At 37.9% G+C, this 127,672-nt stretch overlaps 6 protein-coding genes and 1 non-coding gene across 10 annotated transcripts; 4 read left to right on the top strand and 3 right to left on the bottom strand.

The window, feature by feature from the left end:
* Window positions 1-14,385: 14,385 nt before the first annotated feature.
* On the bottom strand, window positions 14,386-32,776 carry rel (v-rel avian reticuloendotheliosis viral oncogene homolog). Its single transcript, XM_038299470.1, has 10 exons — window positions 32,648-32,776; window positions 30,711-30,850; window positions 30,471-30,619; window positions 29,677-29,768; window positions 19,080-19,220; window positions 18,360-18,464; window positions 16,946-17,164; window positions 16,777-16,842; window positions 16,596-16,670; window positions 14,386-16,475 (listed from the first exon to the last, which is right to left on the bottom strand). Exons 1-10 carry the CDS (start codon window positions 32,652-32,654, stop codon window positions 15,574-15,576), a joined length of 1,896 nt encoding a protein of 631 aa, XP_038155398.1. The 5' UTR covers window positions 32,655-32,776; the 3' UTR covers window positions 14,386-15,573.
* Window positions 32,777-35,491: 2,715 nt separating this feature from the next.
* Window positions 35,492-51,704, bottom strand: papolg (poly(A) polymerase gamma). 2 transcript variants are annotated; one of them, XM_038299467.1, is made up of 23 exons: window positions 51,302-51,704; window positions 49,067-49,225; window positions 47,417-47,483; window positions 47,267-47,348; window positions 46,509-46,618; window positions 46,318-46,371; window positions 45,354-45,465; window positions 45,178-45,267; window positions 44,953-45,091; window positions 44,758-44,830; window positions 42,375-42,495; window positions 42,213-42,297; window positions 41,004-41,057; window positions 40,494-40,613; window positions 40,294-40,403; window positions 39,574-39,695; window positions 39,165-39,474; window positions 38,832-39,034; window positions 38,656-38,742; window positions 37,944-38,003; window positions 37,753-37,856; window positions 37,552-37,652; window positions 35,492-37,386 (listed from the first exon to the last, which is right to left on the bottom strand). In XM_038299467.1, the coding sequence occupies exons 1-23, from the start codon at window positions 51,316-51,318 to the stop codon at window positions 37,211-37,213; spliced, it is 2,556 nt and encodes an 851-aa protein (XP_038155395.1). In that variant the 5' UTR covers window positions 51,319-51,704; the 3' UTR covers window positions 35,492-37,210. The 2 variants fall into 2 exon arrangements, with proteins under 2 accessions (XP_038155395.1, XP_038155396.1); XM_038299468.1 differs by having other exon boundaries at window positions 38,656-38,739.
* Window positions 51,705-55,329: 3,625 nt separating this feature from the next.
* On the top strand, window positions 55,330-64,576 carry haao (3-hydroxyanthranilate 3,4-dioxygenase). Its single transcript, XM_038299482.1, has 10 exons — window positions 55,330-55,544; window positions 55,671-55,749; window positions 58,590-58,673; window positions 58,826-58,932; window positions 60,732-60,821; window positions 60,907-60,950; window positions 61,044-61,189; window positions 62,033-62,101; window positions 62,195-62,277; window positions 63,355-64,576. Exons 1-10 carry the CDS (start codon window positions 55,456-55,458, stop codon window positions 63,425-63,427), a joined length of 864 nt encoding a protein of 287 aa, XP_038155410.1. The 5' UTR covers window positions 55,330-55,455; the 3' UTR covers window positions 63,428-64,576.
* Window positions 64,577-65,115: 539 nt separating this feature from the next.
* Window positions 65,116-71,359, bottom strand: LOC119792750 (transmembrane protein 229b-like). Its single transcript, XM_038299512.1, has 2 exons — window positions 71,317-71,359; window positions 65,116-65,787 (listed from the first exon to the last, which is right to left on the bottom strand). The coding sequence occupies exons 1-2, from the start codon at window positions 71,357-71,359 to the stop codon at window positions 65,237-65,239; spliced, it is 594 nt and encodes a 197-aa protein (XP_038155440.1). The 3' UTR covers window positions 65,116-65,236.
* Window positions 71,360-84,196: 12,837 nt separating this feature from the next.
* On the top strand, window positions 84,197-87,786 carry LOC119792721 (hydroxycarboxylic acid receptor 2-like). The gene is made up of 2 exons (XM_038299476.1): window positions 84,197-85,213; window positions 87,111-87,786. Exon 1 carries the CDS (start codon window positions 84,254-84,256, stop codon window positions 85,208-85,210), a length of 957 nt encoding a protein of 318 aa, XP_038155404.1. The 5' UTR covers window positions 84,197-84,253; the 3' UTR covers window positions 85,211-85,213; window positions 87,111-87,786.
* Window positions 87,787-90,202: 2,416 nt separating this feature from the next.
* On the top strand, window positions 90,203-98,783 carry LOC119792719 (hydroxycarboxylic acid receptor 2-like). Of its 3 annotated transcripts, none has more exons than XM_038299473.1 (3): window positions 90,203-90,281; window positions 91,958-91,998; window positions 95,742-98,783. In XM_038299473.1, exon 3 carries the CDS (start codon window positions 95,822-95,824, stop codon window positions 96,791-96,793), a length of 972 nt encoding a protein of 323 aa, XP_038155401.1. In that variant the 5' UTR covers window positions 90,203-90,281; window positions 91,958-91,998; window positions 95,742-95,821; the 3' UTR covers window positions 96,794-98,783. The 3 variants fall into 3 exon arrangements, with proteins under 3 accessions (XP_038155401.1, XP_038155402.1, XP_038155403.1); XM_038299474.1 differs by having other exon boundaries at window positions 90,215-90,281; window positions 91,958-92,002; XM_038299475.1 differs by lacking the exon at window positions 91,958-91,998 and having other exon boundaries at window positions 90,215-90,281.
* A 1,402-nt stretch (window positions 98,784-100,185) lies between these two features.
* Window positions 100,186-100,279, top strand: trnai-uau. The gene is made up of 2 exons: window positions 100,186-100,223; window positions 100,244-100,279. It is a non-coding gene; the product is annotated as a tRNA-Ile (tRNA).
* Window positions 100,280-127,672: the final 27,393 nt, after the last annotated feature.

Genomic DNA, 127,672 nt, shown 5'->3' with positions numbered 1-127,672 from the left:
AGCGTGAGCAAAGTTAGAGCGGGGGCATTCACAGTGGTTTTAGGAGGGAGTCCTGTGATGTCAAGTGCTTTTGCGGGGCGTGGGAGGGGGTGTGTGCAGAGCTGTTGCATTAGATTCTCCACAGTTAAAATGACAGAGGTTGCTTGTGTCATCCCCCGCTGTAGGTGCATGAAGCTGAGACCGTAGTTAGGCTGTGGCCTGATGGTGTCAGGGATCCCGGGCCACAGGTGGGAATCCTAAAGTGTCAACCCTCCTGTTGACGCTGAATGTGGGTAGATGCTGAAGCTGATGTTTGTACTCTATGGGTATGGCAGTTTGTGCTTTGATGTTCTAACCTTTTGTGCTTTGATAAGATCAGGGGTCAAAAAAATTGTCAACTCTCTGTGGCACTGCAGAGAAGAGGGACACAATCATAAACCATACAAACATGGATAAAACACAATCACCCAGCAACCATAAGAAGAAGTTAAGTCTAAACCATGATGTTTATCCTTAGGTTATGAGCAAGCTTCCTGTTATCTTGCCTGTTTCTGTTGGGATTTACAACTTTGTCCAACTTCCAGCCATCTAGCTATTGATTTGAAGTAAAGTTAATGATTTAGAGGTAGGTATTTTTTATTGTTCAATCCACTTTGTGCAAAGCTACAGTAACACCTGCATCAAAGTAGCCCAATAGCACGACGCTCCAATTCCTTTGCTCTGGGAGTGATGCTGATGACCGGTGATCTTAAAACTTGCTTCCTGACATTGTTGTCTCTTCTGATCTAATTAAAAAAATCTCCAGAAGAAATTAAGGTTGTTCATGTCAGCGGTTATACCTTTCAGTCTAGTCTAAAAGGAGTAGGTCTTAGAAAAGCTGCTTCTCTGTTCATGTTCTCTCATTCTGACATGAAATAAAACTGACTCCATTACCGAGGGGGACAACCAGCGTTTTATCAGTTCCCAGTTCATGGCAGCCTTATGCTTGGGGGTTCCTGCAAGCCCATGACCATCACAACCGATTTTCTTTAATCTGAAGGCTCACTTTGGTTTTTTTGTCCTTACCTCGATAAAGTAAAAACACCTCTGTAGAGCATTTACTCCTAAAATCGGATTTATTGCGGATATTTGAATGTGCAGGTCTTTATATTGTGTTATGAATAGCTGTTCTGAGCATCCAATTACTACTATAACATCAACCTTTTTATTAATCAAAGATAGCATATCAGCTGAACTTCATGATCATCATGAATTAGAGTTTAACAGGTTTGACTTTTAAAGGTAAATAACAATAACTAAGGATTACTTATCAAAGGAATTGAACCATTGGATGTAAACTATAATATTAGCAGTTTATTAATGATCAAACTCTTTAAATGTAATATCCTGCTGCTGCTCAGGGAACAAGGCACCTAAATGTGACAAAGTGAAACTGACATGTTCTGTCTGTGGTTGCTAAAATATATTTCTTTTAACTTGACCCTCTGCAGGTAATGATCGACTCATTTTTAGGCTATAAGAAAGGACACTTTTGTGGTAGCCACACACCCACGGTGTATATTCCTCTGTTTGCACAGCAAGAATATATTATTTTCTGAAAAGGCTGTGAACTTATTTAAAGAATTCCACAGTTTTTTCCCATGTCCTCTCTTTTTCTATTCTTGAGGTCATATTACCCAAACTTGGCAGAACTTGTATTGCGCTGAAGTTCCAGCGTTCCTTCTGTGCATTTGCTGGGCAGCACGCAGGACTGGCCTGAGAGTGTTAAGCGTGCTTTTTACCCTCTAGTTCCCATTTCCTCTTTGTGTGTGTTTGTGTGAGCATGCCAGAGAGTTAGATGGAAGCATTTATAAAAGTGGAACTGTTATGAGAGAAATATTGCTGGAAGGTACAGAGTATGTATGTGTTTTCAGCAGAATGTTGACTCCTTTACATGCCTGTTAGTCTGACAACAGTTAAATACAGCCTGTCAGCAGAAGTATGAAAGGAGTGACTGCAGTAACAGACAAAGGCTCTAATAGAGGGTGCAATAATAGGAATGAAATAGATTTGGTCTACATAAAAAATGGCAAAAAGTAAACAACTACCACATAAGGCAAAACGTCAGGAATTGTGATTTCTTGGGGATGTTTGAGTGGATATATTGTGCGGGTTGTTTTTTTCCAAGCTATGCATTATGGCAAAAATATTTTTAGTTTGTTCACATTGGTCTGATGGACATTTTCTAGAAATACTGTGGTTTATTTAGATGTACTTTTACAGCATAAGTCATGTTGTTATTCCAATAAGAGACTTCGTAGTCCATCTCTTGGCCATAGCCATTAATTGTTGCATACTTGTAAAAATCACTATCTCTCAAATTCCTATCACTAGAATGATAAACTTTGTTTGGGCATTTCTTCCGTAGGGAACAGCAGTTTCTCCTCTCAGTTATTTCATATGTCAAGCACAGTGGTGGTGGATTGGTGGTTTAGGGTTGTGCTGGGCACCTTGTGTGTGCCAGAATCAAAGCTGGACCCAAACAGGCTCATCACCAGAAAAAGCATTCAGATAAAGCAGCAAAACTTCAATAAAACAGCTAAAAAGGAAAGTAATCAGTTGCAGAGATCCAGTTTCAAAGTTCAGGGTAATAATAACTATTTATATTTGGTCAGTTACCGCTATTTGCGTAAAAATTTACTCTTAGAGTAGTTTTACTGCACCATACTTTTTACTTATACTTTAGTAATATTAAGAAGATAGCTCAGCTTTTACTTTAATGAAATATTTGGCTGCTCAATCTATTCTCAGTAACTAAAAAACAAAAAAACAGGCGTATATATATATATATATATATATATATATATATATATATATATATATATATATATATATATATATATATATATATATATATATATATATAAAGTGCTCAAGGCAAAGTATATAATAGATGTTTGAAAATGAATGTTTTCTGTTTGTTTTTTTTGCTCATTTGAACCTACCATGACATTTGGAGGATCTACTAATCTACAATAGGGAGCAAATATTCATAAGTTTATTGTTTAAAACTAAATTGGTTTGGAAACATGTTTCTCCTGCATGGTATTATTTTTTTTTTTAATAATTTTATTACAATCTTTACAACTACCAGAAATTACTCATCACTGTACTTTGTTTTTTTTTTTCTTTTACATTATTTTAAATATTAGATGTTATAACGAGCTTCTCAGTGCTCTTCTCAGTGCTCCATTATTTTTTTTTCTCTTACTTGAGTAATTTCTTGAATGGCTACTCTTTCCTTGCACTGGAGTTAAAATATGATAACGTGGTGTTACCTTTACTTGAACATGACTTTAGAGTTTAATAACTCTGCATTAATGATTGTTTCTAGAAGCCAATACAATTTTATGCCCTTACCTTTAAATGTCTAGGGCTGGGTGTAGGTAATTTTTTTTTTTACATTACACTAAGTAATGGTAAAATATACACTCACCGGCCACTTTATTAGGTACCCCATGCTAGTAACGGGTTGGACCCCCTTTTGCCTTCAGAACTGCCTCAATTCTTCATGGCATAGATTCAACAAGGTGCTGGAAGCATTCCTCAGGGAGTTTGGTCCATATTGACATGATGGCATCACAGAGTTACCGCAGATTTGTCGGCTGCACATCCATGATCCGAATCTCCCGTTCCACCACATCCCAAAGATGCTCTATTGGATTGAGATCTGGTGACTGTGGAGGCCATTTGAGTACAGTGAACTCATTGTCATGTTCAAGAAACCAGTCTGAGATGATTCCAGCTTTATGACATGGCACATTATCCTGCTGAAAGTAGCCATCAGAAGTTGGGTACATTGTGGTCATAAAGGGATGGACATGGTCAGCAACAATACTCAGGTAGGCTGTGGCATTGCAACGATGCTCAATTGGTACCAAGGGGCCCAAAGAGTGCCAAGAAAATATTCCCCACACCGTGACACCACCACCACCAGCCTGAACCGTTGATACAAGGCAGGATGGATCCATGCTTTCATGTTGTAGACGCCAAATTCTGACCCTACCATCCGAATGTCGCAGCAGAAATCGAGACTCATCAGACCAGGCAACGTTTTTCCAATCTTCTATTGTCCAATTTCCATGATCTTGTGCAAATTGTAGCCTCAGTTTCCTGTTCTTAGCTGAAAGGAGTGGCACCCGGTGTGGTCTTCTGCTGCTGTAGCCCATCTGCCTCAAAGTTCCACGTACTGTGCGTTCAGAGATGCTCTTCTGCCCACCTTGGTTGTAACGGGTGGTTATTTGAGTCACTGTTGCCCTTCTATCAACTCCAACCAGTCTGGCCATTCTCCTCTGACCTCTGGCATCAACAAGGCATTTCCGCCCACAGAACTGCCGCTCACTGGATGTTTTTTCTTTTTCGGACCATTCTCTGTAAACCCTAGAGATGGTTGTGCGTGAAAATCCCAGTAGATCAGCAGTTTCTGAAATACTCAGACCAGCCCTTCTGGCACCAACAATCATGCCACGTTCAAAGTCACTCAAATCACCTTTCTTCCCCATACTGATGCTCGCTTTGAACTGCAGGAGATTGTCTTGACCATGTCTACATGCCTAAATGCACTGAGTTGCCGCCATGTGATTGGCTGCTTAAAAATTAAGTGTTAACGAGCAGTTGGACTGGTGTACCTAATAAAGTGGCCGGTGAGTGTATTTACTTATAAAGATTTTTCTCCACTCGGTTGTGGAGAGTGTGATCTCTTCTTTCATCATCTGCTGGGGAAAGAAGGCTGGCTCTATTCTAGAAACTCTTCTACAACCTCTGGAGATTATTTCACATAGAAGAATTCTTCATAAAGTGGAGAAAATTATGGACGACAGTGAGCATCCTATTCAGAAAGGTTTTAAACAACAAAGTGTCTTTGTTAAGAGGCTTCTTCAGATCCGCTGTAAGACAGACTTCTACAGGAGTTCCTTTCTGCCCACAGCTATAAACACCTGTTTAAGAAAATAACATATGAGTTACTGCAACCTTTAATTTGAGTTTGGGATTAATAAAGTATTTTTGAATTGAACTGAATTGAATTTATATCCTTACATTGCTGTTTGAATAGCAATAAGATGAAGCTCGTCTAGTTTAAATAGTTAGCCTGGTTTACGCTTTACATTTTCCATAATAGCTCAGTTGTCATTTTTGGCATGTCAAATATTTATCAGGTACTCTTATATTATAGGTTTAACAAAAAACAAACAAACAAAACTAATATTTATTATATGTAAAGCCAGGGATTCATTTTAGATAGGATTAAAGCCTTTCTGATAGGTAGCTAGTCAGAAGCAAACCAAATCTCAAAGATACAGTAGTAGCAGTAATTTGTGTTAAAAGGGTGTTCTGCTTTACCCATCTGGAGGAAAACTTTATCTACTACATCCAACAAATTTCTATTCCTATAAAATATTACATAAAATACTCTGCACAGTTCTCTTAAATAGTACTTTGTTTTAATTAAATAAAGGTTTGACATATTTTTGGTGCCAAAAAGATCCTCAAAATAAATCAACTCCATTTGGCAAAATAAAGTACTTCCACCACTTTGTCTTGTAAAGCGATTAGCCAAACTAATAAAAATATTTATTTACCTTAAAGTACATTTTACAGTTAAGAAATACCCAGCCACAGACACCAGATATAAACCGTGACAAGTCAAGTCTTTTACAGTGAGAGCTTTGAGGGATTTTCCCTGCATTCGAATATGAGTTAGGTCTTGCATGAGGAGCCGTTTTAGCCTTGCATAAGGAATGACACCTATAATTAAAATGTACTACAGGAAGTTTGCAAAAACTCAACGAGGAGGAGAACACAAGCACTAAACATTATTCATATTTCACGAGAAGTCTGGCTACGCTGAAAAGCAAACAACACTGAAGGAGGTTGGGGATTATTTGAACATCAGTCAACCTTCTGAAGAGAAAACTCCTGTATCAGGATCTGAAGTCAAATTACCCTCTTTCAGGTAATTATCAAAAGATAACAATAAAGAGAGAGAAACTGATTTAAATATTACGTCAGCATTACGCTGCTCTGTCATGCAAAGGGTGATTAGGAAGTTTACAGTCACGTAGTAGATCCTTTCTAAATTGTTAACCAAGAGCACGTTCATTCAGGTGAAGAAAGCTGGTTTTGTCACCAAGTGCTTGCAGTTTGCAAAAGGAAGGGGGGAGGGGGTTGTTGAAGGAGTGGAAGTGAGGAAGAAGGGAGGAGACAGAGCAGCAGAGGAGGGGCTTTACTGGCAGTAAGTGGCTAAACTGGTTTAGCTTGCCTTTTCCAGGATATGGGTAGGAAATATTCAATGATATACGTTGCAATAAGCCCCAGTGAAAATCTGTCACTATGAAAGCAGAGCAAGTCTGTGCACAGAGGCACAACACCCTCAACGTGCACGTGCCCCAGTTGTTAAAGCGTTGCATTATGACAACTCTCTGCCCAGACCAAAAATAAATGCAGTTTGCCACAGAAGTGAAATGTCATGATGAAATAGATGACTGCATGAAATGAGGACTAGTTGTTCTCTTCCAATAAACAATAATTTAGGCAATGCAATATTTCATTTTTAAGTTCTTGTTCGATGGGAAGTTACCATTGATCAACATATATTTCTACACTTTGTCAAACTCAACCAGAATCTGTAAACCAAACTGCATAAATCGAATTTTTTACATGGCATGCAGAGTTTATTTGTATAAAGAACATAACAAAGGAAAAGAAAATTACAATTCAAAAAAAGAAATATGTTAATAAGGGAGACGTTTATTTAATAATTAAATATTACCAATAATGAAATATTTAAAACAAAAAGACATTAAATCATGAAAATAAACTGACAAAGTATTTTTCTACCTTTATGCAGTAAATTTTTGAAAACTTTTTGCATATCTCAAAAAATGTATTCCTGAGCTTAAAAATGAATTAATGAATACAATAATAAATGTTGTGCTGGGAAAATTTATATAACCATGTCTGGGATGACTATAGAGATTTAAAAGTTTCACACCAAACAAGAAGCTCTGAAAAATTATTTTTTATGCATCATTGATTAAAAATAATCCTTTATACATGGGTACCAGCACAGGGATTCAAATATTGATGTAATATGGTCAATTTTTCTGTTGGTCAGGGATCCAACAGCAGCATTTTTCATTCTCATCATAAATTTTTTTTAAAACTATAGTTACCATGATTTCACCCTCTAAAAACAAAATCATGGAAGCATTTCAAATTTTCTTGTCATGGAAAGATAATATGGAAATATTTTAGTAACTAACATTATCTAGTTGCTAAGATTTTGTTCTTAACCCATACCTAAAATATATATATATAAAAAATGCTTTTACCTACCTATTTTAAATGCAATTTTTCTTTGCAAATTTATAATTAATGAATAACAAAAACAAGTGGTTCTAGTCTGCTCAGAAAGGATGGATTTTACCCACTATTCTTTCCTTGGATCAGTCTTTCTATGATCACCTGTGTCCAGGTAGATATAAATGGTCATGAAATATGACTGCAGGGCATTACTTGTTTTATATTTCATTTATTAAAATTTTGTACATTTGTTAATATTTACCTTTTAAATTGTTTATATGCCTCATGTGATTTTGGGTGAATATGAGGAATGGAAAAGCGATCTGTCTAGCATATTACTTTTCTTCCTCTTAATAACTGCTGCAAATAGGCAGCAGTCCCTCAGAAACCCTGCAAGAAGTTTTTGTAGAGGATGGATGGAGAAGTACCTAAATTAATCTGTTCCTCTTATTAAACTTCTTTTAGCAAATGATTTTGTTTTATTCGCATCCACAGATATTCAGTTATGTCTCTTTGCTTTGGTAGAATTGTCTAAAAGTTCCAACACAAAAGTGGTAAAGTATGACCAAAGAACAGCGCTCTTTTTAGATATTTACCACCGTAAACTTTTCATCTTTTTGGGTTTTGGTTGGAAATAATGGCTGTTTGAAAAGAAATCAAATACAGGAAAGATATCAAATACATTTTCAAGTCAGCTTTAAAAAAGCCCCACTGGTACTTGAGAACCAAGACTGATAATAACTCAGGCGGATTGCTGCCAGTACCTTGTTCAGCAAGGTTAAATCAGGGTTCACTGTGGTTCTACACAACGAGACAGGAAGGAAGCTACATGCTGCATTTCTTTTCAGTCTCCCAATACAAGAGAAACAAACATCTCCAGTGTAGCACATCCTGGGTTCCTTGGTAATGACGCCTTATGTTGCTCTGATTGTAATTGCCAGGATGTTTCAAGAAACGAGATTGGAATCAGAAAGTTGATTTATCCCTATCAATATTTGTTACGTTGGTGTTCTAGAAAAAGGTATATGGCACTGAAAAACTGAAACTTATCAATTTATTTTCAGCATGCTTGGAAATATAGCTTGTAAACTATCTAAAGTCCTATACGTCAGAAGCAGAGGAGACATTTCCCTCTCTCTCCCTGGAATCCTGTTAGATTCATTTTTGCACGTCAGCAGACGTCAAAAAAGCTAAGCAGACAAACCTGATGGATTACATTTTTGCTTATGTGTTAGGTAACCACATTTTCAACTGGAAAAAGTCAAACAAAATCATGACAGACTTTTTAGGAGGAGCAGAAATGACCTCACCTCAAGCGTTACCATATTATCTATGGGGGTGGAATAAACAGAGCGGGAAATATTTATCTGACTATTTTGCACCAGCATAGGCAGCTGGAGTTCCAGATGGCCATGGGCTGCTAATATACATCCGTTAAGAAATTTCTCACAAACAAATCTTACACTGAAAAATGTAAGACAAAAAAATTGTAATAATCAATTTATTATAATGTCACTAAACTTGTTAAATGTCACTAGAACTTAGTGAAGGTTACAATATTTGCCACTATAATCTTAATAAAAAAAAAACATCAGTGTGTGAGTGTGTGCGTGAATGGGTGAATGACTGAATGTAGTGTAAAGCACTTTGGTCGAGTCTCCTGACTTGAAAAAGCGCTATAAAAGTACAGGCCATTCTTTGCTCTTATAATTTCTTCTTTAATTTAAGGGTTGTTAATAGATTCTAAGGATCTTTACCTCCTTTGAACACAAAGTTTAAGTAAGACAGATGTGTGCTGATCTTAATTAGTCGAGGAGGAGCTTCATGAACTTAGATACGTACCAGAAGCTGTTTACAACACCTGGAGCTCAGCTGTCCAGCTTTGGAAAATGGACGCATAGGATCGCTTACTCTCTTCAACAAACATCACACAACCGCCCACACACCAGGATACAGTCATTTCTGTTATACCCGTAAAAAATCCTTCACATGTAAAGTTTGTTAAATGTCACTAGAACATAGTAAACCTGTGAGCTTGGATTTGTCAACCCTTGCCTCTGGCATGAACCAAAGGATCATATATATACAGTATATATATATATATATATATATATATATATATATATATATATATATATATATATATATATATATATATATATATATATATATATATATGTACCGTATGTAAAAACAGTCTTCCCACTATAAGGTATGGTGGAGGACCTGTAAGGGTGTGGGCCAAAATAGACTTCAGCTGAATAAATTCCCATTTACTCTTTGATGTATCCTCACATGTTGGAGCTTTTTGAGCAGCATTATAAACACTTTTTGTTATTAAGTTGCTAATTATCAACCTTGATTTAACCTTGAACATCCTGAAGTCAGAGACGTTGATTCTGTGCCACCAAGCTGAAAGCATAACAACTCTTATGCTTGGAACCAAATCACTGAGGTCATATCTTGTTTCTCATCTGTCAGGAGAGCATATGAGTCATTGCCATAGCCTGTCTTACTGCAGCCGATGACATAGAGAACCTTATTTTTACTTGATCAGATCAATTTTCTCATTTATATAAAAGTAGAACAAACAGGATGCTCTGTTTTTACTTGATTTTCATATTTTACAGAGAGAGAAAGGAACTGCACATTTTAGGAAATGCTTATGTTATGCTTATGTTTTAATCAAAGCTATAAGGTTATAATTCTCCGGCATTAACTATAAGTAGTTTACTATTCATTTGACTTGCATTAATTAGGATTAGACTCCCGAAATAAGAGTTGAAACTAAAAGTTTAAAAAGGGACAAAGCTGAAATGAAATTGCTCAACAGTTGCAATTGCAGTTGCAACATTTCCCTTATTATGAAACAGGTGGATTTATAATCCCATAAGATCACATGCAGAAGCATGACACTGATGATTACCATATTAAAATAGAGGCATGGTGTGTTTTTTAAACACCAAGTACAAACTGTTCCCTCAATAGCTTGATTTTGACTGGGTATTATGTTATGTGAATTTCTGAGCTCCTTTAGAAAAGAAGCGTTGGGTCATTCACTTTTTTTCCCTGTGATTCTGAGGGAACATAGGAATACATTTTTAGATATTTTATGATATTTCTGGATTTTTAAGCTGTCTAATTGTTAAAATAAATGTTTGGGGATCCTTTTTCTTTTCTTTTTTAATGCTGCTTAAAATGAACAAGGTTAGTGTAAGGTTAAAAGCCAATAGCTGGTAAAACGGATATGTAATACAGAAATAAAAAATCTTGGGTCCATAAAACGGATCAAATGACAAAAGTCTGCTCAAAAGAACTGGAAAAAAAATACCCTAACTCTGACTTAGACAAACTTTTTTGTAATTTGTATACACAGTGTACATATTAAACTACATTTCAACATATGAAAAAAAGAGCGGAAACTTATATTTTAGCTGTTCAGCTTATCAAAAGAGTAGTCAAACAGTTAAAAACAACTGAAAATAAAGTAAACCACCTCCTCATAGTTCTAAGCAGTGTTATGAGCCAATTTCGGGACTCCAGATTGGTTTGCTCCGCCCCTTTTTCCACCTTTCTTAGCCAAAAGCCTGGAGCAGCTGCCACTGAGGTGACAAAGATAACAAGAATCACATCAAATACAAACATAACAGAGTAACCTGAACTGTGTGCACTTATTTTATAATACAGCGTTATTTAAATTAATCAGTGCTGAACCGAAACCAATTCCTTATTATTATAGAAATTAGTTCCCATATTTAAGAGAAGCAAAATGCACTGAAATTTGTTATCCAATTGTTATGACAGTAGATGTATCTCCTTTCATGTTTTTTTTTTCCATGTTCATGTTGAAATATCACACTAAAAAACATTTTATAAAAACAGTAAATGCACCAAATAGGAGATGGAAACTCATTTGTCAAATAAATTCTGATGTAGTGAGCATTCTTCTCACACGACTGATCATGTTCTACCCTGAATTTAAGCATTTGAATCACTCTTCTCTGTCGATGTCTCCAGATGTCGTCTACCATTGCTAATACTTGCCGACATGATAAAGTAAGAAAAATGGGCTAAATTATAACACATTTATTGAAACTTTTGTCCATTGCTGATTCGTGGTCCGCTCTAGTTTGCTACATGTACTTCCTGGTTATTACAGCCAAGCGAAACATAAACAAGAGACAACATACGCTTTGCATCACCTGATTATTTCACTCCAATGAATGGAAACACGTCAAATTTGTATTTTCTCTTTTTAACGACATTTTAAAAGTTTTCTAAAAATTTGCATGACATTTGGATGGGAACACAACTTGTAACTGCAGCCATCACACAATGTCTGAAAAGTCATCTGGAAAGTGCTGTTGGAAAGGTGGAAGTTCCTTTTCACCTGAACCACAAAATCAGATGCGGCTGGCCGCTATGTAGAAATGAATCTACATTTGCATTAATAAACTTCTGATTTGTTCCTCTGACGGATTATGAGTTAATGCCACTTGTTCTCTGACTTGTACATAAATCCTTTTTAAGTTAGCTGCAAATCTATGGAATATTTTACTGTTGGTATTGAAACCTGATTTCTGAAAATCCAGCATGCCTGTACGAGGTAATAAAACACATAATCTGCCTTTATTGCTCTTCTTTTATGGCTGAGAACAAAAGATAGCAAATCTATTTATTCTTCTCACTTCCATCTAACACTTGCTTAAGTTTTCTGCAGCACCATGGGGCTTTCAGTGTGTTTTCAGTGCTGAAATGTCACATCTTTAAGAAAGAAAATCTACTCCTTGAATCTGATATTCAAAATTGTAAAGGTTGAGTTTTCTGATTCTCCACCTGAAGCTTCATGTTTCAACTTCAATGGAATATAGGATGCTACATTTTCTCTGATAGAAATTATACGCTAACATTGAGCAATTTACAGCTACTACACTGGAAAAACTATCTAGAAATAAGTACAAATTTCTTAAATTAAGTGTATTTACCCTTAATTTGAGTAGGTAAATGAGATAGTTTGCAATGGAATGAATATTTTTACTCTTAAAATAAGACAATTAGTGAAACATGCACTCCAAATAGGACAATGCAATTGTGTTTTCTTATTTTAAGTGTAAATTGTCTTGTTCCATTGGCAAAATGTCTCTTTTACCTCCTCAATCCAGGAACAAATGCATTTATTTTAAGAAAAAATTACTTATCTAGATTTCGATTTTTTCTAGTGTAACAGTCTGAAGTCGAACTTAGTCGACAGTTTAAATCTAACTTTTAGTTTAGTTTCACTTTTTGCACTGTAGACTTTAGTCTTTTTATATGATCCTGCTTCTTAAAAGAGAGAAGTGAATGTCCAGCTTACGACCAAAACTATGATGAAAGTTTACATTTAGGGTTGAGCATAACCTAAACTGAAAGTGCAGTTATGAGGCTTCATTTGTTCATTTATACACAACAATTTAACTGACATTATTACTTCAAATCTCTCTGTAAAATTGAAGTTTTGTGATATCAGAAGAAGTAAGGTTTAAAGATAAGATTACTGTAGAGATGAAAAATTAATAACTAGAGTAGTGGTGGTATTGTAAGATTTAAATGTTGGTGAGAAATATCTAAAAACAAGTGAGAATATAAATAATAGGCAAAGCCTTCATGAAAATAAGAAATCTGCAAACTCTTTAATTTCCTTTATGTTTAAGTTGTTTAGCAGACAGAGAGAGAGAGAAAAAAAAAGAATTTTAGAAAAGAATCACAAAGATATTTGCCATGGACATCTACTTACATTGTGCACCTGGTGTCTCTCCTTTTTCAACCAATTGCAAGTTTAAGGCAGCAGATTTCAGCTATCTCCAAAGCTTCATTATAATACCATGACAGTAATTATGCTGGAAGCTCTAAGTTGAATTTGTTACCCATTATTGTTTGCTAATTTTATCACCGTTTTTAGTTTCTGTTTGTTGATGAATCTGAGGAATTTCTTTTCTGACAGTTTTAGAGATCTCTTTCCATTTAACAAAACTCACATTCTGCCCTTGTAAGCCCTATGGTAGAGCTCCGGACTTGGCAACATCCCCAAAGGTAAGGAGCCACATACAATCAAAGTGAACTTTATAGTATGTATAATTGTTTAAATCAAATTATTAAAACCTGTGCTGCTCCTATTTGGATTTAGCAGAAAATTGTACTGCTAATCAAATACTTTGTTTAATGTCATCACCGTACAGGTCCGTAAGCACAACAGCAAACAGGGCAGATTTCAATGACCCAATATATGTATGTATATAAAGAATGATCCTGCATTATTTTCCATATTACTTATTAGAAATACAAATTTAGTCAACAGCTGAAATGCGTTCAGTTCCTGTTGTTGCAAGGCAGCCCATTTCACCACCCTTCCACTATCGTGCTTGACAGTCAGCATGAGTCGCTTGAGCGGATATGCTATATTATATTTACTGCAAACTGTTGCCAAACATTTGTATTTTGATCTCATTGGTCCAAAGGATTACTGGTTATACTTTAAGAGCCGGGGCAACCAAATGATTGATCATTTTAATAGGAAAACGCAGGCTGCAGTTGGACAAGGCTGTTAAAGGGTTAATTCTGTATAGAGTGTTAACATGCAAACTTTTGGGTGGTTTGTTTTTGTATTTCTCTGACCTATGGATAGCTTGATATTGAGATCAATTTAATGGGGCATCCATTAAATGGAAGTTTGATTATCTAAGTTATGTCTAAATGCTTTCCAGTGTAAATGACCATAAAAAGAAGAATCTAAAAAAATCTGACAGTGAACAACACTTTGCTAAGATCATTGCTGATCTCTCTCTTGGCTCCCTAACTGACTAAACATGTATTTATTTCCTACAGGTAATCCAGTTGAGATTAAACTAAAATATATAACTGCTACTTTTTCCCATATGGTTAAAAAGACCATCTGTACTTATTTTCTAGTTTTTTTTTTTTGGCTTCCTCTTTGCTTAATAAATGATGGCTGCATGAAAGCCGTATTAAGGGTAGATTTAACCTAGTAAGGTTTTGAAAAATGACTGTATGTAAAAATAACAAAAGATGTAAAAATACAAATTTATCATTTATTAAGAAATTAAAGTTTACAAAACCACAAATCAGTTAATGATCAAATCTTTGACAGTGTTCATCAAAATAGATGCTTCCAATTAAGCCCCCAAAACCCACTGTAAGGCAGCAAGAAAGAAAGCAACATCCCATTGGTCACAATTATCATAAACAGGATGCCTTCAGGAAACATCACTAAAACATTCAACCGAATAAACCAAAACAATGAAACATACAAGTGGCATTTGAAAGTAGAAAAACACATGTTAGAAATGCTCTGAGAACTCTGAATAACACATGCAATCACTGATATGACATAGTCATTACAAAGAAGAGACACCACTGACTGTGCCTTCCTCCATTTCCTCAATGGAAATTTCAGTACCTTGCCAGTTCTTGAGTGTTTCAGTACAATTACTGCTTTTACTCTCAAATGTGGCTAACCTGTATGGACAGAGTGCACCTAACAGCAATGCTCTGCAATAAAAAATATATAAACCAGCATCAATGTACTTTCAGTAACATCCAAAGAAATTAAGAGATATTATTTATATTTACATATATATAATATAAAATAAAAAAAATTCCACATATCATTTAGCAGTTGATATGCTTACAAAAGTTCAACTTCGCTTAAGACAGGAAAAAAAATAAAGAAAGTACATTCACTTCTTCAAACATTTGACTTTGGCTTGAAGGCTGTTAGACCAGCTCACCAATACAGTGTAAAGAACGGTTAGTCCGTTTATATTTTCGTATCTTACAAAAACCATCTTAAGTCATGCTAGCCCGCCTATGCTAACACGTTCCCAAAACACCAGCAGCTGGAAGCAAGAGCCGATGACAAACTGCAGAGACCCAGTTCTGTATCCTCTCCAGCATTGCTAATCATCTAAATTTGAAAAGTCCGCTTGCTGTAAGCTAGATCAGTTCAAAAGAAAATGTCTAAAATTGAAGTCGACCTAATATCTAGCATGATTTGCTGAAAAGCTCTTCCATAACGATAAACTGTGTAATTTTAAAGTAATGTCTGGCTCTATGCCAAACTGGCTGCGAAGGCTGGTCATCTAACAGCTTCTGTAACAACCCAAGCTGATGCCAGACGAGCCTTACGGGCTTCGCAAAAAATGCTTTGCAAAAAAACTCTGGCTTTGGAAAATCTCTTGATACCAAATTATTTCAATCTTATTTACTTGTCGAAGATTTAAACCAGTCAGCCAGATTTGCATAGTGGACCTCTTGGGTGACGCTGTTGCTCCCAAAGGGCATCTGGAGATTTGTAAGAGGCTGTGTGATGCCACTGACATCTTGCCGTCTGTGATCCATATTGGCACCGTTGCTCATGGGACGAGGGAGCAGGTTGGTGTAAGTATTTCCATGGCTCTCTCTCTGGGACTGCATTAGAGTGCTGCTTCCATCTTGTCCAACAGAGACCTGGGGCTCCTGCTTACACTGGAAGCTAGTCCCTCCAACAATGTTCTTGAGGAAATCGTCCCCTGACGTTGTGTCCAGGAAGGAGAGGGAACCAAAGCCCTGGGGCCCACCTCCAGGTCCTGATCCACTGAAGTTGTTGCCGTTATTGTGGACTGTCTGGATGGTACTAAAGCCTTGCCACATATTCTGAATACCTTGGTTCTGGTTGGCCATTTGGTTCTGGGTGTCAGAGTTAAGATCCTCTCTTTGATGCTGTTGCTGGAACATTGGCTGAGACTCTTGTGGGTTCATCACATTTGCCTGAGTACCTGTATCCAGACACTGCAAATCCCCGATGGAGAGCTGCGGGAGGGCGTTGTTTTCACAGCTTGTGTGATCCAGTTTCTGGGTGTATCCAGATCCATGGTTCGACTGGTGCTGCCTGCTGCTGTTCGGGTAGTTGCTCATTGATCCTGATGGGTTTATGGTGACCGTGTCCATTGAGATGGTGGGGTTGTGGTTAGCCCATGAACTCCCAAGTGGTAAATTATGAGCCTGGGATGAGGTCATCATGGCACTGGTGGACTGATCTGCCCGTTGGTAGGATGGGTTGAATAATGCGGTCTGTTGTTGCATCGTATGCGGCTGCTGCCTCATGTACATGCTGTTATGGTCTGATTAAAAGGAAAGATAGATTTTAGTACAGAAGCAGTGCAGCATCACACAGAACTCTGATTTAGCTGATTTTATATTTCCATTAACAAGATATGGAGTTTAAGATAAAACTTTTTTACCTTTTCTCATGTGAGGCATTCCACTAACTGGCACGGCCTTTGGCCTGCCCATTGCAAGACCAGTTATAGAACCACCTAAAGATTACAGAGAAACTGTGAGTGAACAATTAAAAATGCATACAGTCTGTAGTGTACTTTTTCCAGATGGGTTGCACTTGATGTACAGAATTAGTTTTTATACCTGTAAATCCAGATCTCCTAAATAAGTCCTCAATTTTGCGTTTTTTCTCATTGTAGCCGTAAGGATCTATCAAGAAGACAGAATGCTTCATTAAACAAAGGGCCCTAGTTTAACAGGCGGCGTCATACGGTAAAAAACTGTGGGTTTCTTTTCAGGGATTGGTGCTTACCTTTGTTTTCAGGGAGATATCTGAAATCCATCGGTTCACTCACTTCCTGATCCGAGGGTCGGCGCAGCTGCATCTGCACAGTCACCGACTCGGTTATGTTGGTGTTAAAGTACTGCGGAGTCTTGAACACAATCGCCACTTGACGATGAACATCAGCCTGGGAAAAAGAACCTCTGGCCTCCCATCCATTAGATGAGAAGAATCTCACCTCAATGTCATCTGTCGGGAGGGAAGACGATGGGTTGATGAGATTATGAGATGATAGTAGCAATACATAATAGATTAGTTCCTTTTACAATATGTAAAGCTACATTTCTGGAACTTTCCTAAAAGCAGTCTGTGGTTCTATGAGGGTAACCTGTAAATTCTTTCTAAGTTCTTGCATCCAGGTGGTTTGTTCTCTGAAGCTAACCAGCAGGTTCTAGGAAAGTAAGAAAATAAGCTACTAAGCTAATAAGGTATTCTGACAACTTCTGTCAAAATTATCTAAGCTCCAGATAAATTCAGAAAATAGCCAATAAATCCATAAATATTTATTCAAAAAGTAAAATTTAATTCTCAGAAATTAACCAGAGTTTTCGAGTTTATATGCTTTTAATCTTAACGCAATATCAGTGATAGAAATTTGGGTTAAGCTCAGGAAAGTAGCTATTAAGTTTCTAGAAAGTAACCTGCAAGTTCCTGGAAAGCAACCCTCAAGTTGCTTCTTTTTTTAATGTAGGTTTTCATTTTGGGATATCTTTTAGAACTAACCCTTAGGTTAGCAAAAAGTGTGTTCTTTTAAACTAACTTGTACATTTCAGTTAAGTTTTGGAAGGCAAAATACAGACTTTTTGATTGCAATCTTTACTTTCATACTATGTTCTACAAAAGTAATTACGGTGCTTCTAAAAAGTTAGAGGTAATGTGTTGGAAGGTTCAAGGCAACTTGCAATTTACAACTAAGTGATAGTTCAGTTTTAGTAAATATCCCATTATCACAAAAACTAGTAATCTGCTTTTCCATGAGGTAACCTGCAAGTTCATGGTTAAAAAAACTAGATTCCCAGAAAGTAACTGATAATAAACAACCAGTAAAGAAAACTGCAAGTTTCTGAAAACAACTAGTAAGTTAATCTAAAGTAACTTGTGCATTTATGGAATATAACTCTATAGTTGCTTAAAAAAAATCAATGAAACTAACTTTTTAGTTCAGAAGAGCAACTGGTAAGTTCAGACTGTTATGTATTGCTACTGAAAACTAGTGCCAAATGCATAGAGATGGGCACAAATAGGAATGAAAAGCGAGATGAATGAGTAGATTTGAGAGATGCATGTAGAGAAAAATATGCAAATTAGAGGAGAAACAATAAAAACACATACAAACGGATTTGATAAATAAAGAGCGGATATTCAGAACAGTCAATGTTTGTACCTTTTTGTACTTTGTCACACAGCAGGAAGATCTCATCACCTCCTTTAACACTTCCACTGTTCCTGTTGACCCGACAAATCCTCAGCTCAGCTGTGTTCGGGGCTCCTGATTTCATAAAATTAAATATTAACATGCAAGACAATGTATCATGGACAGAAGGGTTATTTGTGGACCTATTTATTAGTTAATATTTCTACTTGACTTCGCAGTAGCCAATATAACTGCTTAAATAGGTGCCTCTACTTTGAGGTAAAAACAGAACGTTTACAGCTGAGGTACAAGCGAGTTAGGTCACATGTCTGATGTCTGCTTTCAGAAGAGGAAGTGCTCTATGGTAACTGTGTTGTTTGAGGGTTGGTGTGCATGAAGAACTTCCTCTTTCTGTATGTGAAACCGTGTTGGTAAAAAAATAGACTGGACAGAAGCACACAGGTTTTAAGACAAACTCTTGAGGTGCCGTTTCTAGCAAGTCTCAGTGTTTTCACCTTTCTGTAACCAAATCGTAAATTTAGAGGGCAACAGCATATGAACAACAGTGTTAGACATAAATATATATGGCCTTAAAGTTACATCAGTCTCACCTATTAATTTAAACCCTCAGTGTAAAAACGTTCAGACTTAGCTTAAAGTAAATACATGATTCTTTTTGACCTATTGTTAATAACTTCTAACCATCTAGTGTGATGTGATTATGGTATGTTTGATGAAGTCCAAACTTACTGTTGTCATAGATGGGGTTTGTGACGATCGGGTTGAGTGCTCTGGTGTAGTGGCCATGTTCATCTTGCAGGAAAACCTGGATGCACAGGCGAACCACGTTCAGGTCATACTCCTCCATCTGCATCAGCTGCTCCCTTGGCACTGAGGGCACATGGAGAGGTAGAAGTGGTGTAAGCCCAAAAATATACTCGCATAGTAAATAATAATATGCATGAAAACCAAGGAACCGAACTGTTTGTGCCTCTCTAAAAGTAAAGCACTCAAACATTTAGTCTCTATAAAGGTAAACGGTCCTTTCTTGGTACCAGTCAGGAAAACAAATGGTTTCCTGAAAATTCATCTATAGGTTTAAATAGTGATCTTAAGTCTACAGTAAAGTAAGCTGTAACTATTTTTATTCAAAAAAATGTGTATGCTCTTGAAAAGTTATAGAAAATGTAAGAATTTTATGCATGGAACTACTCTGTAAATTCAGTAAATTTCAAAAAGATCTGTAAAAATAACCCTGAATTACTAGTTACTACCCTGAATTTCATACCAATTGAGTTGAATGAACTTGCAAGTTATGGATAAGCTCACTGAATGAAATAGTTTGTAAATTAAAGCTTTTTTAAAGTAATCTAAAAGTTATGATTTACATCAATGAAAAACCGCCGGTTATCGGAAAATGAAACGCATGTTTAGTAAAAGTGACATTGAGGAAGGAGCTGGTAAGTTACCAGAAACCAGCATTTTTTTTTTTTCTGCGAAAGTCTCCTTTAGGTTTAAGTGAATTTAAAAAGTAACCTATAACTTCAAAAAAAGGAAATTATTATTTTTTTAGGAAAGAAATTGACATTTTTTTTAATTTACAAAATACTACAAAATAAAAGTTTCATTAAAACAATTAGCTAGTTGCTAGAAAGTAGCATGTATGTTTTCTAAAGATTATTTGAAGGTTGAGCAAGTTCATTTTAAATTAAGACAAGTTCAAGTTTGGACAGTTTCTCAATATTAAGAGAAAATACACATTTAAAAATACACATTTTTAAATGTGTATTTTCTCTTAATATTGAGATGTTCCAACAGTAAGTTGTGGCTATTAAAAAAAAAATCCAAAAAGAAAATTGCAAATTTCTAGTATAACCAACAACTGTCTAGAAAACAACAGTGTAAATTCTGTGAAAGTAATCGGTATGTTGTTACATCAAACACAGCTAAAACAGCCAAAGTAACCTGTGAGATTTGGGTAAGTTCTAGAGAGTAACCAGTATATGGTATAGTGTTTCTTTAGTGAAAAAATTTGATTATGTTTGGGCAAAAAATACTGAAAAAAATAACCTGCATATTCCAATAAAGCAACTAGCGAGTAATCTGAAGCCTCTGCGGAAGTAAGCTGCAGGTTTTGGGGAGAGCAAGCCACAAGTTCTGGTCTTGTTTAGGAAAAAAAAAATAAAAAAATTGCAAAAGGCCACAAAGAGTAGGCAGTAACTAACCTCTCTAATCTTCCTTGCACTAATAATTTATTGTTTGTGTTTCTTCAGCTGCAACTTAAAACTGGAAGCTGACAAACCTTTACTTGGGGGGCTTGCATATATATGTTGAAAAACAAGACTCTACAATTTTTGTTCATTAACCCAAACATATTATTTGCTGGTTATTTTAAGTAAAAAAATAAAATAAAATAAAATAAATGTAAAGTGTTGGTATTATTTTTTTAAACCAAGACCTCCTATGGAGGTTTTTTTTTGTTAGATATTGAATTTCAAAGTTTTGTTGTTTTAGATTGTAAGAATATATTTATCCTTCTTGTACCTTGTAAAATATTAGCATATTAGCATATTGGAACAGGGAAATATTGCAAAGGCATCACTCAGCAAATAAACTGTATGCTGTAAAAAAAAAATAAAAAAAAATAAAAACCCTCAGGTTTGTCATCCAAATTTCAAATGTGCGTCTTTTTTCTCCCTGCTCTGCCTGTACAGTCTTCTTCAAACAGACACGCATATCAACATGCGAGCGTCACACATACCGCCCTCACATTCGACAAACACACACACACCTTAAAGGGAAAGCAGTCACTGAGAGACGCCCACGCGTCGACATCAGGCTTTCACATTTGCCTACTCTATCTTCCTCCACCTCTCAATTTCTATCTGCTGCGCTCACGACAAGGCCATCCCCGCCTACAACCTGTCACCACGGTGACGCCGTGTAACGTCACCTCAGAGTGGAAAAGAAGTGTCTGTGTGACACAGAAAGCAAAAGATGAGGCTCCCTGCACGAGTGACCACGGTGGCTGTTGACGTGTGTGAAAGTGGTGGGACAAGTCTTTTTTTTCTTTAATGTCTTTTATTGCGCCTTTTTAAGTTGCAGCGTTGAGATGTTTTAAAGATTCCTGCAGCTATCTGACATTAATAGAGTTACCAATTAGCAGAGTGAATACTGTGGACCTTTTTAGTGCAAAGCTGACCTCCATCTTTCTCAGTACCTCAGTACCAGAAAAAAGAGGAACTGCTAAAATGTCTTCTTGCAGTCAAGCCTCCCTGCTCACAGTCACACATGAATATTTTCTAAGGTCCCTGTTAAGATTCAACCTTTGATCAAAAGTTCATGAGGATAACGGACTCAGTCAATACCTCTCAGTCTATCCCCAACTTTCAATTCCGACCATGATCCAACAGCGAGTTCAACTAAGTTTTGCAGCAATTAAAGTAGTTGGATTACTTTTATTTGAATGGTTTAAATCATATTTAGAAAAGATAACTTTTTCAGTTCATCTTAACCAATGCTGTTCTGAGGCCAAACCTTTAAAGTAAGGCGTTCCCCAAGGCTCAATTCTAGGTCCTATTATGTTTATTTTGTATTTAATGCCTCTTGGTCAGATTTTCCATAAGTTTGGTGTTTCTTTTAATTTTTTTGCATATGATTTTCAGATTTATATGCCCCTTAAACTACAAAATGGGAAAAATGAATCTCTTCTGCTATTGATAGATTGTCTAGCTGAAGTCAAATCTTGCATGGAACAAAGCTTTCTTCACCTTAATCAAAGTAAAACTCAAGTTATATTATTTGGTCAGAATCTTCATGCTACAAATCCAGATCTGATTCTTGGTTCTTTAGCTCGGTTTTGTCAGACCTCTGCTAGAAATCTTGGTTTTACTTTCGACAGCTGTTTAAAGCTAGATAAACAAGTTAGCTCTGTTGTTACATCAAGTTTTTATCACCTGCTGATTTTAGCAAAAATTAAATCCTATTTTTGTTTTAAGGACTTTGAAGGACTTATCCATGCTTTCATTACATCCCAGTTGGATTACTGCAATTCATTATATAGAGGCATGGATAAATCACAGATGAAGCGACTTCAATTGATCCAGAACTCAGCGGCTCGGCTTCTTACTGGAACCAGGAAGCGTGACCATATAAGGCCTATACTTGCCTCTTTACATTGGCTGCCTGTCTTTTACCGAAGAGATTTTAAGATTCGTTTAATAACTTATAAAGTCTTAAATGATTTAGCTCCTTCTTATCTTAGAGACCTTTTTAAATTCCAGTCTGTGTCAAGAAGTCTATGCTCTAATAATCAACTATTACTGAAAGTTGCTCGGACTCGACTCAAGAGGAAAGGAGATCGGTTCTTCTCTGTTGTTGCTCCAATTTTGTGGAACCAATTACCTCTTCAAATTAAATCCGCCCACAGCCTGGATCATTTTAAATTGCTTCTTAAAACTTATTTTTATTCTTCGGCTTTTAATTGAAGCAGTGTTTCACATTCTGTTTTTGTTAATTTGATGTTATCTTTCCTGTAAAGCACTTTGGTGCAGTTTTATACCTGTTTTTAAAGTGCTATATAAATAAATTTGACATTGACTTTATTGGTATTTGGTTTTGCTTCAGTTTATTAAGGTTTGCAGATGTTTCTTCTGCACAGCACTATTAGGGTTATCACCACAGGTTTAGATGCTGATTGGTCCACTGTAACATAATGGTTCCTTTATCTTTCAGGGATGTGGTTGTAGATTTGCTGCCATTATGGGGAATATCTGCTTAATGTTTTGTTTAAGCTCAGCTGTGGAATGGATGACTTTGAGATAAGGTGGCCTGCTGCCATTTCTGGTTTAGACAGAAGCCATTTCTACTTTAACCCATCCAAAGGAGCCATATCTCTTCCATCTTTCTCCAATTGCAGTTCAAGTTCAAAGTGTCTGAAATGTTTTCCATCTTTGACTAATATATCTCACTGAAGAATTACTTAAAAAAATTGAAATGACTTAGTGCACAAGCCCTTCCCAGACTCATTAGGATTACGAATTGCCTTTCAATTCCCATCGGTGTAGGATGTCCTTCTTGACATTGTGCTGACACACACCCATATTCACTAGACTAGCAATCTACTATGAAGTAGAAGAGCAGGCAATCTGTAAAGTATTTGCTGCAAAAATGTTCCAGAAGTGAATAAAACTGTCTTAAAATAAGATAATTAGATGTTATGCGCTTGGAATAAGAGACTAATGTTATTTTTTCTTATTTTAAATGTTAATCGTCTTGTTCCATTGGCAAAGTGTCTCAATTAGCTTCTTAATTCAAGGCAAAAATGCACATGTGCCATGTGCATTAGAAGTTTTATTTTGAAAGATGTTATTTTAAAGCATTTGTGCTGTAGCACAAGTTAAAAGGATTTTCCTCTTCAGATCACTGAGCTAAAACTTACTGAAAGTCAACAGAACCAACAGTTTTGTTTACTTCTAGCTCTAAAAGGAAGGGATGAATGTACTAAAGACGTGAAAGAAGCGGTGATCAGCTGTGCTCAGAAAAATTGAAGATTTTCCAAATGCAAAGATGCACATGTGCATCTTTATTTGCTGACTTTATTTCCTGGACAAGCCCTTTCAATTGCTCAGCTCCTATTCAGATTTATGTCAGGTCACTAGGTTTGTGTGTTTCTAGGTGGCAGATACACACAGTGGAGAAACCGAAAGAGGGAGAAATTAAATGGAGACGGAACAAGCTGGGCTGATATAAACATTTGCACCACTGTTGGTGGAGCGCGCCGCTGATCGAGGCAGCCGCCGGACGGACAGGTGCAGGAAAATGGGTCGTAGGTGGCTGCAGTGGTAAGAGTTGGTGTGTGCGTAGGGGGGAGAAGAAAGTAGGGCCACGGTTACCCGACCTCCTGGGTTGCTTGAAAGCTTGCAGCAAAGTTGTACGGAGATTGTGTTGTTTTGGGGGGGTTGCTGGATAGGGAGGGCGTTAATTTGCTTTGGGGCAAAAGTGTTTAGCGTGACTGTGGGAGCAGAGTGTGAGAACGAAAAAGAAGAGTAGGTAGGTGCCAAGTCCAACCACAAAAAGCGTCTCCACTGCATGACTCACAATTTCTCCACCTTTTAGGATATGCAACTTTATGTTTCTGTGTCTGAGGCTAAAGCAAACATTACAAAGATAAATGCCATAGCTGCATCTCTCACAGTTTAACAACAAGGTCCTAAGGAAAGTATTTCTGACTGAATACGATCAAATAGGTATGCATTCTGGGAGTGATAAATCATTAGGAGGAACAAAAAGGAAAAATATGATGAAACAGCATCATGCCTGTTTTAAGCGTTAACCTACTGCAGTAATATTGCATCATCCTCCTGATTTACATCCAACATTAGCAAACACAAAAAAAATACCTGAATGAATTAACACCTTTTGGGAAGGACAGATGCATTTGAAAAGTCTGACACAAAAAAGCAGTCTTTAAGTAAAAGTGGGGTTCCTTCGTCTACCATATTGACAGCAGAACAGATTCCCTCAGCGTGGTTTCTCTGTCAGATCAAGCCTAATCTTTGTTACCCAAATGCCACAGTGGAACATTTTTGAGCAGAGATAATACACCTCATACAAAGAGCTTTTTTCCCCCCAACTGTTTTACACGAGTTATGCACAAATTAGGGCTAAACAACCTGCATAATTTCTTAATTTCTTTTTATTTATTCAAAGTAAAAACAGCCTATGCTCAGCCTGGTGAACAGAGACACCTCTTTAGTTATTAGTTATTATTAGTTTGTTGACAAGTTTACATTCACTCATTAAGGGCATTAAGTTTATTCTTTTATAAGAAATATCTTTTACAAGAACGGACAACACAACAGGGGTTTGGATGCATAATAGTGACTTTATTGTGGAGTAAATGAAACTGAATTGAAATAGAGACAGCCAACTCCCTATTCTTTAACTTGCAGGACCAGAAGGCATACATCCCCTCTAACACTTGATTCCTTTGGCGAGATGCATGTCGACCAGAAGATTTCCGGAGTCAACGAGCACCTGGACTAATTCTGCTTCAATGTTTGTCCAATTTTAATGGCAGAATTTTGAATGTTCATTGTAGCAGTTTTTTCCCCCCTGACACAGAGTCCCAGATTTTAAGTGGTTGCAATTAAAGCGGTCATAATGCCCTTTCAGCAGCTTAAACTTAACCCCTCCAAATCCAGCTTTAATGTGTTTGCGTTTTTTTTTTGTTGTTGATCAGAAAAGAAATCAGTCCTCCTCTCTAATTCTATTCACTTTGCCTCAGCATGATTAGCACCAAAATAGGCCCACAGCATAATGCAGCCTTCACCATGCTTTATAATGGATAGAGCATTCTTAAGGTAATTTTTTACTTAGTGAAGAACAACATGCCAAAAAAATAAAACTTTATACAGCACAGCATTTGTGTTATGTAAACACAAATTTATATTATTGTGTTTATATTATTGTTATCATCATCATTATTATTGTTATTTTAATAGCCTAAGACTAAATCAATCAGTAAAACCTAATGCTTTGTTTAAAAGGTATGCTCATTATGGGTGTATACAGCCCTCCAGCAGTAGCTGTACACTTAAAGGTAGAACTACTTTCCACAGTGGTTATGACCACGTTTCAATAACTAAGAACTTTGCCTCAAGGCCGATTCCTGTCATGTCACAGAGGTAAACATCGGCAGGTGCACCACCACACAACCACAATGAAATGACAATGAGTTTGAAAAGCAATACAGAAACAAATTACTGCATCTTGTGAACACCAGTGTCACATGTTTTGCTTACTGAAACGGTAAGAAGCATTGATTTAAAACTAAATGCTGCTTTATGTGGCTTGGTGGGCTAATCCAGCAACGATAGACGAGTTAAAGGTAAAAACATGAGCTCAGTTGGAGTTAAATGATTATATTTTCACCATGTTAAAGCTAGGAAATTTTATATAAATTTAAGATGAAAGCAAACTAGTTCCTGTGTCATCCATTCAGAACCAATCTGCAATCTGAGGCTGTGGGTCTTTCTGCTTTAATGAAGGGGTCAATAAGTCAGGAGAAAATAGTTTTTGTTTGTTTTTCTAAGCAAAGATTTTAAAGCAGGCGTTTTGGACATGAGGGGAGGGGGCCGTCATATCTTTCAGCACAGGAAGCAGCCAAGTTTCAAAGCAGATCACTTCTGCTTTAGGTAGCAAGTCTTGACATACAGCTGCCTGTTAGGCTCAGCTGCTGCAAAGCATAATGCTGGATATGAGCTTCATGTTTTGCATAAGCAATTAATAGACACAATCAGTCTCTGGAGAGAGGATTTTTTGACCATTGTTATTCCACGATGAGATACTTTCGCAACATACAACTATGGATATGTTTAAAAATGAGTAATAAAAAATTTCCGTTGGATTTTCTTTTAACCGACAAAGTTTAAAACTTAAACAACTGGAAAACATGGATCATGCTTTGTGGCTGTATTGCGCAGGCATATTGGTCGAATTCACGCAGACAGGTTTAAAAATGTTCACCTAAATGATTTAGAAAATGGTGCCTAAGGTACAAGAATGTATTTAAGTAATGTAATTTAGGTTTGTGCACAAACTGCAAAGCACGGTGGTGGCAGAGGGCTGATTTTCAGCCGATGTTAGTGGGTCACTGTAGGAAAAGGGATTATGAAAGAAGAAAGCTACAGCCATTTAGACCTGAATGAACATTTCAGATAATTAAATGATAAACAAAATTCTGTACAACCACTTCCTGTTTTAAAAATACATTGGGTCATTTATTGTATCAATTCACTCTTGTACGATAATAGTAAAGAGTTTATCACAACTGTCCAAAATTAATGATATTTAGGCAAATGATGAAATGAATACTGATACTGACCTAAACTGTAACTACAAATCGTTCATTTTACTGCTTCTCTACCCTAAAGAGATGAATAATTATGTTTGTTTACATGGATAATTGGAACTCAAACCCATCACAACCAAAAAGAGATGTCCGTATATCATAACTGCCGATATTAGTCAGGGGGGAAAGGAAAAGAGGTTGAATGTTAGCAGGAGTAGGGGTTTCATTTATATTACAGGAGAGTCATGTGTCATAGTTTCATATGTTTTAGGAGCTGTGTTTTTCAGACATCAGATCATAGATGCAATGAATCAGAGGCAAAGAGAGCCAACCAAAGGCACAAATGTGTGCATTTCAGCAGGGTATGAAGCCGAATTTCCAACTGATTATGCAAATATTTGATATTTGGGACCAGATTGACACAAAAATGTGAAGTATATGTGTCTAAACAACCCTCCTAATTGCTAATGCTGTTTTACAGACTTTTAAAGCTCCCTACCCGACATTTATCTTCATCTCTGAGAGCTGGGGAAGCCCCGCAGTTTAACCCTCCCTCTTTTAATGAATCCTGCATTCCCAGCTCTCACGTGGCCTCCTGCACTGATCTGAAATTGAGCAACTGTGACCAAGAATGGGGAAGTAGCTCAACGCCTGTTTGTACACGAGAACTTCTGCGCGTCTGCATGAAAGGACCGCAGAATGAAAGCAGATAGAGGAAATGGCTACAGTGTAGATAGCGCAGCGGCGAGGTAGCGGATTTACGACTTGATGGCAGGAAAATCTCCTCAGTTGCCTGAGAACTGGGTCAACCAACATTTGAAAACATTTCTTGTGAATTGTTTTGAACCCGTTACTCAGTAGCAAAAGCAGGAAAACCAAATGCAACAACCAGAACAGCAAAAAGATTCACTTTTCATTAAAAAGATTAAAGAGTTAAGATAAAGCACTAGGGAGGAAATGTTCCTTCAAACCATCTTATGAAACAGATTTTAGAAAGAGCTGTTGCAACGGCAGTTAAACTGACGTTCATATTTATAACAGCTTTGTCAAACAAATAGAGACACATTTGTGGAAGTGAGTGATTAAAAAGCTGAATAAGTTAAATACAGGAAGTAGATATAACTCAATCCTCTATATTTATGAAGATAAAGAAAAAAAACTGAAAAGTTACATTTTAAAAATTTTGTACATCAAACCATCCTAAAGCTTGTTGAACCAAACTAAACAAAAATAAACCAAGTTTAAAGCCAATTTGGTTGTAAGCTGATCAAAGCTAACAACCAAGGATTATTTTATGGCATTTCTATGCTGAAAGTTGCTCTGAGAAGATCAAAAATAGAACATTAACATCATTGCCAATCAAAGCTAAAAACAGATGTGAAACTTTAACTGATAGATCTTTCTCTTTAAGCCTGAACGATAGGCTGCTCTCATTCCTTTTACTGTTTCGGTCTGTTTTCTAAAACCAGAAGCTCTTTCCGTATCTTAAAATCGGAGGAGCTTTTGGCTCTTGTGTGAGGAGACCACCTTTTTCCAGTTATTTCCAGCAGAAAATAAGTTTTTCATTCTGTTCTGACTATAAGAAGGTGATTTTAAAGGCTATTTTGACAATAATGCATCTCTTAACACAGCGTGAAAAAGGGTTAAAAGCTTTAGTTCAACAGCCAATGAATCTGGATAAAGGAATATATTATCTAGTTTATAAATGTATTAACCCAGGGGCATTAAATAGATTTGAAACAAAACTGATGTAGGGCACATCAACATCCTTTGATCTAACCTTTAACACATTTAATTGCTTTGACTTTTTTTGCAATCTCAAACTATCTGCTACCAGACCCGTGTGAAAACTGACTGAAACAAAAAACAAAAATAACTACAAAAGAGCAAAAAAAAAAAAAAACAGCTTTGCCTGACTGATCTAGATAAAGCCTTGATCTGTTCAATTTGGTTGCAATTATTATTTTTTGGCCAATAAACTTTGAAATTCAGCTGGTTTTTTCGTAATTTCCTGCAAATATTTTTGCTGTATGTTTTGTCTAACAAAAAAAACAAACAAAAAAACAAAAAACTGAACAAAAGTGGGTTGGTTTAACTTTGGATCTTTCCTTAAGAGTGTTTCCTCCACTTTGGTCAATGAGTCATCCACAGAATGAATCTACTAAGACAAAACAAGATCCGGACCACAGAAAGGCGTTCTGATTCTTTAAATGAGACGAGTGAGTGCAGAGAATCAGATCTTTCCTTGTGTCTTACAAACATTGAATTCTTTCCTGTTTATCCTAAACCCCCTGCCAAAAAACTTCTCATAAAAGACTCTACATAACCTTACTGATTTTTAATTAGTGGTAACGGTAACACATCTACTGTATGGTACAAATATGTGAATGTCTACTTCAAATAATCTTCAGTAAATATATAAGATATATATTCCTGATAAATGTATATATTTTCATTGACAATTTCTGCAAAAAACGTAGTAAGAGGACTCACCATTGAAGGGGTTAATTCCTCTTGTGATCCTCTGAAGGATGGCATCTTTCACCTCCCTTCTCCTCACGCACTGGATTCCCAGATTCTGGAAACTGTCAATAACATAATGATTAGGAAACCTGAGTGATGCAATATCTTAAAAACAAACAAACAACACAATAAACCCTTTGTGTTTAAAAGTCAAAGCGGTGACGCCGGTTGTGCCACGCGTCTGGTTGTATCACGTTCCGACAAATATTCCGCTCACATTCAAATATTTTCTTGGATTTAGACTCGTTACAACAGGATGACCAGAGGTTGCAAATTGTTTTTTTTGTGTGTATAAATTACTTTGAGAGGGATTTACAAATTTCACGCACTAAAAAGATCCTGACTCATTCATACTCTCACACACGCCACGGTACTCGCACATAAACTTTGTTTTCTCTCTCTCAAGCAATGGGAGTGATGTCACTTGGGGAATTCCCATATTGCCATCTTCATCACAGACATGGGTTTGATAAATATGCTCTGTGTGTGTTTTGAAATGTGTGTTTGGTGTGTGTGTGTGTGTGTTGAAATGTGTGTTTGGTGTGTAGGCTGCAGAACAAGTTTGTTTTGATGCAGCTTGGTGGTCACTGGTTTGACACCCTGAGCCTTTTCTAACCGATTAATGAAAAAAAATCCCGCTTTAAGAGAGAAAATACGACGGTCTGTTTACATGAAGGAGAAAGTGACTGTATCTGTGACCGTGTTCTGATGAAGAATGATAATGAATGATAAGCTCCTGCTCAGGAGTTTGGACATGAACTCACGCTATCACTCTGCGGTCGGGGCCAAACTCGGCCTCGTAGAATCCGTCTTTGCAGTCCTTCCCCACCAGATCGTGTGGATGTGGCCGGTAGGGCTCGTTCTTTGTCACCAGGTAAACACGGACCTTCCCTTTACCGCAGTAGTTCTGGATCTATGGACAAACATGCAAAAGGTTCAAACCTGTCTATAATATAAACATAAATTTAGGGAAACTCTAAGCAGAATGGATTTTCCCGTCTAACCTGCAGACTGGGGTAAGTCCTGTTGTTGTCGGAGCTCTTCTCGCCAGGGATGCTGCCGGCAGAACGACCCTCACATTTGTATCTGAAGCGCATTCCCCTCTGCTTGGGCTGCTCGAAGATCTGGATTAGTGGCCCAGGCACTGAAATGCAGGAAGAGTAAAGAGTCTGATTATTTCTTTGCCCTATTTTGAGTTATTACAACTGACCTTATTTCTACTTAACCTTATTTACTCAAAAAAATAAATTTTTTTCAAAACCCAAATTTCCAGATTTCTTAAGCTTTGGTTCTAACTATTGACTGGCTAGACACTTAGACGGATGGAAGCTACTTTGAGGACATGCTATGGAAACTCTAACATATTCATATTCTTTAAGACAGGATAGGAACCCTGCATTAAAACCCATCATCCCCAGTATCATCCTTCCTTCATCATAATCTCAAAAACAACCTCTGAGATGAATGCACGACAACTAAAACATACTAACGAACCAAATAATTCAACCAAGTAATTATTGGTGATTGCACCATTGCACATGCAATGGTATTGTTATAACGACACCAATTTGTTGTTTTCTGGTTTTTCTTTTTGTTCTGAATTTGAAGATCTGAACTCAAAGTTTAGACTCAAAGCTCAGTGTTTCACTTTGGAGAATTACTGTAACAGGTCACAACAGGAAACACATGGCTGCACATGATAAAATGGATTCCTTTGAGCCGCTCAGTTTTAGAGCTTGAATCACAATTCGCAGTGAATATGACAGATGCATTTTTTTTTTTTGTGACAAGCCTGATAAAAGATCAGAAAGATTACTATAAAAGCTCACACATTTGTATGTTTCTTTCTTTTTGGACCTAAATATTTACTCATTTTTACCACCATTTTGCATGATTAAACTGAACAAATGGGTTTCCTTGCAGCTGCAAATGAAGAAACCGGAGCTAACTAACGAATCAAACCTCATTCATCTTGAAAAGAAAAGCCATCTCTGACTCTTCTGCTCAAAACAAAACTGACTTCATGTGACATCTGTGTGAGAGAGGAACTAAAACTGAACTGGGAAGCATTTAGTTTTTTTTTTTTTTATCTTTAACAGTTTTCCAATTATCATACAAAGGTACTAAAAATGCAGCTTTAAGATGACAGCTGAGCGACTCTTTCAACAAAGAGAAAATCCAGCACATACAAAAATTTAAAGTAAACAAAGAGAAATACCGGGCATAACAAACAAAACGATGAATTGAGAAAAGCATCCTGTTTAGCAGGTATACACCTGATCCTGCAGCTTAAACCTATTTAATCAACTTATACATGCACTTATTGTAAATCTAAGCAATAAAAAAACTCTGATCATTATAGTCTCTTAAAAGAAGCAAACCCTACCAGTAAAAAAAAAAAAAAAAAAGAGGAAGTGAAATCATACTGCATATATATATATATATATATATATATATATATATATATATATATATATACATAGAGAATGATTTTCAACTTGTACTTTTTAGCTTTGATAATGCAAAAAAAGGATGTAATATAAAAGAAGTAATAATGAATTTAAGGGAAACATATTTTATAAGGTTGGATCAACCCCTAGAATAAAGGGGCATAAAGACATGTATGTTTATAAGCTCTTCAAGACGGATCCTACTACTATAATAATATAATTTGATCCAGAATAAGTGCAGCTTTTGTTAACTTAAAAAAATAAGTCAGATATTGCATCAAAGAAAAAGCTAAAATACTAAAAGATCAATTAAAATTTCTAGTTCTAACACAAGTTTAACTGTAGAGTTGATATCTATTGTTTTTATATATATATTATGTATTTCTGTTTTCACCAAAAAGAAATCTAAAAAGGAGATTTTAACCCCTGTATATCGTCCTACAGGTTTGTATCATTGTCATATAAAGTAAATAGCGACCGGCACTACTCACTGTCCATGGTGCGCACAGTTCTCTCACTTTCAGTCGTGTCTCGGGTAGCGCGATGTCGGACAGAAGCGGACAGTGTGACTGCAGAGAGGGAGCCCAACCAGCTTTGTTTGTCATCAGGAGGTCCTATACGGGGGAATTCCCCTCCGTCACGCTTTACTTTCCAAAAAGGACCAATCAGAATCACAGGCTTGGAAGCGGGGGCTAACCAGCCAATGGGGAGGAGGAACAGCTCGAATCACTTCCGCATCTCGAAGCAGCTGGTGACGAAACGCACTGCAACATCGCCCTGTTGCGATTTAAAATAGCAGAGAAATATATGCAAAATAAAAAGGACCTAGGTTTATTTTTGTTCTGGATTTCTTGTGATACTCTAGTTATAGACGCGCTGATATGGTTTTAAAACGCAAACTAATTTAAATAGAGAGAATCCGTTTTCGTTGTAAATAGAGTCCCTGACAGGCGTTGCCAGAATTTTTATTTTTTATAAGGGTGGCCAGGCAATAAGTGGCCGAAAGTGGATCGACACCAGAACCTCACGGTCAATCTACACTGTTCCAACAGGAAAATTAACGAGCAAAACATTTATATTTTCTAAATAAAAAGTAACTATACTTTCCTACAGTCTTATCTATGTAAACATTCTGCATAACATTTATATTTACAAGCACTAATATCTACATAAATTGATTATTTGATCATTTTTATTTATCTTTGATTTCTCTAAAGACTCCTAGATGACTTGCAGAGACACATATTGTATCTTTACCCCATATAACACAAAATCTAGCTTTGAAAAGAGCATGAATTCTGTAGTTATCTTTGTTGTTAGTATATTGATGTGTATAATTAACCAAAAAAATAAAAGAATGTTTCGAATATTCCACTAGAATGTATTACTATTGCAAACATCTGAATTAGAGGGAAGAAAATGGTCAGGGTGGCCAATGATTGGCTGGCCCCCCATCTAGCTCCACCCTGTGTATAACCAGTTAAAATGATGAAATTATATTTTAAGTTTCAGCGCTCAACTATAAAAACTGGAGAAAAAAAATACACCAGAGACAATACACGTATTTAAAAAAGCATGAAATTTGTTGATAAAAACATTTTATCATCAAATTTTTAGGGGAGCAGTCTTGATTAAAAGCAATCTTTTAATTTTTATAATAAAACAGCGATCTTTAATTGATCTCATTTTTTATTTTTCGAAAACAGATATGTCTAGAACATATACATTTAAGGAGCAGCCTAAATACCACAGATCTACAGTATATTTCCAACTTCCTAACAAAAAATAATTTATACTCTGATGCCTGAAATCAGTACACAGAATAATGCTTTAGCATTTTGGGTTTTGACCCTAGGTAGCTGTCTCAGTTTTTTATAACCCATATGAAAATTCCAAGCAATTAATAGCTTTAGAGGTCTAATTGATAAATGACAAAGTTCAAAGTTGTTTGACACCAGTATTCATCTTTCTGCATTGTAACAGCTCCTGATGTTTTTTTATAGAATCAAGGTGAACAAAAAGCATAACAAGGACCAAGAACATCACCTCGAACATCTCTCCAAAGCAAAAGAGTGGTGGGAGCTATGCCGTAGAGATGCTTATCCCCGTTTCTGCTTTTCAGTGGGAAGCTGATCATAGCTTATAGGAAGACAAGAAGATGTTAAATACAGGAACATCTATTAGAGGCAACAGAGGACTTTAATCTGGGTAGTTCCTCTCGAGCAGAACCACCCTGCATGCAACAGATCTATAACAAAATGGATAAAAAAAAAAAAAAGTTCAAACCTTAATCTTCACAATCCACTACCTACTCTATACATCCTCTCACTGCCTCAGCAGAGCTTTAAAGATCAGATCAGACAGCCTTCACCCTGGACACCAGCTGTTTGACCAGCTGCCATCAGGGAAGAGGATCAGACCTTTAAAAAGGGAGTACAAACAGATTCAACAGTACGTTTTAACTCATGGTCTATTCAGCTTCTGAAAACATATTTTTTTCCTCCATGCACCATACAGCAAGTTTATACGTTCCTCATAACCTAGTGTTGGATATAAATGTACCGTATAAATTAAGTCTTTGGCTAAGAATGGTTACAACCACGTTGCCATATAATTACATAATACACACCTGGGAGAATAAGGAAAACACCATAAGATTAATTAAAATAGCCATATAGGAGCTTTTAAAATAAATTAAAATTACTTTTATAACTACCTTTCATTAACACACACTTAACATAGAAAGATAGACATGTCACTCATTTCAGAAAGTGAAACCATTAATTGGTCCACTATTAAATTATCAATTTGATAATTGAGGCTGAGATAAACCATATTTTTTTCCAGAAAATGTGCGCTGATTGTGATCCTTTCCCCGTCCCTGCTGGATGTGTCTTTGTCACGTCATCATAAGTTTTAGCCATGTTGCTTCTGTGTTAAGTATCTTGTGGCCGAATATTCGGAGCATCCCCAACCCAAATACTAAAACTAAAATAAAACAAAGTACAGGTAAACTCAATACCACAGTTGATTCAGGGCATTTTGGGATCATTATTCTGTTGATTTGAGAAAAATACTGAAATAGTTTGTATAATGCACTAGTTAGATAGCATAATACTGCCACCACCATGCTTACCAACAAATGACTGTTTGGCTTGAAGAAAATATTTTAATACTAACTCACAAATTTCACCACTTTTTTACTTGCCAAATCACAGTTTGAATAGTTCTAAAAAAAAAAAAAAGTTAAAATATTAGGAATTAAACATTAAATGTGCGAACCGTAATGCACCGAAAAACAAAAGATTCAGACACTTATGTTTTTTTTTTTTTAGGGGTTTAATGGATGTATGATTCATTTAAAGGAAGTGGTAAACACATACAAAAATACCCTTTCATAACATTTTAGAAACAAACATCTAAATGACTTGTGTTAAATGCTTCTTAACTGCAGAGAACAAACAGAGTGGTGCAGATTTAATTCAAAATGAACTAGCTGCTATGAATGCCATTAAAACAAAAGATCACATGGTACAAATATGTATATATAAATAATGTGATAAGAAACCGCCGATAATGACCAAGATGTCTGGATGATTTTGAAAAAGAAAAAAAAAAGAAGTACTAGTTTACATTTTAGTTTGGGAAACTGAGCCTGGAAAAAAAAAATGAAGATAGTGGTAGCATCACTCTACAAATACAAACACAAAGCCACTCAGCTTCTGCAGGAGGAGTTGGTGGAAATGAAGTCATCTCCACACGCCTCACTGCCTCCCATCAACACCCCACACAACCTGTGGACCCAGATGAGTTCTAAGAACCTCCACAGGAGGCGCAGAGGGTTAGCACCCAAAACAAAGGGAATATTCTCTCTTGCACATCAACACAGCCATCGTTAAATGCTTGCACACATTCAACCATACATGCATGCATACACACAAAACTCCTCAAAGAACAAAACAACCACAGACTTGTCAACTGGGCTCGGTTTGATCAGAAATAATTTCTACAGTGAGATTTGGTTGAAGGTTTGTGGTAGGAGGGATTTGTTGGGATTGATCCTGTAAAGTTCTCAAATTAGCTGTCAGTCAAAGAGAGAAATGCCAAACTGGTAAATAAACACATTGCTGACCTTACCTGCCGATCTTTACGGAGAAAACTCGCCGAACAAGTGGAGGAATGAGCTGAAAACCACGGACAGACACGGTACAGTGCTCTGGCATCGCTCTGCTGTGATGTGACAAAAAAACAAAACAGTCCTGTTGTAAAGGATGGTTTTCCTAGCTCTTACCAGCTCCTGAGGGGCACCAATGGTGGCAGCAACCAACTGCAAACTGGACACTAATCTAGGCGAGTCCAGCCTATCAGGTCCATAAAGGCTAGGGGTGCGTTTTAATAAAAAAAAAACAAGCAAACCCTCAATGAACTCTGCCTGCAACTGGATCTGAACTCATACAATGACAACACAAAGGTCTGGGGATGGAGACAATTTGTTGGTACAAGCAGTGAAAACAAAGAAACAAACAAAAAAAAAATATTTTTTAAACGTTTTCTTTTTTAGATAAAACTACAATAGAATAATCAAAAGCCTTAAGGATCTTCTGCTTTTTTTAAAGACAAAAAGTTATGTACATCAACATTTACAGTACAGGTATATCTGTGTGGAGGAATTGGTGAAGAATGTCCAAACATCTGCTCTCTCTCCAGCAGTGTTAATAAGAAGCGGATATTTTTTAAAAAATTCAACTGGGAAAAAAAAAAAAAAAGGTATATGACATAAAGATCAGCCGGTCTCCCACTTTTAAACACAGATGGAAAAGGAAGAGGAGTAAAAAACTGCTGCTGTAGTTCTCGTGTCATGTCTCTGTGACTGAGTGGGACAGCACTGGCTAGGTCGCAGATCCACGGGAAGAAAATCTGTAATCTCTGAAAGATCTGAGCTGAGGTTTCTGTCCTGCTGCGTCACGGTTCAAAAAGAGCGACCCGAAATCGTCCCCTTTGTGTTTGGCTTGATCGTAGAGGCCCACTGCTGCGTGGGTACGGAGGCAGTCTGTTCAGGCTATGTGAATCCGAGCTTTCTCTGTTTCCTTCAGCCTCTTGGCTTGCTCCTCTACAGACGGAGAGTGGGGTCTTTTTGAGGCGGCTCCGTTCAGAGGGTCAACAACGCGGCTCACCAGAGTGGGGATGGAGCTTCCAACAGGGGGCACCGTGTGTTTGGGTGCTGCATGTTCTACAAAGGCACAAATATATCTGATTTAGTCACTTCGGCTTTTAAAATTGGGTCCTGGATGTTATTTTTATTCCTTACAATGTATACTTTCTGCAACAAAACAGTTTAGTAACTCTGGCTTTAGTGTCTCCTCAATAGTCCCTTTAAAGGACTGAATGGACTCACTTGAGCCGATGACGGGAATGGACATGCCCTTTTCCTCGCTGGCAGTAGGAGCATCTGGGGTGGGAGCGCTCTCAAACACTGGGGCCTTGGGAGGCGTGATGCTGCTCACACACATTAACACAAAAAACACAATCTCAATCAGTTCGCTGTGTTCTACAGGTAATCCTTTGGCAATCGGAAAACCTTGAATCTCGAACGTACTTGTGGCGGTTGAGGGCCAGTTTAATGGAATTTTTTACAACACGACAGCTGTTGCTGGCTGGCAGAGGAGATGAGGCGTCGGGTAGCTCCATACTTGGAAGTCTCTGATGTGGAAAACAAAAAAAGTATTTTTAAAAAACTGATTAAAATAAACAAAACATTTAACAGACTTAACACTCCAACTTAAGTACCTGTGTTCTTGAGGTATCGGTTGTTGGAATGGGCTTCACCTTTGAGCCAGACAGAGGGGGCTAAGAGAGAAAAGAAAGACTTAATAACTTAACCCGACTCCATCTGAGTCCCTGCACATTTCTCATGCTCAAATTTCTGGTTTTCAAGGCTGAGATTAGCAAAGCCTCAATATATACACAGATCATCATTAAGATCAATATTAGCCCTCTAAAAAAGAAATGAATAAAAATCAAAGTGCGGAAATATCAGTGGACATATTCAAAAATTAGTGATAACAAATAAGCAGATTGATGCAAAGATTTATTCTATGAACTCGTTTAAAATGGACCACGTATTAATAGAATGGAAGCATGTTTTCACAGAAAAAGCTGATATAAAAGTAAAAAATGGTTTCCAATAAATATGTTTGGCATGAATTTGATTGTTAAAAATCTCTGAAAGATCTGAGCTGAGGTTTCTGCCCTGCTGCACTTGAAGTTAAGAAAGTTGTTTTCCTATTTTAAATATAAATAATCTTAATCCAAAAAAGTTATAGTTGGGGTAAGTGGACAGATAAATTGGTGAATAGATGGAAAGTAAGGAAGGACTTATTGATACAACATAAGAGTAGGAACAAGTCTAGAAATACATGTCTTTATTTCATATTCTAATTTCTGTATTCTCCATCTATTCCAGAATCCAGAAATGAACAGAAAATGTATAAACACTCACAGTGCTGGGTGCTTCTCCGTGTGGACTGCAGTCAGAGGATGGTGGGTATGGCTCTTTGAATGAGGAGTCATCACTGGACACCACCTGCTGCAAAAACACACAGCCAGTTCTGCTTTGTTTCTACTCCACCAGCAGGGCAATGTACTTTAGATCTGCAGAGCTTAGAGCTTTCTTACGTCCGAGTCTTTGAGCCTCTTGGCCAGGTCTTCCTGCGTGGGGGAGTGTGGTCTCTTGGCAGAAGCGCTGTGGGTGGGCTCCTCGAGGCCGTTTGGCTCCTCTTTAGGGCTGCTGGCAGCGCTGGGCTTTTCGCTCCCACTCAGGACTGAGCTGATGGAGGCGCTGGCTGGTGGAGAGGCAGGCTTTGCTTTAACTAAGGCCTCTGTGGAACGTGAAGAGATGCCATAATGCATTTCATGTTTGACTAGAAAAACCCAATTCCTTTAGAACAATAAAATGATATGATATGAGCGAAAGCAGCGTAGAAGTTAATCAGTGACATATTAACTCACTTGAGACAGCGACAGACTTGTCCTGTTCTGTAGCAGCGGGTGCAGCTGTGCTCGATGTTGCTGCGGCTGCGCCTGTCGGCAGCACGGCAGCAGCTGCTGCTGTGCTCGATGCTGGGGAGGTCTCCACAAAAAGCTGTTTTGGAGGACTTACTCCATCTTCTGCGTCTGATACAGGTTTAGGCGGTTTGTTGGTAGGGGAGCTAAAGGGAGTTCCTGAGTCTGTGTCTCTAGAGCTGTCCAGGTGACTGCTGTCCAGGGAGAGCCGCTTTGAACTTGCACCGTTTGAGCTTCTGTTCAATTCTGCTATGCTCTGTGGAGGAATGGGCACATAAAGAGCCACTTAAAAAAAAAAACAAAAAAAAAAAAAACATATGTATATATACATAAAAATAACTAAAGGAGAACAGACCCTTTTCTTCTTCTGCACCAGTTCTGGGGGGAGATACTGATGGAGTTGTTTCTTCTTCACATGTGTTGCTTCGATTTTCATCCCCTCTTTCAGCATGTTGATGTTATTAGCTTGTCTGTATACTATAGGAAAGAACATCATCAGCAATGACAAAAATTAGTTCAGTTTGAGAAGATGTTTACTTTTACTCATTCTGGGTATCAATGTTGAAAATCTAGGAGAAGTGATTAACACATAAAACTGCCATTACTTGAAATAAATAAAAAATACAACAATGGATTGGTGCTGAGCTTCACCACCCCCTTATGACCACCATCAGATATTAGTTCAATCTGATTTATAATTCCGAAGGAGTAGAGAGTTTACATTTGTATAAGGATAATGCTGATAATCAGGAACATACCATCAACCATCCAGGTTTAAAGTTCCACTATGATTGTTCTGACCAATACTCCAAAATAGGATAATTTTGACTTTGCTTAGATCAGATAAAATAATCCATAATAAATTCAGATTTTTGCTTCTTAATAATGCATTCAAGTTGTCTAGTTCATTATTATTACACTCAGGAAAATAGTTCAGTTTCAATAAATCATTAAAAGCACAAAATGAACCTACTAAAATAAACAATGCAGTTGGAATACTTGTGGACAGCTATGCAATTTAAACTAAACTAACTGACTGAATGAGAGCGATGTTTGTTACTGTAGGAGGATCTACCAGTGTCTGTGAAGGACTGGATGTCAAACGTAAGGTCAATGTTGACGCTCTCTGCATTCTCCACCTTCTTGAAGATGATCCCAATAAACCACATGGCAACAAAGTCGTTTCTGTGGCAGAAACACAAATTTTAATGGTATCCAAGAGGCAACATGTTACTCATGAGGCCGTTTTATTTGTACAAGAAGAGTTGGACTCACTCATTGCGGTTGTCTTTGGACCCAGGGAAGGACTGAGGGTTGACATGAGCCAGCGTAATGTACTCATTCCTCTCGAGGTTTCCCACGAGGACACGGATCTTTGACTCTACGAGACCGATCCTGGGAGGAAGCGTTGATGCAAAGTGAGGATTTTTGTTTACAACCTGGTTTTGTTTTTCGTAAATAAGCAAAATACTTCCAAAATACTATGTTTTGTTAAAAGAATAAACTTCAATCTGTAAAACAAAATTCTGGATGAAGAGAAGCAACATACAGCAGCGAAACCTAACATCCAAACAACTCCAAGAATTTAGACCTGTTTAGCTGCAAATAAGGTAATGACTCATTCACTCACCCTACTTTGAAGCCATTATGCAAAAGGTGTTGAAATGGTCTAGTCAAAGCTCATATGAATACATACTTCAAACAAACGCTAAGCGAGTATACTTTTTTTTTATTGCTGACAATTGAAGCCCTGTATCAAAAGCCTTTGCCCCCATTAACACTTACCATTCTAAGTGGTTTTCCTCGGTGGATGCACTAGCAGTGAGAACAATATAATGCCTGTCGAGACAAAACACAAGCTAACTCTTCACCTTTTTAAAACATTTTTTCCATCTAATTTCACCCACATGCTTTATACACAGAACAAAAAGCTAAGGTTTAGTGTGTCTGCACAGGTCTACACAATATCATCTACCATAACTAGAGATAGACCAATAACCTACTGACAGCTTTCAGCAGCCATGCCCTGAAGTCACAGAGCCAGATGTTTTTGCTATCCTGTTAGTTTGGTTGATGAAGTTTTTGTTATTCATTTGTTTAAATGTTTTATTGCATAACATTTCATGCAATTCTGCTAGTTATATTTGGCAAAAAACAAAGAAATTGCAGTATTGGCTACAAAAATCATTTGAGTACCTGGTTAAGGACCTAGAACCACTTAACATTAAATTCTATCATGTGGCAGTCATCTATGTTGGGTTTTGTTGAGATTTGTCAAACCAAAGTTCATACCTTAACAGGACAGCTACAACTCTTTGGGATGTACCTCTTTACCAAATTTAGTCCTTAAAGATGATTCTACTGCTGTCAGGAGAACCTCTGCCCCTGTCTCAAGCTGTAACATCTGACACATTTTCTTCTATGATTGGTGTTGTACTCCGCTTCCACCAAATCTGACTAGCTTTCCTGCAGTTCTGAAGACAAGCATCCCTACAGCGTGATTCTGCAACAAATGTGTTTAACTAGGGGGATTGCTCAATATACGGTCAGTTTTTAGCCAAACAATTTTCAGCATGTTATCTTAAAGGTTCTATTTAAGCACAACCTTCCACATGTTTATCATGTCTTTTGCTTTATTCTGATTCTCCTTTATCATTGTTTTCCTTTTTCCTGAAGACGGACTCTCCCATCTGAGCCGTGGCTCACTGAAGCTCCTCCTTCATCCCCAACCTCCACTTGCAAAAACGCATTTGAAATCAACGTTTCTTCCTTCCAGTTTGCAATCATGCACTTTTTTTTGCTGATTAACCATATAAAACTAAACCATATAAATAAAACAGAGGTTATGATGAGGCTGATTATTTCTTTTATAATTCGGTTTTAATAATAGTCATTTGCCCAATCCTGTAAACTGCACATCTGCCTCCTGAATTTTCTTTTGTAAATCCACAGAGGCGGTTATGATTGATATACTTATAAAAAAGGAAGACCTACTTGTACTTTTGGAAAAAGTTGGGTGGTTCAAAGAGTTTTGGCCATTCTGCTTTTCCTTGAAGAATCTCATCTGTGACGCTGAGACCTGTTCATGACGAGCCAGAGAGGTTCAGTCACTGTGCAACACATCCAGAGGCCCTCCCTTCAAAAATCAGCCATTACCGTGTTTAAACTCCTCTGTCATGATGGTGCGTGTTGATGAGGAGACGTTGTAGGTGGAGTTCTGCTGGGGGTAGGCTGGCGTGATGATGGGCATCAGGTGGTATCTGTCAGAGGGGTTCACCTAAAAGAACAAAGAAGAGGAACAAGAGATGTTGGTTTCTGTTAGCAGATGAGAACTTATGCTAACTCAAACAGGCCTGCATAAACTGATCACCAGTTTGTTGTCCATGTGAGAAATTAAGGCAAAACTATAAAAAGACTTTAATGTCTCAAAAACACAATTATCCTCAGTGGAAGTTTTTTTTAAATCAAAGTGTTTTTACTAGTGATATTAAATAAGTCATACATTAATCAGTTTGCATTTATTCAAATAGAGATTGCAGAGTAACAGCTGTGAAAGAAATAAACCACACACAAAAGTACAGAGGGAAGACAAAAGAGGATAAAAATGCAAGTCAAGCATAAAGAGGGTAGATAGCATGACAAATGAGCATCAAAAGGCAAATCTAAACATTATAGGCATTTATAGATCAAGCAAGAATTACAACTGGTTGTATAGAGTTTATTTTTAACAGTACAAAGATTACAGAAATAAAAAGAAATTCACAATTTTGTTTGTTTCCAATTACTTTCAATACAACTTTATTTCTCCAGCACTAAGTAGGCTGTATGTTTTTAATCATTTTATATTTATTTTTGACCAAATAATAATAGTATAAAAATAAAATCACTGATAGACTGACATACATTTGTTTCTATAGGAACAAAAAAAAAAATTACACAAGAGCTTGAAGAGTTTGAAAAAGCATTTATTTTAGGCAACAAAATGATTTATGAGTAAATCTCAGACATCATACAGAGAAAGTAATGGCTTACACTCTGACTGGGAGATAAAATATCCTGCAGCGCCCCCTGGTGTGTGTAAGTAACTATTGATTGTCTAGAATCTGAAATCAAAACCAGCCCCAAACCAGTAACTTTTAACAAACTTCAGATATGATTACAAAGCATTACATCCAAATGAAAGGAGCTCAGAAAGGGGGACCTTGGTAAATCTGATTTTAGTTTTTTTGCCATATTAAATTACAAAAATGCAATTTTATATGAATTTCTTACATAGGAGTTTAATTCAAGCATTTAGTTCTGTTTGAGGATATTTGACTTACAGCTACTATGCACCTATAAATTAATATTTTGGAAAAACAAAAATATCTTATTATCCGACTGAAAAATATATCCATGCACTGTTACACTGCATTCAGTCAACACCTGGTTAGTGCATCAATGTGGCGTGGCCCAATAGCAGCCTTGAGGTAAGCTGAATTGTTGGGTTTGGTGTTTACAATTTTCCTCCTAATATTTCTGCACTGTTCCCCAATAGGCTTGGGCCAGGCTGGCACTGGGGAGTGTTGGCCTAGTGGTTAGAGCAGTGTGCTTGTGCTCTGAGAAGGTTTTAAGTACCCAGTTCAATTCCCACAGCCTGCTCTATGGGTCTCTGAGCAAGACCCTTAACCACACACTGCTCCCCGGGTGCCGCACAAACTGCTCTCCGAGGGGATGGGTTAAATGCAGAGGTGAATTTCCCCATTGTAAGACTAATAAAGTTAAATTATTATTACTATTTTTCTTCTAAGCAGTTGTGTGTACCTTTGGCATCCTGGACCAGTACCAAGTGAAGCCAGAATTTCTATACAGAATATCAACAGATGGAAGTAAGAAGAGGTTGACTGTTGGCGTTAGAAATGTCTCTCTCGTTCAACCCCCGATTTCAGGCAACCTAATAAAACACCAAATCTACTTTAGTCCGCACCGAGGACCCACTGATCAGCAGCACAGTTTGTTATAAATAAATCGCAGGAGAGATGCATTTGATATTCTTTGATTTAGGACTGACTTCCCAAATTAAACAGTTGAAGCCCATCTCTAATGTTTCTCTTGAAGCGCTGTCTCCAGCAGTGGAGACAGTAAATTCAATGGGCTGATTTAACACTCCTCTAGAGGATTTAAGTGGTTTTTTTTTTACATTAGGGCCCATTCATAAAACTTTAAAGTACTAAATGCTTGAAATGCCTCGCTCCATGTGTATAATGGATCTGAATTATTTTTCCTTTTAGAACAAATTTACAAAAATGTGCAGCTTAATGTAAAGCAGATCAGCTATGATCCATATGTCTAGAAGTAGAGTTTGGCAACTAATAGGAATAAATTATGGAATATTAAGTGGTTATGGGGTCTTTTCTGCAGTCCCTAGTAAAATGTAATGCATGTATAAAGAGTTAATTGCTTTAAGTAGCAATAAGAGCCCCTTGCCTAGCAAAATAAGACTCATATCTGGAGACTGGCCTTTAAAAAAATCCAGAAACAAACCCTTCTTCATACTCACTCTAGGATCCCAAACAGGTAAATTGAGATTACTGTCCTCAGGTTGTTTCAGTAGCACAGGATTCGGCCACTCCCTGAAGGGGGAGAACAACAAACTTGGTAAGCAGATGCATGCATGCTGAAATACAAAAATTAACACAAGGTATGATTTGTAGTGCTGCCACTAATTTAGTGTAGGATGCTAAGGGAAACGCACCATTTGGAGAAAACCAAGAAGAACTTATGGACAAGTGTGGCAGCTACAGCGTTGGGGTAGAGCTGACAGGTCCTGGCCACCAACATGGCCCACGACACTCCACCAAGAAAGCCCAGGATATTGGAATAGATTCCTCGCCCTGCAATCACATGAAACCCCACAGACTCAAGAGGACAACTTTTAAGTGAGACCACTTAAACAGGTGTGGATTTCAGCAGAACTTACGTTTCGCCCACAGTTTGATGGCCCTGAGTGTCAACCTGAAGTTCTCTTTGTTTGGCACCAGGTATAAAATTTCATCCGTTACTCGACAACCTACAACAAAACACAAAGTCTAATAAAGCTGCAGGCTCAGAGCACCGGGATCCCAGTTAAGATTTAATATCAGCTGCATTGCGCACCGTTTAGGCTTCGGATGCAGCGAATGTCCAAGTTTTTCAGGATGGAGTCCCCCCTCAGGTCCAGGTTGTCTGGGATGGACTGTAAGGCCAATCTGGCAAAGAGCAGGTCAATCTGCAACATGCAGACAAATGATTAAAACCCACAGATCAAACTTTACAAGCAGCTCATTTAATGTATATGAAGTTGCAGGAAACATGAACTGAATAAAATACTAAGCTAGACCTAAAAAAATACATACAAGACAAAATAAAAAAGTTACTTTGAAGGTTATGTTTGAAAACTAGAGGGATATCAAATTAATCAATTTTTTCAAAAACAAGGAAAAAGGGCATATAGGAAGATAAGTATTTTGTCTGAAACGTTTTTGTTTTAAGTTATGATCAGGGTCACCTGAAGCTACAGAGATTACTTAATTACACAGAGTACACTTTTAAAGCAGACAGCTTCCATTGAGAGAGAATATATTCCCTCTTGTTTGCATTCCGGGGCTCTTTTACCATGAACCAAATAAACTAAATGCTAAGCTAAACTGAACAAACTCTTCTTCCATGGAAGCAAGAGCAAAAGCTGATAAGTAGGAACAAATCCTTGAATTTACATAACAGTTGTCAGGTGCTTCTCACATCAGACGTCAACAATTATAAATGTTCTGAAGAAAAACAAACAAAACTACAGAAAGTTCAAGTACATCACTGGATCTTAAATAAGCTATAAAGTATTAACAGAATGTCTAAACTGCTTTGGTCGCTACTCTTCCTGGGCGTCTATAAATATACAACTTTTCTTGCAGCTAATGCTAATAATGTATCTCTCATTTTTCATCTCTCAAAGCGGATAAACAGGTTCGTTGCAGACGTTTATTAGGTTACTCAATCATCTGCACGCATGCTCCACACGCGCAGCTTGATCTGTTATTGTTTGCATCGGGATTCAGATGTGGAAAAACAGGTATTGGTGGCTCACCTCAATCCCATCAAATTTGAATTTAATCACCGGTACAAAAGCATCCTCTACAGCCTGCAGAGAGAAGAACAAGAAAGAAGAAAAAAGCAGTGTAAAAATAATTTAAAAGGATTAAAAATAATAATAATAATAAAAAAAGGAATACCACAGCTTTAAGCCTGTTTTTCAATAAAAGTGTTGATAACCCTTACCCTTAAGTCTTTGATCTCTTCATGTTGTTTCAATTTCTCAAAGAAAGACTGGAAAAAGTCAGTTCTCTCTACATGCCGTGGAGCCACACACAAGGCATCAATATCAGCTCCTACAACAAGCACATCACAATTATACAGGTATATATAGATTTATATACACAAGTATGCTAAATTACTTACAACCAGAGATTGACCGATACAGATTATTCGAATTATTTTAAAAGAAAAAAGGAACATTTATAGACAAATCAAAACATTGGAGGGAGCAGCATCGCAGGTCACTCATGTAATCTCAAGGCATGGCTGCTGAAACCCCTAATGAATCAGCCAAACCATCCATCTATCAACCGATATGAGAAAATAATCTTTATGTCCTTTTATTTGTAGTTTTGAATTAATATATTGAACCTCTTTCCATTTTCTATTCCAGGCAGATTCAGACTAAAGCGCCCTGCTCATAGTCAACAAGGTTCTGTCCTCACCCTGACAACATGAACCCACGAGGACCAGAGAAAGTAACAACACAGTTCAGGGTTTTTCTATTGAGCAGACACATTGAACTTAAAAAAAAAAAAAAAAAAAGAAAATGGCAAAATACACTTTTTTAATGACTGTGGTTCAAATCTCCATGACAACTTTTTTTCCTAAAACCTCACTGTAAGATGCACTTACAAAAAGAAGAAAAGAGGCTTAAAACATGAAACATCAAAGCAAGGTGTCCAGTTCCAGGCGGTATAATATGAATGAACAGAACATACCTTTCGTGTGCACTCCAAGTCTGTATGACCCAAATGTAAATATCTTTCCTCCAACACAACTAATGGCCGATGGTGGTAGATTCTGCAAGACAGAAGTTATTAGTGATGTGAAACAGTGGCAGACTTACAAGAAAGCGCAGAGAAACATACCTTTAATTCACTGATCTCTGCGATCCATTCTTTAACCAAGTTATTCAGCTTCCCAAGAACAGCAAGTCTGAAAGAAGAGACAGGAGTTTTACCGTGTGCAAATGAATAAGTGCTCTTCTACCAAACATGTAGCCGGAATAACTTACATTTTAATTCGGCCTTCTGAATGACAGAGCAAACTGCTGTGATTATGAGTTTTTGCATCCATCTGTAATCATGGGTTGCCCAGAGCTATTCAGAGGGACCTATGAGAACCCCACACTCCAACAATCTACCCCCTCAGCACTGATATAATTTAGTAAAGTAACCTTATCCAGAAATAAGCCAAATTTATTCACATTAAATAAAGATAATGAAGAAGAGAAGAACAATATGACCACCAGTTATATTATCATCCTTATTAATGCTGGTTCTTAATTAAACTGTGCTTTGTTCTGGAAACAGGTTGACCTTTTTTTCTTTGATTAGACTTTTAATCATACTGGTTGCTTTAAATTCATTTAAGGAACATATTATTTAAAACCTAGGGCTCAACTTGAAAAATAAATAAGGAGTGATAATTAAACAACAAATTATCAAGGGAATTTGTGTTTCTCAGATATAGATATTCCTTCTCGGCAAGCAAAAAGCTAGCTTCCATTTATCTGAGTTATGAGCAGGAAAAACAGCTGAAGTGCTCTCTCCAGAGGAGAGCAAGGGATGAAAACAATGGAGCCCTCCTCTGCAGTTACACTAGTTTAAACCCGAGTCAAAATGTGGACATGTAGGTTGATAGATCAATCAGGACTACAAGAAAGATATCCTGGATATAAGTGGCAGAAATAAGCCTCAGAGAGAAGATGAGGAGGGAGCTCTGAGTAGAGCCACTGTTGATCACACAAGGAATAAACTCCAGGGCAGGTTCAAGGCTTCAATACACAACCATCCATGTAAACCAACATTTAAGGTCAATAAAAAGTGACTAGTTAACCTAATATGAAGGTCTTTAGATCGTGGGAGAAACCAAAGGTTTCTCCAGAACGTTGTCAACTTTCACAGATGTCACCTCTAACAGCTTTACCCAGCATAAATATCATCCCAAAGCCTTTAATACATTTTCCTTTTCTTTAAACAGTTTTCATATTTTTTAATATAGGCCTTTACAAATTCTCTGAGCTTGTTTAAGACATACTGCACAGACTCAAATTGTGGATTTGCTTCATAGCTGCCCCAGTTTTTAGATTGTCTTTATTTCTAATAGCTTTTTTTCCACAATCTGTCCCTTTCAAGTGTGGATTTTTTTTTATTTGTGTGGCATGGAGACAGAACATAAAAAATCTCCACAGATTTGACCACACTGCGTAGACAGAGCCTCTTTATACGCAGTCAGTGTGACATGGGGAAAAAAAAAGAGGAAAAAAAATTAAAAGTGTTTGCAACCAGTTTGACCCAGGCTTTATGCACAAATCTAATACACTAATTAGATAACCTATTCAGTTAAACTAAAAAATAAAGATGGACATATTAAAGAATATGAAGAAAGTTTCTAAAAGTCATAAAAAGTGATATAAATGAACTTCACACGTGAATGATTATTCTGTGCTACTGTGGAATCTGTCAGGAGCGCTGATTTATTTGGTTTACAGTAGCTACACACACTGGAATTCTCACCTGTGGTTAAGCTCCTCCTCATCCTCAAAGACACCAAAAGGTTTCATTGCATCACAGAGCTTCTTGGTGTACAAGTGGTCTATTTCTCTTGGGGGAGCCAAGCTTATGGCAGAGGTGATGCCATAGTGTTTCTGAGGCTGCTGCCCACCAGGCATTGTACTGCAAGGAGAAAACAAAAAACAAAATGACATGTTTAGCCTGGCAGATTTTTGGCCTTTAAATTGCAGTAAACCTCTTTTCTGTAGGGGCATTAGATAAGAAAACATGTGATAAAAACAAACAATAGACATATTTTAAGCGTGATTTTATTTAGCATTTTTTGACAAACAGCCCTGCTTAATGGAAAGTTGGAGACAATTGATGGGTGCCTTGTAAGAGATAATATTGGTTCATAATTTTTTCCTTGCTTATTCAAGATGTGTGTTACTTTGATATTTACTCTGATGAACATTGATACTTGTTTCAGACGTAGGGATGGACCAATACATCGGCCTTCAAATAGTTTGACCCATTACAGAATTTTTTCCTTGCATCATTAGTTCATTAATATCGGTGCATTAAATTGCACAAATCCTGTGAATCGCTGCTTTGTCCATTTCCTATTCATTGCCTTTTTTCCCAATGATTTGTATCTTTTTATTTATTTTTTTTAATATAGAGACTTGTGGGTCATTTTTATCATGTGAATGAGGGGAAACAATAAGCCTCACTCCAAATATTGGGCAGCATACATCATGGACCTGTTAGATTAAGGTCATAACCGGTTTCAGCCTTAAAAAAAAAACTGTATTGGTTATTCCCCTTCGCAACTAGTAAAACAGTGATTTAATGTGAGACCCTCTCCAATATTTAGACAACTTTCTGTGTTGATTTTTTTTTATAAATGCCAGTCCTTATGAAACATCAATTAGAATCAGTCATAAAATTGAATGACTAATACATTATGGCATATTTGGCCTTTTCACTTTAAATGGATATGTTATCAGTAAACCTGCAGCTCAAGTTTAGTAGAATTTAAATTTGTTGTCTGTTAAGTACCCACAAACAAAGATTCAACTGGTTATCTTGAGCAAGCAAAGTCCATTTTCAATTGAAAAAAGTCAAATTTTCTCAATTCACTGAAGAATCTGAGCACAATTTTCCCTGCAACAATAAAACGTTACTGTTTAAATCCTAATTGCCTAAAGCAACTTACTAGATCTAAGCTTAAATTAATATATATTACAAAATACATCAGATTAATTTTGAGTAATGTATTCAATGTAAGGTTTTAAAGCATCAGTTAAAACATTTCCCTCAAAAGTTTGAAAAAAAAAAATACTTTATGTTGTGACAACGTCCACAATTGTCACTGTAAATTGAGCTTTAGCAGTCAACCAAAGAAGGTTGAATTTAAAGTGATGCAAAAGTATTAAGTTCTTTTTTTTTCATTCTGCTTTAAGTAAACGGGAAGTTAGTACTAGAAATTAATTGTTCTGCCATACAACTACAATCTGCTATTCAAGCTGAATTAGTGGACACTAACATTTTGTATCTTAAAATGCGGCAGTTTTAATTCGAAACCTGCCCACGCGATATAGGTATAATTTAGGTTATTGTCAAAAACCCTACCCACCTATGTAGACATCATAAAATGCGTAAAAATAACTGATAGGGATAATTTGTTTTGGCACATTTTTTCACTTGAGCAGATACTAAGTGTTTAACGTTTGAAGGCTGTTAGCCAGTTGAGCAGATTCAGATGCATTGCCGGCTAACTCAAACTGTCTACTGACAGCGACCTGCGTAATTAGCTCCACTTTTCAAACAAGCGTGTACAACTTAAATTTAGTATAATTCAAAAGTTCGGAGCGACTTTACCGAAATAAATGGGAAATAAATTACAAGTGTGTCAACTGGATCATCGACCAGGTTGCTAGCACACAGGCTACAAACAGGTTGGAATGGCTGACAAATTAGCTAATTTACTAGCTTGGCAAGTTTTTAGTTAGCTGATACGGAGCGATGGTTCAACTAACTACACTCTTTCCGGTCTAAGACATTAAGAATTCACGTTTGGTGAAAGAAAAACTCCAAGGTGCATTTTCAAAAGTTTAGAAACAACAAAGAAGCTAGCTAACGGCGGCTGCAGGCCTTGTTGTGACAGCTGGCTAACATTAGCCTTTAGCCTATTCTTCATGAAGGCGAGCAGAAGCCCCGCTCTGAAGCAGAAAACCTTCTCCATGCTGAACTTACCTTGACATTTCTTTCATGACCCTCTAAAAAACTTGCACTAATTGTTCAATTTTAAATCCGTAAAAAAAAGAAAATAAGAAAGTCAGTCAGTGGGAATGACAACAGCCTCGACCTGATTTCAACAATGGTCACTTTCCAGGGAACAGTTCAAACCTTCCCTCTGAACCGGAATCACAACGGGAGCTAACGAATCCGCTCATAATCCCCAAAGAGCATCCATATCTACTTTATCTTCTAAGTCAAAGAGATTTTTCGGAGATGAGCCGAGCCGAGCACGCTTTTAAGTGCTGTTGTGGGTTGTTTTGAGATTGCAAACAACAAATGTAACGGCGTTTGTTGGCCGACGTCTGGGTGAACCACGCCGAACCACCGCCGTCAGGAGGCGCCGCCTCGTTGAGGGCCACAAATCACGTGACCGCGACGCATCGACGCAGTTATGCAATGTGCAAAGTAATGCTTAGAAAACATTTAAGAATTAGAGGTTAATTAGAATTAGACTTCCCAGCACTACTCGTGAAAAATATAGATTTTTTTAATAGATGCGTCAGCCAACGTGATACTTATTTGTTAGGTCTTCCCTTGTATATTAAAACTGATGAAGGGATATTTTACTAACATGTTTTTCTTTACAATTAATTTATTTATTCTTCAGGAAAAATAAAAAGCCGTTTTAATGAAAGACAACAAAAATCGCAAACAGATGTGTCCCAAGTATGCCAGGCCTTTGAAGCAGGGGCAGAGCTAGATGGGGGGCCAGGGATGGCCATGGCCACCCTTAGCCAATCATTGGCCACCCCTGTGGCCACCCCTACCATTTGTTCCCTCTGATACAGACTAGAAATGTTTAAATATATGTGTCTATTTGTTAGCAAAGGCTATAGGAAAGTATAGTTAGTCTTTATTTAGAAAATTTGGTGCCGATCCTCTTTCAGCCACCCCTCAGTGTACATTGGTTATTGCCTGGCCACCCTTCTAAAAAATTTCTGGCTATGTCTCTGCTTTGAAGACCGGAAGGGGTAATCTGTAAATTGGGATAGTCTAGCCCGGAAGTCTTCAACAGGGGATCCGCGACCTCTAGGGGGTCCCTGGAGCTACTGCATGGCGAAAATTTTGGTTGATTAGACTTTTTTTTTAATATTAACCGCTGCAATTTTTTACACTAATTGAAATATCTTTAAATACACATTAACATGAATTCAACACACTGTAGTAAAGAGATAAATGGAGGCAGAAGATGTCTTTCAGTCATCAATATACACATTCAGCGACACACAGGAGCTCTTTCAAGCTGGGCACGGTTTCATTCACAACACCTGTCCCATCAACCAGGAATCAGGAATACTTTAATAATCCCAGGGAGAAACTACTTTTGTTACATTACTCCATCTGTAATAGAGAGACTATAGGTCCAGTTTGATAAAACACAATTTCATACAGAATATATAATTAGGGGGTCCCCGCTCCATCTCGCCATCAGTTTGGGGGTCCTTGACCTGGAAAATGTTAAAGACCCCTTGTCTAGCCCAGTGGTCTGCAAACAGTCGCTTTGGAGCCACAAGTTGACACTTGTAAATTACTCTTCATCACTATATTTTGAAACAGAAATAAAAAAAAAATGTATCCAAAACCAATGGACTCTAAATAAAACAGAAATAGATTTTTTATCCTTTTAAATGCTTCATTGGGATTGCAGCAACCCGTTTAAAAGGTATTTATTCTCTTTTCGCAAGATATTTAATTCTTTCTAAAGCTTATGAAATGGCATGTTGATCAGGTCTATTTAAAAATTATTTGGTACATATCTCTTTAAAAACAGTCACATAATGTTTGCGGCTCAAATGAGTCTTTGTTAAATGGACTGAATGTAAAAATTGCTCTTTGGATTGTAAAGGTAGCCTATCCTTCAGCAGCAGTCCTGCGCTCTCACCTCAGCTTGACTTTAGTTGCCAAGCAACCCTGATAGCAGAAGGCCTAAAACTAAGAAGTCTCATATGGACGTAAAATAATGTCATTGAAATCTGCCTTTTTTAAACACTGAATTACATATTTTATCCTGATATGTGTAGCCTAGTATTGGCAGGAGGTAAACACAATTCTTAAAAACTACAAATTAATATGACAGAAATATAAGTGCAACAAACGCCACATGAAAACCTGCATACATTATTTAGTTGAAGATAAAGAGTCTTTATATACATTTTAAAGGAGGATGTTGACAAACAGGACATGCCTTCAGCATTCTGTGTTTTAATGATTTTCAAAGAGCTGAAGAAAAGCAATTGTTTTTGTATTGAAATCAAATTCCATATTAAGAACAAAGAAAGAAATCAGTACTGAGCTCATTTCTACAGCTTCCATCCATCCATCCATCCATCCATCCATCCATCCATCCATCCATCCATCCATCCATCCATCCATCCATCCATCCATCCATCCATCCATCCATCCATCCATCCATCCATCCATCCATCCATCCATCCATCCATCCGTGAACATCTAAAAAGTTTTTCACAAAACCCTCTGAAGTAATTTAAACCATATAAAACAGCACCCTCTAGTGGAGACAGTTGAGAAATTATTTGCTCTGATTTCAAAGCTAACGTTTCACTGTTCTGGCTGGCCAATAGCCAAAACATTTTTTTCTTTTTATATATTTAAAACTTTAAATTAAAATGTAAAATATTTCGCTATCTATCTATCTATCTATCTATCTATCTATCTATCTATCTATCTATCTATCTATCTATCTATCTATCTATCTATCTATCTATCTATCTATCTATCTATCTATCTATCTATCTATCTATCTATCTATCTATCTATCTATCTATCTATCTATCTATCTATCTATCTATCTATCTATCTATCTATCTATCTATCTATCTATCTATCTATCTATCTATCTATCTATCTATCTATCTATCTATCTATCTATCTATCTATCTATCTATCTATCTATCTATCTATCTATCTATCTATCTATCTATCTATCTATCTATCTATCTATCTATCTATCTATCTATCTATCTATCTATCTATCTATCTATCTTATATATATATATATATATATATATATATATACACAAAAAGATCATGTGTTAAACAAAGATGGAAAAGTATGTGAAATAAGCCATATACCCACAACCAGGAAATGGTGCAAAACTGTAGAGAATAAAGTAATGACAAATGATTTGAATAAAATCGTGAAAGGGAGACAAGTATTGAAATGCCCTAATAGCCCATTTGAACACTCTCACAGAACTATGAACATCTCACAGAATATATGTTAAGCAATCCTCTTTAAAAAAGCAAAAATACAAAAACCATGGCTTTCAGCAGGGCAGATGTGAAGGTTTGAATCTGAGTGTTTTGTAAAAAGTGTTTTCATAATGTTTTTGTGTTGTTGGCATTCATATAAATATACTGGTATGTGATAACTTGGTATACTTTTGATTGGTTTTTGGTATATGTCTATTTGGAATTTATAGTCCCCCTTGGAGAAAACTCCACCAGCTGCAACTGATCTGAGGGTAGTTTTTCAAGACCTTTACTAACTTATTCTAGTCCGCCATGGCAGTAAATGTCTTGAATCCAACATGTGGTCTGTATTTAGACATTCTCTTCAAATTTGTCCTCCCATGACATTCTATCGAAATAAATGCTCAGAATAGGTTTTAATAATTTGAGGAAGTGAAAAGCTCAATTTGCATTCCTGTGGCGAGTTGAGATTTTGTAATACATTAGTTTCCAATCTCACTGAATCTCATTTGTACTGTTTTTGATTAACTAAGTTTGCTTTTTATAGTTTTAAACCAAAAAAGCATGAAAGAAAACATGTTTAAAGCATACAGACATTTATATATAAGAAACCCTTTAGATTTAAATAGCACAATTTTACATTCCAAATGCATTTTAGTTGGTAAGTATATCTACAAGCCTCCTGAATTACTGCAAAACAGCCTACTGTTACTTATTGTGAAAGTGAGGGCGAACTTTCACCTTTGTACAAGGGAAAGGATAGCTCCTCCCTCATTGGCTAACCCATTTCTTCCACTTCTGCATTTTGCACTGTTGATTTTTCACATTTAAACCTCTATAGAGAAAGGCAGTTAAAGTTTTCTGCTACAAATCCAAGCTTCTTCATTTAGTAAAAAATGAGCAGCCTACCTCTTCAGGTCAATGTGGAGAACTGGATCACTGAAAACCAAAATGCTTTCCTGCCTCCGGTTTGCAACAAGCTCATGTGAGTAACATGCATTTTCTTTAACATAAAATCTGTTTCACCTTTAAATTGGGAGGTTGACACCATGTCATATATTGTGCACAGACATGCAGCAACCTGGCTAATTTTGATTTGTGCTTTTCTCAGGCACTTTTCCCAGTTGCTCATCATGTTTGTCGGTGGCCCTAATACAAGGAAGGATTATCATTTAGAGGAAGGAGAGGAGGTAAGAAATACAAGTACATAAATCCAGCCTTAGCTGTCTTCACTCAAATTGACAAGCTTTTCCTCCCCCCTCACTCTGTTTACCTCATCTTTACCTTATCTTCATTAAGCTGGGCAAATTCCACCCCACAGCTGTAATGCTGACAGAGTGTATTTTGGCTCAGTGCCTCTAATAATTTTTGCTGGATTCTTCCTGATGGTGGCATCCTTTGCTGTCTAGACCTGCACAATTAGGCTTATTAAAGCTTTTAATCTATCATCTGATAACCATGTGCAAAAGGTTCTTACTCAATACTGATCCTTGATACTTGAAACAGCACAGAGCAGGCCTCTTGTCACAGATGTTGTAATTAACATTTGTGTGATTTGCAACACTGGTGTAATATTAAATATATCAACAATTGCAGTAACAAAAACAATTGCCTGGATAATGGATGCTTTCATTGAAAGATTTAAATCAGAGATTTAGAAACTGAAAACTCATTAACTTTTCAATTCAAGATTAATTTACCACGAGTCAAAAACAATCACACTTTCATAAAGAATGAAAAACACACAATCAGACAATAATGATTCTATGATCATTAAAATACTTAACATCATAATTATCATATGCAATCATACAATGCATCATAAAATGCATTTATTTTTTAATCACACAAAGGTATAGCAATGACCTAATTAAGCTATAGGACAAATACATTAAAAACAAATATACTAATGTTAGCAAATATGTTGTCATTAGACGAGGTGTTCAGATCCATTCTGGCATACGGTTCGGGGGTTAATTAAAATAACAAAGAAAAGGTTTAAATTATTTTCTAATGGAATTTGTCTCTGTTGTATCTGAATACAAGGAGCAGTGTAGTAAAAAAGGAGAAAGGCGGAACAAAAATGCACCAGCAGAAGCAACTTCATAAATTTTGTGCCAGATTCATCAGGGCGAGATGGAGAAAAGGAGGATTATTAAAAGGAGGCCTTCTCTTTCAACTGAGTTAAACTATTGTACAATGATTTTAATTTTGCATTGTAATTAAAATGATTCTGTTATACCAATGTGTAAAATGTAACAAGATGAGCGACCCGTGATGTTTCTGTATTGGGAATGAACAATTGATAAAAGGCTTTGTGAAAAACCAGAAATACAGATTAGATATGAAATGCAGCCATATGAAGATGGGGCCAAACTAAGGTTTATAGAGAAGCTGGTTCTATCAACACATAATAAAAGAATGAATGAATGAATGATGATCATTTTCAAATTATTAACTGTTAAATCATTAGACCGTTCATATTTGAAGGCAAGAATTAGTCAGTGTGTGTTTTACGTCCTAAATGGACAGGTTGTAGGATAACCGGCAGACCAAATATGGCCTTCATGGCTGGACGATGAGTCTAGACCTTCAAAGTCCCTAAAAGGAAATATATTGCCCCCTTTACCAAGAAGACGGATTCCTGTTTTTGAACAAGTTTAAAGGGACAAGCTTTTGCTCATCTGGTCAGATCTGCATTCTAGCTGCCACACTCCTTAAGAAAGGAGTTTTCCAGGCACAAGACAGAAAAAGGAGAAAAAGAAGAAGCAGAAGAAAGGTTTGAAATCCAAATACTAAAGAAGAAAGGAGCCAGAATTGTGTAGGGAAAGCAGATATATCGCCCAGGGGTCAGCTTTAGACAATTCTTTTAGGCTTTCCTCACACATATGGCTGAGAAAAATGTGGTAACTCATCGATTCCTTTTAAAAAAGATTGTTTTTACCACAAAACACAGAATTGTTTAGCTTCCAAATACTATTGGGTTATGTCAGCTGAGGTCAGGACCAATGTAGGGGTCCCAGCTGTGACTGAGATTTAACAATGTAACTGAATAAAGAAAATCTAGATCAACAAATGCACGTTAATGGGTATAAAAACAAAGGCCACATTTTATATAAATAAATTAACATAAATAGAAACTTATCATTTTAATTTTAAGTATACACCCTAAAGCATTAAGCTGTCCATCAACAGCAGCAAATAAAAATTTAAAACTAAAGAAAAACAAACATAGAGTTATTAATAACAGCTTAATAAATAGGAAATGTAGGATTAAATTAAATGTGCAACTGAATAGAGTGATTTATGTACACAATGCTAACATATAATTGTGCTAACAAATTCAGAGTATTACATTTTCCGTTGCTGCAATTTTTCAACAAAGTCTTTCATGAAAAATAATTTTTAATCTAAATGAATTAGATTAGATTAGACATAACCATATTGATCTCACAAAGGAGAAATTAACTTGTGACATTGGCTCTTAAAAACACAGAAGGTGCACAAAGGAGGAAAAGATGCATGAAGTATAAACAGTGCAGCCGGATATATACAATGGATGGTGGAAAAAAATAGAGATTTAAAGTGACTTCTACAGTATATAAAGTATCTTATGCAATCTTATGAAGAGTAGAAAAGTGTTCAAATAGCAGCAAGGATGTAGTTTGTTTATTTAGCTTGTTGGAAGCAGTAATTGTTAGATAATTTAACAGCTGCAAGAAGAAAGGAATCTGTGACAAGAGGCCTTCATGTACCAATATGGGGCATTTTTCTTTGAAAGTGGTCTGCAGTTTGTGACAGCTTTATGGGAGAAATTGGGAAATTCTGCCCAAGAGTTATGTTATTTTATTAGGTTGCAAAGTTAAATGTTTTTCAGGATGATTTAAAAGACCTAGGAGGAATGGAGGTCTTGCTTGTGAAAGTTCAACTGCGATGTGTTCATATTCTCTACACAGTCCCCGGCATGTGCAATCACAGCTTCTATATCATGGCATTTGACCGAGTTCCTTTCTTTTTCTGTTTGAAATAGTTATTTTTCCAGCTAAAGGGTGACATGTGTCTGAAGGTTATAGAAAACGGCAAACTCAAGGATGTACACATCAAAGAAGGCGAAGTAAGCCCTGACACACATCTGATTTTGCTAAGCCTTTACTCTTTATAGAGGGAACTCACATACATGATGATTTTTGCCGCTTCAGGGTATTTTTTGAAGCCAACGTCAAGTTTTTTTTATTTCTTTATTTCTATTTTTTTTTTATCTTGTAGATGTTTCTACTTCCAGCTCGAATCCCTCACTCTCCCCAGAGACAAGCCAACACAGTTGGACTGGTGGTGGAAAGACGACGTCTGCTGACTGAAACTGACTGCCTAAGGTTTTGCCTTTACTCCTTCTCCTTTCCTCTTACATTTTTATTCTTTACAATACAGAGGTATTATTTATACAGAATCAAATATATGCATATATTTCACAATATTCCGATTTCTGAATATTCTACAATGTATAATTTCTGGTGGGGGAACATTATTAACTACAGCTCGACATGGAAAGTATTTTTTTCCCAACTAGAACAATGACAGGTTCCAAGAAAAATAGTGAGGCTCTCTAAAAGATAGAGTTACACAAGTTGTTAAAGACTGGTGGAGCAATTTATAAACAAAGTTCAAAATATTTAGATGTGTCACCATTTCTGAAGATCAGGAAAAAGCCTGTCTCAAAGGAAAGGAAAGGTATTTTAACATTTTGTCGCAACAGAAACCATCAAGTTCCATTTCTGTGCTTAGTTCATTTAAACAGAACATAAGACCTCTCTCTAATCTGGACACTTCAGATTTGATTGAAACGTGTAGCATCCCTATCTGAAAATATGATGCTTCCGTAAATTAAAGGTATAGTGGAGGGTGTTCTTTTTCTGGGTGGATCATCAAAAGAAGTGGTCTTCCTTATTTTCAATCATCATGATGATATGTTAACGCGAGGCTGTCGTTTGTGCTCGTCCTAATTTTCACTTACTGGTGCTGAGTCTAACAGTGTGGAAAAATTGCAAATCTTCTTTTGGAAAGTAAGCTTGTATGAGTGATGCAAACAGCAACTTTTAAACAGAGCGTGCACGAGGAGAAATGGGCTTGTGCATGCTTTTGCATGTGCTTAATAGGCGTTCCCTCTTGGGAGCGGGCACAGGGTTGTGCATGTGCATTTTTCTGTGGAGAGGGTTGGTCTCTTCAGAAATTTTAGAAAATCCTCCACAATACATTTAAGCAGAGACAAATAAAAAGCGAGAAAGATTCATAATGAGGCTATCAAGAAAAAGAATATTTCTTACTGTAATGCAAAGTGGTGGCTCGATCATTTTGTGTGCATGTTTGGCTTCCAGTGGATGAACAATAAGGACTGCCTCAAACATTTTCCATCTACAGCTCAAATTAACAGTTAGATAGTCTTACGTTGGATAAAGTTAGGTTTTCCAACAAGACAATGACCCTAAGACACACAAAGCTGGTTTTGGAATAGATGAGGGAGGCTAATAGTAAGTCCATTGGATGTTTTAGAAAGCTGGTCTTGCTCAAATTTCTTAAACGCTGTGTGCATCTGTTAAAAAAAACAAAAACTAAACAGATCTTTAAGTTTTGCAGATGGTATAGGCATCTCTGGGACTGTGGTCTGCATCGAATGATGGGCTCCTGTCTTCACCTGAGTGGAAATGCACAAACTCTGACAGAGTGACCTTGTTGGTACAGAAATAGCTTATGATATGATAAGGCATTATTTACTGTACAAGGGTTAATAAATTGGATTAAATAACTGTGAATACATAGAGGTGATTAACAATTAACTGCAAGTCATGGTTTTCTTGAGAGGGGCGAGGAAGATGGAAATTTAGAGATACATTTTGTTATCTAGTCCGAAAGATAAACAGTACAGGCTGGAATCCTGAACCACAGTGAGGCATGGTTTGAAAAATTACATATTTAATTGTCGTAAGAGACTTGTGACTTTACTCTGTATTAGGATGAATAAATTGAGAGTTGACTTGGACTTGACCTAATGACCAAACCTTCATGTTTTTATTTATTTTTGTTTTTCTCCTCAATAGGAAATTGTGTTGTACACAATGTTGTACGTTTTAAAGCACTTAGAAACAACATTACTATCAGTATCTGTTGCTTTCTCTAGGTACTATGTGGACAACACCACAGACATCCTCTTTGAGAGATGGTTCTACTGTGAGAATCTTGGAACACAATTAGTTCCAATAATCAAAGAGTGAGACATTTCATTTTTGGTTTTCCATTGCATGAAGCTTTTGAGTTTTATTAAAGTTTAATGTGTGTTGACCTGTTATTCATAGATTCATGGCATCTAAGCAGGCTAAGACAGGAAGACCTGATCCGAGTGAGTTTTCTGCTTTCACGTGTTTAATGTGGGATCTAAAATATTTCCTTTTATAAACAATAACTGTTTAAGTGTTTGTTTTTGGTTGAGCAGATGAGGTCTTCAGAGAGCCTCCATTCCAGCTGAATACCATGAACGTGATGACACCATTTTCTTTCAAAGACTGGCTGGAAAAACAAAGGCCATCCCTGGCTAACGGCGGACCTATCAATATCTTTGGAGCTCAGTTTGAGACGGAGGTAGGAGGTGTCACACTCTTTAAAAGAAATTTACTGGTTCCTATAAATACTTTTACATAATAGCAAGAATTGAGGACTCAAAGCCTGAATTACTTTGAATCTTCTCTTCTCTGTGAAACAAGTCATTTGTAAGGTGGCAAAGAAAACCATTAATCAGAATTTAGACAACGCATTATAGAATGTGCCTAAGCATAATCTGTTTATCTCTAATACTAAATCTGTTCTATCAATCTAGCAGCACATCTATAGAGACTGCATGTCGTATTATCTTACAAAAGCAAGCTTCCATTGTAACATTAGACTTTCTTCTGAAGTTAAGAACACAGAGTGTGTAATTACAGATAAATGACAAGATTAGTATTTCCTCTGGGAGAATGAGACGGGCTTAGAAGCTGCATGTTCCTTCATGTCAGATTATTCACCAACACAAACCCAAAGAAATGTAATTCATTTAATTTTAATGTATCTTGTTTTTATATAAATTATATTTGTTGCACTGGCACAAATATGTTTATTGGAGGAGGAATCTATCTCAACTAACATCAGGGGCATGAAGTGGGAGAATTTCCTCCCACAGACAGATGCCAGAGTTTTATTTCCTGGTTATTAAACAAAGGTGTTTGGAATGTGGGGAAAGCCAAGGCGGGTGATACTGGAAAACTGGGAAGCTTTTCCCTTTAAAGCTACTTCCAAATAATTGTCTCTCATGTAATCATTAAAAGGTGAAATTAAACAACATAACTGACCCAAAATGTAGATTACGTTCTAGATTTAAAATGTCTGCGGTGCCTTTCTATGATATTGAATAAAAGAAGTGACCCTTTTTTTTCAATACTTTGACAGGCAATGGTGTTTGGACCTGGCCTGACTGAGACCTCCATCCAGCAAACTGATGTTTGGATTTGGCAGCTGGTACTTAAAGCCTTATGTCTAATCATGTCTATTAAACCAACACAGGCTCCTTACAGTTAATCCCATCTCCATATCTTTATTCTTCTTTCTCAGGAGGGATCTTCAAGAGTGACCATTGCGGATCAGCCATTTAATCTGACTTCAGGAGACAGTTTGCTCATCCCTGAGCAAAGCCAGTGAGTCCATTTCAACAAGCTATGACAGCAGAGGACGTGACAATAAAAACAAGCAAACAAACAAAAAAATAAAAACAAATCTGGTCATTGGCGCTTTTTAATTTCAAAATTTAAATTTGTTATTTTACATATAGAACAAATCTCTTTCTGACTTCAGGAAATTGTATCAAACAGACTCATGCACTGAATCCTGTTGTACTGCAGAAGTAACTGAACTTAAGATTTGCCCTCAGCGTAGACAAACTGAATTTCTGCATCTAATATAAAAAGCAGGGCTGTTTCATTAATGCTTTTACTATATTTTAGCCTCTGGAAAAGAATAATCGCTCTTTAAATATTTCAGACGAGCAAGGTTTCAAACATCACCCCTCCACTACCAAGCTTCACAGTTGATGTTTGGTGTTTTCCAAACAGCATTATGCTCTCATTTTTAAAGTTTTTAATTTAGTTTCATGTATGAAAAATATATATTCTTTTATTCATAATTTATTGATAATTATTCATAATTATCCTTGAAACATTACCAAAGCCTAATGAGGGAAACCAAAGAGGGAAACAGATTTAATTTAACAGACATTCAGCATGCAGACTCAGACCTTTTCAAGTCTTGAATAATTTGCTTTGTATTAGTAGCTTCAATCTGCTGCCAACCTTTTAAAAAAGAGGTGTGTCAAGTAAAAAAGAACAACAATGTTCAGCCTAAGGGTAAACAATGTTTCCCACTTTACTTGTAAACTATAAGTAGAAAGTTTCCCATGTCGATAAGTGGGTGCTCAGAGATTTTTGTTATTGTAATATCACACTTGCATATTCCAGGCTAGCAAAGTGCAAAAAATTCTGACTAAATGTTAAATCATTCATTTAGGGATTCCGATTACCATCTCCTAGCAGATTAAATAAATAAGTTATGGCTGTAATACCTTTTTTTTTCTCCATTTAAAATAAGGTTTTGACCATAAATATGAAACTTCAAAGTTCTTTACCAATAACTATCTTTAGAAGGATTCTGATAGTAATTGATAGTAATGTGTGTTTTAGTTTTTTTTATTTGCATCTAAAGTTTCTTTGTCTTTGCAGATTCCAGTGGCAGAGGAATGAGGGGACCGTTGCCCTGTTTGTTGTGCAAAATCCAGAGCGCAAGAGAACCTGATTTTGAACTAAATACCTGAAAATTAAAGTTAAATACATAGCATAAGGAAGATAGGTATTAAGTCAACAGTACATTTTCTAACATTATGCTACTAACCTAAAACTCTCACCAGAGGTCAGTAGCATCTCAACTAATCCACACATACAAGGAAATCCAAACATATCAATGGCTGTTACTTATTGTTTTCTTTGAAGCCTATTTCTGATGGGTTCAGCAATTTCTCCTTGGCTTCTGCACAGCTCGTCTTTTTTCTTCAGTCATAAATTCTGGATTACAACTCCAGTGCTGGTTGTGAGATTAAGATGTTTAAAAAAAAAGTGTGTAAGCAGCGCCATCAGTATGTTTTGCAGTGATTAGGTTCTAAGTGTGTTGTCGGTAAAAATATGCATTTGGCTCCTTTATTTAGTCCCTGAAAAGATGAGAACAAGGCGATAATGACAGCCCTTCCAGCTCAGGTGCTCGGTCCTGTTCTGACATGGACAACAAAGTTTTCTAACTATCTTAAATTTACACAAAGAGCTGTGAAGGTTTTAATCGAAACAAATTACAGACAGTTTTATCAAGCAGATAGATGTTGAAAAATCCTTGAGTCTAAAGGAGCCTGGGACCTTTCCTAAACAGCCATAAGAAATAAAATAACCCCTCATGCCCACATTTTGTATAAACACACAAAAATGGGACAACCTGAGCGATTAACATGCATCATTGGTAAAATGGAGGAAGAAAAGGACATAAATGTTTTACTCCACAATCTCTAGAGAGCTTTTGCTTGGAGCTAATACATTGGTAATAGGAATTTGTGCTGAGCAGAGGGACTTTTAAGTTACTTTCCTTGATACCATATTTACATTTTAATATATTTTCCTTGTGCTATTTTACTTCATAAACTTAAATCTATTCAGTCACTTAAAAATTGTGTCAATTCCACATAAACAATCCCATTAGTTATACATTCTATGAGAAAAATGCTGAATTGTTCAATAAGTTGTGTGTGATTGATCACTATGAATGATTACTTGCATCAAATAATGCAAATTGAGCTTAGTTTATTTCTTTGGTCAACTTAAACATTATTAACAAAACAAGTATCTAATTTTGACACTATAGCTGAGTGCTAAGAATACAGAAATAAAAGTGATGTGACATGAATTCGCTATTTCTTTCCTTTTGTATTATTATAGAAGGTTTTTTTTTTTTTTTAAGTTATCTCCATGATAAAAAATCATGGAGACAAAGCCCTGCAGAAAAAAAATGTACCTTCAAGTTTTGACATGTTCCAGGAATTAAAACCTGCTGAAAGATAACAGCAGCAGTCAGGTTTTTATATCCTCAACATTATGTCAAAACTTCCTGCTTTTTTCAGCTAATGATATATATATATATATATATATATATATATATATATATATATATATATATATATATATATATATATATATATATATATATATATATATATATATATATATATATATATATATATATATATATATATATATATATATATATAATGATATACATCTATAAACCTACTTGGCAATCAACTTGATTCTGGTTCTAATTCTGATTAAAAAAAATGAAAAGGTTGCATTTTTGCTCAAGAGGACCTGATAAAAAAACCCCCACCCAACCACTAAATAAACCTCCCACACATTACATATTTTGCACCATTAAGACAAAATGCATCATGAAGGAGCAGGAAAATACATATTTTTATTATTGCACCATTTAGAATTTAGAATACAGTTAACGTAGAATAGTGCAAAAATTACATCCAATGTAATGTGATTTTGGAAGATAATCATGCAATCAGTTGTTTTTCAGTCTTATCCTCAGTGTATTCCTGATTACATGCTGCTCTGCTATAAATGCTGCAACAGCCCAGGCCAGTCCATACTCCAGAGTCACCAGTCCACCCAGATTGTACCGATGGGTTGAGTAATCCCAGGGACAGGCCCCTAGAAGACTCAGCCCCACCCCCCAGCTGAATTCCCATGTGTAAATGAATAAAGTATAAGCTGTCAGTCGCACAGGAAGTGAGAAGTGCTGGGCCAGGAGCCGGGTCCTCAGGCCTTCCATGAAAAAGATTGCAGTGGCGTACATGGGCAGTGCCCACAGGCTGCTGTGTCCCGTCAGCCTCCTGTCCCGGGTGCTGCACCAATCATACACAGCTGTGAAGGCCACCTCACAGAGGCAGCCGTGCAGAGCGTACACATACAGACGAAATACGGCTGAGAGCGGGTAAAAGGAGGTGTTGTCATCAGGCTCTGCTGAGGACTCATCTCCAACTATCCCTGCAACACATATAAGCACATGATGTGGTGTCAGAGGAACAGCATAGCATGCTGAATCAGAATAACCTTAGAGGAACAGGAATAATAAAATAAATAAAGCTAGAAAAGATTTTAAAAAGTTTAGGTGTTAGTTATGGAATAAGTTAGATGAGGAATAACAAATATCAAAATGGTAGAGGTCTTACGAAGGCAAAATAAATCCTTATTTCTTGAAAGTTACAAAGTTATACCATCAGTTTTACTGAACAATTTCTGTCATGTTTAGTTGCATAAGGTAAGAAAACTGTAGATATGTTTGCTTTTGCTATGTTAGGATTGTAAAATAGGGTTGGGCATTATTAGTACCCGTTTATTGCAGGTACTAATAAAGGTTCTCCCTCTCCAAAGTCTAGGGATTTACATAGACATATACCACTACCTCATACCTTTACTGGATTGCTTAAACACATTTCTTTTGTCATTTTCAGCAATTCTGCTGTAATTTGCATCTGCTTTATGAATCACTGTCCTATCTTTGCCAAGCTTCAGTTATCAGATAGCCACACATTGGACTCCAGAATTCCAAAGTCAAATGATTGAATCCACGGTGACATGGCTGAATGTGCAAATTATCTTTTTTTGCAGATATCCTCTACTTAATTTGTTTAAAAATTTACAAACATTTTCCTGCTTCCATATCATCTGTATTTTATTAAGAGAAAAATAATTTCTTCTTACTACCCTTCCTAAGAGGTCAAAATTGTTACTTCTTTTTCAAATTAGACTGTCATAATCTTTGAAATGTGTTTATTTAATTAAGCCCAGAAGAATCCCAGACTACATTCTCTGTTTCAGTTTTATTTTTCCGTTGCACAATCTAATCTTGGAATCCTGGAATACCAATCCCTAATAACATTAGCTGCTGTTTTGGAAGCTTTAACCTTAGAAAAGTAATTGTCACTGTGGAATTATGTGCACCCAAATGTCTGGAAGATGCATTATATTGGACACCAGTGGCTTCCCTAAATTTACAGCTGGTGTTTTTCCATTCTGGCATTGTATACACCAAAGATGGCAAACTAACAAAGCTTTTGTTTTAATAGAGATAGAAAAACCACATCAGGTTTGTCTGTTTGGCAGCACATGACTGCCTGCTCTCTTAAATCAAAATGAAGCAATATCCATTCCAGTTCGGCTCCGTCTTTGATAAATAATGAGGAATAATTAGGAGTCCGTTGAGTGCTTTTCTACACTTGAGATTAGTTTTAAAGAAACTCCTTTTACCATGCCTGTATTTACAAAACCTTTACACACATTGACCAGTTATGTTAAACCATAACTACCTATTGCCAAAGAATGTATAACTCTTGTTCAAATTCATTAATTTTTATGACGGTTGTCTCAGTTTCAAAATGAATGTAAAAAATATTCTAAATTGTAAATAAAAAATCCCTGATAGGACTTCAACGAAGCCATAAAACTGTCAGAAGGTGTGCCCAATAGGTGATAATAGCATAAGCAGTTTAATGTTTAATATTTTTCACCCAGCAATAAGTGTATCTAAGAATGAAGGCACACCTAAACAGGATTGATGGGTTCTGAGATAGCCTGAAGGGATTCAATTTGTTCCTCTGGTGCACAGGCATTATGAATGAAATCTCTACCAATTGTCTGGGTGTTGGTTTGTTGGCAAGAGTTTTTTTGTTGTTGTAAATAACACGTTCTACTTAAACCAAGGGTGTAACTTTGTGATAAAAGTTGGTGAGGACGCTCTAAGGATAGTGGCTGATGGACCTACAGCTACTCAACCCAAACGCTTTCAATAGGGCTTATATTATCCAAAAATGAGCTAAAACATATTTTTATTGAATGCTTTCCTATTGTTGGCAACACAAGAGAACCATAATAAACTGATATTTATAGTTATAGACAGATGCCTGCCATTAGTACATTATTTATAAAGGGCTCAAAAACATTAATGTATAAAATATGACCAATAACAGCCAATATCCAATGCCAAGATCAATATATCATGCATCCCTATTTTGGACTCAACTTCAATTCCATCCATCCATGCATGGCTTCCCTTTAAGCTGCATCAGTGATTATTCTCCTTCACAAGCTGCAAAATCAAAATTAGGAATCTGTCCCAAATGTTGTTGACAGCCAAAGTCTATATGTTGAACCTTATATTTCAAAATCACTTATACACTGATTTTTGTTATTTTTGCTTTACTTCTTGTAGGTTTCTTATTTTAAATCTGTGTCCTGTGAGTCTGGTTGTCTCAGGGTTTGCTGTCACAGCTATTTCTGAGTGTTGATATGTTGAATTTTATTATAGCATTGCGTATTTTTTCTTGTAAACTTGGAGATATGTTTTATTGCATGTTGCATATCCCATTAAACCTGTTTCACCTCTAAATCTGCAGCTGTGCCTAATTGTGTCTCTGCTCTGAATAAAAACATATTTATGAACCCGTGTACCAATATAATGATGACAAAGAAAATAATTTTCAAGATATCTAGAAACTCTGCAGTCCGATTCTCTGTTCAATAAGAAAACAACAGATATGGGTTCATTTTAATCTTTAACTCTGAGTAATGGTCCTCTGAGAAGCCCAGCTTTTTTAACTCATATAAATATACACTCAGCCATTTTTAGCAGAAAAAGCTCAGTATGTCTAATGAACAGATTTTTCGGTGGCATCTCTAATTTTTTTAATCAACCCGTCTCCTAAATTTAGCTGTGAATGGTGACTCCAAAATAATATTATGTCCCAAAGCAACAGATCAGATGATGTTACACCAAGAGGTGGGTCTCGAGAGGGTGAGGAAAAAAACGGACTCAGAATGCTCTGAACACAGACAGCTGCACCTAACTCCAGTTACTGTTGGCTAAAGTAAATCAGCAAAAGGGGGAAAAAAAACGGAAATTATTGATGGGGACATATCCCCTCCATGCCAAAGTTGGTGGGGACATGTCCACACCAGTCCTTCAGAAAGATACGCCAGTGACTTAAACTATTGTTGTTTAAGTGTGGATTGACTTTTTTAGTGTCAATAAATAAAACCAAAATCAAGAACTAAGGGCAAACGTTTCAATTTACTCTAGATTTTTTTTTTTATATATAAATTTCCAGCTCAGGGCAGAAACACCAATGGTTAAATATGGGAGTTATGTCCCCCTGATGGCAGCTGCACCTAGGAACTTGAACCCCAAACAAGGTCACCTCCTGCTCCTACCTCATGAGTCTATGTGTTACATCAGGTGGATGCTTAGCTGTCCGTGTCAGAAACTGACACGCCATCCATGCCCTGACCTTTATGCATCTTGCCTCTATGCCCCAGGATTACAGATAGTTCTCCTCTATCAGTCTGTCTCCAAGATGTGTCCTTGTACTGTGTATTTTTAAAGACACAAAGGCTGTCCTGATTAGATGACCTCCGTACAGACAGTGACTTCCACCATGTGAGGGAAGGCCTTCTACTCTGTCTAATCTGGCTAACAGAGTAACAATGCACATGATTTATAAAGAATAAAGCTAACAATTATTTATATCACTTTAGCCTTTTATAAACAGGAAGCCACTTGTTGTACTGACAGGTGCCCTGTGTTTACACTTTTGTTGTGTCCCAATTCAGTGGGTGCATCCTTCAAAGGACCTGGCCCACATAGACCGGCTCTATAAAAGACCTGACAAAAAACGGAGCCCAGAAGTGATCACCTGTGAATTGGGACTGTCTTTGCATGATTTGATTTGCAAACAGGTAAATTGGATTAGATTGAGATCCAACTGCTCCCATGTAGAATATTTTAAACAGCTATATTGCCCTGATGTATTGTAAAATCCACACCAGATTTTTAGTGCATTTTTGTGGCCGGCTATTCATCACAGTTGTAAGGTAAAATGATGACCTCACTTCAATCCTATCCACTTAGAAAAAAGGCAAAATCTTGAACCAAATACATCAAATTGGAGCTCCTAGCTTCTGCTCCACTTCCTATTTCTTTACCTTTGGCAGAGTCAACATTAGGAACGCTATGATGGTTAACAAAGGTACTCTGGACTACTGTAACAAATACACACAGTGTTTAGCGTTCAGGACATTATTATGCAATGGAAATTCACATGCAAGATGTTACTCAAATTGGGACGACAATCTTAAAAAAAAAAAAAACGACTACAATAAAATTGTCTTCTGTCCAGCCATATACATTTTTTCCAAACAATCTATTCTCTTAGTTTTGTAGCATTTCTCTTAGCTGCACTGATTCCATTACATTTATGTGGTTGCTATATTTTTTGTCCTATCAGATTTCAGACTTAGTGTGTTGCTATGACAATCAAATCTGCCCAGGGCCTTCAGAATCAGCTGTGCTGGCTGATGTTACCTTAACTATCTAGAGGGCCCACCTGAGTGCCACCCTTTTCTGTCCTCTGATTGGTCAACTAGAGCAAAATGTTTACAGACAATTTAAGCTTGTGACAATCTGCTAATATTTTGTAGATGTAACTTGGCATGCAATTTGGTGTTTAATCAGTTGATTAAAATAGGACATATAAGTACATTTGCAAAGTGCTATAGCTGCAACTATAAAACACAACACAAGTCTTCCAAGCACAAAAAAAAAAAGATTTTATCTGGAAGGCTTTTATTTTAACCTGAAGCAGTCTGAATTTATTTTGATTTTCTTACTGACTGTTTTTATTCCCTGAATGGTCTTGGCTACATCTATAAATTCTGAGCTCCTTAACTCTGACACTCTCATCTTGTGATCTTGCATCTTCAAATAAGCTTTTACTTTCCACTCTCAGAGTTTGGGTTATGACAGAAGTAGGTACAACTTTTGTGGTCACAACTCCCAGCTTGTGGAGTTCTCTTTCTCTAAGACATATCCAGTCATCTTCACCTAAATCATTGGTTAAAACGTAATTATATAATATATCATATGGATTTTTATATGTGAAAATCTCTTGTCTTATTTAGTGTCTTTTCTGAATATTTTTAGGCTCTTGTCTTGTTTTCTTTATGTAAACCCTTTTGTTATAGTGGTTTAAAGAAGTGCTATTCAAATAAAATGTTATTATGATTATTTTTAAGTCCCTCAACCTCTGAGAGGAACTGTAGTAACAAATGTTGTACGACTCTTAAAGCAATATATTACTTAAAGCCTTTGCTGTTATCAAAGGAAAGGTAAGGTGTGTAACACATTGGATCTAGGAACATGATAAGGTTTTATTAATATCTTTTCTGTTGAACTTTATTCCATGGATAATGCTCCCCTTTTGTCCTCCGCTGACAGGACACAAAACTTGGGACACTTAATATGGATTAAGAGGCTAATAGCCCTGCTTAACTAATTCAAGACATAGCTAATCTTCAACAAGCTGTCACTTTGTTCAAACAAACTGTTTAAATTACCAGCACAATGACTTCCACTTTGTATGAGCTTTCCTAAAACATCGATAAATTAAAACTTCAATATTGAAATCATCTCTTGACGTCATTATTGAGTACGATGCAAGTAAAAAAAGTTGAGAAATCCAATTTGATCCAGAAAAATCCAGTCCTTAAAGCAAAATTTGAAATACCTTTAAAAGCAATAATTCTCACCTCGATCACTTCTCCCTCCCACAGCTACTTTTCTGTCCTTCATCCTTGGCTGGTGCATAGATCTTTGCGCCTTTATAATCCCTCTGCTTCCCTCTGTGTGTGCACGTGCGTGTGAGTGTAAATTCTAGGCTAAACATTAAGCTGGTCCATGTTATCAGACACTGATGTCTCTGTCGCCGGGTTGAGCTGTGAACAGAGGAAGTTAACTGGGAGCCACACCTGGACCAACCTCAGGAAAAATTGTGTGTGTGGATATCACCAAGCGTCATTATTGATCCCTTGAAGGCTGAATGAATGCTCGCTTTTAAGCATAGAGCAAAAGTTTAAACATGTTTATCGATGTGTTCTCAAATACAAACTTGACTGCGTCTACATCACAACATCACAGTTAATTTTTGTCTTTTTTCATATACTGCACTTTGAATTGTCTTCCCACTGATATGTGCCATATAAATAAACTTGCCTTGCCTTTAAAAAATGCTTATCAATATAATTTAATCAGATAATCCCTTATATATTTACCTCATTATTATGTAAATTAAATTAAAATCACAATGCTTTCTTATATAACACACATTGAAAATGATTGACATTAAACGTATTGTGGAGATAACAAACAAGTTAATTTACAATATTATCAAGTTTTAATCAAATAGAAAATTAAGGTGAAATAGAAAAGGTGTTTTTTTAAAAAGTAACTACACCAACCCTCCCCTACCTTTTTTTTAAATCCAATAAATAGATATGTGGAGCAATTTTGTCCAACACTAATGCTTATATAACATTTTTCCAGTTTTGACTATGCTTCAGCTTTTGGAAAAAGTCTTAATTTAGCTGCCCTAAGATTTAATGGTTAAATAATTTCAAGTCTATTCTGCATAGCCAGAAACAAACATGGAAAAGCAGTTTTTAGTGTCTAATGCTCCAATAATCTGGAGCAAAATCACAGAAAACTGTCAATGTGCTGAAACATTAAATTGCTTTTAAATGGAGATTTATTGAGAGTTACCTTTGACTATTCTATATAAACATAATTAGTTTGTTTCTGGAGTCCAACTTTATTTCTATTTCATTATCAAACATTTTATTATTCATTTTATAACCACCTTATCATGCTGATTATTCATTTTTATTCTCTTTGATTATTAATATTTAATAATGATTATACCGTTATGCTGGTGCAGAGTAACTGAGTTGCATTGCTACTGAAATGTGCCATAAAAATAAACTTGCCTTGTCTCATTCACTACAAGGTGGCTTTGAAGCACACTAAATTATAATCCATAAAACCATGTGCCATGTGTCATATATAGATTTTTGCTGACGTTTTTGTCGTAATACATTCAACTATTAAATATAAACTTATATGAACTTTGATCTTATTTCTCTCAAAGGACATTATTCCAGAAGCCTTGTGGGTCATTCATATCCAAAATGAAAAAGCTACGTCATGTTACCATATTTTTTATTTTTTTTTCAGAGATATGAGGCCTAACCTTCAATCTATCCAAACAAACCTGTCCTATCATTTTATCATGCTTTTAAAGGGCCATTTGGTTCTGTGATTAAAGCTCTTCTTTTATATCACTGAACATGTTTTGAGCCAAACTTGGGGTAAATCTTTGTGGTGCTTTGACTCCTGGACAAACAAACTTGTTAAGGAGGGGTAGAGGTTGGTTGAGGACCCAAATGCAGGGATGAGGGAGGCAGAGATGACTTCTTACAGGATTAATGAAATCGAAAAAGCAAAAGAAACAAAACACAGGAAAACAAAAACCAGGAGACATGGGAGCTAGGGAAAAGGAGAAAGGCACAAAGGGAAAAAAGAGATTAGCTCAAAAAAAGCAACACCGCTTAAATCTAAAGCACACAATGAAAAATAAACCAAAGATCAACAAAACAGAATGACATAGATAACTGAAAACTTAAAACTCAAGGTCCAAACTGGGAGAACCATAACAAAACCTCTTTAAATATTTTCTATTTATGACAAAATTTACTTCGGTACATAAAATATGCACTTCAAAATGTTTGGATCTTACTTTTTAACCCTTTTCTCATGTAAATGGCATCAGTTCTTCTCCAAGCCCATTGTTGTTATCTTTTTAACTTTGCAGTGTTTTAACACACATTTGTATCCTTCAAAGCAACACATTTCAAAGCTTCTGCTTTTGCAGGATAGTTTTGCTTAAGGTAGATTAGTTTACTATGTGCCTTTGATTTACACAAGTCCCTGTATGGTATACAACATACAGCAAGGTGGAACATGTTAGACACCCACACACACACCCACACACAATAAAAAAAAATTTGTCTAGGATCTTTTCTGGAAGCTAAGAGGAAACTACTTTTTTTCCCCCAAAATGGAGAGGAGGATAAAGATTTGAAGAGGCTTCTGCTCTGATATATTTTGTAAAGAAAGCTCCATGCTATGGTAGAAGAAGGGCCTATAATTATTCAGTTCAACTGTAGTAAAAGCTGTCTTTCAATAATAAAGATTACGGGCAGGTTGGAGCAGAAACATGTCATGGAGCACATGAAAATAACATGCAGTGTAACAAGGCAACAAAGAGGGTAATGGAAAAAGAAGAATTTCACAGAAGAATCCAGCAGCGAAAAGAGGGAATATAAAGTTTATATACTGAAGCCAGGTTGGAGATTGACAAATGAATCAGATGAGCCTCTTAGAGGAAGTGTGGAGCAGTTGAGAAAGAAGAAAGATTGTTCAGCTGTGGGACGGAAGCCATTTAAGTCAGAAAGCTGAAATTGAACACATATAAATATAAATCAAGGGGAGAAAAAAACAGTCAGATATCCATGGGCAGTAGCACTGCAAATATATATGTTTATTTGTATGTGTATATATATACAGTATATATATATATATATATATATATATATATATATATATATATATATATATATATATATATATATATATATATATATATATATATATATATCTATATATATCTATATCTATATCTATATATATATATATATATATATATATATATATATATATATATATATATATATATATATATATATATATATATATATATATATATATATATATATATATATATATATATATATATATATATATATATATATACTTATATATATATATATAAGTATAAAGCCTTCTCTGGACCCTTGCGGCCTGCTAATTTACATGATCTCATTGAGCACAACGTATGGAAGTCAACACACCATCTCATGTCTGATCTAACAAGCCAAAACAACTCTGGTTACATTTGATAAACACGCTGCAGCAGTAGTAAAGGGGGGCGTACGCTTTACGATTTTGTGCTGATTCTCCAGTCGTGCGAGATTTTTTTCAATTTGGCCAAGTTTTAGCCTCATTGTGTGTCCTGCATCGTGTAGTACACAGGGTGTAATGATGGGCGATTAGCCTCTCACTACCACCTCCTGATCAGGAATTCTAAGGTCGGGAGAAAATCAAACATGTTTGAAATTCAGTCGGCTCTCGAGAGGTGTTTGCAAATCCTGCTGTTGTAGCAGAGCTACGAGCATCTATGGGTTGATTTACTGGAACCTCATGCACAGACAAACAAGGGAGTTCTTCTTCTTCCAGATTGAAGAACCAGCTCCATCTCTTGGCAATGAGCCTGACGTGTGGTTTCTGGACGAACAGTATGAGCAGGTAGATCGCATCATAGCGTTGGTCCGTACAGTGTACGAACATCGTGAGCTGTGAACTTTTAAACCCTGCATTTCCGTCGTACAATTTTAGCTGTAGCTGAGTACAACAATTTAAAATATTGTACAGTGTATGTCCAGCTTCAGGGGGATTCAGGCTGACATAAGAGCCAACAATTAAGCATACTTCCTCCACACTGGCTCCCTTCCATTTTACCCTCCATTATTTATTTTCCTGATTTCTGTCCCACTCGTAACATCATCAATGCTAACCCAGTGTGATAGTGTCACCAGGCACGCAGCGGTGGGGGGGCAGAAGCCATGCAGTTTTCCTGCAGTGGGTCATACCCTCCCTCCTTTTTTTTCTAATTGCAAGGAAGCCAAATGGCTAATGGCTTTGCCAAAAAGCTTACTGGATAAGAAGTGAAACGTCTTCAAACTTGGAAACAAAGTACAGTGATTTTTTATTTATTTATTTTTTTGAACCAAATGGCTATTGTTAGTGGGTCAACCCATGTTTGAAAATTCCTTTTTAACCAACTAGTTTCAGTGGGAAAGAGGAAGAAGCCGGCATGAGACAGTTGCTTTGTCCTCAAAGCATCTTTGGGGACAGGGGCACATCCCAATGTATGAGTGTCTTGTGATGCTGTCTTGAGTGGAGGGGGATTTGAACTTAAAGATTGGTGATTGAGAGCTAATTGCAGAGCAAAATGTTCTCCCCTACTCCAATGAACATGGTTACTATAAAACATGGATATTGGTTCTTAATGTCTAAAATTATTAACATGGTCCAACACTGGATAAGCCCAAGCCTCCTCCGGACCCTGCAAAGACAGGTGGGTTTGGAAAATCAATGGACTCCATCAAACAATAAAACCACTTTATTTTTTTCTCTGTATATTTATATCCTTTGCTTTCGTTCCTAGATATAATATCAGAGAAGTTGAATGGTCTCTATGAAAGATGCCTCTAGACAAACATGCCATAAAAGTGGCTGTATGGCTCTGCTATAACAGTTTAGCTCTTATAGTGCACACAAATAGACCATAATTTCCCTGAGAGCAGATGTTACCTCTAGTGGTGCCTGTCTTGGGTCTTGTGTGTTTATTTTGTGAGTCCTGTCATAAAGCAGGCTGTTCAGGCACAGATCTGTGGATCAGAGTCCAGCGATTGTAGCAAACACACCTTTAGGCCCATGGTTCGGGGTCTGAACCACTGACAGGAAGTCAGGGACCATAAAGTTACTGAGCTGACAACGATCACACAGGAGAGCCTCTGTGTGAGGCTGGTTGTTATAGATTGTATACCGTACAAAAAGAGTTTAGTTAGGGAAATTTGAAAACTGTTTTGTTGTGTGTCACAGAGACCTTATAAGAATTAAATAGTTGGGCTCCAACTAAGGTGTGTAATGGCTGGTGAATGGGTGATAAATATTGGTGAAAATTCTATTTAGTGCGGAACTACAGTATATTTGGCAGCTCCTGTTCAATGTAACATCACTATTAGTAGTACACATACATGAGGGGCAATAAAAAAGGTAAAAATATATCCCAAAGAGGAACTGAATCAGTTATGTTGATTAAAGAGGAAGTATTGTTTGTTCTGGACTACAAAAAACAGACCCAAAGGATCTTTATCAGACTGAACAATTATGTAAATCTAACTTTAGGACTGATGCGGCCTTGTTTTTGTACAGTTTTAAAGCATTTTCAAATTTTTATTAACCTCTATGATAAAAAAAGCTTCTATTTTTATAAATGCAGTAAAATCGACAAAAGAAATCTCCCTGATCTTTTAAGTCTAATAAAATGACTTGACATTGATGTTGTGTCACTGGGTCACATAACATTAAATGTATTGATGGTCCTTAAGCGAAGCAGTGTGTATCGAAAGAGTGTGGAAGCAGAGATCGGAGGGGACTCGTTAGGGTGTTGTTTGTTTGATTAATTGATTGACATTATTGATCCCACAGTGGAGAAATTTAATCATTACACCAGCTCAAATAGTCAAAGAATAAGAATATGTCAAAGGAAGAAAAAGGTGCATGAAAATATGAGTATATACAGTATATACAGTGCGTCCACATATAACAGCTTTCTTAAGCAGGGGCCTGCTCACTCCAAAGGACCTCCTCACGAGGTGGAGGCGGCTCTGACCCTTCTTATACAGGGCGTGTTATGAGTCCAGTAAAGTTTGTTATTGACGTGAACAGCCAGGTATTTGAAACTCTAAACCATTTCTATGTCCTGCCCCTGGATGTTCACGGGGGAGTGAGGCGGGGGTCTTCTCCTGAAAGCGATCACTAGCTTTGGTCTTAATGGTGCAAAAACACAGGTTGTTCTTCTCACACCAGTCCACAAAATTTATGATGACCGATCCATACTCAAGCTCGTTCCCCTCAAAAACACAGCCTACAATGGCCGAGTCATCTCAGAACTTCTGGAGATGGCAGCTGTACCTGTTGTAGGTGAAGTCTGAGGTGTAAAGGGTGAAGAGGAACGGATACAGATCGGTGCCCTGGGGGGCCCTGATTCTGCAGACTGCTCCCTCTGACTGACAGAAGTGCAGACGCACGTACTGAGGGCATTCGGTGCCAAAGAACATGACTCTTACTGCTCTCTCGGTGGTCTCCGGGTGGGTGAGCGCCTGCTGCAGAAGCTAGTTGATGGCATCCTCCCCTCCGATGTCACATCAGAAAGAAAACTTCAGCAGGTCCAGGGTGGGGCTCACCTTGGTGCACAGGTGGGCTAGGATGATGCACTCCATCTCCATCATCGTCTTCATTATGGGGGAGGTCAGGGTGACAGGTCTAAAGTAGGTGGGTACCTTGGTGTGCAGCGTTTTCGGTAACGGTACCACACAGGGGGTCTTCAATAGATTAGGGACAACCCCAAGGCTGAGGCTCAGGTTGTAGATGTAGCTTATCAGCACAGTTCTTAGTAGCCTTGTAGGAATCACGTCCAGTCCAGAGACTTTCCTCTGTTTAAGTCTCTTCAGCTTACCTCTCACCTGCATCAAAGTGACCTTGAGGGGGGAGGCAGTCATGGCAGAGGGTGTGAGTGGGTCGCGGTTGGTGAGAGTGGCGATGAGGGGGAGGGTAGGTCTCTTATGGCCTGGGGTTTGAGAGTTGAGAGTTGAGGACAGGGAGGGGGCTTGACCCCTTGCTCACACTGGCTCCGGTGCAGTTACCGAGCCAGCGGAGACCGCAACTCCCGCACACCCCCTCTCACACCGCCCTTTTGACTACGGTGTGGTGCGGCTCTGCGGCTCCGGCAACAGGTCCGGAGATTTAACAGAAGTTCACTTGAGTTCACGTAACTTCACGCGATAACACAGCCCAAATAAAGGATTTTTGCGAGAGCTTGTTGCGGAGGGCTCCGGCACGCCGCAAGGATAGCTTTCTTGCGGAATTTTCTGCAGCGCCGGAGTGTTTTGGTAACCGCAGCCGGACAGCTCAGCAGCCGGTGAGAGAGGTTTACGTCTTTTTAATGACTTGGAATCACTGCGGCGCCGCACCCACCGCACCGCAACACCGTTCCAAATACTGCCATGGCCATAGGTGTATAAAATCAAGCACTTAGGCATAAAGACTATTGTTACAAATATTTGTGAAGGAATGGGTAGCTCTCAGGGGCTAAGTGCATTTCAGCATGAAACAGAATAACTAAAAAAGAAGAAATGAAATAGAATGTTTTAAATAATAGTGGGACAATAGTTCTCCCACAAATTTCAAAAACTGATAAGGTCACAGAAAATGAAATACAATAATTACAGCAAATAATTACAAAAGCAGCAGAGTAAACATACTTCACACAAAGCCTTTTGCTTTTATCTTGCTCAAACCAATACAATCATAATGTTAATTAAAATGTACAGTCTTTTTTGTCTTTAATTCATTTTAGGTTAGATATAAATACTTTTGAAACTGGTTAAAACACAGTGGATTAGAATTGGGTGTACTGTGCTTCTTTTTTTATGAATAAACATTTATACATGTACATTTAGTGTTTCATAAGTCCTTCTCTGGCAAAGATATGAGAGCTTACCTGATGTGTTTCTCAGGTTCTGTTTGGAGTTTGGGATGTGACATCATGTTATGACAAGTCCTCACACAACCAGCCTATTTTAATCGTTCTCGTTCCTAATCACGCTATATCACTTTTCCTCTCAACATGGGATCTATGCACATCATTGTCTTCACCATCTGAGCTTATTATTTTATTGGAACTGCTGGTGAGTAGTAAACTATGAGAATTTAATGTACATTTTGTGGATGCATATGTCTATTTTTTTTCTAGATTGTGACAATAGTAACTCAGATGGGCTGCATTCATTTAAGAGGGGTGGTTGAATTGTAGAAGACTTGGAATGATATGAGCTAAACATGAATTGTGATGTGAATGTGTGCAGAAAATGAAAAAATTATTTGCAGGGCCTTCTTTAATAATGTTGTAAAACTTTTCAAAGCATATTCCTTGCAAAACATACATGATAATTTACAGTCTACAGACAAATTAGATTTTGGTCTTTATCTGCATTGGTCTTCAAGGTCTCTAAATTTAACATAGAGAGGCACTTAAAGCCTTGAAGCTTGTCTCTTCATCTCTCATCTCTTCACCTCTCATTACCACTAGTAAGACATACTGGCGCCCATATAACTACTCATTTTAAATGTGATTGATGGTATCTAATGCTATCAAACCATGAATGTTATGTATTCTGGAGCTGCTAAGAAAACCAGACACACTAAAGTTTTGTGTAAACACAAGCTACAGTTCTCCACATGTCTCTGTGCCTCAGATTTCCCCTTTTTAATGCAAATGCTTCCTCATATTTGTGTCAAAATGGGTCCAATCCCTAGCACACACAAACACGCATCAGGAGATAAATTTTGGGAATCAGGCAGAGAGGACGCTGGCGTTGGCTGTTCGCCGCTTCTCTGCAAATCCGTCAAAATCTGTCCTTTTCTGCAAAATCCATCCTACTGTACCGTATTCTGGGAACTCAGTTACTACAGTAAGAGACAGATTATTTTGTAGTACACACCGAATTTGTTGTGGTACCCTGGACTTACCTGTCACTACGCTGGACACTGCTTGCTAAGTGAATCGTCCTTTTCTCTGGGCTTCAAATCCCCCAATCCTGCTGCTTCCTTTTGTTTCCATCAAACTGGATTATTCCTACGGAGATGTCTAAGTGCTTCATGCCCTCCCTGGATTATCTCTGCACGTCGGCCTGTTAGCCCGTGGCAACTTGTTTGGGTTGGCTACGCTAACAGAGTTAGCCGGAGCAACTCTTCTGTTTACAGAGTCCTATCAGCACCATCAGTCTTCATAAATCTTCCAGTGCCTCCGCCTTCCAGCGGAGGTCTGTGAATGGAACACCACCTCTGTTGAAGCTGTGGATCATCCTTCTGGGTATGGCTTTTTTCCACCGCTGCTCACCTGGATCCTGGCTAACTGTTAGCACCGGCACACCATCACGCCACTTGTTGCCCATCGACACCACGATACAACCACTTCGGATTCTCAACATCAACAGAGCTCCATTGGATCTTCCACGTCGACCCAGTTACATCCACCGGGGATCCGGGCGCCGCCTTGTAATGTCCAAACGCGGTGACCACAGCTCCATCGCATCCTTCTGGTCGGCATCACGTCCTGTCGCGCAACAGGTACGTCACCATCTGCGTCATCTGAGCGCCGCTATGCCTACCTCAGATATGGCTGAGTTGGACCGGCGAACTGGAAGACCTGGAGTGGATTTCAGCGTTCTCCGCTCTCTGCATAAACTGGACTCAAATTCCCACATCACAATGGAACAGCTTAATGTGCAGTCACTGTCAAAGAAATCCGGATTCATCCACGATCACATTCTGGACAAAGAAATAGACATTCTCTGCCTCACAGAGACTTGGCAACAGCCCGGTGTCTACAGCTCCCTGAATGAGGCCTGCCCACAAGGGTACTCATACCTGGACAAAGCCCGCACAACTGGGCGGGGTGGGGGCCTTGCTGTTTTATTTCGCAGCTACTTTGCAGTGTCCCTCCTGTCTGTACCCGGTGCTTCCTCCTTTGAAAGCCTTGTTTTTAAATGCAATAATCCTTTCTCTGCTACAGTAGCTGTCATATATCGCCCCCCTAAACCACAACCAACTTTCATTTCTGACATTCATCAGTTCCTAATCTCTCTCTGCACAGCACACTCAAATATTCTTGTAATTGGTGATCTCAATATACACATGGACTCACACACTTCCCGTCTAGCTGCCGAATTCAAACAGGTTTTGGACTGTCTAAATCTTCAACAGCTGACAGATGGCCCCACCCACAGCAAAGGGCATACTCTGGACCTTGTTATAACTGACTCCCTTCCACTCACCAGCATCAACATATACGATGTTGGTGTCTCAGATCACCTGGCAGTTACATTTAGACTCCCAATAACCTTTTTCACCAAACCAAAACGCCATATCACTTTCAGAAACATCAAAAACATTGATTCCTCATCCTTCAGCTCACATCTTCAGCATCTTTCCCCCTCTCCACTCTCATCAGCCAGTGACTTAATGGACTTCTACAACACAAGCCTCAACTCCATCCTGGATACTCATGCTCCTGTAATAACCCGGACTGTCACATTCACACGTTCCGCTCCTTGGTTCACCAAAGAGCTAAGGCAAATGAAGAGGTCTGGCCGTGTCCTGGAGCGGGCATATAAAACATCTGGCCTGACGGTGCATAAATTGGCCTACCGGGAACATCGCAGAAATTATGCAACAGCCCTCTCCAAGGCCAGGTCCAATTACTACTCCTCGCTCATCAACAATAACCCAGGTAATTCCAGAAAACTCTTTTCCACAATCAGCCATATTCTCAAACCACAGGTCTCCTCATTCTACAACCACACAGATATAAACTGCAACCGGTTTCTGGACTTCTTCATATCAAAAATAGACAGCATCCGCTCTTCACTTTCACCTTCAAACAGCACCACTATTGATACCCCTGAGACATCTCCCACACAACTCCTATCACACTTCTCTCTGCCAACGCAGCAGGAGGTCGAGAACATCATCCGCAAATCTAAATCATCCACCTGCTCTTTAGATCCCCTCCCATCCCCTCTGCTCAAAACTCACCATCAATCCATTAGTCATCTCATAACCAAAATAATAGCCAGTTCGCTGGAAACGGGTACCGTCCCATCTACCCTTAAAACTGCCCTCATTAAACCCCTCCTAAAAAAAACCACCTTGGACCCTGAACCTCTGTCAAACTACAGACCCATTTCAAACCTCCCATTCATCTCCAAACTCCTAGAAAAAGTTGTTTCCACCCAGCTCCACAACCACCTTAAATGCAATAATCTGTATGAAAAATTCCAATCAGGTTTTCGCCCCTCCCACAGCACAGAAACAGCTCTCATCAGAGTCACCAGCGATCTGCTGATGGCCTCTGATTCCGGTTTCACGTCCCTCCTCATTCTTCTTGACCTGTCTGCTGCGTTTGACACAGTAGATCACCACATCCTCCTCCACCGCCTCCAGCATTTCATTGGTCTCTCTGGCACTGCCCTCCACTGGTTTCACTCCTACCTCACTGACAGGACCGAGTACGTGGCCCTGGGGGAGGCAAAATCCAGACCTCACACTGTCACCTGTGGGGTCCCCCAGGGCTCCGTGCTCGGCCCTACCCTGTTCACCATCTACATGCTCCCCCTTAGTTGTGTCGTCGGCAGGCATGGGGTCAACTTCCATTGCTATGCTGACGACACACAACTTTACATTAAAATGACTCCTCCCAGCTCCCCCGCCAACTCTGTCACCCGCCTCAGCTCCTGCCTGGAGGATATAAAGGCGTGGATGAGTCAAAACTTCCTGCAGCTTAATGCCTCAAAAACAGAGGCCATCCAAACTGGTACTCCTCATCAACTCCGTTCCTCTCCTCTCACCTCTGTTTCATTCTGTGGTCATACCATTCCCCTCTCTCCCTCTGTTACAAGCCTTGGGGTCAAGCTTGACCCCCACCTCTCCTTTGACAATCATGTCACCTCCATCTGCAAAACGTCCTTCTTTCACCTCCGTAATATCTCTAAACTCCGTCCCTCCCTATCCCTCCCTGCTGCAGAGAAGCTCGTCCACGCCTTCGTCTCCTCCAGGCTGGATTACTGCAACGCTCTCCTCGTCGGGATCTCTGGCAGGAGCCTTCAGAAGCTCCAGTATGTACAGAACAGCGCTGCCAGGGTCCTGATGAGGGTGAGGAAACACCAGCACATCACTCCCATCCTTCACACTTTACACTGGCTGCCCATTCACGCCCGTATAGAGTACAAGATTCTTCTGCACACCCATCACTGTGTGCACGGTGCGGCCCCCATGTATCTCACTGAACTGCTCACACCACACACCTCTTCCCGGACCCGGTCAGGCCAACAGCACCGTCTGGCCCCACCCAGGACACGGCTAAAAACAATGGGCGACAGGGCCTTCGAAGCCGCAGCTCCCCGTCTGTGGAATGCCCTCCCAGACCACCTTAGGGCCCCACAGACGGTGGATTGTTTTAAGAAAGGACTAAAAACTTTCCTTTTTAGAAATTCCTACAATTGTTGATTTTAGATTTTCTTTAATAGGCTACGTATGCCTTTTAATGTATTGATTTTAATGACTGTCTTTTTACTCTGTTTTTAATGTTATGGTCTTTTAAACTTGTTTTGTAGCACTTTGAGATTTGAAATCAAATGTAAAGTGCATGATAAATAAAATTCATTATTATTATTATTATAAATACACTTAATACATTTAAACAATTATAAACTATATATTTTTGGTTCTCTGAATATCTACTGTGACCTAACAAACACACTTCTTGTCTCGCATTTGTTATTGTGGTCTCTGCTCACTAAATATCAGTTTCGAGTGAAATATTTGGTAGATAGGTAATTATTGGATAATTGTGGAGATTGTTTTCATAAGAAATACTATTATTTGTTTTACTGGAGCATTTTCTTAGGAACAATTAATAGCAATGAATGACTATGATATGTCAAAATATCTTAGTTCACACCTAAAAAAGTCAAGTGAAAGAGTCAGCCATTACTGTAAGATCAATTCACTAAAATAATTTGCTTTTGCACTTAATATAATGATCTAATTAGTTTATTTTTTTCCCACTTTTCTTGTATTTGACAGGGTCAAAAGTAAACAAAACTCCGAACCAGGTGTTGGCATTGCTGTTCAGCGAGCAAAAATATCCAACTTTAATCTGCCAGAATGAGTTCAGAGGTAAACACCACCTGCCAGCCCAAGGACAGTGAAGTTGGGAATGTGTTTCTGATGATCTTCCTGATGGTTGAGACGCTTGTGGGCATACCGGGAAGCATCATGGCAATATGGATTTTCTGTTGCCGTATGGAGTCCTGGAAATCTCATGTCACTTTCCTCTTTAACCTGTGTCTGGCTGACTTGCTGCTTTTTCTCAGTGTGCCCTTCCGCATCGACTCCCACTGGCGAGGAGATGACTGGAACTTTGGACCGGTTTGGTGTCGGATTAACCTGTACATGTTGTCTGTCAATCGATCCGCTAGTATCTCTTTCATGACAGCCGTGGCACTGGACCGTTACTTCAAGGTGGTTCATCCATATCACTCTGTCAGTCGACTGCTTTCGAGACACGCGCACAAGTTTGCAGCTCTGATATGGCTCATTGTAGTTTTGTATCGGATCCCATTGTTGACCACCAACCTCCTTCATACAGACCATAAGACAGGAAAAAAACTGTGTCGCAGCTTCCACTCCTACAAAGTAATCCCTCTGGAAATGAAAGTTCACTATGTTGCTTATATTTTAGAGTTTTTCCTGCCATTATTTTTGTTGGTTTTCTGCTCTGTAAGGATTGCCTGCCAAGTACGAAAGTTGAGAATGGACAAAGAGAGAATACACCAGGTCATCAGAGCTGTGATGGTCATCATTGCAGTGTTCACCTTCTGCTTCCTGCCAGGTGTCTTTTCAGGCCTGGTGAGTCTGTACATAAACATATATCACCAAGAGGCATGTGAATCCTACGAGTTTTGGATTAATCTCTTCAAGGTGTGTATTGGCTTCACCTACCTCAACAGTGCCTTGGACTCTGTCATCTACATTTTCTCAAGCTCTGTGTTTCATCGTAAACTCAAGAACTCCTTCAGATGGAGAAGGACTCCAGAGCAACTCGTAACCTATAGCTCCTGACAGGTAAAGCTTGTTATTGCAACTAGAGGAAGAAACTGTGAAGGAATATACATGCAAGTCACTTTTTTAATGCCAATGGGTGTTGAAGCATTGAAAACCAAAACCAATGTGCCCACCCACGTAGCTCTCCATTGCCTTGGATAGGCTGTGTGCTGCATAATACGCTGTAATTTGAGGGCTGAATTTGCTGCACAGTCCTATGGATGTGACATATTTAACACTGTATGTGTGCACTGACAACTTTGATACAGGAAGTTATGGTTGTTTTAGTATTAGTAAAAGAAGAAGACTGAAATAACCAGCAGTTACTTACTTTGTTGCAGGTGTTTGTCGCTGTTAGCACAATTTGCATGGTGATCTTGTTGTAAACCTTCATGTAGTAAACAGCATTATATAAACACCAGTGCTGTACTTTGAATAAGGTCTGTCCATGAAGTATTGCTACTTACTCGCAGCGCCTGTCATGTCACTTGGAAATTGTCATTTCCTCATCCTGCCTCTAGTTCCTTGGGATATTTAAGATTTTGGTCACCATTTTCGGCACTCTTTATGAGAACCTTACATGAATAAAATAGTATACTTGAATGTATCTGTGACTTATAGTCTGCTGTGACTATCTATGGTTTATTTTTCTTCATAATGTATATAGCGACTGGTAAGACTTATACTTCAGTGTGAATTGAACCCTGAACAAACCAAACCGATTATGTGTCCAATCCAACAGAAAATGGTTTTGTACAAGATCCTGGCATTTACCTCTCAATGAAAGTCAACAGGGATGGACATGATTTTCTGCACAGGATTTGCGCAGCTCTGCTTTGTAGCTACGGCTTTTAAAACATTTTTATTACTTGTTATAATGTTTCCCAGTCAAATTTGGGATAGTGTTTCAATTTAATGTGCAAAAGGACAGAAGTAAAAATAAAAAATCAGCATAATATTGGGATCTGCTCACCCTGCAAAGTCGGAGCCTCTCTATACACAGTCAGTCAGGCATTGAAAAAAATTTGATGAGAGATTAAAAAGTCTTATGCAACCAGTGTGACCTAGCCTTTATAGTCCGGAAAATACGGCATCTTATAAAAGTATAAGGAATTCAATTTTTAATTTATTCTCTTTTTAATTGCAATTTAGTACAGGTACAGGTACAGGTACAGGTACAGGTACAGGTACAGGTACAGGTACTTAACCTGGCAAGTCACTCGGGTTAAATGCTAAGGCTTTTTTTACCTTCCCCAATAACTTTATGTTTTTAGGAGAGTGTGTGTGTGTGTTTGTCTGTCAAAGTACAGTATAACCTGAAAAGTTATGGACAGATTTTAATAAATTTTTTTTTCAGAGGTGTCCCTCAGGCCAACTAACAATCCATGAAATTTTGTTGATGATCCACATCATAAGGTCGATTAAGGATTTAAAAATATTCTCTAGATTGTGAGATAGGGATATTTTGCAGGACAAGCAGTTCCCCTCTAAACCATAGGGTGGCAGCAGTGACTTTTGACAGCCTCAGCATCCGACTCAAAAAGTCCTGAGGTATTTTACTGAAGACAAAAACACACAAAAAGGGGAACGTTGTTGGTTTGTTCACAGGATCAATTAAAAACTTATCAATAGATTTAAGGATTTTTTTTTTTTTTTACCATAGGTGTGCCTTATGCCAAGAAACAATTAATTTAAATTTGGTAATGATCCATATCATGTGCGAGTTTTAGGTGTAAGTCATAATTTGGGGCAAAATGTTCTGCTTGGCGGAGGTCTGCGCTCTGCGAGTGCTTTTTTTTGTTGGATAATAAATTCACACACAATAAGCTAACAAAGCTAGCTGTAGTTTTGGTAAAATAATACTTGTTTTTTGTTGTGGTTCTCTTTTTTATTCTTTTCTAATTTAATTTATGCCCAGGTTCTGCACCCTGACCGGCTAAAGGAGATTCATCTCAGTCACTCGGGTTTTCTTCATTCTACGGTGATCTTCAAGATGAAGGCACTAGTGATAGCTTCTAAGACATGCACTTGGAAGGCTGCCTGTTGGATGTTGTTGGATAGAAGAAGGTCGAACTGGTGCACATTTCTTTGGCTTTACTCATGTCCATTTATCTAATTATTGATAAGCAATCTACTGAATGACCAAAAGTTCAAATTTTGGAGGATAAAGGTTTCTAACCTTTCACAACTGCAAAATGTTTTTTAGGTTGTGTCTGGAAAATATGTGCTGTATATGAGGCAGTCAGAGGAGATATAATAAAGAAAGAACATTCTCTTTTAGTGTGAACGTCTTTGAAAAGAGGAAGAGGATAAATGACCAGTTTGTATCACTAAGATGACTTGGAGCCTTAAATACATCAGAGTGAGTTCTGACATCTGAAAACAGAGATAACCTGTCAAAGTCATTGTTTTAAATTCTTATCCTCTTGCCGATCAGCTATCAATTGATCCATCCAGACACCCAGGGCAAGTGAAAAAAAGGTATGACCTGCCTTTTGCCCACAAACTGATGATAGATAGGCAGCAGCCTCACTGTGACCCTTACAGATGAGTAGAAGGAGATGGATGAATTCAGAACTTCTGCTTCTTTGCATTAAACACAGTAACTATTACAGTTAGGCTAATACTTAGAAAAGGAAAGGGAAAAAGACAGTTGCTTAGCCAGCAATATTTTCCCAAAAAGATGCTTAACAACATAGCATACATTTATTTTCCTGAAGAAAATATTATGGTTAACTATTAGGGCACAATCTGAAGAATCAGATTCAAATAAATATACAACCCATTAAAACAAAGTTGATCTTCACTTATCTACAGGTTTATTTATCACTATCAGCCTAATATGTATGAGCGAATAACAGCCTCTCATACACATACAATAATATTTGATAAAACTATCTTAAGCGCAACAATTTTAGACTTAACATCTGCAGTTATTTGTCCCTACGCCTGAGTTTTTCAAGCCTCAGTTGGTAACTTACCATCTACTGTGGTGTTTGAGACACGCAGGGCTTGTTATGCAGCTTCATACATAATTCAGTTTCTGATCATTTTTTCTTTGCTTCTATGTTCTTACTGTTTTACACTTTTTTTTGTGTTGTTAATACTTGCAGCAGATCTGCCCTGACCAGATATTATGTCCTTTCTGTGTAACTCAGTTCTGCTAAGTGCCTCTGGGCAACAGACTGACTTAAGTAGTTTTTTTTTTGTTGTTGTTGTTTTTTTTTTTTTAACAGAGACTTTGTGTTTGTGGCCTGGAAATACCCAGCATATCCTACATAGTCTTCCTCATTTTACCCACTAGTGATAGGCATAAATAGTGGAGACTATATACATGTATTTTGTCTTTGACTCTATAGCAATCCCTTACACCTGCATGTATGCAGCAACAGTGGAGAGGGAACCCAGGCTCGGTGTGAGACGGGTTTCAATGTGACATGGTAGATCCAAAAAAGGAAAATTAAAAACCATTTACTGGACTAGCTGGAAGGGATTAACTCACTTCCTGCTATCATCACAGCCTCTGTATAGGGGAGCGGAGGACCTTGCCTATTCAGCCAGGCCATCAATTCCCTTTAACGGCCAACTTTTAGACAATTAGACGGGTATAGGGCATTGCAGGCTAACAAAAGAAGCGACCCCCATTCCAAAGGGGTGGACCCCGTTGTCCGTTTCAATTTGCATGTTTTCAAAAACAAAAACAAGGCTTTGTTGGGCTATTGTATAAAACCTCAAACTCAACGCTATTCCTGACATTTTGAATTGGAAAAGCTTCTTGGATGGGAAGCAAAACGTCTTCACCTTGAAAATAAAGTCCAGTGGATTGTGTTTAATTTTCTTTGTTTGGAATTACTATGACCTGGGTCACTGGGAATCTTCACCAGCGCTGCCTTGGAAAGAAACAATTAAACGGACAGGCTTTGAGTCAGTTTTCATGTCAATGGATGAAAGAGAGCACTTACAGTTAGTCACAGTGAAAGCTGAGCCCGTAACTATGTCTAGAAGAGAGACTGAATTAAACACTAAAAAACAGGCCCAACTTTACCATCTGATATTTCTCTCTAGGATGGTGTAATAGCCAAACACGAACAGACCAGATAAAGCCACTGGGATGAGAGCAGAGAGAACAAAGTTAGTGGTTAAACCAACAAATTATGCAGATCAGGAAAAGATAATAGAATGAAGCAGAATTATGTAAAGGGGTCTATATGTCCTCTAGCAGCAAAAGATTATAACAGTACAACCAAGTCTCCCCTAGCATCATACACTTCCCCTTTATAAATAGGTAAATTCTGATTAAATATTAAAGTTAAACTCCTACTAGCAAAGACAATTACAATCTACATTTAAAATGATTTACCACGAGGAAAGGGTTTGCTTTGTTGCTTCTTTCTTCACTTCCCTCAGCTAGCTAGGCTAACTAGCAGCCTTACAAAAATGCTTCATATGAAACAGCATAATATGCCTTGATTGAAACTTATCAGTCTGCAAACACACCAATGTGTCTGAGAATGGAAATTAAAACGCTGAATGAGGTAATTTTCTCAATAACGTTATCAGTCTCTCAAAATTATTTAAGAGACTGATGAGGACATTGCGAAAAAGACTAACATTGAGCAATAAGGATCAAATATTACATAAGAGCTGGTGAGGATGTACATAATTTGTCACATAAAGCCTATTCCTTTTCACTTCATCTTTGTGTAATGAATTATTACACTGCTTGGTCTTTTTGAGTTAGTTTTTTCAGGTTATGTATAGACATTTTAAAAACTGATATGTTATCTTAGATTTAAAAATTGTGTCTTATCTTTTCATGTTTATTTCTTTATATGTTTATTTGAAATTAAAACTTTAATCTATTTAAAGATATGTGTGTCATAAATCCTCTTGAAAGCTTAAAGGCGAATGCTTTCCCTGCAACTTTTATTTTTTTAATCTTAGGTTACAACATCATGTTGTGACAAGCCCTCACACAACCAGCTTATTGTGAAAAAATATCTCACACCTTTTCACTCTACACTCTCTACATGGGATTTGCGAGCATCGTCTTTACTATCTGAACCGCATTTCTTCCCTTTAACTGTTGGTGAGTATTAAAGCATGAAGTTTTGATGCACTTTTTATGGATGCCTGTCTTTTTCTTTTAGATTTGAACTGTTAAAACAAAGATAGGTTGCAATAATAATAAAAAAAATGTACAAAAGCTGAATTAAGACAGACTTTGAAGGATATGGGCTAAATACTTGTGTAAATTCATAAAGAAAATGAAAGTTTTACCTGAGTTTTACATTCTGTAAAAAACTTTTAAAAGCATATTTCTTTTAAAATGTCAATTATAATGTATGGTGTTAAGTTTGGAATTTTCTGCAATGGTTTTCATGGAAATTATTTTATGAATTTAACATAGGAACACTTCTTGCAAAACCTATAATCATAAATGCAACGTAGTCTCTTCTACTAGCAGCAATATGACTGTTCATTTTAAATTTGAAACATTTAATGTGACTCTTTTTGGAGTTACTAAAAAAACTAGACACGCTTTTGTCTTTTTTTATGTAAACAAAAGCTACAGTTCTGAACATGTCTGCACTTCAGATTTTCCCTTTTCGATCATCTCAAATGCTTCCTCATAGCTGTGTCTAAAGGAGTCCAGTCCTTAACACACACATGCATCCACTCATAAATTCAAATACTATTACAATCATATGGTACTTTTATTCTAAGAAAACATTTTAACATCAATCTGAACTGATGGATGACTTCATACCCATAAAAAACTACATGTTGAGACAGTGCAGCTATTTAAATCTTGAAAGATTCAGCTTTTTTTTTTTTTTTATGTTATAGCTCAACAGAAAACTTTTAATAATGCAAAAAAAAAAGAAAAGCTGTTTTCAGGTTAGGATTTCATTTATTCATGTGTGAAAGCTCTATGCTTACATGAAATCTTAGTTTGCAACTACTAAAAAGAAAATATGATTTAGCACTTTGTTTCTTATTCAGTTTCAAACACCACACCCCGATCTGACTTGATATTGTTGAGAGCAGTGGTTAAACAAAAAGAAACTGAAAACATGAAGCACACCATGCCCTGATCTAATGTATTTCAAGAAAATATTAGATACTTAACATCTATCAGTCTAAAAATAGGGCTATGATATTTCTCAAGCTTTGGGACTCAATTAATCACAGACAGAACAAGTATCAACAAACTGAGATAAAGGAATCGGGGTGAAGCTCTACTGAAGAGCATTGTTGGTTTATCAGCTTGTGACCCTAAGTTCAGTCTCATTTGTGATAAGTAGTATGAAAATAATACTTAACACACTAGCAAGCTGACGACTGAAGAACTGAAATAGCCAAAATTAACTTTTGAAGTGGCCTAGTCAAAGTCTTGACTTTAATCCTTAGAGGATGCCGAGTGCATGACCTTAAACAGGCTGTTAGTGCTTTAAACCATCCAATGTGCCAAAATGTAAACATTTATGTGTTTGCCTTTTAAAAAAAAAACAAAAAACAAAACATACATAGCTCAGTTTTACTTTGAATTCATTGGATTAATGATTTTTTTTTATGGATTTATCTGATAAAGTTTGCTGTATTTCTTGTGTTCATGCTTTAAAAACAATCTGCATTGGCTTATGAATTCATCCGCATCTTGTTTTTGTTCTTCTTAGCTGTTTTTGTGGTTGTCTAACTCCCACTTTCCAACCAGGCAAACACTCCCTTAGTCATTGTCTTCCTCCATTTCTGTCTTGCCAGATATTCTTCTGTTCCTTGTCCAATCCACCTCCTCCTTCTCTGTGAGTACGTGTTCACACTCATGCCTGATTTCTGCACAAAAAAAACCCATTCATATCAGTCTAATTTTTGGCAGGGGGGGCAATAGATAACAAATATCATTAATCATCAGGGCGTCATGATTTATACTTTTGTGCAAATAATCACACAATAACTTCAACTTCTGTTCCAACAAAAATATTTGCATATGACTCCACAACACATTGGCTGTAAGACAAATCATTGCTGTTTATGGGGTGTTTGTACTGGTTTGCTGTTTGCTTTTGACCAAATATGGTACTATGTATCAGGGCCAAACATCTATAATAGCAAGCCCACCACTGAAGAACTCAAATAACACAAAATAAGCTTTGGATGTGGCCAAGTCAAAGTCTTGACTTTAATCCTGACAGGTGTTTTTATACAAGCTATTACTGCCTGAAAACCATCCAATATGGCAACATTTAAACAATTTTAAGCCATGGTCTTTTTTTCTCAAAAAGATTAAGATAATGAAGAAATCCATTACTAATTTTTTGCATATTTCCCCATATTTCCGGACGAGATGTCCCTGATAAGAACCAAGTAGGACTTTTGAGCCAAGACTGAAAAGCCTGTATGAGGAATACTAACAATGCATGTTAACCAGAATATGGTGAAGTAGCAACATGCATTAAAGACACTTTTCTTTACCAGGGCAGGGAAAGCTGTTCAGAGTTCTTTTTGCAAGTAAAACTAGGCAAATATTTAAGCTCTGGAGATGGACAAAGCAAGTAGAAAGACTACCCAAAAAGCTATTTCAATTAAAATGACAAACGTTGATTCAGGGTGGCAGATAGCTTTAAATAGAGATTAAAAACCTATTGGGTTGGAACTGCATTTGATTGTGCTATTACTTATTAACTAGATCATCATTACTTTTAGTTTTAGTCCTTTTTCTTTATCTGCCTGTGTAATCTAATGCTATGTAATTTCCTCTCCATTCGTTTCTTTGGTTCATAAACAGGGCTTTAAACTGTTTTGTAACTGGAATCGGCTATACAAATAAATGTTGCTTTCTTTAAGATGCGCATGTCAGAGGTTTTAATAGAACTAGTCAAAACCTTGTGCTTCCTTTTTTGAGGTATTGATGGATATGCAACATACCGTATGACATTGCAAATATGCAACACACCATACGTCTTACTCAACCAACCAAAAATCTCCCCAATGCCTGTTTAACATTTTCAGTTTGGACCTTGTGACCGTTAGCAAGAACTTTTCTTGTAAAGCTGGTCCCTTATGGTGTGTATTATCATGTTTTAACTGTTGTCACAAATTTGAAATAAACCTACATTTTGTTAAACTTTTAGTCATAGTAACAATTACATTTTAGCCACTTTAATACATACAAATCACAACAAAAAAACACAATATAATTTTTATATTTGAATCTATACTCTCATATGTCCATGTATTTATTTTTCCCAGGCCACACAGTCTACCAAAAGTCTGGTTTGGTCTTATTCACACTTTATTTAAGGATATTTTATTCTTCAATCCACCTTATTTATACTCCATTGTCGTCAGCAGAAAAAACTTTTACTGTTTCTTGTTTCTCTCTCCTTATAAATATTGCCAAAAGATGTGTCTCTGTTATCTCGTGAGCAGTTTGTTGCATTGGTATTAGGTAACTGTTTTTACTCATGCATAATTTCACAGGGAAACCACAAACTACTTACAAGTCAAGAACCTACCATCTAATATCACAAACAGTTATATTAAAATTCTCAAATGTTCTTTTTTATTGCCAGTCAGGTAAACGATACCCAAACTCACAAGATATGGATCTGGCTTAAAAGAAGCAGATTCTCGGTTCTGGTTTGTGTGAGTTTTCGACATATGCTTGCTTTTCTCTTTTTAAGGTCTCTTTCTGAGGAGCTTTACCATCTAGGAAGCTTTACAGCAGAGCTGCTCCTCGTCCAGAGATGTTTTTGTTTACAAGTTATCCATCAGAAAGTGAATAAATTAGCCATAGAGGGGAGGACATGGTCATTTACGGTACAGTACATAGGCGGTGGGGTTCAAACGCATTTCATGTAGTTCTAAAGGTCCCCAAAGTTTCACAAGATAGTATCTCCAACATGACACTACAATCACCACCAACCAGAACAACAAACAAGGATGAATCTATGCTTTCATGTTATTTCTGCAATATTCTGACCAAACATTATGATAAATTTTAAACCTAAATTATGCAGCTGATTCACTTGACCTGGCAATGCTTTCCTAGTGTTATTGTCCAGTCCTCAAGCCTCAAGGTTTACCGCTTGACTGTTGCAAGAGTTTGTTAGTTCTACAGTTTCCTTTCTCTCTTCTTAAATCGGGCTGCTGGTCTCTTAGGATTCCTAACATCAACAAAACCTTATTGTCCACATAATTTTCACTTTCTGTATACTTTCTCAAAGCATGCTCTGTATACCAAAGAGATAGCAGAATTACGAGATTAGATTCTAAGGGTGTTTAGTCTGTATTGTGCCAAAATTTTAAACCAGACGGAGAAATATATAAAAATAACAATCACAAATTAAAGGATACAGACATAACTAATGATTCAGCAAAAAAACAAAACAAACAAACCAAAACAGGCAATATGCGGTATTTTGGGCGGAATAAGCCTGCTGATTAACATTTGGCATTTAGGAAAAGGGTACCTGATCAAACAAGACAGAAGTAAATAAAGGAACTGGTTCTACTAAGCAAAAAACTAAAATGACTAAAATCAAACTTCACAAAAAGCATCAAATCCTGGCTTCAGCACTTCAATAAAGGTAAGTCAAACCTGGTTCGACTCACCTGCCATTTACACATAAACGAGGGCTATAAAGTTAATATTTAATCAGTTATTTCCGTTATTAGGCAATATGTGTGATCATAAGGGGCTAAGTTCTGTGTTAAACTGATTAAATTAGTTTAATCAGAGGTTAGGGTATGTATCTGTTTAAGATATTAATATACCAAGGTTTGCTGTCAGAAGTTTACTTACACTTGTTATGGGCATGATGTTCAAGAAGAATAAAATGTTTATTATAAAATCAGTTATTTAATTAATTGATAAAGGGATCAAAGATAAAGCAAATCAAAACATATAATAAAATTGAGTTAAAAAGTCTACAAGAAAGAATTGCAGAAACTGCTCAAACTTCAGACCAAAAAAACAAAAACATATCCAGAATAAATTTGCTTCTTCATTTGCTAAATCCTGCGACTTTACCCTCATATTCAGTTGGTTGAATAAATCCTTTTATATTTGTTTTGTCATTCATTTAAAACTTTACAAAGTATAGATAAATTAAAAGAAAACTATGCTGGGTTTAGCCTTCACATCCTTAGTCAGGTTTTGCTTCTTTGCCCTTTCATTCTCAAATTAGCATTTTTCTTATTAAAAAAACCACTGCATACCTATTTATTCAACGAATGAGTGTGTTTTTATTTCTCTTGGTTGGTATGTAAATGTCTAAGAAGTTTGGAGATGTATTTTCATAAAACAAATTATAAAATATAATTTCATTCAATGCAACTAATTCTAATCAACTTCTTACTTGTAATTAATAGCAATAAATAACCACATGATCTGTCATAATCTCTCACTGCAAACCTTAAAAAAGTTGGTAGAAATAACCAGCCTCGTATTATTAATTTCCAAAATTATTTGCTTTTGTCTTATAATTAATGAAATAATGGTTTAATGAGTTTGTTTTCTTTTCATTGTTCCTGTCTTTGATAGGGTTAATAACAGGAAACTTCGTAACCAGGTGGTGGCATTGCCGTTCAGCAAGCAGAAAGATCCAACTTTAATCTGCCAGAATGAGTTCAGAGGTAAACACCACCTGCCAGCTCAAGACCAGTGAAGTTGGAAGTGTGTTTGTGATGATCTTCCTGATGGTTGAGACGCTTGTGGGCCTACCGGGAAGCATCGTGGCACTGTGGATTTTCTGTTGCCGTATGAAGTCCTGGAAATCTCATGTCACTTTCCTCTTTAACCTGTGTCTGGCCGACTTGCTGCTTTTTCTCAGTGTGCCCTTCCGCATCGACACCCACTGGCGAGGAGATGACTGGATATTTGGACCAGTTTGGTGCCGCATTAACCAGTACATGTTGTCTGTCAATCGATCCGCTAGTATCTCTTTCATGACAGCCGTGGCACTGGACCGTTACTTCAAGGTGGTTTATCCACATCACTCTGTCAGTCGACTGCTTTCGAGACACGCGCACAAGTTTGCAGCTCTGATATGGCTCATTGTGGTTTTGTATCGACTCCCATTGTTGACCACCAACCTCCTTCATAAGGAGCATAAAGAAAAAAAAATATGTCGCAGCTTCCACTCCTACAAAGTAATCCCTCTGGCAATAAAAGTTCACTATGCTTCTTATATTTTAGAGTTTTTCCTGCCATTTTTTTTGTTGCTCTTCTGCTCTATCGGGATTGCCTGTCAAGTAAGAAAGCTGAGAATGGATAAAGGGAAAGTACAACGGGCCATCAGAGCTGTGATGGTCATCACTACGGTGTTCACCTTCTGTTTCATGCCAGGTGTCTTTTCAGGCCTGGTAGGGTTGTACATAAAAATGTACCACAAAGAAGCGTGTGAATCTTACAGCATATGTATTAATGTCTTTATGGTGTGCATTGGCCTGACCTACCTCAACAGTGCATTGGATCCTGTCGTCTACGTTTTCACCAGCTCTGTGTTTCATCACACTCTTAAGAACTCCTTCAGATGTAAAAAGACACCAGAGCAGCAAGTAACATATAATTCCTGTCCAGTAAAAAGGATTTAATATTCAGGGTATTGTTTAAATGGAAAGAGGTCAAACAAATGTTAGAAATTGTTATTTTGCCGAAGGATGTTTTAACAGCAGTCCAGATTTTTATAAGCTGAATTTATCATATCAGTGTACTAGTAATGGTACAATGAATAAAAGTTACATTTCCTCTTTCTTCATTGTATTTTAGTACGATTAATCCTGAACTTTTGAGGAAGGACATAGAAGTACTGTAATGGCCTTATGTCTCTGTTCGTAACATCTGTACTCACAGCATCATAGTGGCTGCCTAGTGGTTAGGGCGTTGCGCTTGGAATCCTGAGGATCTGCGTTCAAGACCAACTCCCACAGACTGCCACTCTGGGTCCCTGAGCAAGACCATTAACCCCACACTGCTTGCCAGGCGCTGCACAACGGCAAGCCCACTGCTCCCCAAGGGATGGGTCGAATGCAGAGGTGAATTTTTCCAATGTGAGATTAATGAAGTTCAATTATTATCATTTATATTTTGTTTAACCTTCTCTATGCAAGATGGCCGCAACAAAATTTCAAAACACATGGTCTGATTAAAGTACACCTGATTTTCCTGAAAGCTAAATTGACTTCATGTTCCAAGCATCTCTCCCAAGGGTAATTGTTTCAATTTTAATGCAAACATGACTAGTGTAAAGGTCTTTTATAAAGCGTTTACACAAACGCTTATTATTTCTCTAATGGTATAATAGTTTTCTAAGATTGTTAAGCTGGGGCTCCTCTATCCTGGCTAGCTGCTACCTTACAGTCTGATTTATTTTCTCTTTATTCAAGCTGACTGACTTTGATGAACTAATCCTTAACTTTCCCAAATTTTTTTATGATTAATAAAAGGAAGAAAATTACACAAATCTGAGCAGAATAATAAAGTTGCATGCTTTCTTTTTCTTGGCTAGAGATACAACTGTATCTGTATCTGTTACTGTTAGTTAAGATGTTATGCTGGATTATTTGAAATGACTGAAACGTTATGTGCTTTCTGAAACATTTAGCTTATAATACACTTTCTTCAGACAAACCTTGAGTAATAAAAATCCATTCATTGAGTCTCACATTACAAAATCTATTAGGGTTATTTGCAATAACTGATGCACATATTTAAACTGGTATTTTTTATCTTCATTTGAAACTTCAATCTTTCTTCGTCCACAGTAGAAAATAGTTTCAGCTAATGCTGAAAGGACCATATTGTGCCAGTAGGTGAAAATGAAATCAATTAATTGCACATAAAACAGTCTATACAAAGATAAGGGTTTAAGCTACGATAGGAGGAAATATAAGTATGAGTAAACGAGGAGAACATGCAAACTCCAAAAATATTAGTCAATATCTTCAAGAGAGTGCTAAAAAGGTACAACTAGAGGCCCACTGCATCGATATGCTTTCATAAGTAGGAAGAAAACAATTGTGTGGTGCTTTTGTGCTAGCATTTACACGCTGAAACATGAAATCTGCATTGTCTGATTTTTCCACGCTGAGACCAAGTTTAAAAAATTATCTTTCACACATCTCCCAAAAAGGTGCCTGTTAGATAAACAGCTTTAATTGACAAAATGGTCACCGCTGCTGCCACAACCCCACACAGAGAAGCCTGTGTTTCCTGACAATCGCTCTATTTGTTTGCAGTGTTTAACTTGTACATGTTTATCAGTTGGGATAACCTCCAAAGAAGAAGACAAGGCAATGATACTTTCTGAACCCTTAAGAAAATAAACAAACCACCCTATCTCTGTTGCAGGAATAAAATCCTTCCATTTGCACTTGCTTCTCTCACATTTACTCTTACAGTATATATTGTTTACTATTTACTTCATTAAAAACTGTAATGGATTTATTATTTAAGTTTTTCTTTCTAGTCAGTACGCTTTGAAAGGCCCTTTATTAATGATAATGACATATTTTCGATTTTTCTAAATGAACAAGTGCATAAAAAGGTGTATTTGCATTTGTTGACTCTCCTACCTTTGTGTGCTATTAGGACATATATATTTATATTTTGCATTTATTTTTCAAAATAAAACTTTATGACACTTAAACCAAGTCTCTTGCTGCCTAACATTATATAAATCTCAATTATCTACAACATCCCTATATGTTCACACTTATGTGGCTACAGACACACACCAAACATCTAAATAATCTACAACTTAATACTATTACTTGCACGTAAGCTATATATTAGTTTAGGTAATTTATATCTTAATAATAGCTGTTTTATAGTTATGTGGTGGTACTTTATAGAAAAGGAGGACCTCTTGTGGCCAACTAGTATTGCACTGAGGTTAGACATTTAATTTCAAGGGAAGTGGTTTCCCTAAATTAGAATTATTAGAGATCCAGGCTCCAGTTTGATTCCAAATCAAAGCTGAAAAATGAAAGGAAACTAAATGCAGTACATTACAGTAAGTAGGTTGTTATGGGTTGTTATGGCTACTTTAATCCTAAATCTTTGACTCTCCTATGGATTATTGTCTAGAGGGAGAGGAAGTTATAGCAACCTGGACCTCCTTACCACCTCTGCAAAGATGCAGGCTGATTTTATCAATACTTCACTTTATTGAGGCAGCAATTCCTACTAAATAAGCCATAATTAAGTTATGAACTGTACATATAATGCTTAACAAATTGACTTATTTATTAGACCAAGATTTCCAACCAAATTCCTTATTTATCTTTTTTTTTTCTTTGTTTAAGGTCCAAAGTTTTTAAGGAAATTAATTTCTTGGTTTACACAGTTGGCCCATAATCTTCAAAATTGAAATAAGTACATATTTGAAATATATTTTCCTAAATAACAGACACATATGTTAATGAAAATATTACATTTGAAGTACTGTTTTATTTTTTCTCGTTGATATTTATAACATAGACTCAAAAATCTGTATTTCCAATCTAATCTTCACTAATTTGAAAAGACAATTTTGGTGCGGCAGTCGTACGTCATTGCGTAGCGCAGGTACGTGCGCGTTCCCGCGACAGCTTCTTCTTCTTTTTTTTTTTTTTTAGCATTCATGTCCTTTTTATAAAGAGGACACCACTGGCGAACACGTATAGGATATTCGCCTTTTAAAATCAAACTCTGTGGTTTCAAATCAGACGACTAAGGGCTTCAATTATTTTAGATTTTATACTTTGGCTGTGCTTGTATTCTCACTCGCTTTTGTGGGTTTGAATCGTATCTAGCGAACATAGTGAAGGGATAAAATGGATTAAATTAATCCTCTGTTGAAGCGTTTTTCTTTGTTCTAACTGTAATTTTGATATAAATCAAGTAGATGTAATGGCAATATATATAGAAAATCTTTAACAAAAATGGTTATCGCGTCACCGGCTTATTCTGGCTTATATCCCCAGTTGTGCGTGTGTAACGGTAGGCTCCAGTGGCGCAATCGGTTAGCGCGCGGTACTTATATGACAGTACATTGTAGAGCAATGCCGAGGTTGTGAGTTCGAGCCTCACCTGGAGCAGTCTTTTGATGTCTTATTCTTTATAAATACATTTTTTCCCAATAGAAAATATAGTTTTAATATGATTTTAATTACACTTCGCTTTCCTAGAGATGCGTTTAAAAAAATTCACATAATATAATAAGTTGATTTACAAAACATTTATACCCTGTAAAACTAGCTTTGAACTAACATTTATTTTCAATTCATTTTAAGTACCATGAGAGATTTTCAACGATGAAAACAAGACTGGTAATTTAAATTGATACATTTTAATTGCTCAAATGCAAGCATAAGTGTGTACATTCTTATTTTTCTCCTGTGTCTCTGTCTCGCTCTGTATGAACTGACAGCCTGTCCTGTTGTAGACAGCCTTTGTCGTTTATATTTCAGTACTGATCAAGTTAGATTTTAAAGTTTAAATTGACTAAACGGCAAATAAACCAAATATAAACTCGGGAGTTGTTTACACCATGCGTTTATATTTTAGTCTCCCCACCAGCAGGGGGCAGTAGCACCCCGTCTGTGGACAGACCGAACAGAAAACAGAACCGGAAATCAAAAGAGTTGATTCATTCAAATGTTGACCTTTTTGTTACACGCTTTTACACACAAAGCGAATATATATATATATATATATATATATATATATATATATATATATATATATATATATATATATATATATATATATATATATATATATATATATATATATATATATATATATATATATATATATATATATATATATATATATATATATATATATATATATATTTTATTTCACCACTAAAATGATGAAAACTATAATTATTATTAAATAAAGGGCAAAGGAATGTGTTGTGTAAAGAGAGAGTGAATCATGAAAATTGCGGTTACTTTTGCTACCAGCAGAGGTCCCTGTTGTCCATCGTTTGGAGATTCCTCTTCCTATTTTCTTTTCTCACCCTTATACTTGAATCTTACTGGCTGGATGCGCTTTTTAAATAAAAACAGCCAAGTCGACTGTTTCCCTTTCTTTCTTTACTCACATCTGTATTCTGTTCGACATCATGTCTATGTCTATTTAACCTAACAGCATGTAAACAGTATGGATGTTAAACTTTGTCTTTTTAACATGTTTAAAAGGATAGTCCCATTTATTGTCATATATATATATATATATATATATATATATATATATATATATATATATATATATATATATATATATATATATATATATATATATATATATATATATATATATATATATATATATAAAGCATGTAGTGTTACTTTTCATGAATAAATATTATTATGTTACAGGGTAGTAGGTGAGATAAAGTTCAAATTAAAATAATAAAAAAAGATTATAAATACCTTTTTATTTTCAAAAGTAAAGATTTGGTCTAGTAAGAGTATTCCCTGTCCCAGCAAAAATTGGTATTTTGTCACGTTCCCTCTGTAATCACTGATCTATAATCACTAACCCCTAAGCCATGGTGGAAGTGTTTCCACCGTTGCCCCAAAAGTTGCTCTCTGAGAACTGAGCTCCTTTCCTACCCTGGATACTGTTCTTACTGTTGACCTTGCGAAAGGTGAATGGATAGGAGCTCAGAAAGGAACTACAATCCGAGTTATTTGGATCCAACCTCAATGTTCCCTTATTCTTTCTGTTCTCCCATTGTAGATTAATAGTATCCTACTCAGCTCTCACTGTAAGCTAAGTCAATTAACTAAATTGAGGATAGTTAAAATCACAGAAATAACTGATAGCAGCTGTAATTGCAAGGCTTATCAAATAATAAAAAGTAGAGTTGTTGCAATCAAAAAAACAAATTAAAGAGCAGAGCCAGTAGTATACTGTAGTTATAATAAGGTTTAGAGCTGTACAATACATTCAACTGTAATCATCATCTCGGTTTCAATGTTTACATTATCACAGCTGCTTATCATAAATTCAATGGGATATCTAGTTCAGGCACAATGCATTCTGGATGTAAATTGCAACAACAAAAATCAACTTGTCACTTTATTTTATTTATCTTTTTAGTTGCTAATTACTACATAACTTATATAAACATTGCAACAGTTCAATGACTTAAGGCATTTAGGAGTTGATTTTATCCAGTATTTAACCTTTGTTTTTCTGGTTTACAGAGTGGTCTAGTGAGCAGCTTTGAGAATAAAAATGCTTTGTCGACATAAGAGGTGACAAAATCCAACTTATGCTCATATAACCATGCAGCTACAGGCCAGCTATGAAGAATACCACCTCTGAATGGATAACACAGCCAACTTTGAAGCAGAGAGCCTGTAACCATCACCTAGTGTAAGTTAAGCCGGAATGTGAACCTACAATTCACATAGGTTCAAGAAAATCAGAGATTATGATGAGATCAGTCAACATTTGGTACCAATTCTTGATAAACCCAAAGCTCTAGCTGTAGATTCTACATTCAATCACCAATACAGCCTTTAGCTTGATTTAATGTTCTAGAGTGTCCGGTGCTTTTCTGAGAAGATGTTAGTCTGGTCTTCTCTTACCCCAGGATTCGAAACTAATTTTTGGTCCATCTTTATTAAAATCCTTACCTGTGTCATAACATACATCGTTCTATGGCCCCTGGAATAATAATAAAACATGCATAAGTTATCAGAGTCTTAAATCAGCTTCCTCTTCTCTGGGTGGATGGATCTGGTTCTACCCTGTCTGGATCTACCCTTTCTAATTTAGTCAAGGTTTGCCAATTTCTATGGTTGTCAATCAAGGCAAGCTGTCGAGGATAACCCGAGGTTATGAGATATTGCTTGTGACTATAAAACAAATAATATTCTGTATAGAAATGATAAAACAACCAATTGATTACAGTGTATCATTGCAGGTTCTCATTAACCAACACATTACACCTAAAGTCATTTTTTGTCTTATTGGTACCAACTTCTTTATGCATTTTGACTTTATTAGAGCTTTACTAACTTTATATTATGCTATATTTACTCAATGTGATTTTAAATAAAAAGCAGGAAGTACCGGGATAATGTGAGTTGATGAGAGTGTGATAAAGGAAAGTAAACAAACAGGAGGCGCCTTATCTAGGAGCCTCCTGTTATGCTGAGACCGGCTCTCATATTTCTACCCTGATCTAGCCTGCAGCAATTACTGTCTTGACAAACCAGAGTAAACGATTCAGATCTGTGTGGTCTTCTCAGATTGAGCTATCATATCTACCACCAAGCCTTTCATTTGACATTTAATTAAAATAAACTTGTCATGAGAGCCGTTTATTTTCGTGTTCAAGATGTCAGCTGTAGAGGGAATGCTACCCACTGGATCTCTCCTGGGGAAGACATACAGGGACTGAGGTTTCACCAAAATGTTGCTTTTTTTTTTTTTAGAATTACTTATGCAACAGGGAGTTTGGATCTTAAGGCCCAAGGCCGCCCTCAGGCTGTAGCTAACCATGCGGCTATGTGTCAATTATTCCCATCTGTATTTGGTTAGTGCAGAGTGTACATACACCAGCTAGCTGTGTGACAGCTCCTAGGCCCAGCTGTTATTTATTGAAGCCCGTGGGTAATGCTGCTCATTACGTGTGAGGATATAATTATTATCATTAGAGTTTTTCTTTCTTTTTATGTTTTTCTCTTCGTTTAAGCCCCAAGCGACATCATTGATGACGTGCTAATCAAGAGCACCGAGAGGAAGTTACATCATTTTTCTTAACCAAAAACTGGACAAGCTTTCTGTTTAGTTGAGTTCTTTTTCTGCTTTGGATAAAATCTCAGGATGTTTCTGGAGGAAGTTCCAGGAAAAAAATATTTCAGAAAAAAAATATTTATGTATGAGGCTGCTCTTTCAACAAGTGAGTAAATTTCGGAAGCCCTCTGGGGTAGAATCCCCCAATGTGCCATGTCCTTAACATTTAACATTTAACTCTGCCTTCTTTAGAGTTTCTTCCATAGTTTATTGCCGTCACCTTCAGGAGAAACTTATGAAGGAGGTTGAGGATTCTGCAAATACATAAATCCACAGCAGACACAAAAAATAATGCAAAGGCAAACATGACACCCTTCTTTTAAACACTTGAGCATCTTGTTTATGCCTGATTGTCAATACATTAGATTGTAGCTTCTAGTTCCTGTTTCTAGCTCCTGTTTCACCTTTCACAGGTTCAATAGTAAGAACACTATCCAGGGTACAAAAAGTACTTTGGACTGCTGTGCTGAATCCATTCAGCCTTTTTTTCATGTGAACGTCCTCATGTGATGGACTACAGTCTTCCTGGAAAAGAACAACAAAAAAACAAGTTACACAAATGAAGGAAACAGCTTAATTTCTTTTTTATAAAACCCCAAACATATGAAGGTAGATAGATTTCCACGTGTTACACACATTTTATGTTTGGCAGTAATGTATTGTAACATTTGGTCCATATACTAATGAACTATGGATAGGAAGCATCCTGTTGACTTCCTTACTGCCAGCACAGTTCAAGCTGCGGTTGTCATGGAGACTGCCTACACACTTTCACTTTGTCTTTAGTGTCCTTACTGTTTTGCATTATTCAGAAGCAGCTTATTTCTTTAGTAGGGCCTGTTTCCGTTTACCTTGCAAACAAGAGGAATTGTTGCGAAATTTGTGAATTCACAAATTCCTGAAAATACATCTTGCCAGGAGCCAGCACATACATTTTCCTCAATAAGGCCAATGAAATTCCGGAACATGCAAACATAGCTGCAGCGGTTTTAGCTGATATACCCTCTATTAATTTTTGAAAAGGTAGATAGTTTTTAAATGGTAGTTCTGAGAATGAAGATTAATACTGCAAGTTCCTTCTCAGCCTTGCGGTACCTTTATAAATGAATTAAAAGCCTTTCCAGCCTTTCCAGCTAAGTACGGTCACACAAGTAAATATAACTGCCCTGGAAATTATAAAACAACCAGAGAATTTGTAGTCATTCCCTTTTCATTAATAGTTCCTCTGTCACATCGTTGACATATTCTATGAATCAGTGCTTAAACTACACATGGATGCGCTCACTTCCAGGAAAGTGAGTTTGTGTCACATAACTTTGAGGAAACATGAAACTCCATAAGTTTTGCAGCTTCCTTTGTCTTCCCAGAGAGACCTCAGACTCTCATTTGTCAAACACGAAAAATAAATAAAAGATCCACAAGGAGAATCATTATCCTGGTTTTGGAGCTTGTTTGTATCACAAACTCCTCTTTTCTCTGACTTTAGGGACCCAAGATGAAAATACATTTCCCATAGTGTGGCTGTTCTATCCAGATAAATGTCAGAACTAACTTAGAGCATGGGGAGCACTGGGATTGGGATTTATGCTCTTAGAGAGATGACTATGCAGCTTGGTGGAGGACCAAGATTCATAAAAATTTCTATCTGAGCGGACCCACTTAGATCTGGATTTTTGCTTTTGCTTAAAAAGAAACATGTTTCCATCTCTTACTTTGTGTTACAACATAAACTTTCAGGATAAATCCCTACCTCCTGAGCCACAGTTGCCATAGTTAAAATTTTTTTTTTAACTGTTAAAAATGTGCTGGTAGCAAAGAGAAAAACGTTACTAACTGTTCTGCAGGAAAAGTTGCTTTTGGCTGTCCTTAAGGGCCTATAAGGCGCTGCATGACATCATTGTCAAGTTTGCATAATGTCATCCAGGATGGAGATGCAGAAGGAGATCCCATCAGATTGTTCTTGTTTTTTTTTTTTTGCTGACTGTCAAAGCAATACATAGATAGTGGGATACCTTCAAGGAAGAAAAAAAAAACTGTTTTAAAAGTAGTAACTTTTATAGAAACAAGTAAAAAAATAATACATAGATATCACTTTTTTTGTTCCACACTACATGACCAATTAGCAAAATAATAATACCAAAATAAAAACCCATGAAGAAGAAAGCAGTGCAAAAACACCTACACATCTACTAGGTAGTGCTTGGATTACTGGAGTTTCTGGGAGATTAAAGTGTTTTTCAAGCTACAGTTTAAATACAAATAAATATGTGCTGTAAATATAAAGCTCTGGAATATTTATTCTCTGTTTTGTTGCCATGGTAAATTACATAATCTTTATGTTGGCATGAGATTGATTTGCTTATCACCTCCTATCAGGGATTTATATGCATCCATTGTGTCTGTATTTGCTTTGACAATCATACAGGGTTAAATGGCAACAGTATAAATAACAAAGTGATGACCTTTGATAGAGGAAGCAGGTTGTCTGATCTTATGCCAGGGCCATTGTATGCTATACCTGAACAACCTACTTCATATTGCTCTGCACAGGAACTGGGTATGCTGTTTAAATAGTTGAGAAAGTGTTTAACTGGATTTATAGTACTTCACAAAAGATTTCACAATCGTTGAACATGTTTCACTTTTTGTCCCATTAAAACTACTATGTGTTTTTTTTTGGGATCATTTTCTAGATAGCACAGTTATGTATATATTTGCAGAATTTCAGTATTGCAGTTGTTTATATTATCATAAACTTTTAGTCACTATATAATATTAACTTATTTCTTAGTTTATTTTCCTGCTTGGTTACATTTAATTTGTTCTGGTAAATTTCTTCCTTTGATTCCTTCTGCTCAGGCTCTGCCCATTATCTCTCTCCCTCTGCCCCCTGCCATACTCCACTCAGCTGATTCTAATTCTTATCTGATATCCCTTCCCTGCTTTTCTCCACTCTACACAGATTAAACAAGCTGTCCGGTTTTCTGTCTTAATATATCTGTTTTCTTTTAAGTGATTGCAACATATTTATTTATTTATTCATTTATTTATTTATTTCATGTTTTTATTTTTGTTTCTTTGCCACCTGTACATTCATTTGCTTATTGATCTCCTATCTTATTTTTATTTTATTTTATTAAAAGACTCTGTTTTGTCTTAGTTAAAATAGCTTGTGTCTTTCTGACCAAAACAGGATATTATCAACATCAACACAAATAATATTCTGAAAAGTGTGTCATACATACATTTGTGTTCCATCTCCTTCACTCTAGAACCTATAAATAAAACCCAGTGCAACCAATCACCTTTAGGGGCCCATTTATTAAAGCAGGATAAGTGGCAATCCACAGTAGGATCTGGGGTAACTTCCTGGAAACGATTGCTTTTCTGTTTTAGAGAATTTGGAAGCTATTACCCTAAGAAATTCCGATTTCAAATTACTCTGTGAAACAACACTGCTACTGTGAAGGGTTGCTTAGATTAACCCCAGGGTTTTCCTATTTCTTAGCCTAGATCTGCATAAGGAAGTGATTGATATAATCTGCAAGGTTTAATTCCCAGATTGATATCACCTGTTCTAAATCTGAAAACTTAGTAGGGGATATAGGTGTATAACTACTCAGAGAATCTGATTTAAGTAAGACAACCATTCCTTTGGAAACAGGGCTCAGAAGTCAGCTAATTAGTACTCACCCAAAATAGTTAAACTTGTGTTATCACACCACTGCCTTTTTACATCCAGAAACTGATCTTTTTTCTGTCTGATTCTTTTTTTTCAAAAAAGTGCAAGGCAATTCAGTGTAATGATCTTGGCTCTGATGGCTGGCTTAATTCCTCTGTCCATTCACATGTCCTGCTCTGCACTGTTACTCATTACCACTCATCTGATCCAACTGCTCCCGCCTCTATTTAAGGTACTTACATCAAGCTATCAGGGCCAGATTATTGTTCTATTTTGTTCTTGCTGGGCAGTGGTGAGAGGGGTTCCATAGTGTTTCTGATTTCCTGACCTGTTCTGCCTCTCATCCACTGGGCGTGCCTGTTCCTGTCTGATCTCAGTGGAGAGATTGGTTTTTAGTGTACCATAGTGTTTCTGATTTCCTGATCCTGACCTGTTCTGCCTCTCAACCACTGAGCCTGTCTGTTCCCGTTTGAACAGATTGCCTGGCCTGTCTTTGGACTCCTTGACCTCTGAAAAAGCCTGTTCCTGTTCTGACTTGGCTTCGGACTCCTGGACGTCTGAGCCTTCCTGTTCTGTTTTGTTTGCCTGACCTGGTTTTCGGACTTTCTGGGCAGAGCCTGCCATATCCTACTTCTTTCTCTGTCGATGGACTGAACTGTGAAACCAGTTTAGTGACTCCCATGAATAATTATCCTCCGTGAGATTATCAGGGTCACTAACCTGTGTTTCTCTCCAACAGAGCTTCAGTGATAGACAACCCAGCCGCTGATACCACAGATCAACAGGTTGTTCTTGCTTTAATAAACGCTCTGAATTATCCCACTGTCTGTTCTGCCAGGATTCTGGGGCCTCTGTCCTGTGTTCTGACAGTCAGATTTGTTGAAGAATTTATCTATTTACCATCTTGACACAAATTCTGAAGGTTAGCATGAACTTGAATTGAACAGGGGCTGAAATTATGAAAGAATAAACATGCATGTGTAGTTTTTTTAATGCTAATCAGTGATGAAGCATCAAAAACCAAAATCCAACAAGCCCACTTACATTTCTCTCCTTTATTAGCCACTATAAAAATGTGTTTATATATATACAGCCAGTATCATGGTATGTAATTGGCAATGTAGGAACTTCTAGAGGTTTTAATTCCACAGAGAGGCCTGAGGATCCTGAAGGGTCATTGGATCCTTGCAACTGCTTACCTGTCCTTATCTTTCTACCTTGCTTCATTTGACTTTTGTTCCTCTTCTCTCCGAACTGTACCTCCACCTCTGAAGGTTCTCTTCTGTTTTCTGCCTATATTAGATGTGACGGCCTGTGAAACTGGTGAGCCCTCTGGCTCAGGTTTCACTGCAGGATGGCCACCCAAATGGAATGAAAGCACTCAACAAGGAGGTCCAGTGCAAATGACGTGGTGTATATTTATTTACAGTGCTCTAACCAAAAAGTGCAGTAACAAAAAGACTTTCCAAAACATAAACAAAATCAACACGATGGTTGTTCAAAATAATAACTAATAATAAATCTAAGCACAGAGAGCAATACCTCTTTTGAACACGACAGTCTCAGGCACCAACCTTTCTCCTAGCATCCAACCCACAAACTGAGGAAAAAGTAGGGTTTTTATACAAACAGACATAATTGGCAAATTGCATGCCTACTGGACTAAATCACTGACTGATTGGATGAGACCACTATGCAAGAAAAAAAAGGTACAGCTGAAACAATGCACTACTTCATTTTCACTGTTAAATTACATGCCTAAGCAATCTACATTAACCACATTACTGTATGCATACATTCAATAAAACACATTTCTCATTACATCAACATTACACCTAAAAATAGCATTTTAAATGCATCAAACACTCAGTTTCACCCCGTCAGGTAATCAAAGCCTCTGATTGGCTGAATGAGACATAAATTATTCCCCTACCCACAGTTCGTGTTTCCCAGGGGAGGAGAAGTTGTCGGACCAGGAAGTGTGTGTGCGCGTTTGTGTTTGTGTGTGCAATGTGTGGAAACTGGAGCGGTATGGGATTATGGAGCGATATCGGCGGGTACCTCACCGAACGCTGCGATGGCTGGTCACTCAGGTAAGTACTGAAAGTTTTTGGAGTGTTGGCGTGACAAAGAGCTCTCATATGCGGTTGCCGGCTCCGCGAGTGAAAGTCTCAGATTCGTGTGTGCGCGCTTGTGTATGGAGGTGTGTGCAGGTGTGTGTGACGTTAGCCAGCTACATTGTAGCGTGCTGTTCTGTGGCATTTGTGAAAAGGGAGGGCTGCCTTTTCACATTTCCCCCTTCCTCTGGAGGCTCGCCACTTGGGTGGCGAGACAGATAATCCGCCACTGCATTCTGCGTGCCCGCCCGATAGCGGACCTGGAAACTGTATGGCTGCAAGGCCAAAAACCAACGGGTGATGCGGGTATTTGTGTCTTTCATCTGCCCGAGCCACTTCAAGGCCCGGTGGTCAGTCTCTAAAACAAACTGTCGACCCAAGAGATAGTAACGAAAGGAGTCCAGGGCCCATTTCACAGCAAGGCACTCCAATTCAACAGCAGAGTACCTTGTCTCTCTTGGAAAAAGTTTGCGGCTTATGTAAGCCACAGGTCGCTGCTGATCTCCTTCACCTTGAAGGAGCACGGCCCCCAGACCAACACCGGAGGCGTCAGTCTGGACGGTCATCGGCTGCTTGAAGTCTGGACTCTGCAGTACTGGCCCGCTGCAGAGGGCCTCCTTCAGGTCGTTGAAGGCCGTTTCATGCTGGTCCTCCCACCTGACTCGGACTGAGCCAGACTTCCTGGTGAGATTGGTGAGAGGGGCTGCTCTGGTGGCAAAGTTGGGGACGAACCTCCGGTACCACCCTGCGAGCCCCAAGAAAGAGCGGACCCCCTTCTTGGTCTCTGGCCGCGGGCAGTCCCGGATTGCCTGGAGCTTGTCTTGTTGAGGCTTGATGACTCCGCGTCCAACAATGTGCCCCAGGTAGCGCACCTCTTGCTGAACAAAGGCACACTTGTTGGGCTGGATGGTCAACCCCGCTTTGTGAATGCGGTGCAACACCTCGGCCAGGTGCTGCACATGCTCCGCCCAACTGCTGCTGTAGATGATGATGTCATCAAGATAAGCACCCGCGAAGGCGCCGGTGCCGTCCAGCACCCGGTCCATCAGGCGCTGGAATGTTGCAGGCGCCCCCTGCAGGCCGAAGGGCATCACCGTGAATTGAAAGAGGCCCTGGGGTGTCCTGAAGGCGGTGTAGGGTCTTGCTTCTTTTGCCAGGGGCACCTGCCAGTACCCCTTGCTAAGGTCCAGCGTGGTAATGTACTGGGCGCCTCCCAGACGCTCGATGAGGTCTTCAAGTCGGGGCATGGGGTAGGCGTCGAAGTGTGACTGAGCGTTCACCTGGCGGAAGTCAATGCAGAAGCGCATTGTGCCGTCCTTCTTCGGCACAAGGACCACTGGGCTGCTCCAGGCACTCTCCGAACGCTCAATCACCCCCAGTCTCTGCATGACCTGAAGCTCCTCCCGGAGAGCAGGTAACAGGCGCTCTGGAACTCTGTACATCCGTTGTCTGGCGGGTGTAGAGTCTTTCAGACGGATGGGGTGCTCTGCCACCGGTGTGTACCCCGGCTGGTCACTGAGCAGGCCTTCAGGAACAATGGCCTGTATCTCTTGCTGCTGCTGACGGGTTAGATGGGACAAGTCCAATGTCCCAGCTGGCTGTTCGGTCGGGAAGAATTGCTCAGGGGTGTCCTCCTCTTCCTTCACGGCCTGCACCAACAGCTGTGGACTAGGTGGTGCCTCCCTTTCATTCCACTCTTTCAGGAGGTTGACGTGGAACGCTTGCCGCTTCTTCCTCCTCTCTGGCATCTCCAGCTCATAGGTGGTAGGCCCCAACTGTCTGCTGATGCTGTAAGGACCCTGCCACCTCGCCAGCAACTTATTCTCTTCAGTGGGCAGGAGAAGGAGGACTTTCTGGCCAGGCTGGAAGGTTCTCTGTCGTGCACTCCGGTCGTACCAGGTGGTCTGGGTCACCTGGGCACTCTGGAGGTTGTCTCGAACGAGGCTGGCCATCTCCTCCATCCTGTCCCTCATGGCAATGACGTAGGAGATCACGTTGGAGGTGGTGGCCTTGGGCGACTCCCAGGCATCCTTCAGCAGGTCAAGGGGTCCGCGCACATGTCTGCCGTACAGGAGTTCGAACGGCGAGAACCCCGTGGATGCTTGAGGTACCTCACGGTAGGCAAACATCAGGTACGGCAGCCATCGGTCCCAATCTTTGCCGTTGGCAGACACAAATTTCCTCAGCATACCTTTCAGTGTGTGATTGTACCTCTCAACAAGTCCATCTGTCTGGGGATGGTAGGGAGTGGTCCTGATCGCACTAATACCCAACAACCCATAAACCTGCTTTAAGGTGTTTGAAAGGAAAGCTGTTCCCTGATCCGTCAGTATTTCCCGGGGAATTCCCACCCTTGAGAATAACTGTAATAGTGCAGGGGCAATGGCTCTAGCCGTAACCTTGCGTAAGGGAAACACTTCAGGATAACGTGTGGCGTAATCACAGATTACCAAAATGTACTGGTGGCCTGATTGTGTGCGCTCTAAAGGTCCTACAATGTCCATACCTATTCGGGTGAATGGGACATCTATCACTGGCAACGGCTGAAGTGGATATGGCCTGACTTTGTGTTTGCTGTAAAGCTGGCATGTGGGGCATGTTTTGCAGTGTTTTTTGCACATCAGTATACAACCCGGGCCAGAAGAATCTGTCTGAAATCCTCTGCAAAGTTTTCACACTTCCCAAATGTGCCGACCAAGGAATGTCATGACCCAAACACAAAATCTTCTGTCTTAGACAGGTCGGTATTACTAGCTGCTCTGCACTGCCACCTTCAGGCTGATGATACAGCAAGCCATCACGCACAAAGTAAAATTCACCCAGCAATGTCTTTTCCTGGCCTGTGCCCACACCATCCACTTCAACAACTTGGTCAAACAGCTCCTTCAGTGAAACATCTTGGTTTTGCAATTCTTTCAGATCATCAGGAACTTGCCACATCTCCTTCCCTGCATCAGGAACTGCCGCTAGCTCTTCACCAGACATGACTTTGACTGTGCCAACTAGTTTGTCATGCCTACGCTGTCGGCGTGTCTTCCTGTCTCTCATTTTTACAGGGGAACCAAAATCTTCTCCACTGTATGGCATTTCACGTAACAACTCCTGCGCCTTTTTAGCCTGTGCCCTGGTTGCAACGCAACTCATTGGGAGAGAAGCCTGCACCAGGTCTGGCAGAATCCCCACATCCTGACCTAAGACCACAGGATAATTCAAGCCTTTAACAACCCCGGCTTCTAACCTGAACATCTGATCTTGCACTTTAACAGACACAAGTGCTATGGGGTATTCATGGACATCACCATTCACACACACTACTCGCAGTTTCTCGCCAGTCAAAGCTTCAGGCTGCTGAACCAGGTGAGGTTGCACCAAAGTGTGGGTGCTGCCTGTGTCCAGGAGAGCCCTTGCCGGTTTATCATTCACAATCACACCCATTACTGGCACACTGTCAGCATACACAGCATCAGTCATAGGTCTAGGCACAGAAACCATACTGCAAGTAGCACCCCTAACCTTCTTCAGAGGACAAACTCTAGCCCAGTGACCTGGCTTACCACAATAATGACATACAGCCTGTGTGTTAGCAGGTGTATTGTGTGTTGTGGATGTGTCAGTAGGTCTAGGCTGAGAGGGGTGTTGAGGCATGTAATGTCTAGTGCTTGGGCCCCTACTCTGTGTACCACTCCCCGGACCAGGACCAACTCCACTCCCATATCCCACAGACTTTCCCTTCGGCGGTTGAGGTGCTCTGTTGGGGCCTTGGAATCTGAAGTCCTTCGGTCCGCGGCGGGCTGACAGGTAACCATCCACGAGCTCTGCGGCCTTCAGGCCTGTGCTGGGGTTGTGCTCTTTGACCCACACTCTTACCTCCGGGGAGAGTGAGCGCAAGAATTGTTCCAGAATGAGCACTTCACCGATTTCTTCCACAGTGTGCTCCGCTGGGCGAATCCATTTTTGGTACAAGTCCTTCAGCCGGTTGTAGAATTCTTTCGGCGTCTCACCAGATTGAATGTTCGGCTCCCTGAACCGTGTTCGGTAGCTTTCGGCGTTTATCTCATATTTGGCTAAGATGGCATTCTTCACCTTGAAGTAGTCCACGGCTTCATAAGGATCCATGGCGACGTATGCAGCCCGAGCTTTGCCAGACAGGTACGGTACAAGGAATGTAGCCCACTGGGCTAAGGGCCACCTGTAGGCTGTGGCTAGACGTTCAAAGGTGGTCATGTATTGCTCCACATCATCGCTGTCCTCTAGCTTCGGCACTGCTGCTCTGGTCCATGTTGCTGGCGCTGGTGCTACTGGATCAGGAAACAGGATCGATGGGCCTGCCGCTGGCATCCATGGGGCTGGTGGTGGTGCTGGATACCCTGCTGCCGGTGCTGCTTGGAGGGTTGCTGCCACTGGATGTGCCGGTGCTGCTGCTACTGTCATGAGGGCTGCTGCCGCTGGATGTGCCGCCACTGCTGGGAGGGTCGCTGCCGCTGGATGCGCCGCTGCTGCTGGGAGGGTCGCTGCCGCTGGATGCGCCGCTGCTGCTGGGAGGGTCGCTGCCGCTGGATGCGCCGCTGCTGCTGGGAGGGTCGCTGCCGCTGGGAGGGTTGCTGGCTTTGCTCCATCTGGCTGCTGCTGCTGCTGCCCTCCCCTGGAACTCCTGCGATGGTCCTCCAGCTCATCACGGACGTTACCCAGTTGAACTTGAATGTTGCGCCACCGCTGCTCTTGTTTCTCCCTCTCTTTCTCCTGCGTCCGCATGGACCGTTGCAGTAGGCTGTACAGGTCTGAAAGGTTGAGTGCTTCTTGCGGCCTGTCGTCGTCATCAGGTTGTGTCTGTTGCTCTCCTCCTATGGCTCCTTCGACCTCTTCCTCACCTGGACCCAGGGGGTTGGTCTTCTTCAACTTCCTGTAAGCCATCTCACTCTGCTTGCACTTCTTTCTTGTTGACTTTCGTGTCGGCGCCACGATCCCACTTCTGACACCAAATGTGAAACTGGTGAGCCCTCTGGCTCAGGTTTCACTGCAGGATGGCCACCCAAATGGAATGAAAGCACTCAACAAGGAGGTCCAGTGCAAATGACGTGGTGTATATTTATTTACAGTGCTCTAACCAAAAAGTGCAGTAACAAAAAGACTTTCCAAAACATAAACAAAATCAACACGATGGTTGTTCAAAATAATAACTAATAATAAATCTAAGCACAGAGAGCAATACCTCTTTTGAACACGACAGTCTCAGGCACCAACCTTTCTCCTAGCATCCAACCCACAAACTGAGGAAAAAGTAGGGTTTTTATACAAACAGACATAATTGGCAAATTGCATGCCTACTGGACTAAATCACTGACTGATTGGATGAGACCACTATGCAAGAAAAAAAAGGTACAGCTGAAACAATGCACTACTTCATTTTCACTGTTAAATTACATGCCTAAGCAATCTACATTAACCACATTACTGTATGCATACATTCAATAAAACACATTTCTCATTACATCAACATTACACCTAAAAATAGCATTTTAAATGCATCAAACACTCAGTTTCACCCCGTCAGGTAATCAAAGCCTCTGATTGGCTGAATGAGACATAAATTATTCCCCTACCCACAGTTCGTGTTTCCCAGGGGAGGAGAAGTTGTCGGACCAGGAAGTGTGTGTGCGCGTTTGTGTTTGTGTGTGCAATGTGTGGAAACTGGAGCGGTATGGGATTATGGAGCGATATCGGCGGGTACCTCACCGAACGCTGCGATGGCTGGTCACTCAGGTAAGTACTGAAAGTTTTTGGAGTGTTGGCGTGACAAAGAGCTCTCATATGCGGTTGCCGGCTCCGCGAGTGAAAGTCTCAGATTCGTGTGTGCGCGCTTGTGTATGGAGGTGTGTGCAGGTGTGTGTGACGTTAGCCAGCTACATTGTAGCGTGCTGTTCTGTGGCATTTGTGAAAAGGGAGGGCTGCCTTTTCACACGGCCCTATAGTTGTTGTAGATGTGGCAAGGTAACAAAAGCATAATTCTCCATTTAGCATTTCACCCGTACCGTGCATTATTTATGTTCAAAAGTGAATAACAAAAAGGTTTAGGAATTTTATGGCGCAATGTTGCATTTGCAGCTTGTAAAACATTATATTCCTGCAGATTCTCTTTATTTCATGAGGTCCACACATGACTTTGTTAATGCCTTCTGTATGCAAAGGGCCAAAACCCAGCATGAATTTTGTATGTGTGTGTGTGTATGCTGTTTGGATCTGTCGGCGCCCAGCCTATCACTCCCTGTGGGCACATGAAGGGCGGTATGGTGGCTGGGGGCTGGGAGCTGGTGACATGACCGCCCAGTTCAAAGAGATCGGGCAGGAGATGCAGTGAGAGGGGGAACACAGCAGCCTTTATACTCACCTTGGCTAAGCCTGGGAAAACTCTACACCCCCCTCGCCCTCTTGTCCTCGCCTGTGGTCACAGGCAAAGAAGCAAGTGGACTTACAGGTGCTGTGCGGTGTGCTCAAGTTTTGGATATGCCAAGATCTGCAGACTGTAGAAAAAAAAATACCCCTGTACAATATTCAGTGTATTTCAATAACTGCTAAGAGCTGAAAGATGGCAGAGTGATGTATACTGTATGTGCAAATACCTAAAACAAGCCACATAAATGTTTTAAAAGTAATCTGTCTTTTTACCATCTGTGTCCGAACAGCAGAAAGGGTGATTCTGACAAGGGTGACATGGTGGTACCTTGGCTAGTATTGTTACCACAGAGCATTTCTATTTACTAAGGGATTTTTGTACAGAGCTTTTCTACTTCTTTTCTCTGGCATTTTAGTCCCATTAATCATTCTGTGCCAAGTTCCTGAATCTGCATCGTCTTTCCTCTTTTTTTGACGCTTGGCTGTCTAAAATATTTTAAGTTTGTTAAGTCAAAATTCATAGTATTTTTTATTTTTCTTGCATGGTTGTGTTTCTGTTTGACATGAACTAGATCTTTGCTGTTTAGATTAAAACGTCAATGCTTTTACCTGGAATTGGAGGTATTGTGGTATATGCTTAGAGTGAACTTGGCTTCACATTCTCCCTGACTGAGCCAGACTATTCGAGCTCTCACAAAACATCTGTACCAATGTTTTGTAAAGGGTGGGGCAACAGCATATCTATTTAATTGGGGCAGGCGCACACCTGTGTGCCCTCCATTTAGCTACATGCAGCCTTGTGGTCATGGTTTCAACCTCATGAAGCTTACTTCAGCTGGGAGTGCTTAGAGTAAGTTACAACCACACTGTTGGCAACATGGTTGATATATTTTTTGTATCTAGCTGTGTGTCTGGCCTTTACTATGATGATCTTCCTGCTGCAACAACAGACCCCACACTCTGCAGACCATTAAAAGCCATCCCATGCTCAGACCATTTGCACATAGAAGCTAGTATGTTCTGTGCTGCAGAGAAGGTTCCCAGCTGAGAGGTACACATAACTCAAAGTTTTGCATTATGGTCTCGCGACAGATGGCTGTCATAGTTGCTGCCGTGAAACCCAACACACAACGGGACACAACAAAGGTTGCGCACCGCACTCTAAGGTTGCTTCTCCCTAGAAAATACTAATAAGGAAACTAAAAGGATGTCAAAGAAAGACAAGTGTTACGTCCACCAGACTTGTTTGGTGGGGGTAACATTAAAGGAGACCACACAAGGATTTTCTTTAAACTGAAAATTGAATTTATTAATTATACTAAAGAAACAAAACCTGAAAAAAGGATAAATAAAATGGGGAATAGAAAATGGCTTACTGCAAAACCAATAACTAAACAGAAATAAGCAAATGCAACCAAACCTAACAAAACCCAACCATAGGATAGGATCCAAACCAAACCAAATGGGGTTTTGAGGAGGTAAGAGGACGAGAAGCCCCCTGTCTGCTGCGTGCATGACAGCTTTTAAAGTAGACAAGCACCAATTAGGGCAAAACAGATCAGCTGCAGAAGGCCTGCATCCAGAACCCTGCAAGGAAAAGTGCAGAAGCCCACTGCAGCTGTAACACAAGACATTAATGATTAAGAGTCAAAAGATTTTACTAGAATTGACTGAAATTATGTAACATATATAGTCTGACACAGCTTAATTAGTGTTGCGAAGACTGCAAAGTGTTGTGGTCATTCAATGAAGCCCTTTCTGTTTGACTTTAATGACAACATTTGAACATCTCCTAAGTTTCTTGTCTTGTTTTGCAACCTTGTGTTTGCACATCTAAGTTTATGAGCGTGCTATTTCAAATGCACAAATTTGGCCGGTTGCTTGGTTTGATTAAGGCAAGCAATTGCCACTTCGTTGTGCAAATTTGACAAGAAATGAATGGAGAGGGAGTAAAGTCGTTGTTGAGCCTTTTTGCTGTGCTTGTTGCTGGGAGACGATAGAAAAGTATTTCAGATTGCACTTTAAATGCAAAAAGTAGATCGGTCTTGTGGCCAAAAGCAAAAGCTTCAGAATTGTTAGAGAAGGAAGACTTGAAGGAAATAAAAGAAAAAAAAAATAATTTGAAAGCTTGTGTTGAGTAACGGATCGATTATTTAACCTACTTCCCAAAAGACTACAGTTCTCTTTTTATCATCCTCATCCTTTTTATGGTCTTCTTCCATCCCTTTTGAGTAATTCTGGCTTAAACTTTAGTATGGCATAGCTTCATTTTCCATTGGCTCCCCAACAAGCTCACGCTGGTATCATTCCAAAGGCTCTTTATGTAGCACCACTTTTCTCTACCTTATAAACAGGCTGGCTATCACCTCTGATACTTCATGCTGGGTGTTTAAAGAGCCTGGAGTTCCTGCACTCACACCTGGCTGTAAATACTACATTACTTTCTGTAGTACAGTGCAGCCACCCACCCCCATTCACTCAGTAAAGTACCCAGGGTTCTTAACTTTCCGCATATGTTTCTATCATTTTTTTTATTTTTTATGACACCGTTCATAGGGCAGACTATGATAACACTTGTTGCTGGAGTGGGTTTAAGTGTATATTGGCAGGACTAGGCAGGTGTCATTAAGCAGACCCTTGCTGTTTTATTAATAGCGGTTTATGTTTCGATGCAGACGGTTATGAATGTGGCTATTCAGCATAGGAAGGGTAGGAGTGCACACCAAAGGTGGCTCTGTGTGCGTGAGTTTCATAGAGGCTGGCTAAATTTGGTCGCTACTCTGCGCCAGTGTCTGATGTGAGCGATCCAGGGGGTTTCAGTTATTTGTTTGTGCTGGTGTTACAGCGAGGGGAGAGGCTTACATCATTTCTTCCAATGCTGAGGGGGTTGTTAATGTTGCCATTCTCAGCTTAGAGAAGCGAGAGTTATGGCAGGCATGGGGCCTTGAGACACTGGGGCTCTTTCCTGCTGTACAGACACACATTGAAGGACTGTCACACTTATGTAATTAAGATAAAACATCAACACTCTTCATGCAGTGACACACACCAACAGATAATATCCTGTTTAATTATAGAGAAAAGGGCTTATAGTGCTGCATTAACTCTCTTGGTGAAGCCACCAATTACCACCTCTACATCAGCTGTAAATATGCCAGGTTTAATAAGATAAAGCTGCGGGTTGAAGACTTACGGTATGTGAGTTTGTGTGTGTGTGGGTGTGTGTGTGTCTGCAGCGTAACTAAGCACTTGCATGCCAGGGTTGGGGCTTAAACTCATCAGGCTTCATGCAAAAAGAACATGCATTCAGGAAAAATTTATGGAGCCTGACAGAGCCGTGCGAGTGAAGTCTTTTCACCAAAGAAACTTTTGGAGGTGCAATCTGGTATTTATTTGAACATCCACACTCACATATGCGTTTAAGCATTTCTAGCTCGGAAAATAGCCGATGGGGAAATTGGTGTTCTTTAAAACTTTATCCAAGGATTGAAACCAAATACAAAATGTTTTACAGAAAACCAAAAAGTCTTAAAGGGTTTTAATACAAATACTTAGCTTGCTTAAAGTGCTGACATTATAGTATCATTCATTGGAAAACCACAAGTTTTGGAAACACATTTATTTTCATAATATAAAACCTTATATGAATAGAGAGAGTATTCACAAGTTTAAGGTTGGAATTTCAGGCAAACCAACTTATTTATGAATACATTTTATTCGTAAAAACTTCGTATTCACATTGTTTTTAGGTTTTAACTCTTTCTTTATTTGCAGATTCAAACAGTTCTTTTAATGTAAACATCTAAGTGAAAGAGTCCAGATTTCTGAACTTAAATCCAGAGATATTTCCAGCTCAGGGATACAAATAATATAATTGTTATCAAGATTAAATGAAGAAAATGGTAAAGTCATTCTTTCATTTATGTGTGCATATTAATTTACATTTAAACAATAAAAATCCAGTTTAACAATGTGAATTTCACAACAGCATTTCCAGAGAGTAGTAAAACAAATAAAGTAGTAGCTGTAGTAAAAAGCAAAAAAAAAAAAAAAAAAAACGGCAGGGGCAGGTGTTATTCATTCATGCATGTAATCTTTCCAAATTTGATGTCTTTCTTCTCTTTTTTCTTTCCCTTACTGTTTTACTCTTTACTTTTTATCTATCAGTTTTCTTATTTTCCTCCTGTCCTCTCACATTTGTCTTTTGCTGTACTTATTTCAACATACCGGTACTTAAAATTCATAATGTATGAATAATAGATTTTAACTCATTTTCTTAGCTGAAATGGTGAAATGCTTTAAAAAATTTTCATACAAAATCATGTAATACAATATCTAAAGATATTGTATTTCCTACCCTGAAACAAGCTTTTATCAAGGCATCCACAAAATAAAGCAGTTAAGTGATACCATATAAAAGTTCACCAGTGAAAAGTGAAAAGTTAACTATGCTCTAACTCCAAAATCTGGAACATTTCTGTGGAAAATATCTAAAACAGGGCCTGTCCCCATTTTTGGGACGGTCACCATACATCAAGAGGAATTAACAGCAAATCAGCTGAACAATAAAATTAAAAGTTATCATTAATAAATCAATTGGACAAACACTTTGGGACTAATGTGCATTTTAAAGTCTCTTGCAACAGAGGATTTTCAAGAACTTTCTTTTCTCTCCAGGTTATTTTCACTGAACTTAAAGGATATCTTCTTGAAACGTACTGGATTCTTTTGGTTAACTTATGAGTTACTTTCTTGAATGTTGAGCATAATTTTATGAACTTAGATAGTTCTTTCTCCTAATTTATAAAAGTCTTTTTCTTCCAGGTATAATTTTGCAGAACTCACAGGTTTATCCCCCTAAATGTATAAGGGCAGAGCATGCAGGTTATTCTTCTAGAACTTAGATTAATTTTCTGGACCATACTTACCTAAGGCTCACAGTGTTCTCTCAGCAATCCATCTACGTATATAACAAGGTACATTTTTTTAGGCTTAAATTTTTACAAGACTTAAGAGATTGTTGTCAATATTTAAATGGTATTTTAGAGGCATCTGGCATTCTTGATAACCCCCTTTGCAAAGTTTTTGAAATGAACCCGTAAGTCTTGTGAGAGCCCCGTTGGAGTTCTGTAGTAGGAAATTATTAGAAGGTGTCCAGTAAGCAAAGATGTAAAATTATTTGGGTTCTTGGTAATTCCAACCAAGCTGCTGTAAAATCCAAGAACCACCAAACCTAGCTGGTTAAGAGACGCTTTGTTTCTGTTCACCTGTGTTCCAGAAATTATCCCGTTAGCTTCTATGAAAGTAAGGTGGATTTTGAATTGCTATCTGAATGTTTCCTGGAAGATACATTTCACTTTTTTCCTAATATAAAATAAAATGATTGAGAACTCATCTTCCTTTCATAAACTTTCCATTGAATGGCAGATGACTGTTTTGAGGACTAATTTTCTCCATACAGGATTTCTACTTGCCAACAGTGTGCTGTTATTACTCGCTTGCAGTTGCATCTATCTAATATCCAAGTGTGAGAAATGGAAGATAATGTGTTCTATTTTACCAACGACCAAAAACTTTCAGCCACTCTCTACTGGCGTGAACACTAGTGCAAGAACACTCTTATGTTCTGTTGAGGTTTTCTTTCAGAGCCAGATGTCTATCCAAATATCCCTTACCTTAGAAACAAACTCATTCTTGTACAAATGATTACAAAGTCAAGATACTGCATTAGATTTGATAATAATCGATTATTAATACTACTCAGAGAGTTTCATAACATCAAAAAGCAGAGATACTGTTAGAACAATGTTACTGATGTAATTAAATGGTCATATTTGAACAGCTGTTGCCATATAAGCTGATTGCTGTTTGTGCCTTTTATTTCTGTCAGTCTAAAGCCAAGCGTAGGTGTTGCTTATTTCTTGTGGGATAAAAACAATGTCCTCTTCCTTTCCATTTCCCTCTGGAATAAAAACAACAGTTTGCACCTCCCACCCTCCCCTCCGCCTTGTGTCTGTCTGGCCATCCTCGTGTATTTGTGTGTACATACTCGGTGCTTAGGGTGGAGAATAGGGCTGGTATTACTGGGGATGTTACTTGCTGACTGTCCCCCCTCGTCCCCCCTCACATTCCACTCTCCCAAACATACACACTCGCATATGCAGCCTTATGTGACCCCTCTCTATCCTACCCAACTTGAACATACAGACATATGCTGTTACACAAACTCTCCTATTGGCATTGCCTCCCCCACAATCCCTCCCTCTCTCTCTCTCTCCACAGAGCCTTTTAACATCAGAGCAGGCCCTACACAATCCCAGTTTGCAAGTATCCAGATCTGCTAAACCAACTGACAGCCAGGCCTATTGTTTGGAGGCTTGATCAAGAGTGTGCATGTTGGTTTGGCCTGGGCTGTAGGTTAGGATAAGATTTTGGCACTGCTAAATCCTCTGTAATCCCTGAAAAGCAGACGCAAAGCCAAGGCTAGCAGCATCTTCAGAGCTCGACCTTCTTTCACCTGCTTTTGTCCACACAGTGTTATGATTGTCGCAGGGGGTTCTGTGTTATTTCCGGCAGGGTCTTTTCATACCATAATTACTAGCCTCCACACACAGATGAATAAAAAATAAATAAATTTTTATGCTTCTGAGAAACCGAGTTTTAGGATGCTATATATTCCCAGAGTTTGTGATGCTACAAGGCAGTTTCATATTCTTTTGCTTTGCTTTTTCAAATAATAGAGGAAAATAGAACCAGTGCACCTGCAATCCTGCAAGAGACAGTCATAAAGATGAAGTGAGTATGTATGATACGGGGGAAATTTAGGCAGTGCTGGTTTCTTGTTTTTAAGCATACTCCTTTGGCCCCAACCACAAAGTAAATTTGTTCCAATCCAACCCAACCTCTTCCCCACAACCAGCAAGTTAAAATGTCAAGGGACAACAGAGACAGTAGACCTGTACATGTTTGAAATGAACAATGACACCAAATTAAAGTTCCATTCAACTTTTGACCAGTGGATTGTGGGAAAACCGAGAAAAAAAAAACGCTGGAAAAGCTTTTCAGTTGACTGAAGAGGTTTGAACCCAGTAGAATTTCCAAAGACGAGCATAAAGGTGAAAGCTGTAGCCCTTGGGCTGTTATTCTGATAATGGTACAGAATCCCTTTCTCACAAAAATCGTCCATCTGACACAGCCATGCTAAACAAAACCTTGGAATGGAACCAATTTCATTTCAGCAAAAACTTAAAAGACAGAAGATATGTGGATCTTGAGTCATAGCAATGATCCAAATGGTACAAAATCCCTCTCATTCTGTTCTCACACGATGTCATAAAGGATATTAACCAAAATTCTTGTAAAAAATCTTTGAACTTACCATTCATTAAGGCCTATTAGTACAAATACGTATTGGTTTGCAAACTTATTATATTGGGACCACATCAGTAAATACCAAGTTACCGAAGTCTGAGGCTTCTCAGAACCTCAAAATCCATGTATAAATCCAATCTCACTTTATGTTTTTGCATTCATGGTAGTCAATAACCTTCTATAGTGAACATTGTGCAACAGATTTTGAAAGTTAAAAATGTAGAAACAGTTAAACTGTTATTGGTTTAAAATTGCATTTATTATTTAGCCTGAAACTGAAACTTTTAGTAGGTTTTGATGTTCTTAGATCCTGTATCAACTTCAGATCTAATTGGAGGACACAAGTATCCAATTTTCTTAGTTCACTGTCGTCCACTTCATCACAGTAAATTTGTTTGGGTTCCCCATGCAAATACCTAAAAACCTTTCCTTTCCTTCGTACTGCTATAAGTAGTGCAATTAATTAGAACTCCCACCACAGCTTAGGATCCAAGGATGTAAATTAAGAATGCTTTTGCCAATAGGTATTATCAGTTACTCCAGTATTCATGTGTGAATGAATTTAAGGCAAGCTGTCTAATTATTTGTTTTGTATTCTAAAGCCCTCTTTGACATCTGGTAATCTTCAAAAATGAGAAAAACAATAAATCAATAAATAAATGACTTGCCTATAAGCAACTACAGAAGATTGAGACCCTTTTAATAAACCTTCCGTTTGGTAAATATCAGATTTAAAAGGTATGCCTAACATGTCACAAAGTTTGCATTGCACTACTAGCTTTCCACAACTGAATGAAAAGTTTGACGGATTTTTAATAAAAGGCGATCAAGTACCAGAGTGGAGAGAGTAACTGCTGTCTACTTAGATTCTCTTTGTCTTTAATGTTTCTCTTTTGGGGTTTCTGTTTTCTCTTTTAGGACATGAAAAGCTTCAGTGCTGCTTACATCGTGTTAACCTCCAGTTTCCGAATCCTTTTTTGTGAATAGTTCAGAGGAAAGAGTTAAACTGTGGGGTGGAACACATACTGCTCTAGCAAACGTACTTTAAACAGGGGAAAGAAAGTCAGAACACGGCAAACGGTTTTGATTTATGGGGGCCCAAACACATTTGATATTCATTTCCGCAGCTGTGGCCAGCTAAAAAAACAGCCCGCAAATAGACCCATACTGACAATGGTGCAGTGTAGCCCTCTAGTATGTTTGTGTGTCTCTCAGAGCCTGCGTGCGTCACTCCTATTTTAGGAATGTTTTGGGGCTCTTTCAGTCAAATTTGCCGCAGATGTTTCTGATTCGCCAAACACACATAATAAGTAATTATTGAAAACACCTTTAGGTTGCCTGGGGTTTGTGTGCTGCTTCAGTTTGTGTAATTGAAGCTGTGGGTTCTTAGAGAGGCATAGAATCCAAGAGTTTAATGAAAGCCAACAAAATGGACCCAAAGTTAGTTTCCTGAAAGAAGAAGATAGAAAAGGGAGCTTTAGGAAAATATTCCACATTCCACCTTAATGAAAAGACACAAAGTGAAAGGAGAAGGGAGAATGAAGTGAGCTAATCAGGGGAGGATAAGCAGACTTTATAGTAAATCAGATGAATAAAGAAAAAAGAATGAATATGTTCATTATATTAAGAAATTTCAGAGCAAATGTTGAAGGGCCACTTGGGCCTAAATATCCATCACATGCTTTGCTTCAAAACTAATTTTCTTCCTCATTTCTTGCCTTTTTTGCTACACTTACAACCCCAGACAAGATGCAAAGGATAAGCTAAATGAACATGCAAACTCCATTTTAATAAACAAAGTGTTTGTGCTACTGGCAGTTTAAAATTGCGCATAAAAACCGTGAAGTTCTATATTAAGGAATTAGTGGTACTTATGATAATATTGATTAAAAACATAAAACAATTATTTATAATGCACTTTAAGGTATTTAAAAGTGCTTCAAACAAAGGTAAAAAACATCACCCACTTGATCCAAAGTATTACAAACCAACATACAATACCCTTACAATAATATTAAAGAGAAAAAAGCAAATTCCTCTTTCCACAAGTTGCAAATGCAGTGCACCTTCGCCTGTAGAGGTGCTGTGATGGTTATTCAATCAGTTTAGGTTTTGGTGTTTTTTATTTTGTTATTGTTGTAAATACAATTACTTTCTGCTGAATTAAGCTGTGCTGAATTAAGTCCATGCAGAAAACCTCCCTCCACTAATATTATTCTTCTATTGTTATTTGTAACTGTCTTGGTTCTTCGCTTTTTGGTTCTGCTTAAGTTTTCATTGGTTTCATTTCCATTTTGTGTCATTCTAGTTGATTTCTGGTTGTATTTGAGTTTGGTTATATTTCTTGTTTACCCTTGTTGCCCCCTTGTGTCAGTCTCTTTCCACTAGCTCCCTTCTAGATCATTTTGTCCACACCTGCTCCCAATCATTTGATTACTTCATTCTTTGTTCTGCTTGGCATATATACTCCTCTTCTTCAGTTGCTGGATTATCTTCATTCCTTGCTTAACCCATGTGTTCCTATTTTTTTCTGGTTCCTGTGTTCCTTGTTCAGTTATTTTTGGATTTATGCCTCAGTTGCCACCATTTGGTTATTAAATCTGCAAGAAACAACCTCAGCTTCTGTCTCTGTATTTGTGTCCTCTAAAAATGTCCAAATAGTGACAGTCATAATATATTCACATGCATATACACTGCCTCTCCATTGTCTGCCATTGAACCAATGCTTCCTACAATTAATTTAGAAGTTTTCCACTTATTTACTAACTCCATTTGCACCTGCTTTGTAGATCAGATTTACACATGCTATCAAGTTTGCATCTATTTTAATGCATGGAAACATTTAGGAAGATCAGATTCTTAGTCCTTCCACACCAAACCTTTCAAGCTTAATACCAAGGACAAAAAAGCTGAATTGTGTTGAAGCTATTGCAAATTTTAAGACTATGTGTACACTATAAGAATTTATTGTTTTATTATTATTTTGTAGCAAGCCAAAACATATATCCTGAACTTCCTTGAGGCTACATGTTGATAGTTCTAACCTAGTTTTGAAGAATTTACAAAACATTTTATAGAACACAGTGGGCCGGATCTATCAAAGGTTTGCGTGTATAAAAACGTGAGCTATTTCCCTGCGCACGCTAAAAAATGTACAAACTGATCAAAAGCGTGCTAAAAGGATTTGGTCTTTAAAACGTGCTAAATAGCGCATCTTATCCATTTAGTACTTTTTCTGCAATGAATATGCAATATGGGGCGTTTACACGCAAAAGTGCGACTTGTGGGAGGAGAACATGTAAATATATTAATTTAGCACTCGCAAAGTGATTTATTAAACCTGAAAGAAATTTTGCTAACGGTATCTGACTCTATATTTAACACGTTTCAAAAGAAGGTGCAAATGGTCTGTATGCGTAATTGCGCACACATGGCAGCGGTTATTGTCGCAAGAAGGAGACATCGAAATGAAGCAAGGAGACGCAGAGAACGCATTTTTTCACTCCGTGTGAATATTTTTGCAATGAAGGAGGAAACGATCATCAAAACATAGTTTATCCAGCTTTGCCATTTTGGAGCTGTTGGGGGAACTGCGAATGGATTTGGAGCCAGCCACAAGGAGGACCCACGCAATACCAGATATCAAAAAACTCCTTGCAACGTTGCACTTTTTTGCATCTGGGTCATTCCAGCGTACGGTTGCAGCGAGAGCTGGGATCTCCCAATCTCAGAAGTGCTGTCCGACCGGGTCGGGGTTCTCCCCCTGCGCCTGTGGAGTAACATGCCAATGCTGCAGGGATGCGTAATCTCATCCACAGTCACTTCTTGTGAGCCATTTGGTATGTGCATTTTTCTACAGGCCAATACAAAACACCTGTTTTTTTTTTATTATTATTTTTTTTTACTGCAGTGAAGTAGAAATTCAGCCACATACCACCTTAGGGAATAAAGGTTGCCAAAGTTTTTTCTTTACACACACACCCAACAAATATATATATATATATATATATATATATATATATATATATATATATATATATATATATATATATATATATATATATATATATTTGTTGGGTGTCACTGTAAGATTTAAATTTCTTAATGCA

The sequence above is a fragment of the Cyprinodon tularosa genome, unplaced genomic scaffold (genome assembly GCF_016077235.1).
Source record: "Cyprinodon tularosa strain WSP-4 unplaced genomic scaffold, ASM1607723v1 ctg43, whole genome shotgun sequence".
Taxonomy (NCBI): domain Eukaryota; kingdom Metazoa; phylum Chordata; class Actinopteri; order Cyprinodontiformes; family Cyprinodontidae; genus Cyprinodon; species Cyprinodon tularosa.
Note: the sequence above shows the minus strand (reverse complement) of the source record. Positions and strands in the feature narration are given on the sequence as shown.

Bases quoted from the DNA above. Each gene is read 5' to 3' on its own strand.
- rel (XM_038299470.1), bottom strand. The intron at 17,165-18,359 runs GTACAAACATTG...CCCTCCCGACAG, and splicing joins GTGTGACAAAGTACAAAAAG to ATGACATTGAGGTGAGATTC. The intron at 16,843-16,945 runs GTAAGCACCAAT...TCTTCTTGATAG, and splicing joins ATATCTCCCTGAAAACAAAG to ATCCTTACGGCTACAATGAG.
- papolg (XM_038299467.1), bottom strand. The intron at 40,404-40,493 runs GTGAGTCCAACT...TTTCTGCCACAG, and splicing joins TCCAAAGACAACCGCAATGA to AAACGACTTTGTTGCCATGT. The intron at 38,004-38,655 runs GTGAGTGTTTAT...TTTCTCTCTTAG, and splicing joins ACGGAGAAGCACCCAGCACT to CCCCCTCTGTCTGGCTCAAA.
- haao (XM_038299482.1), top strand. From the start codon at position 55,456: ATGAGCAGCCTACCTCTTCAGGTCAATGTGGAGAACTGGATCACTGAA. The intron at 58,933-60,731 runs GTTTTGCCTTTA...TGCTTTCTCTAG, and splicing joins ACTGAAACTGACTGCCTAAG to GTACTATGTGGACAACACCA. The intron at 60,951-61,043 runs GTGAGTTTTCTG...TTGGTTGAGCAG, and splicing joins GACAGGAAGACCTGATCCGA to ATGAGGTCTTCAGAGAGCCT.
- LOC119792750 (XM_038299512.1), bottom strand. From the start codon at position 71,359: ATGAAGGACAGAAAAGTAGCTGTGGGAGGGAGAAGTGATCGAG. The intron at 65,788-71,316 runs GTGAGAATTATT...TGTTCCTCTAAG, and splicing joins GGGAGGGAGAAGTGATCGAG to GTTATTCTGATTCAGCATGC.
- LOC119792721 (XM_038299476.1), top strand. From the start codon at position 84,254: ATGAGTTCAGAGGTAAACACCACCTGCCAGCCCAAGGACAGTGAAGTT.
- LOC119792719 (XM_038299473.1), top strand. From the start codon at position 95,822: ATGAGTTCAGAGGTAAACACCACCTGCCAGCTCAAGACCAGTGAAGTT.